General features: G+C 39.2%; 1 protein-coding gene across 2 annotated transcripts; it reads left to right on the forward strand.

The window, feature by feature from the left end:
* The first annotated feature begins 12,993 nt into the window (after positions 1-12,993).
* On the forward strand, positions 12,994-115,566 carry LOC309386550 (guanine nucleotide-binding protein G(q) subunit alpha). 2 transcript variants are annotated; one of them, XM_081942059.1, is made up of 7 exons: positions 12,994-13,449; positions 56,454-56,638; positions 87,978-88,132; positions 98,851-98,979; positions 100,726-100,855; positions 111,914-112,067; positions 113,778-115,566. In XM_081942059.1, the coding sequence occupies exons 2-7, from the start codon at positions 56,492-56,494 to the stop codon at positions 113,966-113,968; spliced, it is 906 nt and encodes a 301-aa protein (XP_081798185.1). In that variant the 5' UTR covers positions 12,994-13,449; positions 56,454-56,491; the 3' UTR covers positions 113,969-115,566. The 2 variants fall into 2 exon arrangements, with proteins under 2 accessions (XP_081798185.1, XP_081798184.1); XM_081942058.1 differs by lacking the exon at positions 12,994-13,449 and adding an exon at positions 13,614-13,824.
* Positions 115,567-121,896: the final 6,330 nt, after the last annotated feature.

Raw genomic sequence — 121,896 nt, forward strand, 5'->3', positions numbered from 1 at the left:
TTTTGGACACTTCCTCCACTTAATGCAAATTTTCATCCAGGATCCTTTTGGAATTCTCATTTATAATACTTTTAATTAATTTGACTCTTTTGGGTTCAAAATATAATAGATTTATATTTCTTTTCTTATTAAAATTACAGTATATTATTTCAGAAAATCTGTGCTTTAATGCCCTTTCTTATGCTAAATTGGTGGCGATAAAAGTAGTCTATAAATTAAAGTTTATTAAAAATGATCTAATAGATGCTGGAACCCTCATATCCTTAATTAGTGAATGAATGATAAGAATGTTTTTTTTATTATTTGCTATGTTAAAAGATAAGTGCTGGTTATTTCCTCTAGCATTGTTTACATTAACAAAATTTAATGACATCTTGATTTGCATCAGCATCATTTGCAACCTCTTCAGATATGTGTCAGAAGAGATAATTAAATCTTATGAAATCAAAAAGTCCACAGATTTAAAAGTATTTATCAATAAATAAATTTGGTATTCAAATTCTAAAAAGTGACCAGTTTTTATTTAATACATGAAAAATGTTTGTAAGAAGCAACATGCATGTAGTGGTCATAGAGGGAAGGGTGATTTAATGCATATCTGATTGACAAGAGTTGCTCTCTTAGCTTTTGGTTAATAGTTGGGGCGATTTGGGCTTATTCCACAGCTTTCAGTAATCTTATTGTGTTTTAGGTGGAAAACTCCTATTTTTTGGCAGTTGTGCCACTATAATTTGACAGTGCAAGTGGATACATCTACAAAGCTACAAAGAATAGTAGAAGGCTTATGTCTCACATCTCTGCCTCACGGCTGGAGTACTAGATAACATATTGCCTCTTAAGTACTGTATAGGAAAGTGAACTATAGGTGCTGCAATAGTAGTTAGAAAAGTATAAGCAGTCTGACCATGCAATGAAGTAATCTTACCTATAAATACTTTTCTATGTCCAAAAAAACCCCTTATTTCCAATTTTTCCCCTGGAATCAAGGCTATCAATCCCATCATAAATAAAAGCCAATACTTTATTACAGTATATGTCTAGCCAAAATGGGCATGTAAGAGTACAACTCCAGGACCTGTCCTAAGTCCTTGTTCAGTGCTATTGCAACTTCAAACAGTTGCTGACTGAGTAGATCTTAAACGAGAAATATGTGCAAATCAATATTGTCATGATCTTTTGTGTACTTCTTGGGCCATAAAATGGATTTATGGGGGATCACAGTTAATTCTGGAGCCATAGATTATCTATATATGAATCAGTGTACATTGTGATTTTTTATTTATTCTTCTTGTTGCACTGTATATAGCCTGAATCACCTCCCATGTGCTCTACGTGGGACTACCCTTGAAGAACATTCAGAAGCAGCAACTAGTCTAAAAGCCATCAATGCATGACGTTTTGGGTATGCTGAAGTTTTCATGTACAATTCAATATGTAGTCATGTTTTGTGTTACATTGTTGGCATGTTTTTAATATTGTTAAGACACTCTAATTCTAATTACCAGAATCTCTATGCTGAGGTGGAATAATCACCTAAATCATATGCATGTGTGTATTTAGTTCACCCAAATGAAATAGCACCCAAGGCCATTGACCATTTGCTCCCTCACTATATACTTTTATGAATCAGTTTTAAAACGCGTGATGAATTTATATCTGAGCTATTCAATACTAATGATGGATATATAGCTTAAAGCTACCCCTCTGCCCTTTTAGACATGCCTAAATTTATTATATTGAATATAAATTAGTTATCTAATTTCTACACAAATCACTGTCATGACTAAGGTTTCTTCAGTTTTTAATGGAACTTTATTGTACCTACCTTACTCTAGTGCAGTGTATTTCAAACTTGGCAACTTTAAGATGTATAGGCTTCATCTCCCAGAATTTTCCAGCTATGAAGTCCACACATCATAAAGTTGCTAAGTTTGAAAAACTCTTTTGATTTAACATGCTAAATTCTAATCTGCATAAACAGGTAGTCCTCGATTTACGACCACAATTGAGGCCAAAATTCCTGTTGTGAGATATTTGTTAAGTGACGTTTGCCCAATTTTATGACATTTCTTGCCACAAGTTGTTAAGTGAATCTCTGAAGTTATTAAGTTAGTAACCCGGTTGTTAAGGAAATCTTGACATTGCTTATCAGATCACAGAGGGCAATCACATGTTCCTGGGACATTGCAACCATCATAAATATGAACCAGTTACCGAGCATCTGATCATATGACCATGAGGATGCTGAAAAGGTTATAACTATGAAAAATGGTCATTAGTCACTTTATTCAGTGCCACTGTAACTTTGAACGGTCACTAAATGAACTGTTGTAAGTTGAGGACTACCTGCATTGCAGCCTTCTTCAAGTGGCTGGGTTTTTCTGTTACTTGTCTTTTTACTTCCAGCGTTCCATTTCAATGAACAGCTGTATGTCTGAGTCAACAGTACAATGTGATTTCTAGCAAAACACAAAAAGTACCTTATTGTGTAGGGTTATTTCCTGTGGGTTTCATGCTTTCAATTTCACATTATAGCACTAAATTGATGGAATTATGCAACTATGGAAAATCACCATTTGGGACCTTTTGTAAGCAATCTCCTCACTAGCTGCAGCTCCTCTACTGTAAACATCTTACTGCCTGCTTTCATCCTGGCTTTCTTAAAGGTATGAGTAGAGACCTTTCTCATAATTTATTGTTCATTAATGATGACCCTCTTTTTAAAAAAAATATGTTAAAATTGATAATCTTGAACTATTGTTTTCTTTCCTATGCAAAATTCATCTGGAATTCATTCACATGAACTCAGCTTGGTATTAATGACCATAATTGAAACCAGAATCACGGGCACTGAAGCAGTTGTTAAATGAGACTACACACTTCGCACTCCCGCTTGTGGTCATTAAGCGATATCCCTGATCATTAAGCACATTAAGAATGAAGGGCTTGTCCATTAATGGATTTCAGCTCTGCACCTGAAATCCTCCTGGCTGTTAGTGAGTAAACGGGTTGCCTGCCATGCATTGAAGGGAAATCCTGTCAGGCTGCCAGAATGGGTTAGGTTTAATTCTGTTCCTTCAGCCTTACAAAGGAATTCCCCTACTCTCCATGCAGGGAAAGGAAATCCTTGATAGGGGCTACAGGATTTCTGCTCCCCTCTGATCTAAGACCATAAGTATGACTACTTGTAAGAACTATTTGTATTTGTACATTCCATAATTACCTTTTGAATTCCAATTATGGGCACATATAGAACAATAAAGAACAAATTTAGATTTTCTTAAGAGCCAACCACTTTGCAACACAGCCTACCTAGTATGTAAAGCTCAGTGGTGAGTTTCAAATCTTAATGCCTCCGCGACGCTCCAGCTGCTCTGCGGAGCATCGCACAAGCGCTGTATACGCCATGCACGTGCACGGAAGCACAGAAGCCTTTAAACACCAGTAAGGAGCTCGGGAGGGAGGGGTGGGCCCTCCAGAGCACCGTACTGGAACGGTATCCGGTGCTCCAGGTTGGCTCCGGTATGCCCGTACCGGGGTGTACCGCCTGCAACCCACCACTAGTAAAGCAGTAAAGACCTTCTCTATGTCCCAATGGTCCCATTGTCCCATCTAAAGAAGAAACATGACTAATTGAAAGCAAACTTAGAACTGTTCCCATGTCTTCATTAATATATTTAACAGGTTGTCCTACTAAAAAAAATTCTCTGTTATCTGCTTTTGCTGGCATGCAAACCAAGCTTCATTAAGCAGAATTTTTTTACTTAATAGGTTAGCAATAACAATAAAATTGTAATTCCCTATTGTGATTTAGTTATAATAAACTGTCTTGAGTAGATATATATTTGAGAAAAGCAGATTACAAATATTATGAATAGAGAGAAATTCCAGAAACCTATCTCACAAAGTAGTACCTATTCTACCTAGTGTCAGAGCATACCAAAGTGGAGTGGAGATGAGGACACTTTTTCCAGATTTGTATAGTAGGCTACACTTTACTTGTGAGTTCAGTTAGGATGAGTAATAGAGGCAATCCTGGCTTGGATCTTCTTGTCATCTGAAATATAGTCTAAAAAACACCTCCATCTTTAGGGCCATCAGTTGGTTCTGTTTAGACATCATGTTCTATAATCAAACAAACCACACTATAGTTTAGTGTACTGTAATGTGCAGAATCAACTACAGTTTTAAAACCCATATGAATAAAAATCAAATGGGAAAACAGAAAAGTAAGTAATAGTCCAAATCTTTCAGAAGCACCAACTGATATTTTCAGTAAATTAATGACGAAGTACAGGTGGTCCTTGCTTACTGATCACTCCTACAGAGATTATTGAAGGTTGAGAAAGTTGGCAGGTCGCAAATAGTGACCACGTCACCCTCATTTAACATGTACATAGTGATTCACTTAAAGATGACAAGCCATTGTTTGTATAGTTTAGTTTCTTAATAAAGAAATGTGGACTAAATTGCCTTCCAACTGTACTACTAAAAAGAATATGTTTCCCTTCTATCAGTGACTAATGCAGATATGGGTATTCATGTTCCTTTAACTGAGGGATCACAAACATTTGTGCACCTACTCTTTGTGATTCCAATGAACTCCTCCATTAAAAGACCATGGCCAAATTCCCATATCAGTGCTAAACTATAACCTGGCAACCCAACTATTATTACAGCTTAGCATGTGATGTGACATATTCAGCAAGCCATGCTTAAACAATTCTAGCCAAGTCAAGCCATTTTAGAAGACTAAAAAAATGTTTGAAAATTTATTACTAATGTCACATTAGTGGATCTTGAAAATAAATGAGTATATCCACCATTTGTATAAAAACACAATTATTCTTTCTTGGGAGAAGGCCCTTGGTACACACTCTTAGAGAGTTTGTGTAATTGAATTCACAATATATCTGGTGTTCAGTTCAGTAATACAAAGCTCAGTGGGTTTAACAAATTGGAAGAAAAGTGACATAATATAACAAAAATAGGCATCATTGTATGTTCCCATCATAGCTAAAGAACTTTGCATGAAAAGCAGTATCTTAAAACAAATTATTCTTTAACAAAGGGCAAATCTTCTCTGTAATATGAATATATTAATCTACACCTCACATTAGCCCTTTACCCTTAAGTGGTACAAATCAGCCCAAAGAGAATGTCTTACAGCTCTTGCCGGGAAGTGGAAAAAAACAAATGCAGAGTGTGCCTTGCCTCACGTATCTGGCTAGTTATTAGTGGAGATATCTCTATGGTTGTCATGGAGGCCATGCAGTCCCAAGCTGACCCTAAAGGAAGAGTTAGTCTTGGCATAAATGGTAAGGCTGTTTCTAAACAACAAGCTATTACATGATAGTTGCCAATACTGTGTGAAAACACATTTATATGAGTCCCCTGAAAAAACTTAATACTCTTAATGAAGTTAACTACAGGAATAAATAATACTTTACAATCAGTTTGCATGATACCTAAGAGGTGCACAAATTAAAAAGGGCATGGAGGATTTCTATCTGGAACAGAAAATGAAGAAAATGAGAAGAGGAAGAATGGCAAATATAGGGAATAAATGTAAAACGGGTCACAGCGGGATTCATAGAAAAGAACTACATAACAAAACTGAGTCCAGAAAATGTTTTTTGCATTCATCCCACTAGGAAATTTAATACAATACAATACAATAGTAGAGTTGGAAGGGACCTTGGAGGTCTTCTAGTCCAACCCCCTGCCTAGGCAGGAAACCCTATACCGTTTCAGACAAATAGCTATCCAACATCTTCTTAAAGACTTCCAGTGTTGGGGCATTCACAACTTCTGGAGGCAAGCTGTTCCACTGATTAATTGTTCTCACTGTCAGGAAATTTCTCCTCAGTTCTAAGTTGCTTCTCTCCTTGATTAGTTTCCACCCATTGCTTCTTGTTCTACCCTCAGGTGCTTTGGAGACTAGTTTGACTCCCTCTTCTTTGTGGCAACCTCTGAGATATTGGAATAATGCTATCATGTCTCCCCTAGTCCTTCTTTCTCTTAAGCTAAACATACCCAGTTCCTGCAACCGTTCTTCATATGTTTTAGTCTCCAGTCCCCTAATCATCTTTGTTGCTCTTCTCTGCACTCTTTCTAGAGTCTCCACATCTTTTTTACATCGTGGCGACCAGAACTGAATGCAGTATTCCAAGTGTGGCCTTACCAAGGCATTATAAAGTGGTATTAACACTTCACGTGATCTTGATTCTATCCCTCTGTTGATGCAGCCTAGAACTGTGTTGGCTTTTTTGGCAGCTGCTGCACACTGCTGGCTCATATTTAAATGGTTGTCCACTAGGACTCCAAGATCCCTTTCACAGTTACTACTACTGAGTAAGGTATCACCTATACTGTACCTGTGCATTCCGTTTTTGTTGCCTAAATGTAGAACCTTACTCTTTTCACCATTGAATTTCATTTTATTAGATAGTGCCCAATGTTCAAGTTTGTCAAGATCCTTCTGTATCTTAAGCCTATCTTCTGGAGTGTTGGCTATTCCTGCCAGCTTGGTATCATCTGCAAATTTGATGAGTTCCCCATTTATTCCCTCATCCAAATCATTGATGAAGATGTTGAAGAGTACTGGGCCTAAAACAGAGCCTTGGGGTACTCCACTGCATACTTCCCTCCATGTAGATGCAGTTCCATTGAGAACTACACGTTGAGTGCGGTTGGTCAGCCAGTTACCAATCCATCTGGTGGTGATGCTGTCTAACCCACATTCTTCTACTTTATCTAGTAGTAGGTTATGGTCTACCTTATCAAAAGCCTTACTGAAGTCCAAGTAAACTATATCAACGGCATTCCTCTGGTCCACTAATTTTGTCACATTATCAAAGAATGCAATAAGATTAGTCTGGCATGATCTGTTTTTGACAAATCCATGTTGGCTTTTGGCTATTACTTTGTTTGCTTCTAGGTGTTCGCAAATTCGTTGCTTGATTATTTTTTCCAGAATCTTTCCTGGTATTGAGGTTAGGCTGATAGGTCTGTAGTTTCCTGGATCTAATTTTTTCCCTTTTTTGAAGATGGGAACCACATCAGCTCTTTTCCAGTCCTCTGGTAGTTCCCCGGTGTTCCAGGATCTCTGAAAGATATAATTCAGTGGTTCTGAGATCTCGTCTGCTAGTTCCTTCAGAACTCTGGGGTGTAATCCATCCGGTCCTGGTGATTTGAACTCATCTAGGGTAGACAGGTGCTCACTTACCATTTTCTTCCCTATTTCAATTTGTGTTCCTAATTTTGTGGTGCTGCTTTTGATAGGTTGGACTGTTTTATCCCTTTGTGTAAAGACAGATGCAAAACATGAGTTAAATAGTTCTGCTTTCTCCCTGTTGCTTGTCACCTTCTTGCCACTTTCTCCTAGCAATGGACCAATTGTTTCCTTAACTTTTTTCTTGTTTTTAACATGTTGGAAGAAGCTTTTTTTGTTAATTTTTACTTTTGTGGCAAGCCTTTCTTCATTGTGAGCCTTAGCTTTCCTCACTTCATCTTTACAGGCTCGGGCTATTTGCTGATATTCTGCCTTAGTTATGTCCCCCTCCTTCCACTTTTTATACTTACTTTTTTTGTCTTTCAGTTTGTCAGATAGTTGTTTATGCAGCCATGCTGGTTTCTTTTGGGAGCTGTTGTTTTTCTTCTTCATTGGTATTGTGTTAGACTGGGCTTTTCTAATCTCATTTTTCAAAATTTCCCAAGCTTCTTGAGTTGTTTTCCCCTCGAGGATTCTCATCCATGGAATTTTTCCCAAGCTCTCTCTAAGTTTATTGAAATTAGCTTTCTTAAAGTCCAAGACTCTAGTTTGACTTTGTTCTACTACTTGTGTTTGGATAATGTTGAATTCCAATATTGCATGGTCACTTGCCCCCAGGGTTCCTATGACTTCAACACCTTCTATCATTTCCTCTCTGTTAGTGAGAATTAAGTCCAGTATGGCTGATCCCCTTGTTTCCTTCTCTACTTTTTGGAAAACAAAGTTGTCTGCTAGGTTTGTTAGGAACCTATTGGATCTTCCACTTGGTGCAGAGTTTGTTTCCCAGTTGATGTCAGGGTAGTTAAAATCTCCCATTACTATTGTGGTGTGCTTCCTACATACCTTAGTTAGCTGACTAGCAAAAAGTTCATCTTCTTCCTCTGCTTGGTTGGGTGGCCTGTAGTATAGACCTATGGCAATGTCATTTCCCCCACAACCTTTAATATTGACCCAAATGCATTCAAGATAGTTCTCATTATTGTTGTGCTCTATTTCTGTAGAGACATAGTTATTTCTTATATATAGTGCAACTCCACCTCCTCTTTTATTTGGTCTATTTCTTTTAAATAATTTAAATCCTTCTAGCTGTATGTTCCATTTGTCAGTTTCATCCCACCAAGTTTCTGTAATGGCAATAATATCATATCTGCCCACTTTTACTTGAATTTCTAATTCTCCCTGTTTATTCCTCATGCTCTGTGCATTGGTATATAGACGTTTGAGTCCATTTTGATTGACCTTGTGTTTACTGTCTACATAACCTGTATTATGCCTGACTGCCCCTATTTTCTTGCCACTTGTGTGATTCATGCACATGGTATGACAATCACTATTACATGCTTGGTTTTGCTTGACAGCAGGAGTGATAATCTTACCCACACACACATCTATGTTACATGCATTTATAACCCTATGAATTTTAGTTTGCTGGGGACAGAGATGTTCTGTATCTATTAATTCTCTGTCCCCGCTCTTCAGTTTAAATGTTTATCAAGAAAATCTGTGAATTTAATGCCAAGTAACTCAGTTCCTTTCTTGGATGGGTGCAACCCATCTCTTTTGTACAGTTTTTCATTGGACCAGCTACAGGCTTCATGACTAATAAAACCAAAGCCTTCCCTTTTACACCACTCCTTTAGCCAAACATTAAACTCTGCTACACGCTGGCCCTTCCCTTTTTGTTCCTTATATACAGGTAAAACCTCTGAAAAGATAAGCCTACAACCTATACTATTAAGTTCATACCCCAAGTTCTGGAAATCATTCTGCACAGAAAGTACATCTTTCTGGGATAGATCATTAGTGCCAAGATGTATAATAGCATCAACGTCACAGTCCTTACTTGCATTCTTGACTATCTTAAGAATACGCCTCTTGTCTCTGCTGGCAGTAGCACCTGGCAGACACCTGACCTCTTTTAAAACCTCCGTATCCTCTCCTAAATTAACATCTCTTACGATTGAATCACCAACCAGAAGGTGACTTCTCTTTTTACATACCTTGATCTTCTTCTGCGACTGATGTGTGATACCTGGTTCCCCTTTTCGCCTTTCCGAAGAAAGTTCTTCGTTTTGGACCACGATCCCCTGCTTATTTGAGTCATCATTATCACAACTGCCTTGACCTATCTCTTTAGTGTCCCCATTAAGGTCAGCAAGGGCACTATATCTGTTTTGCTGGGTCACAGCAAAAGCTTTGGGTTTATGGTTCACAGCTCTCAACCTGCCAGATCCCACAGTTGTCCAGACAGCTCTTCTCCTGCAAGATCTTTGTGGTAGAGGGGGCTGATAGTGTGGCTTCACCATAGAGTGGAATGGCTGACGTAGACACCTAGTTTCTGCTTGGAGAGCACAGATTACAGATTCTAGATAGGTAATCTGCCTATGTAGACTCGTAATTTGTTTACAAAGGGGACAGTATCCAAATTTGAAAAGAGTACTGCGAAAGACAGGTGCAAAACAGCTATTACATTGAACTAAGCCAGTCATTTTGAAATAAATAAAATCACAATCTCAAACACACTAATCCAGAATGTATTATTGCTATTTTGGTTTATAGATATATGATTCGCGCGCCGTTAGGCCCGCGGGCCCCCACCTCAGTGTCTTTGTCTTGTGACTCACCCCCTCCTTCTCTCCAGCAGCTCCAATCCTAGCTTCAGGAAGATTCAAATGTAGATTTGTAGATTTTGATTTGTAGAAATCACATTTCTTTTCAACTAAGCTAAATATGATTGCAGCTTCTATCCTACCAGAGAAAGCGAACCAACCTAATTGTTTCTTACAGCTACACGCTGATAAGATCACTAAGTGATGTTTTATTTTTTTTATACAATGAAAACAAGTGTTGCTCATAAATATCACAAACAAAAGCATCTAGTTGAAAAGTTGAAGATCAAAACTATTGTATGTATATATGTATGTGTATGTATGTATATAGAAGGAGGGGTGGTCCAATCTCATTCCAATCTCCCTGCAGGTATTAATTTGGAGGTCCTAGATTAGAGAAGATGCCTTAGAACTGATACCTCAATAAAAAGGAAGAACTTAAAAATACTAAATATTTGTATGTTATCGTTAGATTGTTCTTTTAAGATCAAACCCTAATGAATCTGGATTCTGGATGTTTTCTCTCGTGATTAAATGAGTGGATTTTAGCCAACCAAACTATAAATGTATGTAACAAATTTTAAAATGGTAAAGGCCTTCTTTTCATATTGTTGGTTTCCCCCTCTCATCAGCTCCCACCAGCAGAGCTAATGATCAGAAACCAAGCTGCAATGGTCAGAATAGGAATGAGATCACATCAAGATATAATCAATCATGAGTCTGCATAGATATGTAAGCATTCTATTTCCTTGTTCTGTGCCCTTTTAAGAGGTCCACAATAAACCATCTGTTTTTTCAAGCTTTTTACTAGAAGAGGCTCAATTCTTATATGTGTATGTATACCGTATATAGTATTTAAGCCATACTACCTTTTTCCCAAATGAAAATATATTTTCATAACTTGCTCAGGATTTTACAATTTGCCATAGAAGATGACTTTTATCATTAGTTTTATCGATATTAATACTGTTTATCACCACTGTTGCGTTGCTAATCTTTATGTTCCAAATTGTTAGAATTCATCAAAGTAGTGATTGGCGAAGCCTAAATTTGTTGAAACTTTACTCCAGCATAATGTGGGAATGGTTTATGCTTAAGTTTGGCAGTTAAACATGGAAGATAAAATGTACATTTATTTCAATAAAATTGTTTTGGCAGGTAGTTGTAGAAATTCTCATATAGATTCAGGTTGTAATGTCACCCTGAAATTATGCAAGTGTTCCTTTAATCTTTCTCTTTCAAAATATATATTGGTGTTGGGCAGTTTTCTTTCTTACCAAAAAAAAGATATAAACTATGGACTTAACTCTACAGTCTAAGAATAGTAGCAGGTCACTTAAAGAACAGACCTAAAGTGGCAGCTCTACACGGATGTTGCCCAGCAACAGCACAAATCAAGGGAAGCTTGATCAATTTCTTATAGGTACAAAATAAAAAAATCTTGCATGTCCCATTTTATATATTTTGTAAATACATGTTCCTCGCATGCTTATCTTTCCTCTAAACCAAATAGTTATGAAATTGTTAATTAACTGAGTCCAGTTTGCTCATTATAATTATGTAATATCTGGAAAGCCATGTAAGACATGAAGGTAAAATATCCTGTTGAGCTCAACTCCTTCCAATTTCATAGTCCCATCTGTACTGGGTCATCACATGAAAATAGTGGTGTAATTCACTTGCAAAAAATTGGCTGTGTGAGAATCACTTTCTGGCATAAGGGTGTCAAATTTTTGATTGCTGTGCCTATACTGTAACATCATTAAGTGCTGACAATGGTGAGGGTTTTAAGATTATTCTAATGTCTCTAATTTTTGCAGACCAAGATTTTGCAGATCAAACCAACAACAACTCTTTCTGGAGCCATAATCTTCAAGTAAGCATTTGTATATTCTGATTATCTTCATTCAGTTATTTGAAGTATTCTAGTTTCCAAGAGAAAAAAGTAAAGCAGATTAGGTCCACTCAGTAGTGATTTATGTTAGTCAATCCCAGACTATTTATTTTATTTTATCTTACACAAGAATCTTAACTGCATATAGGGTAGGCCTTAGCTACAACTTTGGACCTCAGCGACAGTCACCATAGAAGAAAACAGATATGGAAATGGTCTGGTTTAAACTTTCACCATCTGGTAAGTGGAGTCATTTAAACATCATAAAGTCTGTTTTGCTCACCGGAAATATAATAAATAATGAACCAATGCAGTTCAATTACTATTATTCCCAACATTGTGGAAAAAGCTGTGCTCAGACCAGTTAATCTTGGGTCACTCAGTTTCCCAACCAACCTATCTCACAGGGTTGTTGTCAGGAAATCTCATAGGAGTGCTAGCCGTACTGCTTGGAGCAGGAAAGGTAGGATATAAATCTAACAAAATATAAAAATAATAGGTAATTCCCTTGGTGACGCTCCTCTAACCTCAGACATAATATTTCTGAAGAACCGGATTTATCCCCACGCAATTCGCCTGATCCATTAAGCCTCCTTTCTCCCAACAACGCCCCTGATTCTTTTAAAAATAAGAGAAAGCGAAGGTTCGCCATACACACGATATCGTGGAAGGGGCAAGAGGAAGGAATACAGAGCTGAAGAAGGGGAGGCGAGATTTAAAACTATAAAATTCGAAGGTTTTGTGTTTCCTCAAGCGGCAGCCCCCTGCCCTAGAGTATAATAGCGACGCCCATAGTAATGCATTACTTGCAGCCTTCGCGGGGGTGGGGAAAAAGGGCTCGGTCCTCCCTCTGTGACTGCGGGCGCTGCAGTGCGAAGCGGAGGGTGTGAAGCTTCCACTTCCCTGGGATTTCATTTCGGGGAGAGGGGGGTGCGCGCAGAACAGAAAGCAAGAGAAAAGATCCGCCATATTCCTGCCTTACCACGCCCGGAGAGCTGAGCTACTGAAATCCGTCTGGCTGCACAGTATATGCACCAGTCTCTGCCTCCCACCCCGCCTCCCGCGGTACCCACCCCCGTTTCTTACACCAAAGGAAAGGCGGAACCGAGAAAGGAAGAGCTGGCCCTCCCTGGCTGTCGCTGCCGCCGCCGCCGCCTTCGAAGACAAGCAAGCGCAGCCATCTCTCTCTCTTTCCCCTCCCCTCCCTATCTCTTCGCCCTCAGGCTCCCTAGCGAGGGAAGTTGGCTTTCCAAGAAGCAGTCCGGAGGGTTTCGCGAGGTCAGGGCAGAAGCCGTGTCTCCTCCGCGGGACCCTCGGGAGCCGCCGCCTTCGGGAAAAGGCAGCGGGGGGAGGGGGGGAAGCGGGGAGAAAGCGAAGGAAATGGACGGGCTCGGAGCGGAGGGCGGCTTCGGGTGCAGCCGTTAGAGGCTTCCAGGCGGAGAAGGGAAGAGCCGCGCGGTTTGCCAGAGAGTCGGGAGAGGAAGCCGAGAGGAGGAGGCGGCGGCGGCAGCGCACGAATAGAGGGAGGGGTTGGAAAGCGGGGTTGTTTGCAAGCTGGGCGCTTTTGCTTTCTGCCGGGCAGCGCGCTTGCTGCTTCTGCTGCTGGTTCTGCCTGGGCGGATGTTTCTCCGCGGTTTGGCGCAGGATTGAAGGGAGAGGAGGACTCGGAAGCGGTGAGGGTTTCCGAAGGCAGGCTTGGTGGGGGATTGTAGGTGGGGGGGATACCTGCCCGGGGCGGAGGTGCCCGGGCGTCTCCGCGTATTATCAGCCAGGGTTCTCCCCGGGGCTCGCCTGCCGACGGGAGGGGCGCTCCCACTGAGGAGCGGGAGAGCTTTCCGGCGCTTGTGGCTCGGGGGTCTGCGTGTTTTTCGGGGGGTGGGGGTGGGGGCTGCGCCTGAACCAGCTCGGAAGAATGACTCTGGAGTCCATCATGGCGTGCTGCCTGAGCGAGGAAGCCAAGGAAGCCAGGAGGATCAACGATGAGATCGAGAGGCAGCTCCGCCGAGACAAGCGGGACGCCCGCCGAGAACTCAAGCTGCTGCTGCTGGGTAAGACTTAGCCGGCGGCGCCGTCACCCCATTTTGGGCAGCTGCTTTCCCCCTCCTTCCCCTTCCTACACCCCCCCCCCCGTGCCAATCTTCCTTCGTTCCAGATGAAAGAGGAGGGCGGCATAAATTCGCCGGAGGAGGTCTACCTATAGCCCTAGAAGAAAGGGGTGATCCTGGGTGTGCTGATGCGTATGTGTGTGCACACGAGAGCGCTCACAAGGATAGTGGCCGAATGGTATTTGGATTTATTCCCGTGCAGTTTTGCACATCGTGGCTGTAGCCGAGCCAGCTGCTGCTGTAGGAAATCAGAACTTGGGTCTGTTGGCTTGAAAGGTGTGTTCAAACGGCAGGCTGAGGAGGGACCGTGAGGGGAGAATTGCAACCCCTTCCCTTTTCTTTGATTTTTTAATTTATTTTTGTTTATTTTATTTTGCAACGGGATTGTGCCATCTCCATCCATAACGAGATGCGTTATCCGGGGCGTAGGAGCGAGGTGTGTAGATGCGGGGATGCCTCGGCCCTTTTCCTCTCCTGGCGTTTGCCCGCCGTCTCCTCCTGCCTTTCCGAGCAAGCAGCGTGTCTGCAGCGAGTCGAATGGCTGCTTGTGCTTGCTGTGGGTGGTTTCGTGTGGAGTGGACGCCTTCCCGAAAATGGAGAGAAAGAGTCGAGGTTGGGTGAAAAGGGAGAGAGGAGAAGTAGAGCAAGATGCCGAGCTCCGGGCAGAGATGGGCGGCAAACGCCTGTTGTGGGAATGCGAAGAGAGCAAGGAGGGGAAAAACAATCCCCAATCCGCCTTTGGCAACCCTGACCCGAAATAAAGAGCTGGAACGAAGGAGCTGCCTTCTAGGATTGATGGGGACAGGATTTCAGACTGCAGGGTTCTGAGTATGTGCTCCCGCCTCAGGAAGGCTGGAGTCCTTCCTTCCTCTGCCCTGGAGCTGTGGCTTTTCTTAAAAGGCAGCAGGATCTGAACGCAGATTAGGTGGAAGGCAAGTAAGGGTTTGGATCCAGCCTTCTGCCAGAATCTGGAAATCTTTTACCGGTACAGAAAGATGAAGACTTTAGATCAGGAACACCTATAATTGGCGAGGTGTGAGAATAGAAACCGGTGGAGCTGTTGGCATTTGGGGGTTCAAGCCACCTCCTAAATTAAAGACACATGGGAGATAGATACATTGTCCAGTTGGTGAGGGTATGTACCATATGTCCTGCTGTGGCATCATAATTAATTCAACCAGGAAGACTGTGACTAGGAATAATGGCTTGGGGGGAAAAAATGTCTGCAGTACTGTTTGCTTGGAAGGCGTGGTGTTATAAAACTGACTGTCATGTGTGAACCTCACAAAGAGCTTGTGGCTTTATTGAAGCTTTCCTCTGTTTTGTACCCAGAAATCATTCTTCAGTCTTAGGGACGTTTTCCATTAAGAAAAATGAAAAATGGTGGGTAGCTGAGAAAACAAACTCTGCATTCAGGGGCTGCTCAGCAACATAAATGTCTTTCCTTATATAAGTTCTGCTCTGTAGTTCATATTGTTATGGGTAGAAAAAGAATATAATAGTGCAAAGAAAAGAATCTTTGCTCTTTGGGTTCCATTGACTCAGTCAAGAGAAAGCATACTTGAAATAAAGAAGTTGAACCTTTCATTGTATTGTCACAAGAAGATCCAGGTAGAATATAACACCTTTGGGGTAAGTTACTGCTCTACTCTTTACCAGTCCACACCAGCCTTCTCAGAGCTGATGCCTTCAGTTGTGATGACACTACAACTCTCAAAATTTGTTGGGTATCTGCGGATTTTGGACATTACAATCCCAACATGTCTGGAGGATTCCAAGTTCAGGAATGCAGATCAACATTGTCAGATATTTGTTCCTTGGTTGCAGATTTATTAAAAATATAGCCTTTAGGTACAATTTCAGATTGGAGAAAAGGGAGATGTGTAGAAAGTCCATTTGGAAACATGTAATCTTCCTTATGAGTGTTAATGTTTACCCATAGCTGAGGAATTAACCCATACCATATGTATGTCAAGGATGTCTTGTAACACAATCAGATGTCTCTGAGTGTCTGTTTTTATTATTAATAAACTCAGGTGATTTGATAAATAAATAGTAGATTTTTTGTTTTCATTGTGAACATAAGGAGTTTTGTTCTTTAGAATAATATCCATATTGCTATGTTAGTTAAAAACTTGACTATAATAGTGTGCCTCATTTAGAAATATATCACTTGCCACTCTTTGGGGGGGGGGATAGGAATGAGTCTTAAAACGGGTCCATGCAGCCAATTTCTTTTAGTATATTACAGTTTTCTTGGGGTTTTTTCCCTAAAAACTAACAAATGCACTGTTAAACTCACCAACTTTCCTATGAGCATTTCAATTATGTGTGTACAGAGCTTTCCAATTAAGCTTTGCAAAGGTTGGTAGGTTAAGACTATTGTCAGCAAACTGGTAGTTATACAAATGGAGTTGACATTCAATAAGTTGCAAGTAAATTTAGAACTATAATAGGCTCCTTTAAAAAATAGGCTCCTTTCAGAAATCTCTGTAAGATTTTTTGTGAGGAACAGAAAATTTTATTTCTTTTCTTGAGGGTTTCTTCAAACATCTGAAAACATTTTGGCCTGCTGGATTTAAAACACAACATACAATATTCACTCTGTTTTTAGTCTGGGGGTGAGAATGATTTTAGACATGTTAATCTGAGAACAACTTTGCAGAAGTTAAAAAATGCTTCCCTCAACTCCAAGTAGATATTTTAGGATTGGAGAGTAAGCCAAAAATTACCCTTTCCTCAATGTTATTTATCTGCTGCATTTGACATGGATTCTATTCAGCAGACGACCTATGTTATCATTTAATAAAGGTATATTTATTTATCATTTGTTTCCGACCTTTATTTTCTCTTAAGACTTACTGAAGCTAAATGGCCGCACCTAACTGACCCTGGGCAGTCTTAACAAGCTAAGCAGGACCAAACCTAGTCCATTAATTGGATGGGAAGCTACCAAACAATAGCAGAACTATAAAGTAAAGTGGGGAGTTGAAACAACACTTTAAAAAATACTTTTATCTATTTATATCCTCATCCACATTCAGAAGGAACATAGATCATAAAAAGAAAGGAAAGCCATTTTATTGAGTCTACAATACTCTTCATTGTTTAAAAAATAATGATTTTATTTAGTCAGGTTCTACTCATGATATGTGAACACATCCATGTTTTTTTTTCCTTGGCAATAGTATGGAAGTTAATGTTGTACTGTATTGTCATCTTGAATTATTTTTACTCCCAAGATTAGCCTATAGCCCTGGGATTTCCTGGTAGTCCCTCATCTCTGAATGCAAAGAGTCTGCTTTACATTTTTTTAGATCATCCAAAGTCAAGTGGTGCTGCACCCAACAGTTTTTATATACATTGAGCCATAATTTGAAATACAGTGTTTATAAAATATGTACCCAGTTTCTTGAAAGCATCTGATCATTGAAAGTAAAGGCTATTGAACTTAATGTTTTTATTCTTTTTTTAAAAATAGCAATCCATGATAAGGGTAATGGCCTTTGGCCTTTATTAAGCCAAATAGAGTTCCAGTATACAATCTGCAGTATACAAAAATATAAGAAAAGCCATCTTGAAATTCAGGACAAAATCAATAGAAAAATCTGGCTAATGTTTCAGAAATGACAGCCGTCTGCAGACTTTCAACTAAAATATTAAGAATCCAAGAATGATGGTTTTGAGAGCATCTTGTACAGTAATAGATCTTTGTTGAAGCTGAACTGGTGTAGATTCTTAATGTGAAAAGCACCATTAGGGTCCCATTTAAAATGCATTATATAAATCCTATAATCTGAATAGTTAATTTATTAATACTTTGGAACATCTTTTTGCTAAGAACACCAAACCATTGCATAAATAATTTGAAATAAAACTTTCAAAGTAGAACAGTAGAATTTAAATATTATTTAAAAGGGAACATTAAGAGATACCTGGATGAAGTACATTTTGTACTTGGAGAACAACATAAGAAAAAAGCTTTTCTTACATATGTGGACAAATGGGTTCAGTGAATATTTGTGACTTTAGGAAAACCTTTTAGGAATTTTTAAAAAATCAGATGAGATACTGTAAAAACAATAATATTTGAAGAAGAAAGCAACAGATTCTTGGATAGTCAAGTCCTAACTTCAAGGGTTTTAAAAGTTAATATTAAGTTCCGGACAGCTGCCATCAAACCCAATTTTGTAGGATATCCATTATTTCATTGTGCAAAACATTAGGCCCTACAAAGAAGTGAATAGCTTGTTTAATTTCTTTACGTTTCTGGTTATAACATTTCTGGATGAAACATGTCAGTTCAAAGCCATGGGGATGCAGTGGTTAAAATGCGGTATTGCAAGCTAATTCTGCCCACAGCCAGGAGTTAGATCCTGACTGACTGAAGGTTGAGTCAGCCTTTTGTCCTTCTGAGGTTGGTAAAATGAGATCCCAGATTGTTGGGGAAAATATGCTGACACTGTAAACTATTCAGTGCTGTAAAGCACTATGGAGAGGTATATAAATCTAAGTGCTATTGTTAATATATAGTTAGACTCGAGTTACAGAAATCATTTATCAGTATTCCAATCAGAAAAAAAACATTGTACACTATATTAATACAGGCTTTTGCCATTGGATTATTGGACACATTCAGGATACTTTTTGTATTGATGAAAATGAAAAGGCTTATCTTCGAAATTCTTTGGTTTATTGACTCCATTCTTTTTGGTAACTCATATTGTCAATTTAGGAGATATCTACATCTTCCAGTTCTATAACTTTTGGTTTACAAGTAGAAAGATATTTGTCCTTCATTATTGACTTCATAATTCCACCTTGACGCCTTCCCAAATAATAGAATAATGAGCCAGCCTTCAGAAACCACAGCTAATGGATCATTTCAAAAGCTCTGTCTGTAAATCAGTTCTTTTCTAACCTTTTGAGCCCCAGATATGCAGACTGTAATTTCTAAAATTCCTTGCTAATACAACAATTTGAAAAGTCTACACCATCTTGTTCAGCAACGGAGACAGCTGTTCTGCAACTAATGTATTTGTTGCTGCTATTCCAATTTTGTTTATGGTGATTTTTTTTTCAATTGGGCATAATCCTGAGTTTGCTTGTAGGTGCATTGAATTATTGAAATTTATTTGGAAAATGGCAAAATTTTATGGCATAACTAATTGCAGGAACTGGAGAAATACAGAACTCTTCCCCTTTATTAAGAAAAGAAACAAATTGGCCCTGTCTGCATGAATGATACATAAAACCATGCTCTGAGAGTCTCACTTTCTGTAAATACAAGTACTCCTCAACATAGAACTACAATTGAACCAAAATTTATATTGCTAAGTGAGACAATCGTTAAATGAATTTTGCCCCATTTTATAATCTTTGTTGCCACAATTGTTAAATAAATCACTACATTTATCAAGTAAGTAATAAATGGTTGTTAATCTACCTTCCCCATTGACTTTCCTTGGAAGAAGGTCCCAAAAGGTAAATCACATGATCCCAGGACTGCACCATCATAAATAAGAGTTAGTTGCCAAGTATCTCAATTTTGATCCCATGACCATGGAGATGCTATAATGGTGAAAAACAGTCATCAATCACTTTTTACAATGCCATTGAAACTTTGGTCAGTAAATGAACTGTTGTAAGTAGAGGACTACCTTGTAAAGCTTTAAAAACTATGATAAAACAACAAAAATATCCTGTCCTATATTACCAAATAATCAAGAATTACCAAACAATGAAATAAAATCAACATTAGACCTAGAATATTCAGTTTTCCTGGGTGCTGCTTGGAGAGGCCAAGCATGGGTTAAATACAGCCAATCTGCCCAATTGAAACTTTAAGCCACGCCTCTGGTGCTGACTAGTCTTCAGATTTTTTCAATTCAGTCAGCCCAGTGGATGCACTTCGAGTTTCTCTTCATTCCTATATATTGCTTGGAGTTTCTGTTCCTTTCACTTTTTAAATTTTTCCCCTTTTTTCCTTTCGTCCTTGGATCATTGTGAGCAGGTTTGGTGAGTTGTTTCCCCCTTAATTCCCTGGGAACTCACCACTTTCCGCCTCTCCGGTGTCCTGGGCTCGCTCAGGCACCGTTAGGCTGCAGGCAGCTGTTGGTGGAGGCGCGTGGGTTGGAATCCGACACCGGCGCGATCAGCAATCCCGCTGCGATCTTTCTCCCTGCTGAGACCTTCACTGCTTCCGACTGCGTTTCTAAGGGAGCCAGCGGTTAGGCCTTAGGACTCTCCAGTGAGTGCGGACGGCCATTTTAAGGAGGCCAGACGTTGCGGTGGGCATTTTGAGAAGGACAAAAGTGACGGCCGCCATTTTGTTTGACCTAGTTTTTGCCGTGAAAATTGCAACAGCTGCCTGATTGCCTGTCTCTTGCAGGTCGCCCCCAGGAGCCTTCCTGACCGGTCATTCCGGTGGGTTTTGTCTTCATTAACCAACACAACTGCAGTGGGCGGCAGAGGAGGCTTGTGGCCCTACGAGGTCACACTCCACAGCATTTGACCTGTGTGGGTGCTGGGAGCTGATATGCTCATTGCCATCAAGGACTGCTGAGCCTTGCCTTCCCTGCCTTCAGTGTCTCTTCGCTAGAGCACTAAGGCACCTTCCCAACTGTAAGGTGGTGAGTGGGAGGAAGTCCTAAATTTGGCCCTTGCATCCCCACACCCAGCCATGGCAGAACAGGCCCCTGAGGAGCCACAGCCAGACCCAACCACCAGCAGGGCCTGTACCAGACAAGCTGGCAAGGCAGCCAGGGAGGCAATTAGAGCAAGCAAGTCCTATTCCAGGCAGGGGACCAAACAGGGTTCAGGCCTAGATAGGGACGGTCTGAGACGCCAGAAGGCCTTGGAAAAACAATTCTCCAAGGCCCAACAACAACAGGCCCAGTCTTCCAGGCCGTTTTCCCCTGGGGTTCAGCCACCCAAGGTCCAACCTAGACAAAGGAATGTGGTGTCTGAAAGTGAGGATGACGGCCAGGAATTTTCTTCTGCGGCTTCCATGGCCATGGTGGCCTCTCCAGGGCCCTCAATGGCCGATCGAGCTGATCTATTTGCATGCCTCTCCGACCCTGAGAAAGAGTCGGTCCCGGTGGGTCCCTTTGCACCCCAGCAACTGGCTATTCAGCCCCCATCTAGGGGACGCCCTCTGGAGGATCAGGGACCAGACCTATCCATAGAGATGCAAGATGTCATTGCCTTGGCCATCTCTCAGGGGATAGAGACCGGCATGCTGCAGCGAGCCAAGCACCCACGCAAAACCCGGCCGCCCCCAGTCCCAGAGCCTGCTCAGTAGGTTTCTCAGGCCCAGCGACCTCAGTCTCCACACTCCTCTCTGGCTAGTGAGGATTCGGACTGGGAGGAGGACATTAGTCCGGGCCCTGAGCCCGAATTCTCTGGGGATGAGGCTGCTGTTTCAGACAAACCTTCCTTTTCTGGCTTTTTCAAGCATGCTCATTTCAAGACTATTTTGAACAAGGCTAAAGCCTCGACCCATTTGGGTACCAGCACCCCTGCCCCGGTTGCTCCCTCTCACGAGAACCTCAGTGAGGGACTCTTTGAGGAGCCAGAACCAACACAGGAAATTGTGCCAGTTCCAAAATTATTTCTAAATGTAATGCAAAAGCAATGGGCACAGCCTGGTACCCTTGCTACTCCCAGTGGTAATGATAAGAAGCTCTACACAGTGGATGCGAGTCTGGAGGACCTGCTGAAACTGCCTCCCGTGGATGCACCAGTGGTGACACTCACTTCCTCCTCAGTACTCTCGCCACCCCCCGAGCTATTAGAGGGGCTCAAGGCAGAGGACAAGAGGGCCGAAAATGCTTGCCATAAGACTCATCAGGTGGCAGTTTGGGCCATTAAGACTTCCGCTTCTTCGACCTTCCTGCCCATGGCAGCACTACTATGGTTAAGGCAGCTTCTTGCAGCTTCCAGCTGGGGATACCAAATTGAGGCAGGATGTTAACAAGATCATTGCAGCCACAGAGTACAATGCTGACGCCACCTCAAACACTGCCAAATTTGCATCCCGATCCCTAGCTTCTAATGTCACCATTCGACGCCTTTTATGACTCAGACATTGGATATGCGCTCCAAGTGGAAGCTTGCTTCTGCCCCCTTCAAGGGCAGCAAGTTGTTTGGGGAGGCCTTTGATCCTGTCCCCATTGAAAATAAGGACAAAAAGAAGGTCATGCCTTCGGTCAATAAGAAGTCATATCGCAAGGGGCCCCAGTCCTACAGGAGGCAGCCCTTTTGGAACACGGAACAGCCTTCCACCTCTGGTTCCTTCCAATGTTCCTTTAATCAGGGCACTGATAGGTCTCATGACCATCAACCCTTTCGTGACAGAGGGCGCCAGCAGTCCTTCTCCAAATGTCTCTATCGCGGAGGGTTTGGTTCCAGACCCTTCAGATGATATAAATGACCATCAGCAGACGGCTCCCATAGGAGGATGTCTACAGCTGTTCCACGCCCAATGGAAGCAGATCACGTCAGACCAGTGGGTCCTTCAAACGATTCACATAGGTCTGACATTAGAATTCATATCCACTCCTTCTCGACATTTCATCTGATGCCCGACTCCCACCTCCCCAGTCAAGCAGGCTCTCATGGAACAGGAGATCCTTCATCTCAGGGAAATCAGGGCCATAGAACCGGTTCCATTAGGCCAGGAAGGGACAGGATATTATTCTATCCTCTTCCTTGTTCCAAAGAACTCTGGGGGGTGGAGGGGGATACTAGAATCTAGTGATCAGATGATATTACAATAGTCTTAGTATTTTCTTCTTTAAAATGGTCTGAGTAGACACAGAGCAATATCTTCCAGGGCTAGTAATAACTAATAAATAGTTTCTCTTACCCATACTCATATAATAAATGTTATATTCTAATTACGATATATTACAGTGTTATAGATCTCAGAAGGAGAAAAAAACAATTATTTGCAAATAAAGATATCACCTCAATTTCTTTTAATTTTCTTTGCATTAGACAGATTCACTGTTGAATAAATAATGGAATATCATGTTATATTTCCTGTGTTATTATCAAATGCTTTTTGATTGAAGGGTTGTAGAAATATTTGGTTGGTCCCTATAAGGAACCCCATATTGGATTAAAGGGACATTTGATTTGATCTGGCTGAACTGTTAAGTACAAAACACATAGTAGTTGATTATTTGCAGTAGAACTGAACCCTAATTTAAATACCCAGGGGAAACTGCATTAAGAATAATACATACATACATACATTCATACATGATATTTTGCCTAATAAAATGTTTTAAAAATTAGTTAATGTCAGACATTAAAGACCAGCTCAGATTTATTGCTAAGGGCCTATGCACAGGAATCTTCTCAACTAGCGGTCAGTGCTTGGGATTCAGTTACACTTCAAAGGGAAATTGGAGCAGGGGTGGGTTGCTGCTGGTTTTACTACCGGTTCACAACCCGTATGCATGCTGTGCATGCTTCACACATGCGCAGAACAATTTACAGTGAACTGCACACACGCAGTCACTAAAAAACAAAATGGCAATGGCCCAGCAGGGAACTGGTTCGTGGACGTGGCAGGCCTGGGTTGCTGCCGGTTCTGCGACCTAGGCCTGAATTCCACTACCGGTACGGCTGAACTTGGCTGAACCGGCAGCAACCCACCTCTGGATTGGAGTTGTGACCACACAGGGATACTAGGCTGCTCCATCTTGTCACTTCACCCCCAGCTTCTGCTATTCCTTATCCTACATTTGATTCATTTCAGTATAAAGCACTGTTACGTTGCATTATCTTAAAAGGCATCTTTTAAGATGCCATAGTGAAAAATGTAAAATGGCTATGCACAGTCTATAGCATTATTGTTTATTAATTTATTTTTTCTTGATAGAGTTATGTCAATTTAGCTTTCTATGATTCCTCCTAGCCAATGAGAGGTCTACAAAGAGGCAATATTTCACCTGATTGCTTAAAACTCCTTATAGTAAGATGCCTGTTTCAAACATTACGGTACACATTCGACCCCACCCTCTCAGTTATTCCTACTCATTATCACTTCCTATTACCTAAACTCCTTGGATCCCATCTCCTGTTTTTCTCTAAAGCTGCCCCTTACTCCCTTCTACCCCCTATTAAACAGTCACAGACAGTAATGTTGTCCTTCAAACTATTTCCCTTCACTGAAACCTATCTTCTGATGTTTTCACTGTTGCTGTTTAGTTTTTCATTGTGCATTTGCCCATGTTGGGTGATCCGGTCTTATTTTCGGGGAAACACGGTATCTCAAACTCTGCCTGTCCTGCCAAATATTTTGCTTCCCTTGTATCTGCTACATCTAGCTTTTTTTCTGTGCTGTTCCTCACATGTAACAATCCATATGAATTTGGCCTTAGTCAACAGTTCATAGCATCATAGAATTGGAAAGGACTTTGAAGGTCATCTAAATACCCCCTGTCCAGTGCATGAATCCTTGTGTTGTATCATTCTGAACCAATGGCTGTTCAATCTTTACCTTTAGTGGTGTTGCTCCCACAACTTCAGTAACCATGCTATTTCACTGCTCAATAGCTCCCATAGTCAGGAAATTCTTCCTAATTTTAATTTTCAATCTCTCTCTGTCCGTATTCCAGCATCTGGTTCTTACCTTAGGTACACTGGAGAATAAACCTACCCCCTCTTCCCTGTGTCACATCTCCCTGTATTGGAAGGCTGCTATCCTGTCTCCCTTTAGCCATCTGTTCTTAGGTTCTTCAGCTTTTCGTAGGATTGAGCCTCCAAGCCTCTTGCCATTCTTGTTGCTCTCCTCTCCCAATTATTAACCACTTTCTCAATGTCTTTTTTGTAATATGGCAGTGAGGACTGGGAACATTATTCTACGTGTGATCTGACCTATATAACATAATGCAATACTTGCACTTCGCTGGGCCATATATCTCTATTGATACAGCATTAAACTATATTGCCTCTTTTCCCAGTGCAGCATATTTCTGGTTCAAGTCCACCAAGACTTCCGTAATGTTTTCACAAGCATTACTGCTAAGTCGTGTACCATTTAGTTTGTACCTATATGTCTGGTTTTTCGTGCCTTAAGTGCAGAACCGTACATTTTTTTTACAATTGAACATTACGTTAGATAGAGCTCAGTGTTCAAGTCTATGAAGACTTGAATATTGAACCAAGATTCTGGGATGTTAGAAATATCCCTAGCTTTGTGTAATCCACAGATTGTACGAGCATCCTTTATATTCTCTTATTTAAATATTTAATGCTGAAGAGTATTGAACCCAAGATAGAACCTTTCTGTGATATTCCACTGCTTACCTCCCTCACTGTAGACATAGACCCATTAAGGACTATGTGTTGGCTACAGTTGTTCAGCCAACTGTGAATCCATCTGATACTGACATAATCCATCCCATATTATTTAAGTTTTATCAAGGAGGCTATCACTTACTTTATCAAATGCCTTACTGAAGTCTTAAGTACACTATATCCATAGCAATCCCTTTACTGTCATACACAAAAAGAATAAAAAAGTAATAATCGTCCACTGACTTGGAACACAATCCAAAATGAATTCTACATGTATGTCTGAGCAGGATGGGAAAAGTATAAATGTAGATACAGAATGGGCTGAAATTTGCAGAAGCAATAGATATTTAGTTGTAGATAAAGATTCATTGGTTTTAGAAAATAATACAGAGATTTTAGAACTAGCCTACTTAAAATCAGTGATGTTCAGAAAATCATTTCGAACTTGGCTGTATTTTGGAAATTGGAAAGAATTACAGTAGAAAACTTTTTCTTCTTTGTACATAAACTATATCAAATTTCAGAAAGATAGTTTGATAAGGGTTGTACAAAAGTAATTTTTAAAATTGGGCCAAACACTGAATGAGAAATTTGGGGAGGAGGTGTAGAGGTTCTATTTGGCTAAATTAAGGTTTTGTAACTGAAGAAAAAAATATCTACAAAACAAAACATTGTTCATAACTCATTTCAGAAAGTTCAGGTTTCTACATAATTACATGTTTGATATTTAAGAAGTTAATGCAATATTCAGTATATGAGGAATAAATGTAGGAGGTTCTTTTTAGATTTGTAAGAAAGCTTTACAAGTTCATAGTTTACACATTAAATTGTTGGTTACTGGGAGCTTTATCATAAATCTCTGCTTTTTACAATATGCATCTGAAAATACAGGTTGACTATGAGTGTTTATGTTTTTTAAAGGCTTACTAAAAGAAAAAGGTATTTTAATGTGCTAGTAGGACTGAAAGATGTATCCATGGCTTAGGATTTCAGTAAAGATGTATCAATTTTTCACAAATAGTTGATTAAAAAATCTCATTAAGAATCTTATTAAGATCTACAGATCACATTCCTACTTTTACAATCAATAAATAACTTAGGTTATGTCCATTATTTCCAATGATTTTTCCATAAATAATATGGTTTTGTGTACTCTTGGGATACAAATTCACTGTAAAGGATTGCATTGTTCATTCAAAAACCCTTAGATTTGTACTATACATCAGCAACATTTCCTCTTAAACTATTTTGTATTGATAAAATTGAGTCAGTAACAAGGCAATGTGTGTTGACATTTCATTGTTGTCTAGCGTTTCTCAGCTAAACCTTTTATATTTTTTCATTTCCTTTTTCTTGTCTGCATAATTAAGTACAGAAGTCAATAGTTTGACTGAGTTTAATTTTATTTCCATCACTCTTCCATATTTTGCATGCACCTAATCTTGTTAAATTTAGAACAGCATAAAATCCTCAAGAACTGCATGATTCCTTGTATTGGAGTTCAAAATGCATAATACCCGATTAGGTCATGGGTGTTGAAAATTACATCTGGCAAGGATCACATTTGGAAAGAATGCCTGGAAACTACATTGGCTGTAGAAGTTTATTTCTACAACTGAGACCATTCATATACTGAATATGACTGGTAATAATATGACAATAAGATAACGTTTGAAGTGGCAGTAATGGTTAAGGCCGAAGGATAGAAACTAAAAGATCATGCGTTCTAGTTTCTAGAACTAGTTGACACAAAGCCAGTTCAGTGACTGTGGACCAGTCATTCTTTCTCAGCCTAGGAAGAAAGTAGTGGCAAGCCACTTCTTGCCAAAAACCTCTCTAGAGACATGTCCAGGCGTCATCAGGAGTCAAGAGTAACTCAAAGGGACAAAAAAAGTTAGTATTAATTTATATAAGTTAGTGTACACAAAATAAATTAAGAATTTACTGTATATTTGTACCAAGAAAGCATATAGATGATATTAGGGAGAGATTTTTGGTTGTAGTATGCACCACGGAAGACTTCAACTCCACTTGGGTATTTCAACACTCAAAATTCCCTAGCCAGAATTCTGGGAATTGAAGTCCACAAGTTTTGAAATTGCCAAGATTGGACACTCATGCATTAAACTATAAGGTCAGTGTTAAATTAAACAGTAAAACTTGAAAAGATGCAATCATTTCTGGGGTGGGGGTTGGGAATAGTCAGTATAAAATAATGTAGTTTTCATGAACCAAGAATATACTTGTTTGATACTTCTATATAATTTAAGTTTGTCTTAAATGAAATTATATCTTATATAAGTTATAAGTTATATATAAGTTATATATCTTATATAACTTATATAACATGACTAGGGGAGACATGATAGCAGTGTTCCAATATCTCAGGGGTTGCCACAAAGAAGAGGGAGTCAAACTATGCTCCAAGGCACCTGAGGGTAGAACAAGAAGCAATGGGTGGAAACTAATCAAGGAGAGAAGCAACTTAGAACTGAGGAGAAATTTCCTGACAGTTAGAACAATTAATCAGTGGAACAGCTTGCCTCCAGAAGTTGTGAATGCCCCAACACTGGAAGTCTTTAAGAAGATGTTGGATAGCCATCTGTCTGAAACAGTATAGGGTTTCCTGCCTAGGCAGGGGGTTGGACTAGAAGACCTCCAAGGTCCCTTCCAACTCTACTATTGTATTGTATTATTGTATTGATACATGGTGTCAACAGAGCAGGTAACTGAAGATCAGTTGAAATCAAATCATAAAGTTGATGTATATTCAGCAAAGTAGGCATTTTTGTATTCAAGTCCTGCCAGGCCCTATAGGGTCAGGAGGAAGAAAAAATAATACTTTATTTCATTTTTAGATGTCTTGAACGAAGTTTAGGCTGGTGTACCTTGCACAGACTTTACAATTAATATATTATTTGGTAGGAGAGGGGTTGTGTTTATAGAAAAAATCCTAATATAATAAAATTTTATTAATAATTAGTTGTAAAATTAGTTTCTGTATTGTGGCCATTGCCGAATTTATTTTATCACACATTTTTAAAGATGAAGTATACTGTAATTCCTATTAGGCGTTAACTTCTTGATTGATTATCCTATCATATTTTTATGCTTATTGTGATTGATCACACAGTGAGCCAGATGTTTTGATTGGATTTGGCATTTTATCCCTTATTGAGTGTCTCCCAAAGACTTGCGTTAGACAGATGTTGCTTGATGATGTTAAAGGTACCATTGCAGATTGTTCCAAGTAAATATGCCTTTTGTAATTAATTGATGGTGATTTTGTTTATGTTGATGGTGTTGAACTGGTGCTTCAGGTGTTTTGGAATTGCATCCAAGGCACCTTCAATATTATTATCATTGCTTTCTTTTGCTACAGTTGTTCTACTTCTGTTTGCAGGTTTTTGCATTTTGTGATTTTTCTTCAGTTCTTTCTCTTCTCTTCTGCTGTCTCCAGGCACTGCCATGTCCACTATCCAGACTTGATCTTATGAAGTCTGGGGTGTTATGTGGCAGGTGCTTGTCTGTTTTAATTCTAATGTCCCAGAGCATCTTTGTTTCTTCATGTTCTATTACTTTATCTATTTTGTGATCCCACCAGTTCTTGCTTACAGACAAATGTTCTTTCTTTAAGATCTTCCAGTGCAACTTTGTTACAACATTGTTTGTAATCACTCTGTGTCTGTGTTATCTTCTTGCAGCAGATAACGAGGTGATCCACTGCTTCTTCAACTTTTCCTGTGCACTGCTTGAAGAGTGCAAGCAATGGGTTAAATCAGTCTGTTTGCCCTAGGACTGAGGAATCTTTTTCCTTGGCCACGCCTCCTGGTGTTGCTTGGCCCCAGAATTTTTCCTCAGTCTGCCCATTCAGGACTTGTTTTTGTGAGCTCCAGCTTAATTTATCCTAGGCTTGGACTCTCCTACTACTTACTCCCCTTTTCTTTTTCCTTGTTGTCCTTATTTGTGCTTTTTTTACCTTACTAGTGTTGGCTATTTAGATTTGATTAAGTTCACCGTCGTTGACTTTCTCCTTGAGACTTGGAGGTAGGCATGGTGGTGGTGGGTGCTCCGCTTGCCGCACCGCCTTTGGACGGCAGCGGAGAGCTGCCGAATCAGCTTTAAAGTGCGGCAGGGCGGCAAGGCTCCCAGCGGCTGCCGGCGGTTTCCTTTGTTGTTGAGGTTTTTTTCCGGTTTCTTGCCTTTGGGAAGGCACAGCCTGTGGTGAAGAGGTGCGCGGATGCTTTAAAACATGCGGCCGCCATCTTATCTTCCTCCTCTACCCTCGCACCGGAGCAGCAGCCATTTTGGAAAGGCTTAATTCAATCAGATTTCCCGCTCAGCCACGCTTCAACAGATAGCTGCAGGGTGGTTAGCTGGCCCTGTTTCGGGTCTCCGGCTAGGTCACTGCCACCCACAACGTCTCCCCAAGCGGCGCTGGTGTCTTGGCCACCTGGTGGTCATACACCAGCACAGGAAGGGCTCCTCAATTATCTCCACTGTCTCTCCTTGTCTTATCTGCCTGGTCTTACAGCCTTGGTTGCTTTTCCACTTTCTCACCTCCTGTTTGAGTGGCTGGATTTTCATTGGACTCATTTGCAGAACCCCAGCTTTCTCTTCTGGCATTTTTTTTCACAAACTGATTCCACAATATCTGCTGGTCATCATATCCAGTGTCAGCCACCAGAGTCTCCATCATCCCCTGATGGCCAGTCAGGATAGTCATTCCTATAAAGCGCCTTCCGCTGCGGCGTCTAGCGATGCAGAGAGGCGGCAGTGGGATCTTGATTAGCAGTTCGATAAGGCCCAGTGAGGGAGGCCTCTCAGCCATTCCTCAAGTTGAGCCGGTCCTTCTACCACCCCCAAGGCGGGGATCACCTGTCCTTGATTGATGAGGAGGTGGAATCCCAGGATCTATCCTGGATAGGTCTCTGGCAGACCCAGGTTCTCCTACCCCTTTGTATGTTTCTGACCCAGGGCCCGCTCTCATGGGGCCCAACCCTGGGAGGCTTACTGGTTCTACCCTTGCCCAACAAGGTCCTCCTTCTTCCAGGGACGCTATTGGGCCGGAGACTGGTTTAGCTCAGGAACCCGAGTTATCCATACATGTGCAGGCAGTTGTCGCCCGCACCATCTCTCAAGGCATAGCCAAGGGGATGCAGAGATGAGACCAAGTGCCTGTTGTTCCCAGTACTTCTCAGACCAGGCAGTAGGCTCCCCCTACTGCCAGGTGGGTCATCCATCACCCTTCTCTGGAATCCTCGGCGCTCAGCGAGGCTTCCGTTTTGGAGGACCCAGATCAGGAGGAGCAGGAGCTCTCGGAGGATGAGGACCTTCCTCCAGATGCCCCTACCTTCTCAGGGCTCTTTAAGCCTAGCTTATTTAAGTCCATCTTGCATAAGGCTAAGAACACCACCCAAGTGGGTACCAAACCTAAGACCATGCAGGGATCTTCTGATTCAACCCTGGTTAACCCCAATGCAAGCATGTTTAATGTTCAGGCCCCTCAGCAAGAGCTGGTTCCAGTTTCCGATCTCTTTATGGATGTCATTCAGCAGCAATGGGTCCAGCCTGGTTCCCTGGCCGTGCCCAGTGGTGGGGACAAAAAGCTGTATTCAGTAGATCCCGTACTGGAAGACATTCTGGTCCTGCGATCTGTGGACCCTCCTATAGCAGTCCTCACTTCTAATTCAGTCCTTCCTGCCGACCTGTTAGAAGGCCTAAAGGTGGAGGACAAAAAAGTGGAGAACGCTTGCCACAAGACTCATCAGGCGGCAGCTTGGGCCATTAAGTCTTCCTTCATGTCCTTTTTGAACACAGCCTCTATCAATTGGCTGCGTGAGCTTCAGACTAAACTACCAGCAGGAGACACTCGTCTTCACCAGGATATAACCAAAATCATTCCAGCGTCCCAATACTCGGCTGATGCCTCCCTTAACACGGTCAAATTTGCTTCTAGGGCATTAGCTTCCAACATGACGTCCCGCTGCCTTGTGTGGCTTCGTCACTGGCAGGCGGATCAGAAGAACAAGTGGAAATTGCCTTCTTCTCCGTTTAAGGGAACCAAATTATTTGGGGAGGTCTTAGACCCCTTCTTGATCGAATCTAAGGATAAGCGGAAAGTTCTGCCTACCTTGAACAAGAAACAGGACCGTAAATCCACTCCCTATTTCAAGGGGCAGTCCTTTCGTTCCAGTGAGCCCGCAGGATCCTCCTCCACTCCCTCGACCAGACCAGTTAGTCAGTCGGGAGATAGGTCCCAGACAGGCAGTTCTTTCGGGACAGGGGTAGACAGCAGTTCAACTACCGCAGGTCCAACCACGGCGGGGCTTCCAACTGGCCCTTCCGCAAATCCAAGTGACTATCAATGCTCCCTTCCCATCGGGGGTCGGCTTCAACTGTTCGCCCCCCAATGGGAACTGACCACGGAGGATGCCTGAGTCCTCCAGACCGTCAGGGAGGGGCTCTCTTTGGAGTTCCTCTCTCAACCCACTCAGAATTTCGTCCACTGCCCAACTCCCTCTTGCCCTCTTAAGAGGGAGCTCATGACCCAGGAAATTCACCATCTCCTGGAGATCAATGCCATGGAGCAGGTTCCACCCGACCAGGAAGGGAAGGGATTTTATTCCATTCTCTTCCTGGTACCCAAGAACTCAGGGGGTGGGGGTGGAGGGCTACTTTGGACCTCAAGAACTTCAACTGTCATATCGCATACAGGAGGTTCAAGATGCAATCCCTGCAGACTATCCTAGCAGGGATCCACCAGGGGGACCTCCTCATGTCCATCGATTTGAAGGAGGCTTATCTACATATTCCTATTCGACCACAACACCAAAGTTTCCTGCGGTTCTTCTATGCCAACCGACACTATCAGTACAGGGCCCTTCCATTCGGCCTGTCGTCGGCACCCAGGACCTTCACAAAAGTTCTGTCAGTGGTTGCAGCGCAACTCAGGCACAGGCCCATAGGACTACAATGTTACCTGGACGACATTCTCATCCAATCGTCGTCCAGGAAGCAGGCCTTACCAGACCGCCACATCACCATGAGGTCCTTCCGGAGTCACAGGTTCTCTTTGAACCTGGAAAAGAATCATCTCACCCCAACTACCAACCTTCTCCACCTGGGAGCGGTGATAGACACCTCAACTTTCAGGGTGTTCCTTTCCCAGGACAGGATAGACAGCTTAGTACCCCTGACCCACCAGGTTCTGAGCTTGAGGTGAGTCTCCGTGCTACTCCTCTCACAACTGTTGGGGAAGATGATCTCTTGCATCTCGGTCATCCCCTGGGCATGGCTCCATTCCAGAGAGTTACAGTGGCTTCTCCTGCCCCATCAGAGAGCCAACAGGAGCAACTCATCCTTGATGGTGCGGCTTTCCTCGACCGTGAAGAGATCTCTCAAGTGGTGGCAATCAACAGCTCTACTGAAGGGACACCTGTTCAAGGAACCTGCGAGAGTGGTCATCACAACAGACGCCAGCCTTGCCGGCTGGGGGGGCACACATGAGACAACACGTAACTCAGGGCAAGTGGTCTCCAGCTGAAGCAGGTTGCAACATCAACTTCTTGGAGCTGTGGACAACGAGACCCGCCCTGTGACATTTTCACCAGGACATTCTGCATTAGCACGTCCTCCTCATGATGGACAATGTGGCCGCCAAGGCACATATAAATCGCCAGGGTGGCACCAGGTCCAGAAAACTCATGGCAGAGGCGGAGGCCCTGGGCAGGTGGGCAGAGCATCACGTTGCATCCATTCACTCCGACCACATCTCGGGAGTGGACAATACTCAGGCAGACTGGCTGAGCAGGACCACCATAGACAATGCAGAATGACGATTGGATCCAGTCCTGTTCCGCCAGTTGTCTCGCAGATTTGGCACCCCCGTGATCGACCTGTTGGCCACCCGAGAGAACACGCAACTCCAACGTTTCTTCTCCCGGTTCCATTCGCCGGGGGCGGAGGGGACAGATGCCCTTCGATGCAGATGGCCTCAGGGACTGCTGTACGCCTTCCCCCCTCTCCCGCTGCTACCACAGGTGATCTGCAAAATCATTGCGGAGAGGGCAGAGGTCCTCCTCGTCGCACCCCACTGGCCTCGGAGGTCCTGGTACACCGACCTTGTCAGCCTGTCTGTCCACTCCATGGCGAATCCCTCAAGGCCAGATCTCCCTCAGTCAGGGGGCCATAGTCCACCCGGACCCCCAGTGGCTCCAGCTGGCCATCTGACCCTTGAGGGGGACCTCCTGAGGAGAGAGGGCCTGTCAGAGGAGGTGGTACGTACCAGCCAGGCGTCCAGACGTTCTTCAACGACCAGGATATACGACCCCACCTGGTCCACCTTCGCTAAGTGGTGTGACAACCTCCATCTTGATCCAGTCACTGCACCTGTTTCCCGCATACTAGACTTTCTACAGGGGGCCTAGACAAGGGTATCACCCTCAACACCCTTCGTCATCAGGTGGTGGCACTATCCACCATTTGGTCCGGTTATCCGACCCAGCTCCTCAGCAAAATATCAAGGGTTCGCTGTTTCCTTAAGGGCGCCTCCAGCTTACGCACTCCAGTGGTTCACCGTTATCCCACCTGGCAGTTATCGGTGGTCCTACAGGCTCTTATTTCACTGCCCTTTGAGCAACATCCGTGAGGTGCATATCAGAGCTGGCGGCTCTATCAGTCCGGGAGGACCTTTGTGTCATTCGTCCGGACAGGGTCGTACTGCGTCTGGACCCTGCCTTCATCCCAAAGATCAACACCTGGTTCCACAGGGCACAAGAAGTCATCCTACCTAACTTCTGCCTGCGCCCCAGCCACCCAAGGGAACGTGTTTGGCACAAGTTGGACGTCAGACGGGCCCTGTGGATATACATCAAGCGTTCTGCAGACTTCTGCAGGTCAGAGGCCCTCTTTGTGTCGTTCCAGCCAGGCTCCTTGGGTAAGAAGGTGACATCTTCTATGGTTGGCAGGTGGCTGAGAGCATGCATTGCAGCTGCATACGAACATCAGTCCAGAGCAGTACCTTGACACATTACCGCTCATTCCACAAGGAGCGCTGCCACCACCGCGGCCTGGGCCACCCAGGCTACCATTAACGACATCTGCAGAGCTGCTACCTGGTCTTCACCATCGCCCTTTGTCAAGAACTATAAATTGGACATGTATGCTTCGGCCGAAGCCTCGTTCGGCAGGCGGGTTCTCCAGGCGGTTGTTTCCACGACCGAATCCCGGGACTGACTTTCTGCCTGCCCTAGTGACATATAACTTGAATACGTCTCATTGCTTGGACTCTCCAAGCAGTGCACAAGAAAATCACCATTGGCTTACCTGAAGGGTCCTTTTCTGGGCACTGCGGGAGAGTCCAACCCACCCTGGCTTTTCCGTCCAGGGATTTGTGACTGTTGTGTCAACTTGGACTTTCCTTTACTGCTTCATCACGCTTCCAGACTTCACGGGTTCCAGACCTTCTCAAAATTCTGGGGCCAAGCAACACCAGGAGGCGTGGCCAAGGAAAAAGATTCCTCAGTCCTAGGGCAACCAGACTGATTTAACCCGTTGCTTGAACACTCCCGCAGTGCACAGAAAAGGAACCTTCAGGTAAGCCAATGGTCATTTTCAGCATTTGTCATCTGTTGTTGTCTTTTCAATTCTGGCTTTGTATGCATTTGTTCTTAAGGCTTGGTATTGTGCAGCCAGAATTAGCCCCTCTACTTCTCTCTTCAACTTTCCTGCTGTTAACTATTGCCAAGTCTTGTTATCTGCTTTACTCCCAAGTTTTTGTTTTTGATTTTTTAATGTACTTTACCATATCTCTTTTCTATTCCTCATTTGGTCTTATTACGAGCCAATTTGGTCTCTCTGGTATTCATAAATCTTCTTCAGTGTCCTTCAGTTATTCTTCCAATGCCTTTTTTCTTCTTTAACTGCCTGGTATACTTGGAACATTCCATACCCACTTGTGCTCCTTGGTAAATAAAGCATATAATTGTCTCTGTGTGGATGAAGGGCATGATTTATTATTATTTTTCTGGTCTTCCTATCCAGGGCTTTTAGTTCTGCTTGAGTCCAGTTCACTATTCTAGCTGCATATTTAATAGCAATAGCAGACTTATATACCACTTTACAGCCCTCTCTAAGCAGTTTTCAGAGTCAGCATATTGCTCGCAACAGTCTGGGCCCTCATTTTGCCAATTTCAGAAGGATGGAAGGCTAAGTCAACCTTGAGCGGGTGAGACTCGAACTGCTGACCGCTGGCAGTCAGCAGAAGTAGCCTGCAGTACTGCATTCTAACCACTGTGCCATCACAGCTCTCACCCAGGTGTTCATTGCTTGGTGGTATTTCCACCACTGACTTTGGATTTTAAGATCATCTTCCGTCTCATGACCAAACTTCTTCTTGACTTCAGTGTGCTTGATCTTGTCAGCTTGAAGGATGCCCAAATGTCATCTTCATCCAAACTTTTGATATTATTTCCATTGAGCATCCTGATTCCTTCCATTCACACACACACACACGCACACACACACACACACACACTTACTCACTTACTGTAAGGATAGCACATTTGCCCAATCCTAAATCCATTGCAGTATTTTGGCTGTATATACTAACGGTGTTGATTTGGCTGTATAAACTAACGGTATTTCACATGGTGTTTTTCCTTTCAGCTTCAGATTGTCCATGTAAAAGAAATGGAATAGCTTTTTAAAAATTAGTATTAGTATTATTCTACTGTTTATTATATTTAGATTGTTATGTTTTGGCTTGTTACTTTATTTTGCTTCCTTTGTACTGATTTGCAGTTCTACCCAGTAAACAATGAATTAGTTTATAGTTACAATTTGAAGATTTTGCTGTAAAACAAATGATTATCCTATCAGCTAGGAATCCACAAAAATGAAACCGCAAGCGACATCCAGAAATTTAAATTGGTGACAGGGTTTTGAGGATTTTTCATCTACGGAATAGGAAGCAGAGATCATTGTTTTCACAGCAGCACAGCGGGTGGTGTCAGATGACAAATTGTAACATACTGTAGTTGCTTGATTTAAAACAGTGGGATTGGTCTAAGTGCTCAAACAGGAAAGATTCCACTTTGATCCATGCTTGAAAAAGCTTTATTTGGCAGGACATACAAAAGGGAAGTACAACAGAAAACAGAAAGCTTAGTCTTACTAACTCCTGGAAACCATGATTAGTTACTAAACATGCCTTTTAGAGTGTGCCTCCTTTTTGACCCTTTACCGAAGAATAGCTTTTTAATGGAGCATTAATTTGTTTGGTAATACTTAATAACACATTTGCTTTTGAAATCTGTTAAATCAGTACCCGGTCCAAAGACATTCTATTTATGTGGCTGCTAAAAGTTGACGTGGACCAGCATATAAACCAAATCAGGACACTGTAATTCATGACTTTACTGCATATGGTTCCCATCTCCACCTGTATTCTATGTAGCTAATAGATTTGGGGGAAGAAATCACAAAGTGCTGTCTAATTTATATGTGAAACTGTAGGAAATATTTCATGTAAGGTTCTAGAGTAAGGTTCTACATTTAGGCAACAAAAACGGAATGCACAGGTACAGTATAGGTGGTACCGTGCTCAATAGTAGTAACTGTGAGAGGGATCTTGGAGTTCTAGTGGACAACCATTTAAATATGAGCCAGCAGTGTGCAGCAGCTGCCAAAAAAACCAACACAGTTCTAGGCTGCATCAACAGAGGGATAGAATCAAGATCACGTGAAGTGTTAATACCACTTTATAATGCTTTGGTAAGGCCACACTTGGAATACTGCATTCAGTTCTGGTCGCCACGATGTAAAAAAGATGTGGAGACTCTAGAAAGAGTGCAGAGAAGAGCAACAAAGATGATTAGGGGACTGGAGACTAAAACATGAAGAACGGTTGCAGGAACTAGGTATGTCTAGCTTAAGAGAAAGAAGGACTAGGGGAGACATGATAGCAGTGTTCCAATATCTCAGGGGTTGCCACAAAGAAGAGGGAGTCAAGCTATTCTCCAAGGCACCTGTGGACAGAACAAGAAGCAATGGGTGGAAACTAATCAAGGAGAGAAGCAACTTAGAACTGAGGAGAAACTTCCTGACAGTTAGAACAATTAATCAGTGGAACAGCTTGCCTCCAGAAGTTGTGAATGCCCCAACACTGGAAGTCTTTAAGAAGATGTTGGATAGCCATTTGTCTGGAACGGTATAGGGTTTCCTGCCTAGGCAGGGGGTTGGACTAGAAGACCTCCAAGGTCCCTTCCAACTCTACTATTGTATTGTATTGTATTGTATGTAATATCTAGCTATTATATGTTAGAAAGGAAAATGTATTAGTGAGAATCTTGGTTATTGGAAATATGGAATAAGAGGTCTTGTAGTATATAAATTAATGAAATTACATTACACACATGGTTAAAAAAAGATGGATAATTTAGCAACACATATACATTCATATATTTCCTCTCAGCCCTAGAGAGAAGGCAAACTACTTTCAAAATTATTGCCCAGAAAAATGCGTGGACCTGTTTGTTACCAGGAATCAAAATTGAGTTGAAGGACCATAATACATATACAAGTTAAACAAATTTAGGAATACATTCTTGTTTTACTTTTTTTCTGTCTTCTGAACACTGTTCCTTCACATTTGATTTTATGTTAGTTTCTTGTTCATTTAGAAGATTCTTCAGAAGAATGATTAGACTTTCTGTTGTATCCCTTAACTATAATATGTCCCCTATTCTGGCAATATCTATATATCCAAGGAATCGTTTACAGTCAGTGAAGTAATGTCTTTGTATCCTCCGATCTCGTTATCTAGCTGTTTCATTGTATTACAGCCATTTGTAGCACCCTGTGGTCATGTGATCACAATTTTCAGTGTTTTTGCCTGTTATTTGGTATCTACGTCCAGGTTTTTTTTTGGGGGGGGGGGGGAACCATTGGAGAAAATAAACTCACAAATGATTACAACATTTGCTTAACAACTACCACAAAAAGTGTCATAAAATTCAGCAGGGTTGTGTGGTGACCTATTTAATGACACAATTTATGGCCATAATTTTACGTTGTATCATCATAAGAAAAGAACTACTGCATTAAAGGTCAATATTAGACAAAATATAGTATTTTAAAACTGACATTTTAACCATTGTCCCGTAAGACATAACATGCAGTGCTATTTAGAAGATGAACTAGGATTTATGGAAAGAGATATAAGTTGCATTAGAAAGATAAAAAATTATAATTCTCGATTGTTTAAATATAATAATAACAAAATGTTCTTAAATAGCACATTCAGTGACACTATTATTATGAAAAGAAATAATGGAAGAAATAGGAATACATTTTATATAGAAATTAAATTCCTTTTAATCTTGCTATTCTAAACAAATTCCTGCTCATAAGCAACTTTAATTCAATGTAATTTTGCTCCAGAATTTCAAGCTAGGTATATCCTATGTATCTGAAGTGGTTTCAAGCCTGATTTAGGCACTGTAAACATTACCCTCTCTCTACAATTTGATCTACTTGCACACACAAAAATGCCTCAAATAGCTATATAGCAAATTTGACATGAAATTATTTTTCATCAAATTATATCACATTGGATACATTATTTAAACAAAGGACAGTGGTTTTTCACAATATTAATGTCTATGTACCATCTGGAAACTGAACTTTTCAAATCGTTTTTTGTATCCAGAAATGACCATATTAAAGATTAATTGTTTTTATTGCTATCAGTTATAGTCATATCCAACTTTGTTTGCCAGCTACACAATTGCTGAACTATCAGCTCTGCGACCAAAAGTTTTGCTAAATAAGATTTCCATAGTTTTGTAAACGTTGATTAAAATAAGTAGACTGGCAAGTCTTCAGCGTCTAATTTTAGAGCTTTTGTGGAAAAGTCTTCCTCCTTTTGTTTTGATCTTAGCTAACTTGAGTTGCATGTGTTTTAAAGCAGTGGTACACAACTTTTTTTAATGCTAATTGCATGTGTTTTAAAGCAGTGGTACACAACCTTTTTAATGCTAAAGGTTGAATAGAGCCTTCGACTGATACACCAGTCACCAACAAATGAGTGAAACCAGGACAGCAGTATTTTCACATACTGTGATCTGGGCAGTCATATAGATGCATTAATTAATTAATTTAAAACATATCATTAAAATAAATTAAATTAAATGTAAATTTATTAAATCCAGTGAACATACTTCCTCCCCATATATTTAATAATTTTGCTGCTCTGACACATAAAGACTGTATTTCCCAATCTTGTCAAATTTAAGCTGTATAGACTTCAACTCATACAATTCCACACATCTTCAAGTTAGCAAGGTTGAGAAATACTGCATTAAAAATTCACTGGGTAGCAACATCGGAGATGAAGCAAAGCTGTTCAGGAGGTACATGCAATCCTAAGGGCATCATGTTAAATTATATAAAAGGAGCAATCGTCTACCAAGAGAAATCATGTTCCAAAGCGTTTTGTCAACCCTTCGAGGCCAGGTCAGGAAAAAGAGAGATTACAAAGATGGCTTGAACTCTCTTGCTGCAAGCATTAACAACAGAATCTTGAAAGTCTTGATAGTCGTTCTCCCCCCACCCCTTACAATGCAGAATCAGTATAGGGTTATTTTGAGTCTTTTTCTCATGCTTCCTCCTTTACCAGGACAGGAGTTACTGTCTATTAACAGATTTGCTCATGATTCTTGCATTCCTTCAGCAATATTACCTCTGCATTCCTCCATATCCCCTCCCCCAGCAGAACCCATCTCCCCACCTACATGCAAAGACATTCCAGGCACGTTGCCATGGGAATGATTGCAGACTCACTTCCTCCACCCTCACTTGGCATTTCCCAGAGTCAACCGACAAGTTTGCTACGCAGTCAGATGGAGTTGGAAGATTACCCCCCACTTTGGCTGGAGGCACAAGGTCCTCCTCATCCTGGGGTTCCCTGATACGGGACAGCAGGTCACAGAGATGCCCCAGTGCCTCTAGATAGGGAAAAAACAACTCCCATTTAATCCTGCCGCTGCTATTATGAATTGTACTTTGCACAATCTAGGCTATTAAAGTGTCTATAAAATGTTTGCTTTTCACTAAATAGGATGAAATTATTTACAAACTAGCTTCAACCTTTATCAAGGGAGAACTCTTTCCATATGTACTGCACTGTCCAAAAGAGACAAAAAAGAGTTTGTTTACAAGGACAAAAGATATCAGACAAATATGCCCAATGATATATTACTTTTTAATGTAATAAATATAACTAACTCTACAAACCTTAATTAAAAATGATATCTTAATAAATATTAGTATTTACACAAGTAAAAAATAGGTAAAAGTCCCCCTCGCACGTAAGTGCTAGTCACTCCCGACTCTAGGGGGCTGTGATCATCTCCGTTTCAAAGCCGAAGAATCAGCGCTGTAAAGATGTCTCTGTGGTCACGTAACCAGCATGACTAAATGCCGAAGGCGCATGGAACGCTGTTACCTTTCCAATAAAGATGGTTCCTATTTTTCTATTTGCATTTTTACGTGCTTTCAAACTGCTAGGTTGGCAGAATCTGGGACAAGTAACGGGAGCTCGCTCTGTTACGCAGCGCTAGGGATTCGAACTGCCGACCTTTCTGATCGACAAGCTCAGCGTCTTAGCCACTGAGCCACTTCCTCCCTTAAGTAAATAATAGAAAGATAGTAAATGATTTGTGAGAAAAAGACAAGAAAAAACGAGCTTGAAAATATTGTCTTTGTACAAAATAGAAAATTAGAGTACATTGTAAAAATGAGGAAGGAAAGGGACAGAGAAATTGAATGAACAAGTCAAAGGAGACTTACTTTGGATGGTTGTCTACAAGAAATAGCATCACTAGAAATACAACCAAATAGTAATACATCCTGGACAAAATAAAAGAAATTGTATCCACATTGTGTGTGCATCAATATATTAGTATGGTGCAAGTGTGTAAACATCTTGAATTGCCACAGCTTACCTACCTATTAAAATACACTTTGCCTTCCCACATCTGGGTGGATATGAGATTTATTTTGCAGTAGCAGTAAACGCTACTAGCAGTAGCTTTTAAATGACTTTAGGAACAATGTGCTACAGAAATTGATCTTTAAGTTACAGAAGTATGGATGACAGTAGCTAGATCCTTTTCTTCTAGATAATCGTTGTTGCTATATCAGCTGCATTTGATACCGAAATAAACATGATGTAATCACTGTGTTGAAAAATTTATGGTGTTAAGCAATTCTAAGTTGAAAATAAACTCAATGGCAAAGGTTTGTGTATACTATCATTTGTGTATTGTGTTGTGTATTGTACATAGTGTATTGCTTGGTCTTTATAAAATATTTAAGTGATTTACTTATGGGGAAAAAATTCACATTGATTATTGGCATCAAATTAGGAAGGGGGACTTTTTTTTTTAACCTGGCATGGTTTCTGCTTTCTTAAAATATGGCAGACTTCAGTTTATACTAAATAGTTGACATTTGTACTAAGTTCTCACAGTTAACGTTGTTTAACAGGCTAAATTGCTTACTCAATTAATATTTTCAAAAATAAGTGCTCTAGTTCAAGTATTTTTCTGTTTTTTACTTTTAATGTTTGGTTTTCTGTATTTTATATTTTAAAAGTTTAACAAAACACAGGTATAGTATTGAAAGAATATGCTTTTAAAAACTAGTTTTACTGAAAATATCCAAATCATACTTTATATGATCACCTACATATAATAAATATGACATAATTATCATTTTGTCTTGATTATGATATATTTATTTATATTTATTACAATTATGCTTATATTATTATAGGTTGTTTATAATATGTTTATAATATATACAGTATATATGTGTCTGTGTGTGATAAAACACCACATCTTAGAATATCACTATATACTTTCTAAGACTTAATAAAGTATAGTAAGCTTCTCTCTATGTTTAATATATTCTTGACTGGTCCATAAAGGATATTCTTCTTTATCTATGCACTATTGATCTCAGACATGCGTAGGTTTCATAATTAACTAGTAATTTGAACACAGACTTACAGAGTACTGGCAAATGTTTTCTCATTAAAAAATATACTTTTCAACTTCCCATTTTGTCTTGCAGGTTTTAATAGAAATTCGTGAAATTTTCATAATCTGCTGTGCAAAAAGCCATGGGAATTGTTCAGTTCTGTAATTGATTTCTTATCCCTTGTATTGGAAGCGCATTGCTGGCAGATTAGATAGGTTCACTGGGTAGCTGAGCAAACTGCTTTGCCAGTGTTTGACCCAGTTTTTTTTCCCCTCCACTCCTCATTCCACAAGAGTAGTGAGGGAGATTATTTAATATGCATAGCAGCATTTTCTAGCCAGTTATATGCCAGGTGAGAGGTTATACCATAGAAAGAGAAGTGACGGAGAGGCAGCTTGTGAAGAAATGTAATGCATAAATTGATTAGTTCAAAGAAAGAAAAAGAAATCAGAGCAGCTGAGTTGGGAAGCAATTCCTTATCTTTAAATCTTTTGGAATGTTAGTTTTGTGTCACTGACATGATACCTTGTTACACAACCGGTCAGGTTATTTGCTATTTTAATTTTAATATAGTACAGAATCACACTCTATTTCCTTTAGGATTTGATTCCCAACAATTATATTGCTATATACCGGTAATACATAGCATGATACTGGGTAGCTTAGGGCAATGGTCACCAACTGGTGGTCTGTGGACCATTGGTGGTCTGTGAGAAAATTTTGGTGGTCTGCAGAAAAATTATTTGCATTTTTTTATAGTACACTAAATACTATTTATCTTTTTAACAAATTCATATTAGTGGTCCGTGGGATTTAAAATTAGAAATTTAGTGGTCCCTGAGATCTGAAAGGTTGGTGACCCCTGGCCTAGGGGATTATCTTCCAAAAAATTCTGCACAAGCTGATCAATAGTTGATTTTCCATAGCTTCATTCCTTTTACTGATGGATTACTGATGCAGTCATTGGTTACCATATTTTTGTTAACTATTTGTATAATGGTTAAGCTGATGGACCAGAACCAGCATATTCTGGGTTTGAGTCCGTTCTCAGCCATGGAAAGTTACTGGAGATCCCATTCTCTCAGCCCAGTCAACCTCACAGCATTGCAGTTGTGGATATAAAATAAATATTTTTGAAACTACCACAAGTTCGTGAGGTAAAATGGAGATTTAAAGGTAGCAAATGAATAAATAAATAAACAAATATGCAAAACTACTGACAGCAGCCACCATACCATATTCTTAAAAAGTCCTCATTTGTCTTGTCTTTGAAATTCAAATTAATTTAAAATCAGATTTTGTAAACTTCTAGCATTTAGTCAGAGTTAGAATCTTAGTCCTGGCAGTGGTGCAAATGCTTCAGTTCCATAAATGTCTACTTTAATGTGTCTGTGCTAAATTCTTTCATGCAAATTTTTAGTGTTGGAAGCAGGGGATTGCATCTTTCCAAACTAGTGTCTTCCAGATGTATTGGACTCACAGAATATGTTGTAACTATGGTGAATAGTTAGGAATCTAGGTTACAGTCAAACACATCTGGAGGACACAAAGCTTATTTAAATGTATGATTTATTGTTGTAAACTTCTGGTACTTCCTGGCAAAATTGGTGATATACAAATGGAATAAATAATATTCTAGCAGACAATTTTAATGAAGCTGGTTTTATTTTTAAGCTTCATCCAGTTTTATTCTTGATGTTCTCATGCTCAGTAGATGGACTTTCCATGGCGTTGCAAAGAATAGATGAATTCCAAAGAATAGCTTACATTACTATACACTGAATTCTGTTGCTGCTGCAGATATTAGGTCCTTGATCTCTGTTCTTAGTCAACTAATTTGGATCAGGTTTATGATTTATTTTTAAAATAATACTATCATAGAAGTAAAACTTATCAAGATTCCATATAATTTTGACTCAGAAAGATGTTGATAAATGAGCATCTTTCATTAGAACTAGATTACATATATAGTATTGTTGTATTTTTAAACTATTATACAGAAATGACTTCTGTGAAAGAGTGTTGCTGTTTTAAAGAAATTCTGAATTCCAGTTAATCTAACAGCTGTCTATGAAGCCACATTTTGTACCAGCTGAAGCATCCAGATAGTTCTCCATAGTTGGTAGACATAGCATCCAGGAACCGGTTAATTCTGTCAGACTGATTGGATACAATCTGTGATGTCACACCACCTCTGGTAGCTCCTCCCAGCTTTTCGATTCAGTCTATCCTTGGGCTGGACATGTTTTCCTCTCCTCTCCTTCGAAAATATAATGCTTAGGTAGTTTTTCAACAGAAATTTAGCAGCCTGCTCCCTTTTAACATCAGGAGGAGAAGGTTCCCTCTTTTCCAGCGATCAGGGCTTCTCCCTGCCTTGCTGGGCGCATAAGAGTTGACAATTCGGCCTACTCCACTGAAGAGCAGCGTCCACGAGTATGCTCCAGAACACTGCCCGGGAATTGCGAGGGGATTGTGACCCTGCTAAGGTCCAGGAGGCACAGCCTACGAGTGTTTACTCCACGGCCTCAGCCCCTGGCCTGGCAACCACTGTTACAGGGGACTCAGCCTTGACATCTGAATCCCCCCCCCCCCCAGTAGACAGGCAGGCAGCAGGAACCTCGGAATTGAGGCTTGCGAGGAAGTGTGCAGCCCCCGAATCCAGATCCAGAGTGTGCTCTTCAAAGGCCTCCAAGGCCACACAACAGGCAGAGAGTCGGCACCAGAGGGCTTTGGACAGGGAGTTTGAAAAGGCCCAGAGGGAGGCAGCCAAGAGGGCTTCGGATCAACGCTCCATGGAGCAGGTCAGCCCCTGCCCATTCGAAAAACTCCCTATCACCTCCGACAGTCCTCAATGAGCAGAATTGTCACCAGATAGCGAAGGGGAGTTGTCATCTTCCACCTTATCTCATCACCCTGAGGAAGGTGGAGTTTTATTTGATATCCCTCCAAGTAAGAATCAACCTACAGGATATAGAAGTCTCACTCTGGAAATCACCTTGGCTTCTTCATCTCAAGGACCATGTGCTCCTCAACCATCAGCAACCCCTCCCAATATGGCAGCCATCATTACTGAAGCGATCAGGCAAGGGATTGTGGCCAGCCTGCAACACAGAGCCACACCTCAGTCATTAGAGAGAGTCAGACCTCTGGCCCCTCAGGAAGCCCGAGATACTCGAGGCCTCTTGTCCATCCAGGATCCTCCCCTCTCTGTTTCGCCTAGTCAGGCATCCCTGTTTGAGGAGGAGGATGTCCTCAGGAATGCAGATCTTTCCGAAGACAAGAGCCTGGCGCCTGACCACCTTGTCTTTGTAGGCCTATTCAAGCCTTCCTTATTTCGGTCTCTTCTGTTCATGGCCAGGAAGGTAGCCAAGATGCCACTGCCTGGGCAGTCCGAGCTTCCACGGCAGCATCCTTCTTCAACAAGAGTTTCTCTGCTCTTGTTGAAACAGTTACAAGATAAGCTTCCCCCGGGAGACACTAGATCCCACCAGGATATTAATAAATTGAAAGCGGCAATGGAATATTCTGCGGACACATCTCTGAACGCAGCTTGATTTGCATCCAAATCCATTGCCTCTTTAGTGGCGACCAGACACCTCCTTTGGCTCAAGCAGCAGCAAGCATACGCAAGGTCCAAATGGAGACTGGCATCCACCCTATTTTCAGCAGATCAGCTATTCGGGGCTCCTCTGGAACCTCTGCTGATTGAATCCAAGGATCAGCGTAAGGTTTTGCCATCACTTTATAGGCGGTCTGAGACCCACGCTTCTCCTTACTACAGATGCTCACCCTTTCGAGGGTCGGATGGGGGATTCAACCTTCCCATCCACAACGTCAACTTTCCCCCAGATAGGTACAGCAGCAGGATACAGCAGGAAGAAGCAGATAGCACTCCCCCCCCAAGAGATCGCGGGAGGTTGCCCCTTCTGGCGTCAGAAGTGACTGCATGGAGAACCTTCCCATCGGGGGCCAGTTAACATTCTTTGCTGATCAATGGAAGGAGATAACCACAGACTGCTACCATCGGGGTACCGCCAGGGCAAGCAAGGGAAGGAGAGGGACCAGAGAAAGAAAGATGGTGTGCAATAAAGCAGCCCCCGCCGCCAATGGTGAAGGGGAACACCCCTCTGGGCATCCTCTTATCTCTGCTTAACCCTCTGCCATCGTTTCTTCAGCCCTTGTGACCAAGCAACACAATGGAGGAATGGGAGGAAAAGCAGCAGGAGGCGGGTGGGCAAAGAGAGAGGGGAGGGGAAGAAAAACTCACCCATCTATGTGCTGTCTTCACCCAGGCATGCGGTGTGGGCACTGCTATGACATGTGTCTTGCTGCGCCCACCATAACGAGTAATAAACCGCCCACCCACATTTAAAGCAGCCCACCTCCTCTTTCCCCACATGGACTCTCTGGAAGGGGAGGGAAGGTCTCTCTCAAAACTGGCTTCTTTCCTGCCCTGTTGAAGTGTCAGGAGCCTGCTGAGTGATGGGAGAGCTCTCCCCCTTTCTCAGGGTGGGCACCCCTGCCGGCTCCAGCCGGTACGAAGGTTCCCAGGGTGAGAAGGTGACATGGTGGATCAGTCGGTGAGTACCAGGCAGAGAATCCCCGGGCACTGATCCTTAGCAGTGCTCCCCGCCAACTGCAGTAGGACCCCTGCTTCAACCTCAGTGCCAAATAATCTGTGCCCCCCCTACACAAACACACTGCTCTTGCCCTGGCAGTACCCTGGCGGTAGCAGCCGATCAAGGGAAGGAGATGGGCCGGAGAACGAAGTGGCGTGGCACACCCAGAGCTGCCACTTCTTCACAACAGCCGAGGACAGAAGAAGCACCTCTTCCGTCCTTGGCTGTTGTGAAGAAGTGGTAGCTCTGGGTGCGCCATGCCCACTTCGTTCTCTTTGAGAACTGTTCTCTTCCTGTGTGGGCTTTCTAGAGGTGGAGGGAAGATCTTTCCCAAGACCGGCTTCTTTCCTGCCCTCCTGTGGTGTCAATCCGTAGGAAGAAGGCACAGACCATTCAGCGCTGAGGTGGAAGCAGCTGCAGCGGCAGGGAAAGCGAGGCTTCTTTGCCAGCCTCCCAGCTGGCAAAACAGAATTTTTTGCTGGTTTGGTGAACGTGGCTAGGTGGGGAAGGCATGTGACTGTGTGGGCGTGGGTGTGAGTGATGTCAAGTTGGCCACGCCCACTCAGTCACATGCCCCCCCCCCACCTAACCAAACCCACCGAACTGGTAGTAAAAAAATTGAGAACCCACCACTGCTTTACAAGATTGTTTTTGAGGAAGTTTGGAGGCAAACATTTTGGTGATGGCATCTATTCTTTGGAACAATCTTCTCTCAGACATAAGATGCCAATTACACTTCTAACTTGAAAAAGTACTAATGGTTTTATGGAACATTTGGTGTAACAGCAGTTGGATTCAACTGATGTGTTAGGTGCTATCAGCTGAGGTCTATTGGTTTTATGTTATTAAAATTTTAATTGATCTTTAAATATTTAAGGGTTTAAAAACTTCTATTTTTTATTTATGTGTTTTGAGCTGCTGGGATTAAAATGGCATAGCGAAAAACATAAAAACTGTAAATAATGAACTATTGGTCATATTTTTCCACTCTGATTGGTTATTTACTGTGGTAGTTAACTATGGAGAAGACTTCTGGTTTACTTCTATATTTTTGTTTATTGTTTATGTAAGTCCTATTCTTAGCAAAATAAGAGCTCATCCTAATACATAGATGGAATTTGACTAACATCAAATGTGTTGTTTTGAAAAACTCTGGTACTAGTAGCTAATTCTGAACATTCAGAAGTATTTTTTTTTATCTAAAAGAACAGAAATTACTGTACTGTAAGATTGCAAGATATATGTCTGGCCAGTATTACAACATTTAGAGTGTCAGATTTTATTCGGAAGATTTACAGCACAGTTGATCACAATTTGAAGGGCCACATAGCATTCTGGCCTTCCAAAAACGTGGGCCATCCAACAGCATAAATACATTGCCAGAAGGGGTGGGGACTTCTTATCTGCTTGTGTTTTTTGTTTTGTTAAGGTTTTAATAATAGGGATAGGAGCTGGAGACCTGTGTTTGACAAAATCTTCTATTCCTCCGCCTTAAATTCTTAAAAATGGGCCCTTAAAAATCTTCATTTGGTTTAAAGGCACACTCAGTATAATTCAAAAGACTGCTGCCAGTATTTTAAGGTGATTTATTTACTTTTGTTGACTTTTAAATTAGATTAAGTAGAACTCCAGCACTAATTGTTTTTCATAATAATAAGAGCAGGTGTGGCTCCTTTACAACCTGTGAACTTCAACTCCCAGAACTTCTGAGCCAGCTACCCCTGGATAAGACGAAAAAGGAAGTTATCTTGAAGATCTGCATAGCCAGGGAATTTTAACCTCTGGTGTAACTCTAGTGATAAAAGTAGTAAATATATCTAGCAGAACATATGTAAGCAGGTACATATAAGAGGAAGGGATGGAAGCTATCAAACATTTAACTTCTCTGGAATTGTTGGAGAAAGGGAAACTAAGATATATATAAGTGTGCTGTACATCTTTTAGTTTGGCCTGATGGAGAGAGTTAAATTATGGCTTTATGAATAATTAAATATGGGTGGAGCTTGTTGTTGAAATTTAGTTAGGATAATCAATGTGTGTGTAAGTGTATGTAAGTAAGACTTCTATTATTGCAACACACAATGTCTGCATCTAATTAGCCATTTTGTATTACAGTTTAACAATATTCTTGCTGTTACAAATGACTAGTGTTTTCATGCATTTGTTTAAATGCTTTGCAGCAAAATAAATCAGTGTTTGTCTCACTTCTCCATGCAGTGACTGGGTGTTAACTGTTGGGAAAGAGCTGGAAATGAAACAAACATTATTGTCAACTTGATGTTGCAGAACATTGTGTGTAAGCAGAATTGTAACTTAATTTGTTTCACTGGTAAATTTTGTAAAACATACCTGCTATTTGGAAGGAAGAAGACAGTGAAGTTCTAAGAATGGGGTTTGCCTGTGAGAAATTGTGGTTCAGTTGTTGAAATGGAATGAAATTTGATGTTGGATCTTTGCCTTTGGAGTATTTTATCTGTTAGAGTACTTGGCATAATAGTACTACTAATGTATTCAGGTTTCCAGGAAACAGGCTTTTTACAAAATCCTTCCTTTTATGCTAAGTCCGTCTTCCTCCTCTTCGTTTTGGAGAAACAGCTGCTCCCCCCCGCCTCGTCACCATAATGTCGCCTTCTGTACTCTTAACGATGTCACATAAGGCCAGGGAATGATACGTACATCTCATGCATGACATCAGTTGTGTTGTGTGCTGCCTTTGGGGCCTGTGTGTGTTTGTGTATGTATTTTATTTATTTATTTAGAAAATGTATATAGCCACTTGCTTGTTCACACCAACTCTTTATCTATATACAGTGGGGCAAAAAAGTATTTAGTCAACCACCAATTGTGCAAGTTCTCCCACTTAAAAAGATGAGAGAGGCCTGTAATTGGCATCATAGGTAGACCTCAACTGTGAGAGACAAAATGTAAAAAAAAGACCAAACAATCACATTGGCTGATTTGGAAATAATTTATTTGCAAATTATGCTGGAAAATAAGTATTTGGTCAGTATCAAAAGTTCATCTCAATATTTCATTATATATCCTTTGTTGGCAATGACAGAGGTCAAACGTTTTCTGTAAGTCTTCACAAGGTTGGCACACACTGTTGCTGGTATGTTGGCCCATTCCTCCATGCAGATCTCCTCTAAAGCAGTGATGTTTTGGGGCTGTCGCTGGGCAACACGGACTTTCAACTCCCTCCAAAGGTTTTCTATGGGGTTGAGATCTGGAGACTGGCTAGGCCACTCCAGGACCTTCTTACGAAGCCACTCCTTCATTGCCCGGGCAGTATGTTTGGAATCATTGTCATGTTAAAAGACCCAGCCACGTTTCATCTTCAATGCCCTTGCTGATGGAAGGAGGTTTGCACTCAAAATCTCACAATACATGGCCCCATTCATTCTGTCCTGTACACGGATCAGTCGTCCTAGTCCCTTTGCAGAAAAACAGCCCCAAAGCATGATGTTGCCACCCCCGTGCTTCACAGTAGGTATGGTGTTCTTTGGATGCAACTCAGCATTCTCTCTCCTCCAAACACGACGAGTTGTGTTTCTACCAAACAGTTCTATTTTGGTTTCATCTGACCATATGACATTCTCCCAATCCTCTTCTGGATCATTCAAATGCTCTCTAGCAAACTTCAGATGGGCCCGGACATGGACTGACTTAAGCAGGGGGACACGTCTGGCACTGCAGGATCTGAGTCCCTGGCGGCGTAGTGTGTTACTGATGGTAGCCTTTGTTACGTTGGTCCCAGCTCTCTGCAGGTCATTCACTAGGTCCCCCCGTGTGATCCTAGGATTTTTGCTCACCGTTCTTGGGATCATTTTGAGCCCACGGGGTGAGATCTTGCGTGGAGCCCCAGATCGAGGGAGATTATCAGTGGTCTTGTATGTCTTCCATTTTCTAATTATTGCTCCCACAATTGATTTGTTCACACCAAGCTGCTTGCCTATTGCAGGTTCAGTCTTCCCAGCCTGGTGCAGGTCTACAATTTTGTTTCTGGTGTCCTTTGACAGCTCTTTGGTCTTCACCATAGTGGAGTTTGTGGCTGCTTCAGTGTTATTGGCTGCTGTTACACTGTTGAACTTACCACATGATCTTCATTTACAGTGTTCCATGACAGTTTCCCAGCAAGTCTCTCAATCCTGGGCTCCCTCCCCCATCCAGCAGCAGCCACTTACCTGTCTGCTAGAAAAGGAAGGTTTAAGGTTTAAGGTTTATTTAATTTATAGACCGCCCCCTCTCCCCGTAGGGATTCGGGGCGGTGTACAGACCGTTCATGATCAAAACAACAAAACACAACATAAGACATTGAACAAAAACAACACACACATACTGTCTGTATATAAGACCCCAAAACCAATTTAAATAATTAAAAACAATTTTAAAACCCGTTTAAAACCCCAATATAAAATTTAAAAAGCCATCCAGGAAAGTTAGTAGTAGATGTTCCCTTTGTAAATACAATTACGATTATAATTAGGCCAGACCAGCTACTCGAAACAGGTGGGTCTTGAGTTTCTTGCGGAAGGAGCGGAGATCAGAGGTGGTTCTAATATCGGGGGGGAGGTCATTCCAGAGGGTTGGGCCCATCACAGAGAAGGCCCTACTCCTAGGCACCGCCCGCCCGCACTGTTTAGCGGAAGGTACCCGGAGGAGACCCTCTCTGTGAGAGCGGATTGGTCGCAGGGATGTATGGGGTAGAATGCGATCCCGCAAATTACTAGGTCCCGAGCCATGGAGCGCTTTGAAGATGACAATCAACACCTTGAAACGCACCCAAAAAGCCACAGGTAGCCAGTGCAGCTCACGCAGGAAAGGTGTTACATGGGAGTACCTAGTACTCCCCATAATAACCCGCGCGGCTGCGTTCTGGACCAGCTGGAACCTTCGGGTGCATCTCAAGGGGAGCCCCATGTAGAGAGCGTTACAGTAATCAAGGCGAGAAGTCACTAGGGCATGGGTGACTGTGCAAAGGGCGTCCCGCTCTAGTAAGGGACGCAATTGGCGCACCAGGCGAACCTGGTGGAACGCCCCCCTAGCCACGGCCGTCACATGATCATCTAGCGACAGCCGGGAATCTAGGAGGACGCCCAAATTGCGTACCCTATCCACTGGGGGCAGTTGTTCCCCCCCGATGGCCAGAGATGGAACACATTGGCTAAAGCGGGGCGCCGGTAGCCACAGCCACTCCGTCTTGGAAGGGTTGAGTTTGAGTCTGTTGTCGCCCATCCAGACGAAGAATTTCCCAATGCCAGATTCCCTCAAGAAAAGTCAGTGGGGAAGCGATCAGGAAATCTGAAATTTGCTCCTGGTCCCATTGGTTTTTTGAGCATCTTTGGTCATTCTGGTTTTAGTTTTGTTTTTTTAGGTAAGGAGATACCCCAAAATTTCTATTGCTAAGTGAGACAATAGTTAAGTGAGTTTTGTCCCATTTTGCAACCTTTCTTACCACAGTTGTTAAATGAATCACTGCAGTGTTTAAGTTGGCAATTGTTAAGTGAATCTGGCTTCCCCATTGACTTTAATTATCAGAAGGTCACAAAAGGTGATTATATGAAACAGCAACCGTTATAAATGTGAGCCAATTTACAGCATCCCAATTTTGGTTACGTGAGGATGCTGCAACGGTTGTAAGTGTGAAAAATGATCATGTCACTTTTTTCAGTGCCATTGTAACTTCAAATGGTCACTAAATGAATGGTTGTAAACCGAGGAGCCTGTACACAAAAATTGTGGGCATGCTCTGTATTGATACACATTTTAGATTCAGACATTTGAGTTCGCTTGGGGAAAATTGATGGTGCAACAGCGTTGTCCTTATATGGCTTTTTCCCCTCCACTATTAATGTTAACTTCAATGGGAATGAAAATGCTGATATTAGTCCTTGACCAGGTGAAAAAAGTTTGGAATAATAAGACGTGATTATGGTTTATATCAGCTCAATATCTGCCCTTCAAAGTAGATCAAATCAGATGAATGCTACTTTATTATTGTAGAGCATAACAACTTAATTATGAAAGCCTGCCATTGTCTCCTCTCATAGCAACAGAGTCAAGAGGCATTATTTTGAGTTTCTTTCTCACACTTTCTGTTTCTAGGACTAAGTTTTATCCTCCCTCCTTCCTTAGTGCATATCTGCATATATATGTCATTTCCACATTCCTCTACATTCTACCACATTTAACCTGTTCTTAATAAAATATGCATAATAAGTACTACCAGCTATGTTAATTGCAATCTAAACAATGACATAATTTGGCTTTTGAAATATAAACTGAGTACAATCCAAAGTAGTGAAGTATCATATTACTTACTATATTCTTTGACAACTACTGATGCACTGGTAAGGTTTCAGGAGAACGGAGAAATGTAAATGTTGTCTCTGTATTCAAAAAACGAGAGAGAAAGGAGGACAATGCAGGAAATTACAGACTTATCAGTTTGACATCAGCAGGGGACAAGGTCCATCAGCAGATTATTAAGCATCAAATTTATGAACACTTAGATAGGAATGCAAAGTTAATAAGAGCGAGCATAGGTCCTGGCAAAATACCCTTTTTTCTGAATAGAATTACTAGATCAGGGGAGTGCCGTGCATATAGCATACCTTGACCTCAGCAAAGTCTTATGTTATCTTCATGAACAAAATGTTAAAATATGGGCTACATGATCATAATTCCTATATGGATTCATTTTTGACTAATAAACAAAACCAAATGGTACTTGTTATTGGCTTTACTTTTTACTTCGACTTTGATTGGAAGTTTGAGACAAGTACCATATCCATTGCCCTGATGACATATAATTTTTAAAAAAATTGTTATAGTTGGTCACACAACCAGATGTTTAGATTGTTTTTGGCATTTTTATCTACCTATCAACTCCTTAAGGACCTGGGATAGGCAGATGTTCTTTGTTGGTATTAAAGTGTTGTCTCAGGAATAAGCTGTTCCAAGCAAAGCAATTGATTGGTGGTGATTTTGTCAATGCTGATGGAGTTCAAGTAGTGTTTTCTGATTGTTCCCAAAGGGCCTATTACTATTGGTAGTACCTTTGCTTTGTTTTCCACAATACTTCTACTTCAAAAAAATATTGTAGATAAATTTCATCAGTGGACCCAAGTAGAATGAAGGTTAACAGGGAAAATGAAAGGCACAAGTATAGGAAAGAAGAGAACTGGCTTGAGAGTAGTACATATGAAAAACATCTAGATGTTCTAATAGAAGAAAAGTTGAATATAGGCCCATAGTATCATGTGGCTGTTAAAACAGTCAGTGCTATTTTGGGATGTACTAACAGGAACATAGAGTCAGGAAGTAATTGTTCCATTTACACTCCCTTGGTCAAAACCCTCTTGGAATACTGTATCCGGCTCTGGGCACTGCAGTCTGAAAGGACATCAACAAATTGGACTGAGTTGGTAAGGGAACTGGAAATGAACTCCTACGAGGAACAGTTTAATTAAGCTTAGCTTGCAGAAAAGAGAATAGAAGGGGGCAGGGAGGGAGTAAGAGGGATTATAGTAGCCTTCAAATATTTAAAGGATTGTCAGGCAAGACAAGTAGTGGCCTTCAAAGAGAGCTGGGTAGCCATTTCCCTGAAGTACTTTGGCAGATGCTGGTTTGAGCTGGAAGTTGACTGTAACATTTGAGGTCATTTTCCCCCCACAAACTGATTAGTCCAAATAGATCCAGTGAAATTGGTGAAATAAAGTGGTCATGAAAGACCACTAAGCCTGAATTCAGTGTATGACCAGTGCAAAACAAAACTCAATTCAGTGACTCCGCAAGTTGCATCTGGCACATAGAAAGCATAAAGGTTCAACAGTTTTTCTGCTGTTGTATATGTAATAGGCCACTTAGAGTTTTCATGCCTGTTAATGAATTTGAAGAAGCAAGTTAATCAACAATTCCTTTATCTTACTGACACTTCATCTTTAGATAAATGGTACAAAGTTTGCTGCAATTCATTGTTGATGAACTTTAGACCAGAGACATTATCAAAGAAAACCTGCCAGTTTCCCTTCACTCCATCTTAAAACAAAGAGCCGGGTTATATTGGGTCAACTATTTATGTTATTAATCACATTTATATACCACCTATCTCACTGTCTCTGAGCAGTTAACAAATATTTACAATAGCAGTTTAATATTAAAATATGCTGGAATTCAAATGAACGTCAAAATTGGATTTTCAAAATGTTCTCTTCATTTTTAACAAATGCATTCTAAGCCTTATAGTGCAAATCTTACATTTGTCAGTGAAAAAGTAGATTTGATTAAATTGAGTGACATACTCTTTCTTTTAAGTTTACTTGTTGGAGTGGTACTTGTAGACCACCACAACAAAGTTTCTGTCTTTTATGCTGTATTCTTTTGTAAATCTGCAATGTGTTTGAATTCAAATAAAATTCAAATACAGTCCAGCTTTCTTCATTCCATTCAAGCATCCTTCATTGTAAGGGAGAAGGCTGGTTGTAATCTACCAACAGTTAGCATTGTCTACATGTGATATAAATCGTCCCTCTTGGCTGAACTGCAAACAAAATGGTTAGCAATTCCTTATTAGACAGTTTATGAGATCTTGAAAAATAACATTAAGAATCATGTTCTATAGTATCAGTGGCCAGGTATGTGCAACATCAAGGACTAGAGAACCATATATCAAAAATTTTTTTGAAGGTACAGAAACTGCAAAACTGTTAAAAGTCGCTCACTCATTTCATTATGTAGGGATAAATTTCTTTTTCCTGCTATCTGCCTGATCACAATTTGGATGTTCTCATTTTTCTAATTTTCATCCTGGATATAAAAAAAATTAGCTGAATGGTTGGCAGGCTGATATATAGAATTGTTTTCCTTGGGGACATCTACTTTAAACATTTAGAGTGAAATCAGATGAATATGAGTTTTGGGTTTTTTTAGTGCATGAACTTGTTCATTGTGACACGAAGCATTGCCTCTCTGCTGTTATGTCACACATATAGTGTCTTCTACATTTTGTACGTTTGTAAAACCTTTTCTTGTAGAAAAGGACAAGGTTTACTTGGGTCCCTTATAGGAAAGGGGCAAGGGCACATAAATACTTCCAAATGCAAATTAACAAAACTATTAAAACTAATTCCAAAGTGTAAACATAGTTGGGGAATTATGAACAAAATGCTTTTAAAATTGATTGAAGGAGTCCAAAGCTACTTTGTGATGGTATGGATATTTTTCTGTATTTCATTATCACATAAGGTTCTAGTGGTACCGTGATGAAGTAGCTAATTACTTGACTATTAGTGACAGAGAATATTCTCACTTGGAAAATGAGATTTACACTGTATATAAAATGTTTGATTGTTAGGTGCAAATTACTTCTTCATGTAACAACAAGGCAGAGATTAAGTAACGCTTATAGTGACAAAGGTTTTAGATTTGATTTAATTCATTAATCTAGTATTGTGAAATGGAATAAGTTAATTGTTAGGGTTTATATTCTTTTATTAGTTTAATTCTTAAAATAGGCAAGTAAAGCTGTAGAACTGATGCTTTTTCAACAACCATTGTAATCTAACGATGCATCTCTTTTCAAATGTTTTGCAGGTACAGGAGAAAGTGGCAAAAGCACATTTATCAAACAAATGAGAATCATTCACGGTTCAGGATATTCTGAGGAAGACAAAAGAGGGTTCACAAAGCTGGTGTATCAGAATATATTTACAGCAATACAGTCAATGATCAGAGCTATGGATACACTCAGAATCCCATACAATTATGAGCATAATAAGGTAGGCTACCTATTTTTAAAATACCAGAAATTATTTTTCAATCATTGTATTGGATAGTTTTGAATTTATAGATTCACAGTTCTGGAAAACAAAAGACTCTATCATCTAGTGTAGAAAGTAATAGAAAGATATATCCTGCGCAGTGGTGAAATTCAAAAAAAATTACTACCGGGTTCTGAGGTCGTGGTTTGGTGGGTGTGGCCGGGGAAGGATACTGCAAAATCTCCATTCCCACCCCACTCCAGGGCAAGGATACTGCAAAATCCCCATTCCCTCCCCACTCCTGGGGGAAGGATATTGCAAAATCTCCATTCCCACCCAACTTTGGGGCCAGCTGGTTCTCCAAACTATTCAAAATTTCCGCTACCAGTTCTCCAGAACCTGTCAGAACCTGCTGAATTTCACCCCTGATCCTGTTACATTTAAAGCATATTGATAAAAAATATTAAGTCTCTATTAAGTACTACTCTGTTGGATGTTTTATCTTTCTTAGTTTTTCTGTAATAATAATAATACTAGTAGATACGTATGCATAGAATTATGGACTATTAAATGGGAAGTCACATGACTAATCACTCTTCCTTTCACATAGAAAGTCATCCTTATCTCTCTCTCCTTATCTAACCCTAACATACTTGCTTTGTATGTGAAGAAATCTTTTTCTGTAGAGTCATATTGAATCATATGATCTCCTATTTTTATGCCAAATTGCTATACTGTAGCACTCAAATATTTTTATAACCTAGGTGAAAAATTAAGAGATCTGTATAAACTAGATCTATAAAACAGAACAAGATTTCACAGATAAAGTACAGAGTGTCTGGAAGGAAATCTTCATTTTTAAGTATTTATTGTCATTATCTCCAGCAAGTAGGAGAAAATTAAATTAGTATTTTGCTTTCTTCTTATCCAGAATGGCTTCTGCAAGTCATAAGAAGAGTTTCCCCAAAGGAGAATGTCTGATGTTTACTTAATATAAAAAGATACAAGAAGTAGTGCCAGTTTCACAGTTTATGGCATCATAGTATGCCAAAGATTGAGGAAATTAGAAACAACCAATCTGTGCTTGAAGGAACACAGCCTAAAAAACTAACTTAACAAATATAAGCTGCATGGAAGTACATCAAGAATTTTGCCCTTAGGCAGCATGAAATCTGCTCATTGATGATATAAGGTCATGGATTATATTCAGAATATTATCTTGATTCCAACTTAACTCCCCTAAATTTTTTGCGGAAATGTAATGTGCTTGGAAAAATTGTGTCTATTTTTTTACTTTGTTTTTCTAATGTTATAATTATCTGTAGGAAAAATAACAATACTGGGCATTTCCTGCTAGTTATTCAGAGCAATTTTCAAAATTCTTAGGACAGATAGTCCTCAACCTACAACAGTTGATTTAGTGACCGTTCAAAGTTACAATGGCACTGAAAAAAGTGACATGATCGTTTTTCACACTTACAGCCATTGCAGCAATCCCATCGCCATGTGATCAAAATTAAGACACTTGGCAACCGACCCATATTTATGATGGTTACAGTGTCCAGGGGTCAGGTTTTGCGACCTTTGACAAGCAAAGTCAATGGGGAAGCCAGAGTTACTGAACAACCATGCTACTAAGTTAACAACTGCAGTGATTCACTTAACAACTGTGTGAAGAAAAGTCATGAAATAGGACAACATTCACTTAACAACCACCTTGCTAGCAACAGAAATTCTGGGCTCAATTGTGATCATAAGTTGACTATCTGTAATTGAGTCTGAAGGAAATAGAGGATGCTAACTTTGAAAAATATTGGAGGTTTATATGCCAGTGCTTAGAGCAGGGATGTCAAACTCGTGGCCCGTGGGCCAGATGTGTCACGCACTGGCCAGCACATGCTCGGTTTAGCAAAGGGGGAAAAAGTTGCACTATATGACATGATGATGGGAGTTTGACACCCCCGACTTAGAGAAAGGAAAAGTTTATCCCCTCTTGCCATAAGTCTAATTAATGCCTATCACTTGACAGCTGCTGAAGATAATAAATGAGAAAAGCAGGCCACCTTTCCATTGTGATTAAATGTAATTCTGATTTGCTGGATGATTGTGTCTCTTGCAAATGGAATGGGGTTGGAGAACAAAAAGTAAGAAAGGTCAAAAAGAAATCAGAAACGACCCATTGTCCACTTCAACTCCTTTTGGCAGACATTATTACTGCTAAGGCAGACTGGATCCCCTGCAACCTCTTGACCTTTTTCAGAAGCCTTCTGCTAGGGATGAAAGCAGACTTCTGGCACCAGCTATTTGCAGTGTGCTACAGTTCAGAGGAAGAAAAGAATGAAAAGAGTATCTCTAAAAGAGAGAAGTGAAAAAAAAGGATCTAAGAGAAAGAGAGAACAGGCGGTCCCATTCCCTTTGCCTTGACATATGATGCAACTTCCAACAAATGATTTTGGTGGGAACTGTTACTTTTAAACCGAAAAAGTAGTTGCTCAATCCTGATGTATGGCATCACAAAAGGGAAACCAGTATCAAAGAATATATTCTGGGAACAGCTTGAAGAAACAATGGCAACAGAGCAGATTAGAGTGGAGGGGGGGGGTGAAAAACAGAATACAAGGGGCTTGCTCAAGAGGCATTTTTATAATGCTTATTATAAACCACCCAGAGAGTGCTGTAAAACGGTATGTGGCAGTATATAAGCCTAAATGCTATTACTATTTTAGGTAGATTGTACTATAAACTGGAGGCATAGATGAAATTCATGAATCTTTATAGGCTGACCTGGGAAGAGTTTGTATATATAGTAATAATTGTACTGATTGCTTAGATCCATATGAAAAGTCCTGATTTTGTTAATGAGGTTTGACCAAGAGGAAGGGTAATAAATGTCACAATATTATGCATATGCTTGTGTCCTTAGAATTCCTACGTAAACAAAAAAGAATGAGAGGAGAAATCCAATCAAAACCATTTTGATTAATCCAGAGATGATATTCAGCAGGTTCTGACCAGTTCTGAAGAACCAATAGTGGAAATTTTGAGTAGTTTGGAGAACCAGTAAATACCACCTTTGACTGGCCCCCGCCCCAATCTATTCTCTTCCTCCCAAGTGCCAGCTGATCAGGAGGGAATGGGGATTTTGCAGTAACTTTTCCCTGGAGTTGGGAGGAAATGGAGATTTTACAGTATCCCTCCCCTGGAGTTGGGAGGGAATAGAGATTTTACAGTATCCTTCCCCTGCCATGCCCACCAAGCCTTACCCACCAAGCCATGCCATGCCCACAGAACGGGTAGCAAAAAAAAATTGAATCCCACCACTGGATTTAGCCCAAGTTGCAGTTATTTTTTAAGTGCAATTGTTAAATTAAATTGATGACTATATAACTTGGAAGAATTTCAATAAAATAAAATACTTTTGTGATTATTGTTAGTATTGTTATATGCTGACTTTATTCTAGGTGTTTTATACTCATTAGCAGTACAGCTTCTTTTTAAACATGCCTGCTTTTTAATTGATCAGTATGTGTCTTTTAGAAATTCATTTGTTCAGAAATATCCACTGTAAAAGCAATTAGGTACATGTGTGGATAGTCAAATCTGAGGAAACTAGGAAAAATGTAGCATTTACTTTCTAAAACAAAACATTACGCAATAATACTTTTGGCGTATATCAGTTTCTTCTGGGATGAAATGAAAACATGCATGAGAGATCTGTGGGGGGGGGATTTACTTTTGGCTCTTTCTTTAGATAATTCACTATAACATTTCTCACTTTGTAGGGTGTCATTTGTGTACAACAGCTCACTGAATGAGCAAAGCAATTCTTGACTTTGTTCACAAAGGAACAAAGATTCATATGATCTGAGAAAGAAATATGTCTTTGTAAAATATGCTTTCAGCAATAAGAAAATATCAACTGAATCAGGAATACCCCAGCCTGTTCATTATCAGTGGAACATGTTTGTGTGAAAAATGACATTTCTGCACTCGGAAACGGCCTAGAACTGGGTGGGAATGTAGTGGACTGCATATATCAACAAGGCCACACCATTAAAATTCAACCATTTAGTTGACAAATTGTTGTGGCACAATTTTGGATCTTTCAGGATTTAAGGGTGGTAACATAATTCTTGGTGGCAAACTTCTTGCATACCCTTATCTCATCTGAAAAGCCACAAAATGATGATGATGATGATGATGATGATGATGATGATGATGTATATATACATATATATCATACACTATACATATACACTATACACTATACACCATACACTACCTCACAGATGGCCTCTACAGCTCTCCAGAAAGTGAGCCAGCTGAGTTGTGGCTCTGTAGCCTCTGAAACATTGTTCATCCCAGATCTTGAACTGAAGAGATGCCAGATCAGGAGAGGAGCTAATTTAATCCAACATTTCGTGTCACACAGGTCCACTGAGATGCTTTCAGGAAACATGGAAAGCAGCAATCATTTTCCACTGAGAGGCCATAGCAAATGGCACATAAAGTACAATTAACCCTCAGTTCATTTGACTTAAGATATAATCTGAATTTCAGGTTCATTTGCCAGTTACTAACTAAACTTCTGATTCTACGGCACATGGTTTTTCCCCATTAGACTTTAAATTAGGGTTTACTTTTGTTGCCTATGATACTGGGGGTTCTAGGGCAGGGATGTCAAACTCATGCCATCATGGCAGCATCACAGGACGTATCGGGACTTTTTTCCCCCTTCGCTAAACTGGGCGGGGATGAGGCTAGCACGTGACGCATCTGGTCTGCGGGCTGCAAGTTTGACACTCCTCTTCTAGATAAAAGACCAGTGTCACTGATAACCTAAGGAAAGCTATTTTGGAATTACTTAAATATTTTACTAAGAAAATGTATTTTAGTCTGAGTAAGCTATTTGATTTTTTTGCCCATCAGCTTTGGTTTTTAAAGGTGGGCTATTAAATTGACATTTCCTTAAGCTGTATATGCAAGCTTTTTTTCTAATTGGTTAAAGGACTGATAGGTTAAAGAAGGTGGCTTGAAGAGTACCAGGAATATATACAAATGTAACCTTTGATATCACTAAAGCAGTCTCACTATAAAGTAACAAAGTTGTTGATTATTTGTTTTCCCTAATGCATCCAGATTGCAGTGAACTCCTAATACTGTATGCTGTTTAAAAAAATATCCAAGAATTATATAACATAGCCTAGTGAAGTTTCATTCCAAAGAAGCATGTTTAGGACTGAAGCCTAATTCAATGGATAAGAAACAGTTGGAAAGTTGACAATGGTGGAATTTAAAAGAGATACATTTTTGGATTTGCTTTCTTTGCATTTGTTTTGCTTTTGTTCTTGCTTTTTTTGTTCCTGCATTTTTACATTGGTTTTGATTTGCTGCTTATATTTTTTTTTAAAAAAACTCAACAGACCAGTTTATGTTTTGTCCGATGCTTAGAAAGCATCATTGTAGGAGATTCAAAAGAAACTTAAAATAATGGTTTTGTTTTTTTCGAAAAAAGAAAAAAGAAAAAGCACTGTTAAAATCTTCTTCTGGATCATTTGTAACCATCTAAGAAAAAATGTATGGCTCTTGAAAAACAGTTTAGTTTAGTTTAAATAAAGTTTAGTTTAGTTTAGTTTATTGTTATTGCACATCATACAATGAAATTAAATGCCATCTTCAGTGTACATTATAGCCATAAAAATAAAAACACAAACACGTCCTTCACATGCTATATAATTGAAATTGAAAACCCAATATTGCACTATACAGTAGAATTTACTGCCCTGGGATAGAAGCTGTTTTTCAGCCTATTTCTCCTTGTTTTTATTGTCCTGTATCGTCTGCCAGATGGTAATAGTAAAAAAAAGGGGGTGCCCAAAGTTGGATCTTTAAGAATGTTTTGAACTTTCTTAAGGTAATGGAAGCTATAAGGCTGTTCCAAAGAGGGGAAAGGGCAACAACCAGTGATCCTCTGGGCAACGACATTAACCCTCTGAAGTGCTGTCCTATCTGCCACTGTGCAATTTGCAAACCAGACACAGGTGCAGTAAGTTAAAATACTCTCTATGGTGCAGCGGTAGAAGGTCACCAGCAGTTTTTCATTCAGTAGTTGTTTCCTGAGAAGTCTCAGGTAGTATAATCTCTTTTGACCAGTGCTGCAATGTGAGTGCCCCAGGTCAAGTCCTTTTATGATAACACCCAGAAACCTAAAACTGGCCACTTGCTCCATGGTCTCCATTGATAAGCAAGGGCTAGATGGCTGATCTGTTCTTTCTGTAGTCTACTATAAGCTCCTTGGTCTTATTGGTGTTAAGGACAAAGTTATTGTCTCCATACCATGAAAACAACCGGTCCACCTCATCTCTATAGGCAGACTCATGCCCCCCCAGAGATGAGTCCCACCACTATAGCTACTGTCCCTGTAAAACACTGGAATAGTTTTTTTCTTATGGGACTTATAGTGGCGTATTTTATAACGAGCATCTCTCTCTCTCTCTCTCTCTCTTTGTTTTGAGCTGTAATGTGCATAGAGATAAGGATGGCTCCAGAATTTCACAAAGCCAGTAAGTAGACAGATAATCAAAAATGTCTTCTTGCATTTTAGAAAGAACAGGTAGGTTTTTACATTAGGCTGAGGAAATTGTGTTCCTTCTTATATAAATGAAGGAATGGAAAAGGGCTAGCCACTGGCAGTGTATCAGGCCAGTGTAGCAATGTAATTCTTTGGGTAGTGAATCAGTGGTGGGTTGCCAATTTTTTCCCCCTCGTGCGCTTATTTGCATGCGCAGAAGAGTCCGGGTGGGTGGGCAGAGCCTCCCACCACTACTACTACCGGTTTGCCTGATCCCAGCCAAACCAGCAGGAATCCACCTTTGTAGTGAATGAACAACCAGCAGGTTTGAAAGTCTCCACTATTTTTTATCATCCACAGGAACATCGTCCCAAAGCTACACTGAACTAGGGAGTTTTAGTAATGTCTCCTGTGCTTTTGGTGAACTTCACATTTACTACTTCTAGAATGGAAGGGTAAAAGTCCAGTTCTCTGGATATTGTGTTTTGGAAAAAGATATCAGAAGAAATTAGACAGGTTGCTGCCATTTTGTGGATCCTTTTAGTCTTGGACAGATTGCACGGGTGGTATTTTTTCTTTTTCTTCTTCTTCTGGATTTACCTGAAACTTTTTAATTTGTTTTCTCACGTGCTTACAGGATCTCACCTTTTGTGGATGTCTTTGTCTTGCACCATGTCTATCTTTTCTAGGAGACAAGTACATTGCTTCTGTATGTATTAGATAGCTGTCTGGATGGATAGACAGACAGACAGACAGACAGATACGCAATCAAATTTGAGTTCAGATTATTGAAATGGTTCGTCTAAAGGTCTTATTAGCCTGGTCTTTTGGGGAAGCATATTTATTTGAACTAATGTGTTTTTTGCTTAACTATTTGAAGAAATTGTTTCTATTCTTTTATTTGAAGAAATATGATGGCAGAAATTATGCAGGGTCCCATCAAGTATCACTTGAAGAAGAATTGGTGGAATACGAAATAACCTTTCAACAATCATCACACGCCTTCAGGCTCATGTTGTAATCTATCACACCGAGCCCCAGATACCTCACAGTTCAGAGAAGTTGGCTTTTAGTTTAGTAATGGATCCTCTGATAAAAATAAAATGCTTGCATATAGAGCTTAAGGAATGTCAGTTTAATAGCTCACCTTTTTAATAGCTCACCTCACTTAAAAGGGATGACTTTTGAGATAATAAAAAAGATCAGTCACTTAAAAATATGCAGATTCTAAATCTCTGACATATTTATGGCCTGGTGCTACTCATCATTTCTACGTGCATTATGGACATGAATATTTGTCATTTTCCTCTTTGCCAAAGTTGTCAACAAGAAAATATTGATTTCATATTAGAAAAATACCATGCTCAGCAACAGCAGTGACAGGAAGTGTGTTGCTATTGATAATCCTTCAGTACTGTGATTCACAATAGGATCAGAACTTCATCTAAGTTAATAAGGAAATTTTGGTTAAACAAACAATATTCCAAGAAGCATTGTATATTACGTTGATCCAACATTCACTGTTGGATAATCAACTTTCCAACAGTAAGTTGAATCAAATGTTCCAATAAATGAGACAGCAATCAGATTTGAAAATGAAAGTCCCTCTCCTTAAAAAAAAAAAAAAGATACAGAGTGTATTGATTGCTCCATTGGAGACAACTCTGTAGAAGTGGATGAGGCAGACCCCCAAAATGGGTACTTGGTAGTTGCAAGGTTTGAAAGAGCAAGAAAATTGTTACACAAGTTTTTGATATCCATTAAATCACGATTAGACAGATAATGGAGAAAATGTAATGCTATTGTTAATTTTCCCAGAAGTAATCATCTAGTGAAAATCACCCCAGAAAAATACATACTGTTCCAATACATTTCCCATACGACAGGAAACCCAGTGTAAAAACAAAGGATTCACATATCATTTTTGTATTATATATTATATCCATTATAAGAAAGGCACAGAACAAGAATGATAGGTGTGAGAAGATAGCGTGGAAAAGAGCACTGTTTGTGAGATGAAGCTTATATTAACTTGGGTCATGCTGCAGGGCAATAAGTGTGCAGGTAGTATTGTACAAATATTGTATAAGACTGTCTTAATTAGCAACTGCTCACAGTTATGAAGGTGATGAAAAAAATATATCCAAATATGAAATGGTGGTTGCCTGGGACAAACATAGGAAATTTAGAAATTGAGAACAACATTTTTTCTTCTTATGAGATACATTTTGCTATTGAAATGCTCCCCCACTTATTGTGTTCCATAAATTTCAATCAGCAAGATACAATATCTATTGACACTTTAGGCAATTAATTAAATACCCCCCCCCAAAAAAATCTTGTTTTTATTTAAAAGGACATTTTTAAAAAGAATTCTGTAGACAAGCAACTTAGCCATCTCTGTGCTTTTTCCTCTCGCCTCCCAGAAATAACCGTGTAGCCTCATTTGGCCCTTCTGTAGTTTTAAGTCAAATCTAGTAGTGCATCCTTCTTTGCTGTCTTCCTGTTGGGCTTCCTGTGCTCCTGTGTACATTGATGATACTATGTGATTCAGCACTGTGTCTGGCGGCTTGTCCATTTGACAGTAGATAACATTAAAAACGACAGTGTTTACTGTATAATAGTTTCTTTCTTCAAATCAGTTTGTTCCAGATGACATAAAATAAATTATCTTTTATTCACAGACCATGTCAGTGTGTATATGTAAGTGTGTGTGTGTGTGTGCGCGCGCGCCTGCGCACAAGCATATATGCATCTTCAAGTAGGATTTTTTTAAAGGTACAATTTCTTCCCATTATCGTAGTAATAGACTCTTGGAAAGCAACCCTTTTAATGCGCATCTTATGCCAACCACTGCTTCACAGAAAAATTGCGCTGATGTTCAGATGGCAAAATGATTTGCATTATTTTCCTAGGAGACGAGCTTATTTTAGTTGAAGTTCTTTAACTGCACCATAATGCAATTATGATTCCTTAAAATTGGGAGATGCCATCCCATTTTAGATAGCTGGTTCCCATTAAAGGTAAGCAAGAGATTGGCTTAAAGAGTGATTTAATCTCATTAATATTATATTTAGTTCCATTTCAGTCTTTCCAATACTACCAATCAGCATTGCCATGGCGGTGCTAATTTTAATCTTACATTAAAAATATTAAAATAATTTTCTTCATTCATTATTTTATTTATTTATTTATTGGCCACCCATCTTACACAATGAAATGAGTTGGCAAGTTATCAACAGAATTTTAAATGGGAAAAAAGAAAATTGATCATTCTTTTGGGGATTGTTCACAGTAGAAATAAATTCTCTATGCCCGTGATGGCAAACCTATGGCACGTGTGCCATAGGTGGCACACGGAGCCATTTCTGACAGCATGCAAGGCGTTATCATGTCAACTCCAGCTTGCATGTGCATGCTGGCCAGCTGATTTTGGCCTTGTTTTTTGGCTATTTTTCGCCCTCGTGAAAAACCACCCAACATGCAAACCGGAAGTTCGGGGATGGACTCCTGGTTTGCAAGTTGGGCCATTTTCACCCTCTGGAGGCTTCCCTGAAGCCTGGGTAGGGTGAAAAACGGCCCAACGGAGCCCACTGGAAGTTCGGGAACGAACTTCCAGGTTGCCCATTGGCCCGTTTTTCTCCCTCCGGAGGCTTCAGTGAGGGCTGCGTGCATGCGCTGGGGGGGTTGTGTGCGCATGCACAGGGGAGGGCATTGCATTATGGGTATGGGCATGCATGCATGCGACCCGACCCGCTTCCTCTGCTTTTGGCATGCCTCGACAAAAAGATTAGCTATCACTGCTCTATGCCATTCTTATTGCTAAGAAACAGGTGCTTCAGCAGCACAAACCTACAGTTATAATGTCAAATACTAAATAAATAGAATGCCTGACGTTACTTGCAACTTGTTTAAACATTTGAATGATGTTTGGAGAATTAAAATAAAATATAATCATCTTTATAGAAGCTATGGTGTAAAACTTTCTATATTTATGTATATGGACAAAAAGGCTTAGTATTTATTTTGCTGTTACCATTTTGCTTTTTTGCATTTTCTTGTTCTTTTGTGGCTGCTGTTCTATTTAATTACATAAAGCAAAAAAATTATGTTTTTCTCCTCCCCCAACACAGTGTTATTATGTGAACACAGTGTACTTGGTTAGCTTATGTTTCAGTGTACTGTATGACAATTTCATATACAAGAATGTTAGCTGGGTATAGTAATTATATATAGTAGAGAAATTTCAATGTGAAAACTGATAAGCTTAATTCTATAAACTGATCATATTTAGTAAAGTTTCTTTTATCATACGAAATTATGTTTATAATTAATTTGTTCAAATACTGTGCAATTATTACTCAATGAGAAGCCATAGGAAATTCTTCACATTTATTTATTTATTTATTTATTTATTCATTCATTCATTCATTCATTCATTCATATTTAGAGATTGCTCACAGAGCAGCGTACAATATCCTTTTTTAATTGGTGATGGCCGTTGTAAAGTATTTCAGAATTTATAGATAATTATTTCTTTATCTCTCTTCATCTTTTTTCCAACTGTTCATTTGTTGGAGAAATAATAGATTTAAATGAACAAAAGTCTTGCTATCCAAGGACAAGAAAGAAATAATCAATTAGGGCCTCCCAAATGATGAGGTTTCCGTCAGTTTCTAACTTCTGAACAGTTCCAGATTATAGGTTAATTTATTTGTATGCCTGAATTCCATATTCTACAGACATATATTATTGAAGAGTTATATGTCAGCGGTTCCAGTGGCATATTTAATCCATAAATTCATAATATGACGGTGGTAAAACTTGAGAAAAATTAATTCACTACAAGCATATTCTTGAAGGAGGTCATAAATTAGTAGTAAGACAGTAGTATACTGAAAGTAGCTTCAGCTTTGTCTAAAACATAACTGTGACAGAAATAATCTAGTTTTGTATTCCCTTTTATATTCTATATCTATTAACAGTACATGACCTAAAGAGAATATTTAGTGTGTTTTTTCACCTCAATTGCTCCTACCAGAACTGCTAGAATAATCCCTTTTACAAACAATAGAGATTTTGTCCTCAAAAGAAACTCCAGTTTCATGAGATTTCTGGCAAGCTTGGACTAGCTTTTAGGTCAGAGCAGACAGCCAAGATCCGAGGTCTCTCAGCCCTTTAATGCAAAATGCAGCATTAAAAGATGGTGAAAGGGTATAGATTTAGACATTTGGAAGACATTTGCCGACCCTAGCAAAAAAAGATCTTGCTGTTTAGAAAACAGATTTTATTCCTTTATATACCATATTTTCCCGAAAATAAGACAGGGTCTTATTTTCTTTTGACCCTCCAAATAAGGGGTTGGCCTTATTTTCGGGGATGTCTTATTATTTTTCAGGTGCAGGAAGCAGCAAGCCCATCAGACCCACCCTCTCCATCCCACCACCTGCTTGCCTGTGGCCACAATGACCCAAGTTCTCCTTGCATCTTGGCCTGCGACTGCCCTGCTTGCTGGCCACGGAACAGCTGACTGTGCTGCTCTGGCCTCGCGGGAGGGCTGTTCCTGGCAGAATGAACAAAAACACACACACACACAAACAGTCCCCCTCTAAGGCAGCCACATGGCAGTGGAGAATGGAGCAGGAAAGCAAGTTAGTGGAGGGATGTGGCTGCCTTGGGGGTGGGGTAAGGATCTCCCTGTCGCACACCCACACACCATCCTTTCCTTGGGAACTCTGCACAGACGCCAAGAAGGCTTCGGATAGAGTATTTGCAGGATGTGCGTCTGCACTGAGATCCCAAGGAAAGAACGATTGCCAGGAAAAGGGTGGGGGGATTTTGCCTCTTATCCTGTTCTGAGTTTGTGCTGAGCTTCAGAACAGGGTAAGAGAAAGTAAAATCTCCACATTTTCAAGCCGTTCGCGATCCTTCAATGCTGCAATCCTGGAATATGCTGAAAGCGGTATTGCAAACCGCTTGAAAATGGGGAGGGGGGATTTTGCTCTTATCCTGATTTCAGTCTGTGCTGACCTTCAGAACAGGGTGAGAGGCAGGAATATCCTCCTCCACATTTTCAAGGCGTTTGCAAAAATGCCTCATTTCGAGCCTTCAATGTGAATATGCAGGTGAGAAGCGACCTCTTATACGCATGAAAATCCATACACCTGGGACATCGGAAGAAGCCCTGCGAGGAGACGCTGCTGCCGAAGTACAGGAAATCTCCCCCCCCCCCACCTGCAGATCATCCTTTCAAAGAGGAGTTTCACCAGGATGAAGAGGTGGATGAAGGCGGTGTTTGTGTCGCCTTCATCCTGGTGAAACTCCTCTTTAAAAGGACGATCTGCAAGTGGGGGGGATTTCCTGCACATCAGCAGCGGCGTCTCCTCGCAGGGCTTCTTCCGATGTCCCAGGTGTATTGATTTCACACCTTCTTTTCCTGTTCCGTGGACAGAATTGCGAGCTGTGATTGTCACCGTTATGTAAGGAGGGCATTTGGGTTGTGTTGCTTGGCCTCCGGCTTCTTTTTCAGCTGCAATTGGCTGCAAAAGCGACCGGCGTTTGCTGGAGGCAGAGGCCTGAGCGGCACCCGCGAATCAGCTGTTTTGTGAATGGAGCAGCCCAGCTGATCCGCTTAAGGGGCCAAGAAGCTCTGAGGTGACCGGGGAAGGAAAGGGCTGCCCCCTGTTCTGGCTAAACCCACACCTTCACTAGGGCTTATTTTGGGGGGCGGGTTTATATTTTTGCCCACTGCGAAAATCTGGCATGGCCTTAGTTTCAGGACATGCTGTATTTTTGGGGAAACACGGTAGTAATTTACATCTCTGCCTATTCAGTGTTTTTCTATATGTATGTGCCTGCGTAACACAATACATATATACACAACCCTGACAGGGAAAAATACAACCAGAGTTAAACAGGAACATTTATTTGTTTCTTTTCAGGTATTTCTTAGTGTGAGGCATTTTCCCAAGCATATGCCTTACCTTTTTCGGAGGTTTGATTATATGCCTGTGTACATATATGCACACTGGTCTGACCACATTGTAAAATACAAGTAGTCCTCTACTTACAACCACAATTGAACCCAAAATTTCGGTTGCTAAGAGAGACATGTTAAGTGAGTTTTGCCTCATTTTCCAATCTTTCTTGCCACGGTTGTTAAGTGAATCACTGCAATTGTTACATTAGTAACACATTTGTTGAGCAAATCTGGCTTCCCCATTAATTTCCTTGTCAGAAGGTTGCAAAAGCGGTTTGCATGACTGGAACATTACAACTGTCATAAATATGGGTCAGTTGCCAAGTGTCTGAATTTTGATCGTATAACCATGGGGATGTTGCAATGGTCATAAGTGTGAAAAACGGTCGTGTCACTTTTCTCAGTGCCATTGTAACTTCGATGGTCCTTGAAAAGAACTGTTTGTAAGTCAAGGACTACCTTTAATTGTACCACAGATCTTGTAGAGTTGGCTATGTAGCAATAAAGACTTAATTGATGAACAGGAAAAATACAGAACACAAAAAAAGGTATATGCGTTCATATTTAGTAAATTCTGTTTCGGAAAAATTCTCTGCCTAGTGGGGACAGCAACTATCAAGTACTGAGATAAAACTTTTTTTTAAACTGATTTGGTCATGTGCCCAATTCTTACACCCCTGTTAAACAGTACATTTCACATTTGAAATTCACCATTCGCCTTATCCAGAGGCCTGCTATTGTCTTGGATCCTAATACGGGGATAATAATTTTAATTCTCTACTTCCCAGATAAAGTCTTGTGCTGCTTCTCTCTAAGGACCCTTCCACGTGAGGATTCTGTGCCAGTTTGAAAGCAGCTCTGGGCCTCTGTATTCCCATGATGTCAACTGAGTGGGAAAACTAAGCTGATTTATTTCCAGCCCAGCTTGAAAGGGTGGGGAGGAATCTATTTACTTAAATTTACTTGTTTGTTTTGTTTTCGAGATGCCGTAGCTCCCTTCTCTCATTAGGGAGAATTCTTGCCTCATATCTCCGTTTGGTTTCCCTTGAGGTTCTGTAAGGGGAAAACCTACCCCAGTGGCTTTGCTGCTACCCATTATCCCAAGGTGAAAAAAAATAGGTGCAAAACTGGCAAAATGTGAAGTTATCTTTAGCCCTGTGTTTTTCTTGGGCTGTTCTCTGGAGTAAGGATGAGCAATTTTTTTTTCTTAGTGCAGAACCTGAGGTAAACCAATTTGTGTTGCTTGATCTCACCATTTCAAACCGACAGAAATAAAGACTAAACTTCCAAATGTTTCTAAGGATTTGGGTAGCAATGTGAAAGGGTTCTGACTTCTGGCTGAATATTGCTAACTTGATATTTTCTGATGATAATAATCTCTCTGGGCCTGCAATAAGAATATCTTGAGTTTGGGATACTGGTTTCAGTCAAATGCCTGAATTATATTGCTACCGGGGAGCTCCGGGAGATGAAACGCCGGAAAAGACACCTAGAGAGTGGCTGGAGGGCCGAATTTGATCGAACACTAGTAAGAATATATATTAAATCCTACTTAGTGGCGATAGAAGTGGCAAAACGGCAATATTTTTCCGCTCTTATCGCGTCCGCAGATAACCGCCCAGCCGCCCTGTTTAGGGTGACCCGCTCCTTACTTAACCAAGGAACTGGGGAAGACCGCTTGCAGGGTAGGGCTGAAGAATTTGTTCAGTATCTGCAGGATAAAATCGCTCAGATCCGGACAGGCTTGGACTCTGACTGGGTAGATTTGGGCGAGCCGACGGGGATGATTCTTGAGGAGACTATCTGGGATGGGTTTGACCTTGTGACCCCCGAAGGCATGGACAGGATTATGGGGGGACTCAGTGCTGCCACTTGTGTGCTGGACCCGTGTCCCTCTTGGTTAGTTTCGGCTTCCTGGGAGGTGACACGAGGCTGGCTCCAGGTGATTACCAACGCTTCATTGAGAGAGGGGTTCTTTCCCACCGCCTTGAAGGAGGCGGTGGTGAGGCCCCTCCTCAAGAAGCCTTCCCTGGACCCAGCTTCTTTAGCCAACTATCGTCCGGTCTCCAACCTTCGCTTTGTAGCGAAGGTTGTCGAGAGTGTGGTAGCACGTCAGCTTCCCCAGTACCTGGATGAAGCTGTCTACCTGGATCCGTTTCAGTCGGGTTTCAGGCCCGGGTACAGCACGGAGACGGCACTGGTCGATGATCTCTGGCGGGCCCAGGACAGGGGCTGTTCCTTTGTCCTGGTCCTATTAGACCTCTTGGCGGCTTTCGATACCATCGACCATGGTATCCTACTGCGACGACTCGGGGGGTTGGGAGTGGGGGGCACCGTTTTACGGTGGTTCTCTTCCTACCTGTCGGATCGGTCGCAGTTTGTGTTGACTGGAGGGCAGAGATCGACCCCCAGGCACATCACGTGGGGTGCCCCAGGGGTCGGTTCTCTCACCCCTCCTGTTCAACATATACATGAAACCGCTGGGCGAGATCATCCGTGGTTTTGGGGTACAGTATCCTCAATATGCTGATGATACCCAACTTTTCATCTCTACCCCAAACCACCCAAATGATGCCCTCGACGTGATGTCCCGATGCCTGGAGGCTGTGCGGATCTGGATGGGGAGGAACAGACTCAAGCTCAATCCCTCAAAGACTGAGTGGCTGTGGTTCCCGGCATCCCGATTTGTACATCTTGTTCCATCTTTGATGATAGGGGAAGAAATTTTAGCCCCCTCAGAGAAGGCTCGCAATCTGGGAGTCGTCCTGGATACACGGCTTAGTTTAGAAGAACACCTGACGGCCGTGACCAGGGGGGCCTTTTACCAGGTTCGCCTGGTACGCCAGTTGCGCCCCTTCCTGGATCGGGAGGCTCTGTGCACAGTCACTCATGCCCTCGTCCTTTCTCGCCTGGACTACTGCAATGCTCTCTACATGGGGCTGCCCTTGAAGAGCACCCGGAGGCTTCAGCTGGTCCAGAATGCGGCCGCGCGGGTTGTCATGGGGTACCTAGGTGCTCCCATGTCACACCCCTTTTAGGCAGCCTGCACTGGTTGCCGGTTGTTTTCCGGGTGCGATTCAAGGTATTAATTATGACCTTTAAAGCGCTCCATGGCTTAGGCCCAGGGTACCTGCGAGACCACCTACTGCCACCAGTAGCCTCCCACCGTCCAGTACAATCCCACAGAGTTGGCCTCCTCAGGGTGCCGTCGGCCAAGCAGTGTCGGCTGGTGACCCCCAGGGGGAGAGCCTTCTCTGTGGGAGTGCCTTCCCTCTGGAATGAGCTGCCCCCGGAGCTCCGCATAATCCCTGACCTCCGGTCCTTCCGACGCACCCTAAAAAGTTGGCTTTTCCAGCAAGCCAGCCTGGCCTGTTAATGTTAATGTTAATGTTAATTTATTTTAAATGTACTGTTTCTTTTTTAAAAAAAAAATCGGTTTGGTCTTTTTGGAATTGGGTTTAATCTTTTTTTAACTTTTGTGATGTGTGTTTTTAATGTTATACGCCGCCCTGAGTCCTTTGGAGAAGGGCGGCATATAAATCCAAATAAACCTAAACCTAAACCTACATGTTCTAAGGCCATTTATTTTAGCCTTACACAGATAAAAGAGATTACTTTCTAGGAGACAGCAATATGTAATGATAACAATTAAGATTTGATCTTAAGCTTGTTTTAGCGCCTATCTAGTTAAGCTCTATTCCTTAGAAGCAAGTAAAAAGAATTTTAAATTGAAAAGATGTGAAACACAGATTAGAGGTCTTCAAAATAGAAATCAAAGGCAAACCCTCTATTTAACCTCCAACCCATCATCACTGAATTGAGTTTTGTTCACACCATGAATTATTGAGTGACATATGAAATCCATCCAAAATTGCAGTACATGGATACACCTAAACCGGTCCCCATTGACACATTTGAAGAATGCATTTCTTCCCATCTGCATCATTGGCCTTGATATTTTACATGCCAAGCCTAAATTTTACATGCAAGTTATTCAGGTTTGACATTCCTGTATTAGACAGGCTCAGGTAGCAGCAGCATTCTCTTGTCCATGTTTGAATTGAGAAAGCCAAATAAGCTTGGAACTGTCAGTACTTCTGCACATTGTGTCCTTTAGTGTCCTTCAAGTTAAGCTTTCTGGTGATTTCATGGTCAAGCCCTGGAAACAATATGGAAATGATTTGTCATTTCCTTCTTCCGGAATGCTTTTCCTTTTGCAAGGAGTCCTTGAGTTACAATAGTTCATTTAGTGATAGTTCAATATTACAACAGCACTGGGGGGAAAAAAAGATTGATGACCAGTTTTCGCACTTACAACCTTTGTAGCATCCCAATGATCATGTGATAAAAGTTCAGAAGCTTGGCAACTGGTTCATACTTATGACCGCTGCTGTGTCTCAAGCTCATGGGGATCACCTTTTGCAACCTTTGGACAAATCAATGGGGAAGCCAGATTCACTTAACAACTGTGTTATTAACTTATCAACTGCAGTGATTCATTTAACAGTTATGGCAAGAAATGTCACCCAATGGGGCAAAATTCACTTAACAAATGTCTCACTTAGCAACATAAATCTTGGGCTCAATTGTGGTCATAAGGTGAGGACTACCTGTATTTTTAAGGACCCTGGATTTCTTCAAGATCCCATAAGATCAACTTGAAGGACACTAAAGGACAGAGTGTGCAGAACTAGCACAAGCACTTTCCCACGGAGGAATTAAGTAGCTGAGCAGTCAATTAAGTCATCTATTTTCTCATTATCCTGCACAATCTAATTCAGACTATGTTTGTGCCCACTAGACAATTGGAAGCCAGTACCATCTTTCAGTGCAAGTATCATATACTGTAATCCCTGTGTCTTGCACTGGTAAGCCACCACAATACATATAAATTGCAGCTTTAGAGTATTTCCAATGGTGGCCTCACAAAACGCATGTTACAGTAGCAATGCCAAATTGTAATGAAGGCATAGATAACTATGGAATCACCAAGCCAGCCATGAAATGACCCCGGTTAGTGTATTAACTGTAGTTGTACAACACGCCCCTTGTCACAGCTGCAAATCCAGCAACAGCTGCGAGTCAAGAAACACTCCTAAACTAAACTTATTTTTGCTGGGTTCAAGCCCATCCCAAACAGGATTCACCTCAATTCTCAACTCCAATTTCCTCTTTACCAATAGTGCTCCTGTTTTGTCTGAATATAATTTCATCTTGTTCTCTCTCATCAAGCCAGTTACAAGCTCAGCCAAAATGCAAGGATGCCAAATGGAATTAGAGAGTAGGAAGCTGTAGTCCTCTTATTAGCATTCTGAATACACCTCATTCCAAAACTCTCAGTGCTCTCTCCCAGCAATGTCACTATTAGATAGCAGCGACTACAAAGATCAGTAACCTCAGTGCTCAAAAATGGACCTCCAGCTGAACTCAACTTTATAGGACAGGACACAACTGCTATAAAACTGCCCCCAATACTCAACTCTGCCAGGAGTCCCCGAAGGATGGTCAATGGTATTGAAGTCCTGGAAGTTTATTAGAGTTGAATTTCTCCCCTTCCTCTTTCCAATCTCTTTTCTTGCATAAATCATCTCCTAAGGAGAGTACATGGGCTACCAATATTTAAAATATGGGATTGGCTTTAAATGTATATTGTTATCAAAGTCCCATGCTAGCCACATTACATAGAAATAACCTCTGTGTGTATAAGAGAGGGAGGGAGGGAGACGGATGATGAGGGTTACATAAATTTGCCTGTTTCCCAGCAATGATTATCATCTCCCTTAACCAGCAAGCAAAGGAAAAGCTGTACTGAAGCAAGACAGTACCCTGTCTTACTGGAGAAAAGACATTCAGCTTTTGCAGAAAGTACAATTAGTGTCTTTCTGGCATTGCTTTCAGCAATTGTTGGCATGAGGAGAAAGAATCTGTTTCTTTGCATTTGTGTTCGTTCTCACATGAGCAGAATGACAGTGCTGACACAGAAGCATAATTCATCGAAAAGGAGAGAAATCCTTTTCCTCCCCCCCCCCCCTGAAAAAAAGAAAGGAAGGAAGAACAATGCTTCTGCCTTACTGTTGGCTCCACTTGGGAGGCAGCGACAGAACCAGGCAGATTCTGATTCTACAAAACGCAAAAGCATGTTTTTTTTCCTATCCTAAACCTTTGGCATTTGACTCTTCCATCACTGCACTTAAATTAAAAATTCAGTACAAAGATCTGAAATAGATTTGTGCAATTAAATACAGTTACACCTGGGTTAATGACAGTGATTGGAAGTGGAATTGCCACTGCTAAGTGACCCTGTCACAAAACGCAACATCGCATGACCAACCCTTTAGCAACAACAATTCTGGCACTTCCAGTTAACGTTGTTAAGCAAATTCCTTGCAGTCGTTTAGCAAGGATGTCACACATGGTCAACATTTGCTTGCAACAGCTTCTTCATTGATTTTACTTGTTAGAAGCTGTCAAAAAACAGCAGTCGTATGACCGTGGGGACACTGTGATGGCTGGAAGATTGAAGATTGGTATAGGTACCACTTATCCTGTGCCATTGAAGGGTTGCTGAATGAATGAACATTAACCCAGCTCAGAATTTACAAAATATTGAACTATTTGTCAAGTTCTGTCTTGTTACAGAAATCATCGCGGAGAAGTGAAAGACAGTTTGCCGTATTCTTATGTCCCAAGTGTCATTTTCTCCAGTCTTAGTAAAATTCTTGTCACATACATCAGTGGAACTGTGCTGCGCAAACAGTAGACCGGTGCACGTGCAATTTGACTTTTCGCAAGATGAGCAGCATACTTGTGTGCACATGCACTGGCCTGCCACTCGCACAAGTTGAGCTGTGCGCACCAGCCCACCACTCGAGCTGCCCGGTTCCATATGGGCCACAGACTGGTAATAGGCCATGGCCCAGAGGTTGGGGATTCCTGACATAGAGCAAGGCTCTGAAAATAGTTATTGTATATTAAGCATACTATAGTGCAATTCTTGAGTTTCTTTTGAAATTACAAAATACATAGCAATTTTTTTAAAAGGTAACCATATACCGAGATTTTCAAAACAATACTTTCAGCCATTGGTCTTTTTCTTCCAAACTTTCAGATGTTTTTATATTAGCAGTTTGAAGAGTTGGCAGTGTTTTACACTTGTGGAATCAATTATTCAGAGACCAGCGTAGAAACCATTGTTCAACAAGGCAAATACATAAAGCCAAAGGAAATTCTTCCAATTTTATCTCTCTATAACAATATTCATAATAGGGTCTACTATGTTCCACCTGGCAAGCTAAGCAAGACCTATAATGTTCTCAGGCTTTACAGTGGGAACATAAAATTTCATAGAGTTCAAAAATAACATGTTTCCAAATGAGTCCCACTAAATGCTTTTTTAAAAAAAGGCTTTAAGGTTAATTGTTTCCTTTTGCACTTTTGGGTATTTAGCATGCTTTTGTGGCACAGTGCATGTTATTGACATGATGTGTATAGCATGAGAAAAATTAGAACACACTGTACCTTGGACATCCAATTGTAAACCATGCAAATTAAAAATCTGCATCTTGCATATAATCATCAGGGAGGAATATGCAGTTAGTCAGAACATGAAAATCTTGTGTGAACATAGGAAATCCTATTCAACCATATACTTGGAAGCCAATATTCGCAGCTTGAAGGCAAGAAACTTGCTTTATTAAAATTATCTATTATTTGTTAGAGCAGAAATGGGGCAGGGCGTTCTCTCTCTTTGACACAAATCAAAAATTCAGTTATAGCTTTTCCTCTATTATAGATAGATAGATAGATAGATGATAGATAGATAGATAGATAGATAGATAGATAGATAGATAGATAGATGATAGATAGATAGATGATAGATAGATAGATGATAGATAGATGATAGATAGATAGATATAGTGTGATGTGCATCTTTGCTTCTGGATGTAACATGTAGAAAAATGCTTTTGTAGTTTATCTTCTTGAAGGAATCAATTTTATTAATTTATTTAAGATCATTAACGAAGAGAGCATGGAGTTCTGACACAATATATGGCAAAAATCTACAGCGTTTTTACTGAAATTTAAGCCTAGCACATTAATTAAGAAAAATGCAATGGGAAAGAAAAAGAAAGCTGCTGTCACAGAAATTAATCTTATGGAAGATTTATTGGATGAATGTTCTGTGTTAGAAAGTGAAGTACCTTGCTATCCCATTTACATTGCCCATTAGAGAAAGCTTTGTCAAGAAAGACTTTCATCCAGATGAAGTCTACAGAAAAAAATTAATTATTCATTCCTTTTGTTACTAAAATACAGATTTTTAAAAGGAGATATATTGCAATTTAAGCTTATCCCAAAAGTGTTTTATCTGATTAGATCTGTTAATCTTGTATCATCAATATTTGAATTAGATCTGAAAAAATGATGATTGTGTCTCACTCGGATTTATGATACTTAGCTTTCAACTTACAACTTACTTGTTAATCAGGTTGACAACCTTGAAAGCTATCATTTCCCCCAAGGCCATTCTTCTATCTGCAGGATCTCATACTATTCCCTGCAGATCCTTCTCAAATATCTTCTCCATTATCTTCCACTTTTCTCCTTGAAGCTTTATTTTTCATCAGCTTTGTTAAACCAGCTAAAGATTCTGTCCAGCCGATTAACCTCACTTGCAAGACATTTCTAAAAGTGATGCTCAGAAATCATATAGAAACATGGGAGGCAACATAAATATGAAAGATAGTTTAATTTTAAAACATATAAATATATTTTCTTCCTGTATTTGAAGTTTTAAAACATTGAAGTGTGTTCATAAATATTATATAAGCAGTAACCTAATTTTTGATGAAGCAAATCACCAAGGATAATTGCAGAACACCATGTTCTTATTAAAGTCCAGTTTTCATATAAATTAGTTTGGGTAACAAATCAGAAAGAAGGATAATTCTGTCTGGAACAAGTAGATCATCAATCTATGGATGATCAACTGGGGCATGAACTTGGGATATATCTCCTTTGGGATTACTAGAAATAATGTATGAAAAACAAATCTCCTATCTCTAGGACAACAGCCCAGATGAACGTAATAAAAGTGAAAATCAAGTAGCAGTGATAGCTCTTAAATACAGCTATATGCTGGGCCTGATGTTTTCATCGAAATAATCCTAACCCTGCAAACGTTTGCCCCTTTCATGGATGCATATATGGTCACAGTGCATATGTAAAAGGGACAGATTTTGCATCACAACAGTACGATACTGATTTTATTAGTCAAAGCACTTTTGAGTACCATACAGTCCCCTCCCATAGCATTTTCCATCCCTAAAGATGAATTTACAACAGTTTTCATAAGACAAAGGGAAACACATCAGTGCTCTGCCATAAAGGAAGGTGAAGGTTGCTTTTAATGTGCTTCCTTATTGGAAGATAAGTTGCTATTTAATTCTCATACCATTATTTTGTTATATATTTTGAGTTAACATTATTGCAGGGTAGGAAGAGTAATGAATCTGGGGCCAGCTTCTACCAAATGAACAGTATGCAAATGGGAGTAGATAAATAGGTACCATTTTGGTGGGAAAGTAACAGTGCTCCTGATGTCATGCTGGCTACTAAACAGCAGAAATGTCTTTGAACAGTGCTGGCTCAGTGGCCTTGAAACGGAGATGAGCACTGCCCCCTATAGTCAGCAAGACTAACAGAGTAAAATCCACAGGGACTCCTTTACCTTTTGCCTATTATTTACAGTATTTATTTCTAATATATATTGACATGAATGTTCATCTATAATACGCAGAAGACAAGGTAACAGAATTGGTGGGAACAAATCTATTGCTGTTACCTAGAGTAAAAAAAAGATGAAACAAATTCTCACTAAACAAGGAAAAATTCTAGTGCTAGTACTTATAAATATAGAAATGGCACACTGGGCTTAATCACCAATCTAAAATGTGAACACTTTTTATTTAGAATATACTACAATTTATTTTCTATTTGTGACACCATTAGGCATTACACACTTTTCTGAATATTGTGATCCATTAATCTTATACGGTCAGATACTTTTGGAAATACAGCATGTGTTCTGTCTCTTACATAAACCAGATGTTTCCCAGCATTATTTTTGCTAATTCCAAACTGGCCGTCTTGTTACACCTTGTTACACGTTAGGAACTTTTTCTAGTTACAGATTAACAATTACATCCTGTTAATGCTTATTTGAATATGAGATCGATTATTTAAAGGAGTTCTTTCAATGGACTGTGTTCTATTCTTTAAGTGTTGATCCCTCATAAAAGAACAATTTTTATGATTTTAGAAACATAAATTTTAATGCATAACAAAATTATTTTTTCACTAGACAGGTATACAGATCCAAAATAGGAAGCAAACATTTTAAAAATACTTTGTACAGAGCTTATTTTTCTATCCCATAACAATTTATATCTATTAATTTATCACATAGCTTCTTTTACTTTTGGTCAGTTGACATCAAAACACGTTTGCCAAACACTAACTAATAATTTTTGCAATTATGAACATAAAACTCACTGTCACTGTCAAAATACAGTACAATGCTATCATATGAGAGTAAAAAAATTTTTTTAACAGTACTATTACGTAATGAATAGGGGTACAATCATATAATTTCACCACACAGTAAAATAGAAAATCTACCTTTTCAAGGGTGTAATTATTATATGCCAAGGAACCAGTCTAGGGCAAGAAATGTTGCAAGTCATTTACTGGAATCTGTATGTATTTATAGATCCTCATTCAAAATAATAATAATAAACTTTGGTTGACTGGAATGCCTCCTGTTGATTGTTAATGATGACAACAAAAAAGTGAGTCATTTTAGATATTTTGCATTTCACCCTAAAGAATTTTTAAAAAGACAAGTGCAGAACTGTTATTATCCTTTTCATTTCTCTTCTTAATTTTACTTTCAATCCTATCTACCCTTATTACTATTAATGTGATTAATGCTATCAATTTAGGGAAAAACATTAAATATTAAAATAGAGCCTTGTTTTAGTTGCACAAATGCAATTTCCAATGAAAATTGAACCTAATTTTTTCAACCAAACAAACCTGCTTTCTGGATCATTAGCAGAATAGCTATGTATTGCTCAATATGTTCTCTTTACTTTGGATGAAACCAGTGGTGATTCAATTTTTTTTACTACCGGTTCTGTGGGCGTGACAGGGGAAGGATACTGTAAAATCTTCATTCCCTCCTGATAAGGTGAAACTCGGGAAACACAGAATAGATGGGGGGTGGGGGACCCCTCGGGAAACACAGAATAGATGGGGGGCGGGGGACAGTCAGAGGTGGTATTTACTGGTTCTCCGAACTACTCAAAATTTCTGCTACTGGTTCTCCAGAACTGATCAGAACCTGCTGAATACCACCTCTGGATAAAACCAAGAGGGCAATCATGGTTTAATGAGGTCTAAGATATTTAAGCATGATGGGCTATTTAATCCTAATTAATGAGATGCTCTAAATTGGTGGTGGTTTTTTTAAAAAGGTGTTTAAACACAATAGTAGCTTTGTTTCTATTCTATTCTTCCTATTTTTATTTCTATTTTAGAAATAAAAAGCAAATGTATAAGTTGCTATCCAAGTCTGATTGATTCATCTAACAGATATTGATGGATTTTTTTCAAATTCAGAACAGTCAGATCTGGTAAAACTACTTGAGTGGAATTCAAACACAAAAGGCTTGAGACATGGGATAAACTTGAAAAATTAAAAAGGCAACAGGAAACTGAAAATAGCAAGATGGTAACAAACCATTTCCACATTATTGTCAAGAAAACAACAATAATGACAAGTTTACCTTGGAATGACATTATTCATAGCTACGAAAAAGCCTCCCCCCCTTTTTTTTAAGTGTTGCTGCATTTTACTGTTCTTTGCTTGAAAAGAGGGTTGAGTTTTCCATTCCCCCCTCCCCAGTCTTGTCACACAACATGCATTTATATACCAGTCTTCAATCCTCCAAGGTTTATCAAAAAATATTGCATCCAATTTGATCCCTTTGCAATAAAAAGCACTGATGTTTAACATCCCTAGTGTAGCACCCATGATCGCCCGTGTGCCTGGAGACATGTCCCTTGGTACCACCCCAGCATCCTATCCAATTCCATGTTTTATTTATTTTATATCATTTCGATTCATTTCGATTTCAAGGCTGCCTATATCTGTCACAACTCTTGGCAGTTTACAGATAAAAATTGAAAGAAAACAATATAACCAAAGAAAAAGATATCTCACTGGAGACCAGAGGCCATAACCAAACAGCAGATAGCCAATAGGGGGCTTAGAAATCTTGAAAGGGTTTAGTTGTAGGAGTATGTTTCAACATTTGATATGCTTAAGTGCAATAGAATTTGCACAAAGGGTTGTAAATCAGCAGGATGGTAGACAGCATACAAGCCCTGAGCCTTTTGAATAGGCACACTTCATTGACCCACCAACAAAAAGAGGCAGTAATAAGATCTCAATGCATTATTTGCCACCTTACCAGTTTTTACCCCACCCTCTCTATCCCAATGCTTCAGAATGGCACAGTGTTCAAGTTCTTATTTAAATTCATTAATTGTGGTGGCATTGTTACTACTGAATCTCAAATTAATTAAATGACTAGAAGTTTAGTTCCAGAGACAAAACCTCATCTTTATAAGAAGCTTTAAGTAACATATGAAATTATTATCAAATATGTATACTATCTTTGAAATAATAAACTTGTGTGTTCTTGCAAACTGGATATTTTTAAATATGTTATATTGGAAATTTCAGAAAATATTCAGTAAGTTGAGATTCAGAAACTGGAACATTCATTTATATTGTTTGAATGTGTCCTAATATTGCTGGTTTGATCTGAAATTTGTAGAAATGTGAACATGACTTTGGAACATCATTGTTTAACAAAGATGTCTAATTTCCCTTTTATGATATATCTATTTTTTGGAATCTATTCAAGAGCGAATAACCAAATATATTTTTATATATGTACATATTTTTAGTTATTTTTTCAATTGAATTGTTATTAACAGACATCAAATAACTGAACAACTTGAATCCATGATGCACATTTTAAAAATACTATTTTTCTTCTGTTCAAATGTATCCAAAGGACTGGCTGAACAAATCACTACAGTTTTCTTGGCAAGGGTTTTCAAGTGATTTGCCATTGACTTCTTTGTAGGGCTGAGAGAAGTGAGTGAGCCAAGATCACTCAGCTGGCTTCGTGCTTAAAATGGGACTAGAGCTCAAAATCTTCTGGGGTCTAGCCTGATGCCTTAACCACTATACCAAAGTGACTCCCCAAAAATATCCACCAAAAAAGAAATAGACAATATACATGTTAATATTTACTGTATATAAAAGTATTGTTGATTATAGATCTGTTGCAATTATGGTAAGATATAAAATCATCTCAGGCTAAATAAAATTGTGGTTTCTGTCTCTAATGTTTTATTTTAACCATCTATAAGCTTTTCTAACACAACAGTTGGCCTTGTTAAACTTGTTAATCTATATTTCAATTGTTAAAGTAGCTAACATTTTCTAATGTTGAAGCATCATTATTTTAGCTGCTGAGAAAAAAATATTATTAAGCTTAAGATTTTATCCTGTAAATAAATGCTAGTAACCCCAGCTCTGGGGAGCATTCGATTTCTTGTTTAATATTGATACTTATGCTCCTATAAAGTTTCCACAAAAAGAGATCACAAGACCATCATATATGAAGGAAGGACTCTCTTCTCCATCATTTGGAATAGAGTGTTTGTATGTGCGCGCATGTGAATCTGACTGAGTCAAGTTCCATTAATTTATAATCTTCCACTGAAGTCGCTGCAGAGATGAAGCCAAGATGAATATACTTGATCTCCATAATACTTACCATTCTGTCTCCTGTATAGCTTTAGCAAGATTACTACCCTAAGCCTCCTTGGGGAATAGCCAAGATGTTATAATATAAGACTGGAAAGAAAACTCTACACATGATTTATAGTAGTGAATTCTCATATGTGCAGTTTAACCATTATTATTATTACTACTACTACTACTACTACTACTATTACTATTGAGGGCTGTTGAAATCTGTGTTGCCAAAATCTAGACCATCTTGATATCAGCAAAGATATAATCAAGAACATTTGATTAAGCTGTTTTTGACCCTGGGTTTCTGCAGCTTAGATATATTAGCCCTGTAATCAAAGGCAATAAAATAGGGCTTTTAAATAATCTAGTTAATGTTTTAGACTTATTTTATCTGTGATATAAATCTTTATAAATATTTTTAATTTAAATGTTATCTATCTTTTACTCTACATTCAGATTATATGATTTATTTATAATTATATTAAAAAGGTACACTTAATAGTTGTGTCTTTTCTTTTTACCACTATTTATCACTGTTGGTACAGTAAAATAGTGATCATTATGTTAAAAAAGCATTAAACAAATTTTTAATCAGAAAATGTATAAAGCAGTACAACCTAATTAATTTTTACATAAATAATGAGAAGTTTACAAGCATGTGTTCTTTCTCCTAACATTTGTGCATATCTACATGAGTCACAAACCTGGCAACCATGAAAATGTGGGTGCTGTATTTTAAGTTTTACTAGAGCAAGAATTCTTAACAATACGGTTTGGAATTATTCCGAGGGGTTCTTTTGCTTATTTTTTGTTTGGTCTGGTGGGAGTAGAAAATTAGTGTTGTATTTTATCCAGCTTTTTCTTTTCTTGCCTAATAGTTGTTGTTGATTTTTGGTGACTGCCTGAAGGAAGTCCCTGCAGGCTTACAATGTTGTCAAATAATTTAGCAGATTTTCTGCAATTGTTATTTAACACAGGTCCCAATGGATTTCATTTGCCTTGCTTGAAGAAGGCTTTTTTTTCTAAAGCTCAAACTACTGTGTATAATGGGCTGTCTCCCCCCCCCCCTTCATGAATTTGAAGGCCTGTGCTGATGACATCCTGTATTCGGATACTCCAGTGGATAAAAGCTGCTGTGTGAAATATATACAGCTTTGTGCTGTGGACAGTGAATTGTACATACTGTCTGAAACTGAAATATTCATCATTTCATAATCATATTTCTTGATCTGATATTTTATTCTTGGATCTAGATACCTATAACTTTTGTCCAGGATTTTCTTTACAGGATCCTTTCTGAGTGACATATATAGAAAGAGAGTTGGTATGTGTACAGACTATAATTATTTTAAGCAATTAAATTAGCACTTCAGCTGGTTGAGCTAATAGCTTCATTGGAAGGTGTGTGAAAATAATTAGCAAGCATTTACTACTTTACACAAGTCAAGATTTAGGCAAGGTGTGTTTAAGAACCATGTTAGATAGATAAATAAATTGCACGTCATGTGGTCTCGGTTGTTTGCAGAAATATTTTCTTTTCAGTGCCCACACTTGGAAAATGCCTGGTTGGGGACAACTGTACTAAAATACAGATCCAGAACATTGTCCCCAGAATGTAATTTTCAGGGCAAGAGAAGAATGTAAATGTGTCATGGTGACAGTGCAGCTAAAGTTGATTTCTTGTATAAAAACTCCCTCCCTCCCTCTCCCCCTCCCTCCGTGTGTGTGTGTATGTTTTTTAAAAAGAATTTTGAATATATATACTAAAATCTAATACAAACTAAATGAAGAAAAGAGAATAGGTAAGAGTAAAAAGTGCAGGATGAAAGAAGAAAAAGAAAAATAAGACTAATTTATCTCTCTATCTATTATACCTGTATATATATCTTCTAATCTTTAGCACAAGTATAAACAAATTTAGTAACTCTTCACCCTCATAAGTTACTTATATTTTCAATACATATCCCATCTCTTCTCTATGAACAAATCCATAAAAACATCATTTCAGTCCTGATGTTAGCAAAATAGCCAGAAATAGTAACCCACAGTATCTTATTTTAATCTTGATCAAATAAACCGAATTTATATTCCTTCCTTTTATGTCATGGGATTTAAGTTCTCTTCATTTCTTCCTTGCTCCATTGCACAAAGTTCTTGAAGAACTTTAACAAGCTTCTATTGTAAATCCAGTAGAAAAAATATTATCCAGGTCACTCTCTTTGATTGTCATTTGTATTTCTTTTGTAGAGCCATTGAAGCATCTTTTCTAAAGCAGTATCAATCAGTATCATTATTTCTCCCTTGTGTCCAGTTTTTGAAATCGTGGAATTCTTTATATTATGTCTTGCAAAAACTAAAATAGGATCTATTTCCTGTAAGAATCTGTTTGTACTTTTTTATTTAGCAGTTGAAATTGAATAAATATCAAAATGTAGCTGCAACAATAAAAAAGAAAACATAGTAGCAGAAATAATAGTATTAGTAGTATTGATTATGTTGTCGATTCAGGGGAGATGGTATTTTAGGGGCATACTGTAAAACAGGGGTTTCAGACCCCAGGCTATGGCACAATATCGGGTTGTGGCCCATTCAGAACTGGATTGAGGGAGAGCCAAGCGCGGGTGTAGCTCAATTTGTGAAAGCAGTGGGTGCACATGCACGCTGCTCGCACAAGTGATGCTGCGCGCACTCGCCCACTGCTCACACAGAATCATCTTCTCTTCCCACCTCTCCCGCTGGTCTGCAAAGCTCGAAAGGTTGGAAACTGCTGCTGTAAAAGACTAGCAAAGATACTTTTTGAACCTCATTTAATGAACTCTTCCTTTGTAGTCAGATGCAAGTTTAAATTATGCAAGTTGTTTTATGTTTAAATTTAATTTCTGAAAAATGCATTATTTTTCCTTTAAATGAGAAGTGCAAGTGCAAAATTTTGGGAGAAAAATACAAGAACAAAGCTAAAATTAAAAATCACATAAGAGCCAATATTGGGAAGAAAATATGCCTTTGGGGGGAGGATGTAAACACTGAGTTTATCAATCAGAAAGGCCGGTTCGAATCCCTAGCGCCACGTAACGAAGTGAGCTCCCGTTACTTGTCCCAGCTCCTGCCAATCTAGCAGTTCGAAAGCATGTAAAAATGCAAGTAGAAAAATAGGAACCATTTTGGTGGGAAGATAACAGTGTTCTGTGCGCCTTCACTGTTGAGTCATGCCGGCCACATGACCACGAAGACATCTTCAGACAGCGCTGGCTCTTCGACTTTGAAACGGAGATGAGCACCGCCCCCTAGAGTTGGGAATGACTAGCACATATGTGCAAGGGGAACCTTTATCTTAAAGTATATTTGGAATCTTAAGGAGATATGCAAACATTTAACAATGCATATTCAATATTTGGGTCCAAATACTGTTTTCCATTTTTAAAAAAGGGAATTATTAGGGATTATTCTGTTAATATAACATAATGAACATATTATTCTGTTTATATAACTTATAATATAACAGCTGCTTCTGGGTCTTCCATTTACTTCGCTGTCCAGATCAAAACTCTTTTGAAGTAATTATTTTGTTGAAAATTAGGGTGGTGGGTTTTTATTTTGCTTTTCTTTTTAGGGCCAGCAGGTCTCAAGGGAGTTGATCACCTATGACGCAAGATGGAATTAGGAAATAAATTAATTATTTTAAATGGCTGATCAAAACCATTAAAAAAATCTTACTGCATTTCTAGAAAAAGACTGTACTACTTTCATTTCCCACATATAGTGAAAACGTTATAGTATTGCTATTACTATAATGGTATATTCCTTACCTGTGAGTCATTTCTTGCTCAATGAGAATTCAATAAAGAAAAATGGTCTATGCATATTTTACATGAGAAATAGCTATTGATTTTCTTTTTTATTTCAATAGGCCAATGCACAACTAGTTCGAGAAATTGATATAGAGAAAGTGTGCTCATTTGAGAATCCCTATGTAGATGCAATAAAGAGCTTATGGAATGATCCTGGTATTCAAGAATGCTATGACAGACGACGGGAATATCAGTTGTCAGATTCTACTAAATAGTAAGTATAGATGTTTTATGGGGATTTTTAGCAATGTAATTTTAAAACGTATATAAATGTATTCACATTAATATTGGGTTTTCTCATTTCAGTTTCGAAGATTAGTTAATATAACTTCTTAACTGGTGTTTCAACATGCCAAATTAATCCTATATTACTTAGATGTATATCTCAGATATAATGAGATGTTTTCTGAAAAGTTTGACAGTGATAGTATTATCCTAAACCTTTTGGTCAAATGATGATCATGCTGTTAGTATGGTGGTGGGCCTTAAATCATGCATTGAATATTGTGGCAAAAGAGAGAGACGTCCTGTACTTTGGTTCACACTTGTTGCTATGTGTGTGAAAACAATACATTACTGTAGGGCAGGAAGAGTAACAATATCTTATTTTTCAGAATTTCTGGAATAAAGAAGATAGGGTTACTTCCTTTGCAGATAATACGGTATATTTTCCAGAATTTCCTCTTCATATGACTAAGAAATAGAATTGGCAGTCAGAACTAATGGAATTTGACTGATAAGGCAAATGACTGTATGAACATGAACATTTTGAACCTAGTCCAAAATGTCTGGATATAAAAGCTCAGAAGTTTTATTTGGCAAGATTTACAAAATATATTTATTTGTTTGTGATACTGTCTAGTCTTCAAAAGCTCAGCTGAATTAGTTAGACAGCACCAAAAATAAATAAATGCTTGGTTATTTTGCTCTTGCCCCTCATACTTTCATCCTAAAGTGCTGTGTAGGGTTACTTATACACAGCAGTGACGTGCAGTCAGTGGAGGCAGGGGAGGCGGAGCCTCACCACTCCCATCATGAAAATAAAAAAGAATTACTCCAGGAAGCCGTGAAAGTGGCTGGAAGAGGCGCGCGGCTTGGTTTAGCCTCCCTGGACATCTCAGCAGCAGCCCCAAGTGTGCCGATCTCGCCATTTTTTACATCGGGCGAGCCCAGGATCCTTGCAAGGGGAATGGGACGTGTGCAGGAGGCTCCTCAGCTCCAGCCTCAATCAGCGCAGCCGCGGTCCCCTTCATCTTGCCTCAGGAAGGAGGGGAATGGGACCACGTGTGCAGGGGAAGGGGATCGCGGCTGCACTGATTGAGGCTGGAGCTGAGGAGCCTCCTGCACACGTCCCATTCCCCTTGCAAGGATCCTGGGCTCGCCCGATGTAAAAAACGGGGCGGCGGCGGTGCGGCGGCGGCGCGGGGCGGCGGCGGGGCGGCGGCGCGGGGCGGGGCGGCGGCAGCGGGCACTCCCCAACGGTATACCGAAGGCGGCAAGCAACGTGAGCACTCCCCCCACCCCCGGCTCCTGTAACTTGGCGCTTTCAGGATAACGCTAGGTCAGTGAGCGCGGGACAGGTTGTATTTTCGGGGAAACACGGTACCTAGGCATTTTTTACATTGGGCGAGCCCGGGATCCTTGCAAGGGGAATGGGACTATGTGTGCAGGCGGCTCCTCAGCGCACAGCCTCAGATTAGCAGAGCCGCGATCCCCTTCCCCTGCACACGTGGTCCCATTCCCCTCCTTCCTGAGGCAAGATGAAGGGGACCGCGGCTGCGCTGATTGAGGCTGGAGCTGAAGAAACTTCTCCGTTTGGGCTGCGCCCCTGCGATCGGAGCAACCACGTGGTTTGATGACGTCACCAGCCTCACCAATCATAAACGTCACCGCACGTCACTGATACACAGTATGTACAGAATAGATGATACAAGTAATATATTATCTTGAATACTCTTTTTCATTTGCAGGAAATTCTAGTTGAATAATTGTACATACAAAACAGATATGTCTTATATAGCAATAGTACTTAGACGTATATACTGCTTCATAGTGCTTTACAGCCCTCTCTCGGTGGTTTAGTCAGCGTATTGCCCCCAACAGTCTGGGTCCTCATTTCACCGACCTCGGAAGGATGTAAAGCTGAGTTAACCTTGAGATGGTGACCTGGTGAGACTCGAACTGCCAAAGTTCAGGCAGCCGGCAGTCAGGAGAAGTAGCCTGTAGTCACATAGTGTGTTTATTTTAACCTATAATTATATAATTTCAAATGTAATTATAATTAGGCCAGTTGTGTCCAGAGTTGAGTAGTTTTATCAAGCAGTTTGTACTGCTTGATGATTAGGTAACAAAAAAGGCTAATATCCTAGGAAGGTGCAACCCATTAGTGGTCCTTATGTGGGTTAGTGCATCCAGAAAACAGAGGAACATAAATTAGAGTGGCTTTTGATACACTAAAACTACAGTAATGCATACATTGGCAGGATCCGTTTTCAATAGTTGTTGCATACTGTATCCAGCCAAATCTCATAGGATGTGCTATTCCAAAAGGCAGGCACTACAACCAAAAAAATATCCTTCCTGGATCTAGCTAAATGATGTTTTTCAAGGAGGGAACCCAAAATATACCCATCCTGGTGGATCTCATAAAAGTAGTAGAAAGTTGGAGAGAGATGATCCAACAAATAAATCAGCCTTATGCCATTAAGGGTTTTATTAATAACTAAGATCTTGAATTGTAGCCAAAAAGCCTACAGAAAGCCAATATAGCTGACCTGAAACCAACTACAGCTATATGGGAAAAGGGGATTGAGACTTCTAAATCTTTTTCGTTCTGCTACCAAAAATGGAAACCACAACCAAAGATGATGACTTTCATTCTGAGACTCACATAGAAAATTGTAGACTTCTGTACTTCAGAAATGGCCTATTTATTTTTGCATAATTTATATTTACAGTAAGGCACTGTAATGTTTTTTCCTGGAAATTCTCATTAGTGAGACGGTTTTAGACACCTTTGAAAGATGTGTAGCACAGATGCGCATGGTCCTTGCTTCTCCTGATCCCCTAATCCTTTATTTACCATATTTTGTTGGGAAATATTGTAGATCTGTCATCACAAAAAATATTTAACCATTTCAGCTCATCATTAATGGTAGGTGGCATACAGTTATCGAAAAGAAATTGCACGTCTTAATATATTTCTATTATATGCCATATTTTGAAAGTTAATTATAGCTGTAATTTGTTCAGTAAAATCTAGAGTGGCGGCTGCAATAATTTTATTGGGTTGCCATAGAGATAGGCCTGAGGTGCTATAGCAAGGTAATTTGTGTGGTCATAATGCAATCATGGCTCTCTGAGACAGTCACAAATTCTAATGCAGCTAAAAGTTTTAGAGTTGCACCTTTATATTATACTACACTGGAGCCCTTAGAATGACCTAATTCAGCTGACTAGTAAGCAAACTAGAGTATAATGAGAGGCCATGTGATGATCTTTCCTATCAATAATTGTGTAGAGAATTAGGCAAGTTACCAGTTATTAAGACAAGCCAATTTATCCAAATGCGAAAGTAAGTTTAAAAAAAGAATATCAGAGAAGGATGGACAGAAAAAGCTTAGAGATATTAAGGATTTCATTATAGAACATAGCCCATGTGTTGAAAATGAAGTATCATGCTTATGGGTGAGAGTACCCTCAGCAGAGGTATGTAGATATAACCTAATGATGAGCTTGCTGCTATATACGGTATTTCCTTAACCGATTGATAGATTGATTCATTGATATGATTGCCCAACTTACAAAATGGCTGGGTGACTTATATAGAAGTGTGAGAAAAAAATTATAGAAAGCAGTTGGAATCAAATAATGGAATAATAATATAATGAAATAAAGAGAAACAGAATAGCCAAATTGCCACTCTATGCACATTCAAAAACCTTTTATTCTGCATGTGTTCATCTCATTGTCTGGCCTGGTGCCTGGAGGAAGAACTAGATTTTCAGGGCCTTTACAGAAGGATAGGAAGCACAGAGCTATCTGAACCTTAGGAAGAATCATATTCCCTAAGCTAGTTGCTACAGCAGAGAAGGCATGTGTCCTGGATCCTTCCAGGTGACCTGGCTTCAAAGAAGAGATTTGAAGATTGCTCACTTTGCTCATTCTCCTGAGACAAGCAGAGTTGCAAGTAATTCAGGTGGCTTCATAGATGATAATCAGCAACTTGAATTACACAGACTTCCATTGGAAGGCAATGCAGGTCACAGATGAATGGTCTTTCAAAGATCTCTCAAGGTGGACCATTCTGGACCAACTGCAGCTTGCAGGGGGTTTTCAAGAGCACCCAGTCTAAAGCATGTTTCAGTAATCCAAATATGAATTACCAGGGCCAAGTTAGGAATGGCACAATAGAGCACATGATGGATCTATTGAAAGAGGCTGTTTCGGCCATTGTTGCTGCCGGGTCTTCAACAAGAGCTAAAGGACCACCTAAATTGCATACCAACTCTGACTGGGAAATGCAATCCAATCATGAATTGAAAGAAGAGAATCTCCAGAATTAGGAGACCTGAAAATCCACAGCCATTTGATCATGTATTGAGCTGAAACACTTTCATCCGCACCCCCACAGCCTTCAGTTACTGGAAAAGAACACTTAGTCATCCTAGGATAGTGATGTGTAGATGGATTTCATCAGCGTATTAATGATACCTGACCCCATACCAATGAATGACTTCCCGGTGACTTAATATAAATGTTAGATAAGAGTAAAAAAAAAATAGGCCCCAAGAGATTCCACAAAGAAGGGGGTAGATGGGCTAGATTCCTTCTCTCCCCCCCCACCCCCCACTATTACTGACTAGATCATTGTATTTCCCACTCATAAAGCTTGGAAACATTCCATGATCAATGGTATTAAAAGCTTCTCCTTTCTTTTTTCTTTTTCCCTATTCTAATTTTTTAGTTCTGTGATTTAATGCTTTAACTTTAACATAATAAGTCCTATTCAGATTTATTGGGGTTATTAAACAGTTTTATGAGCGTATGAAATAGCTGCTATATGTATAGCAGAGGTTTTCTGTTTCCTTTCTTTTTTAAAAGATGCATTTTTTAAACAAATTGTTGTACTTTTTATACATGTAGTGCACTGTCTTAAGCTGTATATCTTGCATGCTTTAAGAAAAAGACTCAGTTGAACAGATTGGTACCTATTTTTATGTAAATAATTGTAAATTCCCATTGCAAGTCATTGAGGCAGCAAAAAAATATATATAATTAAAAAATAGTAGCATTGCAGTGGATAGTGAGCCGAGTTTCTATCTTTTCTTTATCATTTATGTGATAATGTCATTGTGTCAATTTCTTTGATTTACATTATGTTGTTATCACATAAATTATTTCAGTTGCTGTGATGACGCATGCTTTATTATAACAGACCCTGAGGAATAATGGACTTTTCCTAAGTTAGTCCATTAAATCAAGGCTTCCCTATATAAATAATTCTGTATTTTCTGTATAACTACTTCTTTTTCTTTTCTTTTTTCCTGGGTTAGTTTTATGCTGGTGGGAGGCGAGTTTACATCTGGCTGTTATATTAAATGCTATGCTTCTTCAGTAAAAATGTAAAAAAGCTCCCATATTTTCCTATTTTGAAATAATATTAATTTAAAACAATGGATAAAACCATTACTTCACTAATACTGTTCTACAGAAATTCCAACGCCTATGGATATACTCCAGATGCCATGATGAACCAATCACAGCACTAGTGGAGTTAACCGTTTCTTAGAATTCCCCCTGCTCTTGTTTTTCTTGAGCAAACTTATTACCGCCTTATCTAGGCAGAGTGGGAATGAGGGTTGGCATTAGTCTCACTTTTCCTGCAAAAGCCTGGTCACAGGTTTAAACAATGATAACTACTTGTTATTATCTGCCAGTTGCTTACCGCTACCTAGAATATAACCCACAGCTTGAGAACTTCTTAAATAAAGCAACAAAGTAATCATTTTGCTAGAAACACTTTAAAAGCAGGGCAAGACTATCCAATTCCAAGAAAGCATTCGTGTCTGCAAAAGGAATTATCTTAAATTGAGACTAAAAAATTTAGGTTCTTAGTTTATAGTTAGTTCGTTTATTAGACTTCTAGACCGCCCCCTCTCCCCGAAGGGACTCTTGATCCAGAAGGCTGATTTTTAGCAATTTAATGTAGCTATATGGCTCTTTAAGAGTGAAGATTAATATTCATGAATCCAGTTTCAGTTTAGATAAATATTTTAATGCTAAAGTTAAATTATTTTAAAGATCAGCTAATTTGAGATGAAGCATTGACTTATCAGTAGATCTGTGTGTTTTCTCTCTGTGTCTTTGTATTTCTTTCCCTTTTCTCACCTAGATTAGAATTGAAATTTAGCAGTTAGACTTATGCCCATATACATTAGCTTCCTGAGGATAAATATAGCTCCCTGTGATTTCATTTAACAGGGAGAAGACTGTATTATGTGTCACCCTGTTTGGCAGCTGAATTGAATTGAGGATGGAGATCAATCTGGGCATCAGTTACAAAAATAACATAATTGATGCAGTTATGATGAGCCGGAAGCATATTTTTAGTCGACTCATCTCCAGTGAATAATTGGATACTGTTGATCTATTCCAGCTTGGTCCACCTGAATAAAACAGACTCAGGAAAAGTGAAACTAGTGTCATGTATCAGATATCCATAGCAAAAAGGAGCACTGTCCCAATAAGACATGCCAAAGATACACTATGTAGACCAGTTTCTGATACAAAATTCAAAAATTTGTATCTGTGGAAAAATTACACAAATCAATATAGTAAAATTTTGGCGGTTAACAATCTCCCAGCTTTCTCTGAAAATACCTCTATTAATTAAAATATTCCAAATGGACATTCATTTACTGACGTTTAAGTTTAGACTTATGCTTAGTAATCATTTCATTTAAAATCCCAATTTTGCCAGTATATAACTTAATTACTTTATCCTCTGGGTACTTTGTCATGCATGGCTGTTTGTATAATTATTTTGCAGTGTAATTTGTCCAATTCCTGTTCTATGTACATGAGATAGAAAGATTTTATATTAAAACTGATGGAATGGGAAGAACAATGTTGTATGTGATTGGCACTTTTTTATTACTTCCTGTATTGTATGTTGTGTCTATGATTTAATATAGAATAGAATTCTTTATTGGCAGTTTAGTAGGTATCTATAAAATACCAAGAGTCAAAATTGCTCCCTTATGTCCTTTCCTACAGCATAGATTCCATTATTCATTCGTTTCACTTGTTTATATTTATTTATTTAATGTTTACAACAATCCATCTAATCTTTGTTTCATTCCTACAAGGTAGACCAATCAGGGAACTGACTTCACAGGAAGACTAGAACTATACTTTGTTGAGACAGACTATAGCAATAGCAGACAAATATACACTTCTTAATGGTTTACAACAGGGGTGTCCAAACTTGGCAACTTTAAGACTTGTGGACTTCAACTCCCAGAATTCCCCACCTCAGCTCTGCTGGCTGGGGAATTCTGGGAGTTGAAGTCCACAAGTCTTAAAGTTGCCAAGTTTGGACACCCCTGGTTTACAGCATTCTTTTGAGTGATTTACAATGTCAGTATACAAGTAGTCCTCGACTTCCGACCACATTTGAGTCCAAAATTTCTGTTCCTAAGTGAGACAGTTGTTAAGTGAATTTTGCCCCGTTTTACAACTGTTCTTGCAACACTTGCTAAGTGAATCACTGCAGTTGTTAAATTAGTCACACGATTGTTAAGTGAATCTGGCTTCCCAATTAACTTTGCTTGTCAGAAGATTACAAAAGGGGATCACATGACCCCGGGACATTGCAACCGTCATAAATATGAATCAGTTGCCAAGTGTCTGAATTTTGATCACATGACCATGGACATGCTGCAATGGTCGTAAGTGTGAAAAATGGTCATAAGTCACTTTTTTCAGTGATGATGTAACTTCGAACGGTCACTAAATGAACTGTTGTAAATTGAGGACTACCTGTATTGTCTCCAACAATATGGGTCCTCATTTTACCAACTTTGGAAGGATGGAAGGCTAAGTCAGCCTTGAGCTGATGAGAATCAAACTGCTGGCAGCCGGCAGAATTAGCCTGCAATACTGCATTCTAATCACTATGCCACCACAGCTCTTTAATACAGCCCTGTAGTAACACAATCTTGCAAAAAACCCTGTGACTTCCATTCCCTCGCTCATATCTAATATTGTTGGGGAAGTCAATATCAGTATTTTTTATGTTTTCCTGCCTCCCTGGGCTTAGTACACATTTCTTCACTGCTTGTCTTGACTGCTTCTGGATGGCGTCTCCATTTTCACATTCCTTATACCTTGTGACTCTAGGCAACTGAAAACACAAAGTAATAAAAACATAGAATATCATAAAACATGTATACTTGTATAGCCAAGCTCCTAACCAAAACACCATATATGTTATGTTCTGCTAAGATACCTGAGGAACATAAGATCACTGGAGGGGGGAAAAACATGGAATAAATATAATGAAAATAGCTTCAATTCAGTCAGTCAAACCTTTATTATGACCCTAAGGCCAGTAATCAGATAAAACAAGCCTGCTGAGATGAGAAGAGAAAAGACTGGTCAAGTGTGATCAGACACTGAAGGAATTTGTCTCTGGTGCATAAGCTCTCCGTTTACATGCAAAGTTGTATAATCATAAGAAGAAGATAGTAGAAAAGATGAGAAGGATAATAGTAAAGCATCCATACAATGTGGGTAAATATCCGTAGACATAAGACAATACTGTGGTAATTAGATGTTCGGCAGAGTAATGTCACAAGGGAAAAACTATCTTTGCTTCTAGTTGTCTTGCCATGCAATGCCCTATAACAGCATTCTTTGTTGTGCCTTTTTAATGACGGTTCTAATGTTAGGTGTCCATTTCAAATCTTGGGAAATCATGAAACCCAAAAACGTGGTGTCTACCGTTGATACTGTGTTGTCTAACATTGTAAGAGGTGGTTGAATAGAAGGGCTCCTCCTAAAATCCACTTTCATCTCTACAATTTTAAGTGTATTTAGCTCCAGATTGTTCCAGCTGCACCACAGGATCAGTTGTTCAACCTCTCATTTGTATGCAAATTCATCACTGTCTCAAATGAGACCAATCACTGTTGTATCATCTGCAAACTTCAGTACTTTAACTGAGGGATCCTTCAAGATGCAGTCATTGGCATAGAGATAAAAGAGTAATGGAGAGAGCACACAGCTCTGGTGATGCCTATGCTAATTATATGGGTATTTGATGTGATTTTACCTACCTTCACCTGCTGCTTTCTATCTAATAATAATAATAATAATAAATATTTATTTCTTAGCCGCACCCTCTCCCGAAGGACTCGGGGCGGCGTACAATGAAACATATGAAATAAATATGTGGACAAAACAAACATATAACAGAGACATATACCGAGACACACACAAGGAGGAGGTCGGCTGATAAATAAAAACAATTAAAATACAGTATTTAAAAACCCCTAGATAATTAAATATAATTAAAATACCCAGTTAAAAACCCGTCAGGAGCGATATGGTTAGATCAAAGTTGAGCCAGGCCAGCTGCTTGGAATAGGTGGGTCTGTCAGAAAGCTTATAGATATAGATAAAGGTAGAGACGTGAGGTCGACAGATCTCAATATCTATTTTCAAATGCAAGGGCGCCAGCTGGTTTACATGCAAGTGAAGAAACCTGGAAAGATAATAACAGCATGGGATAAGCAACAAATGGAAATCAGGCTTTCTACCAGGGAATTTCTTCAGTATGGGATTCATAAAAGCCAACTAGAATTCCTTGTAGACAGTCATGAAGAAGACTATGGCTGAAGAATTCTACTGACACCCCACCCTCCCGAGGACCTATGTGTTAATGTGGGAGAGTAATTTTATAGTCCCCCAATATAACAGCAAGAGTCTGTGCATCAAGCTGAGCAAAATGGAAGGTCTGGCAAACTTTCAGGATTGAGAGGAGAGATAGGAAGCTGTCACTTACTCATTTGGAAAGACCCCTTGTGTTGCAAAACTGGGAACCACATGCTTTGAAGGTCACTATCCCAAATACACTGCTTAAGGATATATCCAGCATTTGGGAACCTAATCTTTCAGTCTTTGAAAGAGTACATCTTTCCTTAAGAGTCTTAAGGAGTAAGTAAACCTTGCCAATATTATTTTTTTTAATCAAGTTGATTTAAAGTGCTCTCTAAGAATCGGAGGGAGCAGACCCATGAAAAAGAAATTAACATTAGCCAAAATTTTAAAAGATAATGTGGAAGTCTAGCGTTTACAGAGACCAGGCCTTTATTTAAATGTAGAGCGGCATTCTTAATTCATCACGGGGCTGCTAGGATAGCACTAATAAGAGCAAATGGCTTCAAGAATGTTGAGATTTGTCTAACTGCACTACAGATTTGGATCCTTTAGAAAAGCAGAGAGCTGATCTTGGCTATAAAAATCAGGCAAGCTGCTTAGGATCAAGTGGCCCCTTTTCAAATGGAAAAAATAACAGGATAGAATAGCTGAGATCAGTGGTGGGTTTCCAGTTTTTTTTACTGTCGGTTCGCTCGTGCGCAGGTGTGCGTGATGCTTCAGCGTGTGCACAGAAGCAGGTGGGCAGAGCCTCCAGCTACCGCTACTACCAGTTTGCCCTATCCGGGCCAAACCGGGAGCAACCCACCTCTGGCTGAGATGTTATTCTAAATCTGTTGTTTTGTTAAGTAAGTGATCTGCCAAGAGGCAGGTAAAAGTTTTTTTTCCAAGTGTGCCCTATCCAAACACTTTTGCTTTTTCATCTTTATATAATTCCTTCTGTCAATGGGGCATTATCTTTTATTCCTGATTTTTCTCTTCTATCTATAGTTATCTTAACGATTTGGACCGCATAGCAGGCCCTGGATATCTACCCACTCAACAAGATGTTCTTAGAGTCCGAGTTCCAACTACAGGAATCATTGAATATCCATTTGACTTACAAAGCGTTATTTTCAGGTAGATAACAGTTTTTTTTAATCTTTAAAGTGCTACTTAGGAGGAGTTTGTTTTGGGGGAGGGGGGTTCCTACAAGGAGCATAAAAATATATTTAAGGAATTGTACCAATAGAAAATGCTTTTTTGGAAATGTATTCTTTTCTCCCACTCCTTTTCTTTTGGCTTAGTAGTAGCAATTGAGGGAAAACAATTCAACCTCTGAGAAGTTCATTGCTTAAATCAATATTTTACACTGATCAAAAATGGAGAATGCAAAACGGAGTATTGTGTTAAGTCATAAACATGTTTTTTTGAGTGTCAAGGTTTGAATATAGTTTATAAATTGCAGACAAATTGTATTTTATATATTTATAGATCAAACCACCAATTCTTATAAATATCCTAACTACTAATTCTGCTTCATCTTGTGTAAGAACATAAACTGGAAAATTTATAAGAATTCTCCTATTTTTTTATTCTGTCATTACACATAAAAGATCATTACTATTACAGTTACTCTGGAAAAGATTGGACTTTTGCCCATGTTGAACAAAAAACCTTCCTGTTTCAATTTTAATAATTACACTCATTTTTAAAGTTGTGTTTAACTTATGTAATGGTAGCGGCTATATCAACTTCATTTGTAGATTTGTTGAAATTCATTCGTAGATTTGTTGAAATACAAAATTTGACAAATGATGCCTGTTCTATATAAATGTATATTCTAAAGAACCTTTTTTGAAGTTTTTAATTTTAATTTTCATTAACCGCAGTCCTGAAGCCAAATAAAAGAGACTCCTCTTGTTAGTAAATATATTATTTGGCTTTATTAGTCTCTATGTCCCTTAAAAATGGAAATAATTTGGAAGAGCAAAGCACCTCTCAGGGAATCGTATAAGGAAAACAAAAATTTCTACCTTCCTAGAGCCATAAATACAAAGTCTCTGGGGATAAGAAATGTTATGAAATCCACAGTCCAGGACGAAAGACATTAAATGGGTTTGAGAAATAGCCCATCTATATTTACTCCAAGTTACAGTGTATAAATGCCTCACAATGGTAAACTTGTGGCAGTTTAATATTTGATGGTAAAATTCAGGAACACTGGTGATACCTCTGATGATCAGTGCCCCTAATTTGTTCCGTTACCATTGATTTAAGCCATTATAAGACTTAATAGGCTTATATTTTCAAGAGAAAGACTGATACTATGTAATCATTTCATGGAAATTTGACATTGGTATGATTGATAGCAGTCTGCCAACAGTATCTATACAAATTTGTTCTGGAATGATAGTGCCGAATCCTGTTCAGGAATATTAAGTTATTGCTGGGTTGGTTTCTACCCCATTAAATATCTTTTATCTGGCTGTCCCTTCAAAGCAGAATAGCAATAGCGCATAGACTTATATACAACTCCAGTGCTTTACAGCACTCTCTATCAGCATATTGTCCCCAACAAGCTGGGTCCTCATTTTACTAACCATGGAAGGGTGGGAGGTTGAGTCAATCTTGAGCTGGTCAGGATCAAACTCCTGGCAGTAAGCAGACTTAGCCTGCAATACTGCATTCTAATCACTGCACCACCAGAATGTATGCCTCCTGTCAATGTAAACATTTGCAGAATGCTGAAGTGTAGATGTATTCACTCTATTGTCATGATCCTTGAGACATAGCATATAAATAATATTAATAATGAAAACATATCCATAACATTTTAGAATTTGTACATTATTTTGATTTCTATGAATTCTGCTCTTATTCCAGAATGGTGGATGTGGGGGGACAGCGATCGGAACGAAGAAAATGGATACACTGTTTTGAAAATGTCACCTCCATTATGTTTCTAGTAGCTCTTAGCGAATATGATCAAGTACTTGTGGAGTCAGACAATGAGGTAGGCCATCATCAAATGCCCTTGAGAAGTATGTTTCTAATTAAGACAATAATTGCTTTCCCAAAAATCATATAATTTTGTGATAGTATTCTCTGACTGCTCAGGAATTATTTTTTTCTGTGATTTCATCCTGGTTTTGAAATACTGTGCTCACAGACATTGGTCTACATGGTTCCGCTTCAGTCTTTTTGGACATTAACTAATATTTCTTACTCTCTAAAACTGGAAATTCTTCTTCTCCAAAATTACATTTTTTATTTGTAACTCATACGGCTTATTTATAACTCCTCTAGTCAGTGTAAGAGGATGGATATATATTAATGTTAATTGAGATTTTTATTTCTGAGGTAACTAATCAATTATAAACAAAATTATGTTCACATTATATCAACTAGTTAAGCTCTAAACCGAATGATCCCAAATTAATCGATATTTATTATATGATCTATACTTAGGACCCCTTCATAAAGGCCTGTTTATTCTTAGGTCTAGTGGAATTCTGAGCTCTCTTCTCCATTTCTACGTTCCTCATAAATACTGTATTCTTAGTTGGTCAGCATCTCTCCTCTTCTCCTGCCTTGAGTGGCAAAAGAAGGGGTGAGGAGAGAGAGGAAAATTGCTTCCTTTCCCTTCAGTTCTCTGATCTCACAAAATGGTCACTCTGGCCTCAGAGAACTGATAGCAGAAGACCTTATTCCTCTCCTCTCACTTCTCCAGCAATCCCAGAGAAGAGCAGGGGTGAGAACAGCATTGGGCAATGGCTGGGCAAATAGTAATTGACAGTGAAGGAGGTGCTCCTCACCCCACCCTACCCTCTTGTCCCCTCCCATTTTGTATGTGGAGCATGAGTAGTTTTCTAAATTAGCATAGTACTTTTCTGCAAGCTCCTACATGGAATAATGGCACTTTAATGCTTCTGTATGGAAGAACCTACAGTCCACAGACTATAATCTGAACATACACTTACCATTAAAGCAGAATTTTGTTCTCCAGGATTGCATAGGTTCTGCAGGGAGACTGTCACTACAACTGCAAGATCCTGCAAATAATAGCAATTGTTTTAAGACGTCATTGTGTTCATACTCTTGCCTATTTCAAAGTACTTCTTCTGTATCAGATCTGGAGCACTTCAGAGCTCTAGTATTTATATTTCTCATCAGTTTCTTTCTCCACTCTGAAATTTTTCTATTGACACAACTTATCCCAAAATGTCATTTAAAATGCAAATATATTGGAATGAGATATTTATAGAAGTAGAATTGAGAACCATTTTGGGGTTGTGGTTAAGGCACCAGGGTAGAAACCAGGCAACTTTGAATTCTACTGCTGCCTTAGGCATGCAAGCTGGATTGGTGACTTTGGGCCATTCTCTTTTAAATTACAGTGACAAGCTGGTCATTAATTCCTATCACAATTAATGGATCAACACTCAGTTGATCTGAAAAAAAAGCAGACCCTGCACTTGCAGGAAAAAAGATAGGACATTAAAAAAATAGGAAAATAGAACTCTAGAAAGATAAAAAGTGCAACAGTACCACTTAGTAAAGGAATTTTGTACTGCATATTAGGAATTAAAATATTAATCTTTGTGCAGTCCTCTTTTGTTTAAATATAACAATTGTTTTATGCTTGATTTTATGCTTGAGTAGAACACAATCGGTTGGGAGCATTTTGTTTTTATAAGGTCAGAGGTCACTTTTGTGTTAATAACTTTAACAGAATATCTCAACCTGTTCTGAAAAAGAACTCCATATCTCACTTATCCCTTAGAGTCATTAAGAGTAATCCTGCTTTGCATTTTTATGTGTTAGTCCTTTAATTGATACATGATTAAACAAAGCTCTGTTGTGCTGCTTTGATTGTTCTTTTGGTTACGTTTTAAGAAGATTAACAACTAGCAACAGTTTTCCTTATTGCTTTCTGATTTCTGTAGCATTTTTAATGACACAGGAAGCATATTTGATTGACATTACTTGGAACTACTATTCTACATTGATTGGGTCTGCATGGGAAGATTTTAAGATTCTTTTATATTGGGAATGGTGAATCTGCGACTTTAGTTTTGGGGGAACATAGACATTGGAGAAAGGATGTGAGAGCTATACTGGCTGGCAGTTCAACTTCTAATCAGCCACAGACTCTTCTTCTCACTCTACCTTTTCTTACCTGCCACAATCAAATGGAAATCTTCTATTACCTGGAAACCACTCAGAGTTCAGTGATGGGGAACATACTTTGCCTGTATAATGTCCTAATTAAATAGGCTATTAAGATAATGGTGTCAATAAAAATATGTACTTCCAATAGAAGAGAATGTATCTAGCTCCTGGTTGAATTGAGGAGTTCTCCTTGCTTTCTGAGCATGGTTATTGCTTGCAGGCTTTTCATTATCCAACTAGCTAACATTATCAGTCCAAGTGAATGTGGGATTTGCTGCCTATATTTTTTGTATATGATAGCTTGCCCTGTTGGTTTTGACATCCAAAACTCCAAAAATATGTGCATCATTGCTTGGGAATAACTGCATCTCAAATTAGATAATGCCAATTTTCTGTATCTATGCATTATATTTAGTAAGGATTATAGAATAATTTATTGCCGATAAACTATAAACCTCACTCTCTTTAATAAAGTACATCAGGAAATGTGTGACTCTTTGAGGACTTTCTTATCTACTTTACTTTCTATCTCAGAAATTTGTTATATTGTAGTCATTAAGTACAGTATACAAATTTTCATTAAATGAATATATACTCCAAGTTTTTTCTTTATGTAAGTGTACGTGTTTTAAAGAAATGTTTTAAAGAAACATTTACTCTCCATATGGAACTAGAGTGTAGACATGGACCATCATATAAATTATTACTTAAAACAAATATTTTGAAAAATGTTTTCATTGTTAATTTTCCACTTAAAGCAACAAACACTCAAAGCAAAGCTGGAAAAAATCATAGGAAATACTGATATATCAATTCATAAGTATAATCTTTATTGTCATTGTACTTAAATACAACAAAATTGGTTATATTAATTAAATACAATGAAATAACACATTTTTATCTGTAAATCTCTTCTCCAAACCAATTTTATTTTATTTTACATGAATTTTTAGTATTCTGCAGATGTAGTTATACCATAAATTCTTCTGCTCATCATTAAATCCAAGTCAGCTTGGATATATTTAATTTATGTACTGTATGAACACTAGAGGGTTCTATAAGCCTTTAGGTAAAATGGCTAATTGTAAATTATTTATGTTTTCTTCCATTTCTTTTCTTTTTACTTATTTTAATATCTTCCTTTGTAATTTAACTCAGAATGTTTGTGTGTGTGTGTGTGTGTGTGCGTGTGTGTGCGTGTGTGTTCCAGCATAACTCTGGAACGCCTCAAGCAATTCCAACCAAACACACGTGACTTACTCCCTGGAAAAAAATGTGGGGGTAAGACACCCCTAACTACTTCTTGGGGTGTGTGTTCTGTTAAGATACAGCCTGTTGTGTCTTAAAATGGCTTCTACTGTACAGTGCAGTGGAGTTGCCATGGTAACAGCTTCACAGTACTTCACAAGGTGGCTCCCTGTGTTAAGGGGGAAAATTCAACATTAGAAACTATGTATGGTTTGGACATTTTCCCCCTATAAATAAATAACCGGGCAATGCCGGGTTAGCAACTAGTTAGTATAAAATGCTGCCATTAGGACAGAACCTTGATTTGTTTCTGAAGGCAAATGTAGATGTATGGTATGGTAAATTTATTTATTTATTTATTTATTTATTTATTTATTTATTATTAGCGTTTATATACCGCCCCCTCTCCCGAAAGGTAAAGACCTAATATAAAAGATGATCCCTTTTTCATATGGAAATCAAGTACAATGTTAGCATACTCTAGCATGAGACTTTCACCATAGATGATCTTCATGTAGCTCACTGAGTAATTTTGAGACAGTCACATTCAATACTATTCATCCCACAAGATGTAGAGGTTCCTAGAGGAAGTAGTTAATTCGTATCCTTGGCACTCAGGCTGAGTAACATTACAGAACCTACATCAGTCATGGTGGTGAGAGATCATGACCAGGCCAGTGCAACTGCCATGGTCTTCCTTAACCTTTTGGTAGCTTTTGATTCTATTACCTATATTACCCTTTGATTTGTCTTCAAGGAATTGAAGGGAGTGCTGCTTTGCAGTCCTTTTCCTCCATCTTGAAGAACTTGTGGAGATCTCTTTTTATGGAATAACTCAACTCTTTGCTCCGCTGTTATATCTAAATGAAACTTCTGAGAGATGGTTTAGTATCATAATATGTGCCTGATACACAGTTATACATCTTGTCCCTAGACAAGATAAAAGATAAACAGATGATAATGGTAGAGGTGTTGATCCAGTACCTATAGGAAGTCAGGTTTTGGGTGGGTAGGAAGAATCTTCAACTGAATTTCTCCAAGACAAATGACTTTGGGTTTATTCCAGAAGTGATTGCTGCCAGTTTGGCCAGGTTCAGTCAAACCAGTAGTGGAATTCAGGCCTGGGTCCCAGAACCATCAGCAACCCACCCCTGGTTTATTCCAGGGAAATTCAGTCTTTGATTCTAAATGAGTTTATATTTCCTCACTCAGAGGTGATCTGCAATTCTACTAAATTCAAGTTCCTGCTCAAGGAATAGCTTGGCAATTGTGGATAAGAGGGCTTTTACACAGCTACATCTTTTGCACCAATTGTAACCTTTCTGGATCATAATGCGCACAGTCATTCATGCCATAGTCACACCCGTCTTGATTCCTGTAATGTCCTTTCCGTGGGATTTCCCTTGACAAAAATCTGGAAGCCATAATGGTTGCAGAACCCGGAAGCCTGGGTATTGAGTGGAGTATCTCAATATCCTCAGGTGTCCTTGATACTTCAGGAGCTTCATTGGTTACCAGTTGGCCTTTGGGTGCAAGTCAATGTGTATGTTGGCATTTTAAGACCCTGTATGGATGGGGACCCAGTTATCTGAGTAATTGGCTTCTCCTGCATTAATCTGTCCATTCAGTTAGATCAAATAAGGCCAGTTTCTCCAGATTCTACCCTCTGATTGCCTTAAGAGGTAGGCATTCTCAGTAGCTGCCCCCCAATTGGTTGGAACTACCAGTGGGAATCCAGTTGGCCTCATCTTTCATAAGTTTAAGGTAAATGTCAAAGACTTCCCTGTTCCATTTGCATGGAAAGTATCCAAACACTGGAAGCAGGGATTGACTCTAAACAGGATTGATATCTGGCATGTGGTGTTTGCATTTGTCAGTGTTTATTGATTATTTTTATGCTTGTATGTAATTGAGGTTTCCAGGAGTAATTTATTTGTTTAGATTCTTAGCTACCTAAAATCTGTGAGAATGGGAAGGATAGACTTTGGGGTAATTTTCACTAGAATCAATAACTATGGCAGAAAGGATTTCTTTTTCTTTATTCTTATTTTTCTCTCCCCCCCCCCCCCCGCTTTCTTTTCTTTATGTATTTTCTATTTTTTTCCCTTTGTAACTTTTCCCTGTTCTATTTTCCTATCTCTTTGTAGTTTGCATTCATTTTTACTATAGTAATTATAATCTTTAATAAGATTACTTGAAAAAACCTCCCCCATGTGTGCAGCAACACATCCTTCGACTCCATCCTATCCATTTTCCATATTATTTTTTGTTCAGTTTGTAACAAAAATATTTAGAATAGATGCCACATTTCCTGAATGTACAGTAATATTGATCTGCCCTGGTTGACTATATGCCATTAAGTCATTTTCAACTACTGTTGACCACATGAATAGATTTTCTCCATGACAATCTACCCCTAATTTGTTATTTCGAGGCTCCCAATATTGGCTCTGAAGCTGACTCCATCCATCTTGCTGTTGGCCATTCTCTTCCTCTCTTCCATTTTTCCCAGCAATACAATCATTTCCAGAGAACTGTCCTTAACATAATCTGTCCAAAGTAGGATAATTTGAGCCTGACCATTTGTTCCTTGAAGGGTTGATTTGTTTGATGAGCCATCATCAGTTTGTTTTGTTGGCTGTTCAGGAGTCTTCTTCAACACAAAAGTTTAAAAACGTCAACGCTCTTTCTATCCTGCTTCTTAAAATTCATATTTTGGTTCCATTGACTGTAGAGTGTACCATGGCTTGTATGATTCTGATCTTGGAAGATATAAACCCGTGATGGCGAACCTATGGCATGTGTGCCCAAAGTGGCACATGGAGGAATGTCACCTGGTGCACACGGTATCACTCGTTCCTCTTTCAGGTTTCTGGCGCGCATGCACACATGCCCATCAGCTATCCTTTGCACGTGCAGCAGTGCCGGAAACCGAAAGAGTTGGTCTTCTGATTTCCAGCATGCGCATGCGTACCGGCCAGCTGATCATCGCACGTACATGCGTGCCAGAAACCCAGAAGAGGAACGAGGTATGCCGCAGATGTGCACACTGGAAACCAGAAGTTCATTTCCCGGCGCACATGTGCCCCCTGGGCATCTCTTCTTCCAGGTTACGGCCCCGACAAGTACATACACTCACTCACTCTCACACTCTCCCCCCCCCTCTCTCTCTGTCTCTCTGTGTCTCTCTCTTCCTCTCTCTCCCTTTCTCCCTCCCTCTCTTTTAGGTGCTCAGTGCCAAAAAGGTTTGCCATCACTGATATAGACACATCATGGTATTTAAATACATTTTTCAAAACTGTCATGGCTGATCTATTAAGGGCTGGCCTGCAGCATATTTCTTGACCACTTGTTCCTTTACCAGTGATAATAGATTCTAAAATGAAGAATGTAGCCACCATTTTTATATCTTCATTGTCTATTCTAAAGCTGTTTGTTCTACCTATTGTCATTAGTGTAGTCTCCTTTACATTTAATTTTAGATCCTTCTTTTTTCACTGTGCTTTTTGACTTATTTATTTATTTATTTTATTTGATTTCTAGACCGCCCCCTCTCCCCGAAGGGACTCGGGGCGGTGTACAGGTAACTTTTAGTACTAGAGCTTGCATTTTCAGCTCTCGGGGTAGAGTTATCAGCAATGTGCCTTGAATAGTGTTTCAAATAAAAAGGAATTGGAATAATTTGTGACCAACTCAATGAGGCAGTATCTGCCATATGGTAGACATCATCAGACATTTTGACAGGCTCCCAAACATAAAGATACGCACTTAAATCTTAGCTTCCAATATGAAGGCAAATGTTCCAGAGAAATCCACAAAACATTTCAACATTCAGTCAAGACGCCCATAAATCTTCCTAATATTTTTAGAGGATCAAAAATAAAATATAACAGTTTGCGTATTGTGATTTTCTTTAAGAAGAAAAGAAAATCTTTGGAAACAGGATTATTACACAGTAAATATACTTATCTTTTTGGGAACATCAATAAATAAGGTTTGAAAATTATTTAAATGTCTAAAATCCCATTTAAACCTTATTTCACTAATTTTTTAAATAAAAAATTCAAGTAGTCTGCCATGCATTATAATAATTGATAAAGGGCTAGGGTTGTAATCAAAATGTTGTTGATTATCATAAATGGGTAAAATTATGTTATAACTTTGAAATCTCAAAATACATGTATTTAATTATAGCTGCTATTTTAATATGCAGAATAAAAGTCAACAATGATTTGTTGGCACATAATCAAGCAATCGAACATACCACAAAAAAGGCAAAGAATGAGCATTCAATCCTGCCTACATTTGGTCGTCAGCTTATTGATTGTCAACTATTCAACAAGTCAGTTCACTTTGAACTATTCTTGGCCTTACTTAAGCTTTATTTATTTACAATCAGAGATCTATTCACTAGCTTTCTGAGGGCTGATTTTTACTAAAACATAACATTAGCCTTCCTAACACCAATCTTGCTATAAAAGCTTTTCTAGTGATCATAATAATAAATTGTTAATTTTCTATGACCTTTCCATTAACTGCATTACACATGTGCACTACTTAGTCCTAAATGCCATATTTTATCAAAATTGTTGCTTAATGAATCCCAAAATGCTTCTACAGCAGAGTTTTCTACTCATTATCAAAAAAGCTGCAACTGTTAGAATCACAAGGATAAACCTGGCCTTGCCATTAAAGTAGTAGTAAAGTATTGATTCAATTGATTCAACTCTGGAAAAATCCTTCATACATGAACTGCTACAGTGTTCCAGAAGTTCTGGGTATTTGGTGTATGTCTTAGAATAGCAGGCCCCGAACAACAAGACCGGTTCTGTGGCGAGAGGTTTTTCCGCGGAGCAGAAGGGTCATGGTTTTGCATGCTGCCTGCATCCCATGGATGGCGCTTTGCTTGTTTGCGTGGCCCAGTTTCTATCATGCCATGGACCGGGGGGTGGAGACCCCTGCCTTAGAATACACTTAAACATATTTTGCTTAATCTGCCTAATGGAATTTTATCATTCCTGTTAACAATTAAATAAATTGTTACCTACACGAAAGTGCTATTGAGGATACCTCAAGTCAACTATGGCAAACTAATGAGCATAGAAACTGTCTCAAAAAAATACAATTAGGTTAAACTATCTTTTGAAAACTGGTTATCCCTGCAATTGTCGTACCTCCTTAGAATTCGTGTTCAAATTTTTTTAACATAATGGCAGCACATAAGAATGCCATACTAACATGGTTCAGCATAAAATAAAGTTTTACATTGTCTAAGTATAACTCTAAGGAGAGCAAACAGTCGTCTGTGTTTCATTTTAGCTTAGGGGGTCCCATTTTGCTGATTGGCAAAGATTAAATATCTTAATTTGGGGAATTTCACTGTTTAGTAAAGTATTCTAAACCAAGTATTTATATTTGCAGATAAGCTATCCATTATTCATAAGCCCCATACCTATAGTTTTATTTTGTAAAGATGAAAGCTTATCAATGTATATAGAGAAGGCACAGAGTATTTAAAAACGTGAATTTGGAGTAGTTTGACATCCAGCAATTTTGGATAAAATCTTTTTTAGGAGGTATGTGTGCAAGTATCTAGATCAGCAGAGCATATGTTCACAAAAGCTGCTCTGTCTGAAGAAATGAACAGGGCATAGCATCAAAGCAACTTCTATCCAAATTTATGAAAGCAGAGAACTAAAGAACAGTCTTGTATACAAAGAATTGTGCTTCTGTTCTTGGTATTACTAATTAAATGGGTAATCCCTATCAAGAGAAAAAACAGAGAGTCTAATGACTAATAGATGATAGAGACGCTTAGGTGCATTATGAAATTACTGTAATGTTACTTTAATATGCCAACACATATTAAAAGGCCTATCTAGAAGCAAAGACTAAGGAACAGACCAAGGTGCAAAATATATTTATGTGTACATGTGCGCACATCTTTATTCTTTTAAAAACCATTTACTAATTTTGATTCTTCTATTTATGCTGTTAGAGCCTTTCTGTGTAAAAATAATACAATTGAAATGTTTTGGCGTCTTTGAAGAATGCATATTTACCAATGAGATTTACTGATTAAATTATAGCCAAATCATATAATAAAACCTACAGCTGTCTAACTGCAATAACTCCTGGCTGCAATGATACAGTGTTTATAAAGATAGGATATTTCTTCGTTTGCAATCTAATAGAAGCAAAGTGGGGACCATAAGCTTCAGTCAAAAATAGAAGAGAACATCCTGCATGGGGCACTTAATATTTATTGGGATGATCTCTTCTTTTCTTATCCCATCACTTATCTACAAACAAATCCTTAAAACCTCATAATTTCAGGTGTGTCAATATTGGTTTGTTTGTTTTATTTATACATCCCTTAATATTTTTTAAACACGGTCTATCTGTAAAGGTAGACTATAGAGGAAAGAATGGCAAATATTGGAAGCAAAGTTAAAAGAGGGATCAGCCCAGAATCTACATAGCCATAAGTAAACTAAGTCAAATCCCCTTGAATTCTGCTGACTCTTATCTAACCTCTACCAGGTGCTAACCATTAGTTGAGAATATTCTTGTGTTTAGGCACGAGTAGCAATAAATCCATTTAATTAAACCTTCATGTGTGGACCTTATCTTTCACACCCAACATAGATAGTCTTAAAATTAACTTTTGGGTCAGTTGTTCAAAAATATCCTTCAATATGTCCAATGTTATGCTTCATTCCACATTAGTACTGTAAATCACATTTAAGTGGTCCTCTCCTTTAATTGTAATCATTAGTTCCTTCTGGTTCCCTCTAGTGTCCCCCTTCAAAATATCATCCTGTCATGTTTTTTTAAAGATAATTCAAAACAAAAGCATTTTCTTGTGGGAAGGATTCTTATAACTAATTCTAAAATCTTATTTAAAAATTATTTTGAAGGAAACTTTCCCGTGCTGTAAAATTTGTCAATCCAAAGGTTTCTAATAGCTGAAGAGCAGTTAAAAAACAATTTCCGAAAGTGATTAGAAGAGCAATAGCAACCATTTCCAAAAGTGATTTTAAAAGGAAGCATATTTGTCCTGTGTCCTTTCAAAGATCCTGACTGTGGTTTGAGTAAGGTGACTATTCCCATCTCCCAGAGATCTAAACTCATCAGATTGTTATCTTGCAGCCTCTCTGTGAGGAGCAACGATAGGGAGCATTTGTGAGTGATCCCAGGTCCTTTCCTTGTTTGAAGAGGACATATGAAGAGCGTTACTGGGTCTTCATTTTGCTGGAGTCATCAATTTTTGGCAGAGCTATATTCAGTTCACCATTTCTTCCCGGAAGTTTCGTCTTGGGGAAAAAATATTCTGTAGTAAACTTATTTCAAAATCACTTCAGCCTATAATTAATGCTAAGCAAGAAACTGAAAGTAGAAACCTTGTGCTAGAGGAGAATACGAGAAACAATGCAAACCTCCAGTAGTTTTCTAATTGATTAGATGGGTTGAGCCTTGGAATTTAAAGAGAACTCCAGATTCATCCATTCATATATTTGTATATGCCTATTTCTATTAATTATATGATTTGTGCATCTATCAAGGGAGGGGGGACACATGAACAGATTGTGCCTTCGAAACGATCACTATAGGTATGTTAATGTTATTTGACTATTTTTTGCTCTTCCAGAATCGAATGGAGGAAAGCAAAGCACTATTTAGGACAATTATCACATATCCCTGGTTCCAGAATTCTTCAGTCATTCTATTCTTAAATAAGAAAGACCTTTTAGAGGAGAAAATAATGTATTCACATCTAGTTGACTATTTCCCGGAGTATGATGGTAAGTTTGTTTCTTTGTCCCCATAAAAATTGTATGCAAATAGTATAACAGCAACAAGACAACATTATACAGTTGATAGGTGAGAACAAGCTTGCCTTCCGCAGTTCTGTCATATTGTGGCCACTATTCCCAAGCTTCTAATTAAATTGTGCATTCTTAACTACATGTTCAGATTGTCAGTTGTTATTTCTTAATCAGAAAAACAAGCCTTAAACATACCATGGTTTGTGTCTTCAGTTCATCTGAATAAGATTTAAGGTGGAGAAAATTCTATCCCTATGACTGGAGGATATTTTGTTTATTAAAGTATCTGGTTGTGCATAATTAGAGCGATGGAGTTTACCATATATGCCATTCTTCCTAATCACATGAGATGAACGGAACAGAATAAGTCAAATTCACATGCAATGAAGGGAGACTTGCATGTCTTACTAAAAGGATGTGGTTTGTTAAATTGAGTATTATACTTTATGCCTTGTCCCTTTACTTATTCAGAAGTGGAGAGAGAAAGGGAGAATGCACCTGCTGAAAAACGTTCTAATAAATGAAGCAAAGAGAAGGTTTCCCCCCCCCCCTTCACTTTTTCCTCCACCCTTGAAAACCGACATGTTTCTTTCCCAATGGCTATATTGCCTGGTGTACTCTTCCATCTCCCAGTGATAGTCACTCTAATCTTGTTCTAAAATGAGGCCCTATCTTCTTTCTCAATCATTTCTTCCCCAGTGCTTTTTTTATTTGTTTAAAGCAGAAGTGTAAAACATGATTTTATTGAGGGCCGCATCAGGGTTGTATTTGACCTTGGGAGTCCAGGGTGGGCATGGCCAACTCAACATCACACGTGTCGGGAGCTCCTGTGGTGGCCCAAGCACTCTGCCAGCGAAAATGGGCTCCCGAGCTCAGTTTTCAGCTGTGGCAGCCTACTGCAACCCTCTGCCAGCGACAATGGTTTTTGCTGGCAGAGGCACTGTGGGCCAGTTCTTCACTGTTTCCGGGGCAGACCTGTGAGCCAGATCTAAGCACCCCGCAGGCTGGATCCGGCCCCCAGGCCTTGAGTTTGATACCCCTGATTTAAAGTATAGTGGTACAGTAGCTCCCATCCTTATGTACTGTGAAATTCTTGCCTTTGGCTTGTTTAAAAGATTAAATATCAATTCTCCAAGTTACCATGATTGTTGATGAAGATGTTGGGATGTCTCCACAACTTCTCTTCCATCCTCCAATATTCAGTCCTCATTTCTTGCTTAGATATCACCACAGTGTAATAATAGCCATTTACAAGTAAGTCTTTGATTCATGAACATATTGAGCCCAAAAATTCTGTTGCTAAGCAAGACAGTTGTAAAGTGAGATTTGCCTCAGTTTATAACCATTCTTGCTATAATTGTTAAGTGAATCATTGCAGCCGTTAAGTGAATCTGGCTTCCCCATTGACTTTGCTTGTCAGAATGTTGCAAAAGGTGATCACATGACTACCACCCCCGGGGTCAATGCAACCGTCTTAAATACATGCCGATTGCCAAGCGGTCAAATTTTGATCACATCATCGGGGAGGGGGGGGGGCTACAATGTCATAAGGTGAAAAATGGACATGTCACTTTTTTAAAGTACCATCATGACTTTGAATGGTCCTAAAACCAATAGTTGTAAGTCAAGGGCTACCTGTATTTTTCTAAAGATAAAATTCAATCTACTTCTTTTCTGGTGTAACAGGACCTCAGCGAGATGCACAGGCAGCAAGAGAATTTATCTTGAAGATGTTTGTTGACCTGAATCCTGAGAGTGAAAAAATTATCTACTCCCATTTCACGTGTGCCACAGACACAGAGAATATCCGCTTCGTCTTTGCTGCTGTCAAGGACACTATCTTACAGTTAAACCTGAAGGAGTACAACTTGGTCTAACTGTGCCTCTTAGATCTCTATCTACCCACTTCGGGCAATTGAAGATATTCAAGAGGGACTGTATTATCTGTGAAAATGATCTGCGTAATACTAATTTATTGCTGGCCTGGACTCTGTTAATATTTGCAGAGTTTGTAGTTAAATATTACAATTTTATTTAAACTTTACAGAGGAAAAGAAACAAAAGATGCTGAACTACATTCACAGCTCATTTCCTCTTTTTTTAAGTCAAAATTTTGTGACTTAATGTGTTCTAAATTCTCAGTTGTGCACTCACAAAATGGTAGGGGTTTGGGTTGGTTTTTTGTTGTTGTGACTGAAGCGAAATCAAGTTGGGCTCTCCCTCCTCTTGTCTCTGCCTGTGTCTGTCTTGATTTATTTTTTTCAGGTACAAGACCTATCCCCACAAGCTTAATTTTCAGGGGTCCTCCTTAGATTGGTGAGGGGGAAAACCTGTCACTAGAATTTAAGCCATCGGAAACTACTTTTATGAGGGATCAGATCTATTGATGTTCTGATTTTATTTAATTTTTGGCAGATGTAAAGTATACCTACCTTTCAGTATCAACTTTGCACTGAAAGAATGTTGTTCATTGGGAATATTAATAGCAGTGTTACAGATTTTTATCCACAGCAGTACCACAGAAAAATCAACAAACTACATAGAACACATCAACAAATTACCGAGAAAGGGCATTTTTGAAGCAGTTTAGCTTTTTGATCTGAACTTGCCATTTACTCTCTTCCAAAACCAATTTTTAAGGGGGGAAATCCCTCCCCCTTCCCCCTTTATTTGCTTCTTAATCACAGATGCCAAATATATGTCATGTAGATATTATACCCTGAAACCTCTATTTTGATTAGTTTTTAAATTAAACAGACTCTCTAGATTTCTTATCCCAATTTCAGATTTTTTTTAAAAATGTGCAGAAACTATTGGCCAGATTTCACTCTTTTCGTCTTATAAACACAGTGATTACAAAATATAAGGATGATTTAAGATACCAAATTAACTGGTTGGGAATCTCTTCCAGACAACTGCCAAATATTAAAGCAATGAGATTTTAGCTTTTTTGTTTCCTCTTTGTACTAAAAAGCATTCCATTTCTCAATGCCAAGCTTCCCCCATAACATTATGAGTAAAAAAAATGGTGCTACATACATATGCATATGGCCTAATTAAAAAAACAGTTTTAATACTGTATCTAAAGTGCTATAAGATTGGACACTGTTCTTATTTTCCTTCTTTACTAAGTAAGGCACTTTTAATGGAAAAAAACAAAATGGCTAAAAGAGAGAGAGAGAGAATGTACATATGAAATTGTATTTGTGTGTAATGACAAAATGGAAAGTTAAACCTATATATAATTATTTGAGAACAAGTCCAGTGGATTCAGAAGAATGGTTTCTGAGTAAATATATGAGTTTTAATAATAGAATGGGGGGGGGGGGGCGCACTATGCCTGTTTTGGTGGATATTCTCACTCTGCCCCTCCTCTCTCTTTCTCTTTCTCTCTCTTTATTTTGGATTGAAATAAGATTTTTAAAGTTTTGTGTAAAACAACTCTGTAAATAAAAAAAATTGTCAGTTTGGAAAATTGTACACAAGGTAGAAAAGTCAGATACGAAATTCAACTAATTTTTCTAAAAGGTAATTTTTGCAGTTCTAGGCTTAAAATAAATTATCTGCATTATACTTTGGGGCAACAGGGGAGACAAAGAATACGATAAATTACGACTAAACCTCAAGTGTAGGAGCAATCTGCCAAGCTTTAGTATTACTGGCCCCAGGGCCAGATTCCCAGTATAACATTCTTAAAATAAGGCTTCATGGATAATCTAAACCATATTACTAATAAGATTTCATTGATCCTTAATTATTTCTATTAGAATTGATGAAAACTTGGATTGCTTTTGTTCCCTAATCATGAAATCTTGTAATTTTAAAATAGTAGGCCTAGTGCAATTATGAATGCTGTAATCATTGCGAGATATCTATACATATACGTATATGTATCTCACAGCATCCATACTGGCTTTGTAATCATTTTGGGCAGATTAAATGTGCTGTATTGATATGTATCTATGTAACTGTAATGTATGTCTTACAGATAATTCACAATTTAAATAATGTTATTTTATTTACTTTTTTAACAGAGAAGAATGTGCATTTTGTCAGTTTATTTCTGACTAGGATTTTTTTTTAAATTTTTAATCTACAAACAGTTATTATTGTTCAGAGTGGTACTAGCATCATGCAGTATAAAATCATTTGCACTGCCCTGAGTTAAAATTGGAATGGAGACTCACATGCATATGCATACACACAGAGGAATTTAATCTCTTTCTTGTTGGACTACATTGTTCTTTGGCAAATGGAAAGGTTAGTTTGCATCTCCAGTCTTTTCATGGTAAAAATGGGTTGTTGTGTTGTTGTTGTTTTTACCACAGTGAAGATTCTCTGTGGCCACTTAATATTGAAGTCATTGATCAGCTATCAAGAACCATTGAGCTGGCAACTCTGCAATTAGTTAAGCTTGTCTGCTTTGATAAGATGATGGGAGCATATGTTGAAGCTATTCACAAGAAAGGATAATAGGAACAAGGTGCAAGAAGAGGATCATGAAAAATCACTTTGGGTTGGAAGCTTTTTTAAGTACAGGGCGCACATTTCAACATGTATGCCATTTGAGGTTTTTTGGTGGGGGGGGGGGTTGTATTTGTATTTCCAACACCCAATGGGAATTTTAAACATACAATTACTTCATGCTACCAGGGAGTTCATAGGAATTCATTTTTGCAAACAGCTATCATTTGTTATCCCCCCAAAAAGCCAATGGCTCACTTAAGTCATATTTCAAATTTTAGTTCAAACTAACATTTGAAAAAAAAATTATTTTTTTAAAAATGTGACAATGTTGCAGCTGATACCTTTACAAATATTCTATGTTGGAATGTCAAAATTAACTAAAATTGGCACTGTGGGAGAAAAATGACACATAAATCTTTTCTTACAGGATTAGGGATTTCCCCCTCCCCCCATGTTGATGCAAATGAAGGATATCATACAAAGGAATTATTATTTATTCAAACTTCACATATATGAAGTTTGAATAAATAATAATAAATATGCCATTGGTAATATATATGCCATTACCAATTTTACAGGATCCTTGTACTAGCTAGGAAGACTGCCATCTTAGGAATTGAATCTCCATGTAGCATTTGAAATGGCAAACCCCTCACTCAGTTTACAAAGCTTTCCTCTCAGTTCTGCCTGGAGACCAGGAAGAAGTGATGGCAAGCAGATACCAAAATGGTCAGAAAGTAGCTAGTAGCCTTGGCTCATCTTTTTCATCACAACTGACCTTGTGAAAGCGATTTCATATCTGATGTCCAGGATCTCAAAGCCAATTCACCAGATCTTCAATGAGGATTGCCTGTGAAAGCAGTGTATGTATACTTAGAAAAGAATTCAGAAAAAGTGCTTTGAGCCTCTTGTAAGAGGGAGCCCACTATTTGTTAAAGAAGTTGCCATTTTTCAGGTTTCTTTGTGGGCCTGAAAAAAAAAACCCATGACGATTGGAAGAAATCCATGCATTAATGTTAATGAGAGAAAGCAGGTGAAATTTTTCTTCAGCTTCACTCGAGCATGAAGGAACAGAAAGGTGCTGGGCTTGTGATTGTGTGAGGTCAGAAAAGTCCTGGCCTACCAAACATTTTTCTCTTGACAATATCTCTTCTTTTTAAAAGGAAATAAACAAACCTTTCCACTTTAAGTGGATTTTTCTTCTATTTTTTAAAATGGGTTGAAGGAAAGAAAGAACAGAAGAGATTAAATATGCTGTAGAATGTGGAGTTGTTCTTTATTATGGATCCTTTGAAGAATTTTGGAAGCACCAGAAGAGGGGGAAATCAAAAACTATGAAGTGACACCCTCAACTGAGGCCCTACACACTTTTGTATTTTTCTATATAATTTCCATAATAAAGAATTTAAATGTGACATATGTAGCTATAGTATAGGTAAATTACATTTTTTGTGGGAATTTGAAGGAGAACTTTGACTGCTGAGACAACTTTGAATTGTCATCACTACATTGCTTTATGCCAGAGATCAAAATGCAACACAGATTTTTAAAGTGGTATTCCTCATCCCATTTAAGATTTATTATCTGAAGATTAGGGTGAGGATAGTTACGGGTTTGGTTTTGGTATATACCTTAACAGATTTTGAGCCCAGATATTAGTGCCTCCTAAGTTATCCAAAGTAAACTTAAGAAGATTTGTAACTTTGCCAAAACAATGTAACACTGCAAATCAGTTTCTTGGAAAGCTGTGTCTTAATAATGATTAGAATGCCAGTCTGTCTGAAATTTGTTCTCCGTATTTTATATTTAATGGAAGTTGTGCAACAGTGTTTCCCATTCAATTCATTGGGGCTTATCTTAAGAAAGCTGATGGATCATATCCATGCATAGAAATGATCTTATTAGAGGTTTATTCATGGCTACTCTTTCTAAACATCTTGAAATTTGCCATCCTCAGTCCAGACATACAAAAGATGAATAAATGGACAAGAAGCTTTTCCATTTCTATTTCCATTGTGAAGGTTATCTGAACCAGATTCATTTTAATTGTACCATGACAGAATTTTTGTTTTCCTGATTTCCAGGTTTTAAAGGGAACAGACATTTTATGTGATGTATCAGTCAAGAATGACTGCATGATTTGCCAAAAAAAAAAAAAAAATGATAGGGAGAAATGTCTGCATATTAAAGAGACAGCTGGGCTTTCACAGCTTTTGGTTGTGAGTGTCAAATTACTTTTGACGTACAGGTTGACTTCTCCCATTCATTTTGGAGTTATCGCAAAAAACAGATTAAATGATTAAAATAATTTTAATAAGTGTTAAAACATACAACAAAAATAAAATGTACACCAGGTATAAAGATGTGCTTGAAACTTTTTTGTATTTCAAAACAACCTTTATGCCTGCAGCAAACAGTACCTTCATTTCACAAGTGGTGGGCACAACCACAGCCACATTCAAGGATGTCTGCAGGTGGGGTCAAAAAAGTGAAGGTTACGGCCACAACCGTATGATCAAATCCCACTTTTTTTTTATGTGGAATTTGTACCTCTTCCTAAGGCACTATTTTAGGGAAAATGGAATCGTACAATTAACATGGCTTTGGAATCCCCTCATATTGTTGATCTCAAATTCTATAACATATTGCAAATGGCTGATTCCTGTTATTTAGGCAGATTCCTGGCTTTTGTAAATAGCTTTTTAGCCCACATACCTCATATACATACACCATAGTTGATATTAAATGTATATTTTCGTTCTACAGCCTTATTCTAATTTGGAAATTCATTTGCACATCGTTATAGCCTCTAATCTGGAGTTTGCTCTTTGGGCCTTTTAGGTGAATGAGACATTATTCACTTAAAAATAGTGTTAATAAATATATCTGCTTTGATTTCTCTATTGAATTGAATTGTCCAGGAATAATTCACAATAACTCGTTTACACATTGCAAGGCATGCTTTATCAGCAGTACATTTCCATTTTCTTCTAGTATATGGGAATTCATTTGAACTGTGATTAAACGGCATTTAAAACATGGATAATCCCATTTATTCTTATTATGCCTATATTCTTGCAAATGGGTCACTTTCCTTGTATTTCCTTCGAAGTAAACTTGAATGCAGTTACTACAATTGTATAGACAATACTCATTTTTGGACAAGTTCTGTGGAAATGAAATAGGAGCTAGTAAGTTTAAATAGAAAGATTAAAACAAGATTTTGAAAGTGCCAGGTAGCAGAAGGATTCAGCCACGTGTCTTTCCTTCAACATACTTGTAAAATTCAATTTGTTAGTGACTTCTCTATAACAATATCCTGAAATCTGGCCTTATAAGACATACATGTTAACCAGATGGGACTCTTGTACTTTTAACTCAGCAGTATTTTATTACTTATGCTTGTTCTTAATATCCTTCAAATGCATGTATCATCTATGATTTGAGATTGAACCTTTTTGGCAACAGCTAATGTATAATAATACCCAAATGACTGCACTAGTTAAAATTACAGCATTTTGGCCATACTTTTGTACTCCAGCATCTTTCTTCCTCTACATTTGCATCTCTTAAAGTACTTTTGCCTCATTGTTATCTTTAAATGCTCTTTTATAATTATATTATAGGAATAAATACTTTTATTCCCATTATTGTTTCCTAACCAAGCATGCTTATCTGTAAAAAGCTACATATCCTGAATATATTTGAAAAAGGTAATATGGTCTCCCACTCCCATATTGGATGGTATAACTTCAACATCTTTAATATAGATGGACTAGTTCATTATCAAGTTATATTAATACACCTTCGTACATATAAATATATAACAACTCAATAGGAAATCCATACTATGTGTACCACTTTATATTAACCCAAAAAACTTAAGGACCATGCATAGGTTCCTACTAAGGAATATATTACTATATAAATTAAAAAATATTTTTCCTTCTTTCTGGAGACTTACAGTATGAATTTCTACTGCACAGCTGTTAGGTTTTGATTTTGAAATTGCAACTACTTATTTAAATGACTGCTAACAATCTTCCCAATCCAATTTAAAATAATGTTCAGAAGGAAGAACATTCTTAAATATCAAATAGGAATCAGAAGCATATCGTTCATTATAGTTAATAGTGAGCAGTCTAAAACTGAGTCCTACTTTATTTAATCTCTAGGAGAACACACGTAATATTTTGCTTGGTGAGAATTGTGTTGAGTGTAAGGTGTTCACAGTACTTAAATAGAATGGGAATTTCTAAGTTCATGAGAAAAGCTAACTTGATAACTCTACAGATGATCAATCTGTAAAAAGGTAAAGGTAAATGTTTTCCTGTCAGTTGTGTCTGACCGAGGCATGGTGCCATCTCCATTTCTTGGCCGAGAGAGCCAGCATTGTCCAAAGACAATTTCCATGGTCATGTGGCCAGCATGACTATACCCCCAAGGCACCCAGAATTCTGTTATCTTCCCACCAAAGTGATATCTATTTATCTACTTGCATTTTACATGCTTTAGAACTGTTAGGTGGGCAGGAGCTGAGGCAAGTAATAGGAGCTCATCCTATTGCACTGAGGTTGGGTCTTAAACCTGGGCTATCAGCTCTCCAGTGCCCCTCTTGAGCAATGTGTAATTAATGTTTTATTTGAGTTAATACTGCCTACATTTTTAAAAATGGTTTTGAACATCATACTGCCTGGTCCTTAAAATCTAGTAAGTAGAAGCACATTATGATTATCCTTCAGTCAATGATGACCAGTAAAATTTAGAGCGAGTGGGTCAGCCAAGGAAAAAGCTATATATTATTCTCTTATGATATAATCCCTTCTTTGTGTCTGTATAGGATGGTAATAATAGAAGCCAAATATTGCAGCAGGAAATGTAATAGTAATTGTAGTTCTTAATGCTTTTCCACAAAATACAAATGGTTAAGTATATGAGCACACTATTAATATTTAAAATCAATCAGTTTCCTTAAAACAATCTGCCATGTTTCACCCTGACATTAATAATTTATTGCACTGATCTACCCAAGTATCCTAATTTGGTAGATATTCACTATCTGTTGGCCTGCTTTCTGTAAGCATGAGTTATCATACAATGATTTGAGTTATTCCGCTGTTTATTATCCCAGATAATTTCCCAGGCACATAAGGGATGAGAGAGGGAGATGAGTGAGGCAGGTGAAATCAACACATAGATTGATTAGACAAAAGAATAATCAAGTCAACATTGAAATGCAACAAAGGTGTTTTAATGAAAATCATGGTCAAAGTTGAGAGTCAAGAAATCCAAGAGTAAGAATTATTAACGCACAGCTCAATGAGGGCAATTGCAATTA

Source organism: Natrix helvetica, assembly GCF_964273705.1.
Source record: "Natrix helvetica genome assembly, chromosome: 2".
Taxonomy (NCBI): Eukaryota; Metazoa; Chordata; class Lepidosauria; order Squamata; family Natricidae; genus Natrix; species Natrix helvetica.

Excerpts from the sequence above, each read along its gene's own strand:
- LOC309386550 (XM_081942058.1), top strand. The coding sequence starts at position 13,689 with ATGACTCTGGAGTCCATCATGGCGTGCTGCCTGAGCGAGGAAGCCAAG. Across the intron at positions 88,133-98,850 it reads TTGTCAGATTCTACTAAATA|TTATCTTAACGATTTGGACC; the intron begins GTAAGTATAGAT and ends TTCTATCTATAG. Across the intron at positions 100,856-111,913 it reads TTGTGGAGTCAGACAATGAG|AATCGAATGGAGGAAAGCAA; the intron begins GTAGGCCATCAT and ends TTGCTCTTCCAG.